The 126,871-nt window shown below is 38.9% G+C and overlaps 1 protein-coding gene, 1 long non-coding RNA gene and 2 pseudogenes across 9 annotated transcripts, besides 5 other annotated features; 1 reads left to right on the top strand and 3 right to left on the bottom strand.

Moving 5' to 3' along the window:
- Positions 8,322 to 8,551: a silencer, noted in NCBI's record as "silent region_5229". NCBI's record gives its function as "represses an Ori minimal core promoter by ATAC-STARR-seq in GM12878 lymphoblastoid cells {active_cell/tissue: GM12878}" and the evidence as "EXISTENCE:reporter gene assay evidence [ECO:0000049][PMID:35858748]".
- On the top strand, positions 8,326 to 113,247 carry KATNAL1 (katanin catalytic subunit A1 like 1). 8 transcript variants are annotated; one of them, NM_032116.5, is made up of 11 exons: positions 8,326 to 8,546; positions 32,086 to 32,261; positions 35,654 to 35,814; positions 60,262 to 60,430; positions 74,791 to 74,918; positions 75,312 to 75,417; positions 84,405 to 84,563; positions 85,283 to 85,409; positions 88,331 to 88,465; positions 105,435 to 105,561; positions 107,139 to 113,247. In NM_032116.5, exons 2-11 carry the CDS (start codon positions 32,100 to 32,102, stop codon positions 107,335 to 107,337), a joined length of 1,473 nt encoding a protein of 490 aa, NP_115492.1. In that variant the 5' UTR covers positions 8,326 to 8,546; positions 32,086 to 32,099; the 3' UTR covers positions 107,338 to 113,247. The 8 variants fall into 8 exon arrangements, with proteins under 8 accessions (NP_115492.1, NP_001014402.1, XP_024305192.1 ...); NM_001014380.3 differs by lacking the exon at positions 8,326 to 8,546 and adding an exon at positions 8,866 to 8,937; XM_024449424.2 differs by lacking the exon at positions 8,326 to 8,546 and adding an exon at positions 9,021 to 9,117.
- Positions 8,582 to 8,691: a silencer, noted in NCBI's record as "silent region_5228". NCBI's record gives its function as "represses an Ori minimal core promoter by ATAC-STARR-seq in GM12878 lymphoblastoid cells {active_cell/tissue: GM12878}" and the evidence as "EXISTENCE:reporter gene assay evidence [ECO:0000049][PMID:35858748]".
- PRDX2P1 (peroxiredoxin 2 pseudogene 1) lies at positions 18,890 to 19,802 on the bottom strand (annotated as a pseudogene).
- Positions 29,376 to 29,998: an enhancer, noted in NCBI's record as "NANOG-H3K27ac-H3K4me1 hESC enhancer chr13:30860016-30860638 (GRCh37/hg19 assembly coordinates)". NCBI's record gives its function as "activates a minimal SCP1, AML or CMV promoter by ChIP-STARR-seq in primed H9 embryonic stem cells {active_cell/tissue: H9 hESC(primed)}" and the evidence as "EXISTENCE:reporter gene assay evidence [ECO:0000049][PMID:30033119]".
- On the bottom strand, positions 34,008 to 34,112 carry RNU6-64P (RNA, U6 small nuclear 64, pseudogene; annotated as a pseudogene).
- Positions 57,853 to 58,353: an enhancer, noted in NCBI's record as "H3K4me1 hESC enhancer chr13:30831661-30832161 (GRCh37/hg19 assembly coordinates)". NCBI's record gives its function as "activates a minimal SCP1, AML or CMV promoter by ChIP-STARR-seq in naive H9 embryonic stem cells {active_cell/tissue: H9 hESC(naive)}" and the evidence as "EXISTENCE:reporter gene assay evidence [ECO:0000049][PMID:30033119]".
- LOC102723381 (uncharacterized) lies at positions 73,960 to 80,973 on the bottom strand. Its single transcript, XR_007063741.1, has 4 exons — positions 80,771 to 80,973; positions 80,177 to 80,252; positions 74,555 to 74,623; positions 73,960 to 74,269 (listed from the first exon to the last, which is right to left on the bottom strand). It is a non-coding gene; the product is annotated as an uncharacterized LOC102723381 (long non-coding RNA).
- Positions 111,183 to 111,232: a silencer, noted in NCBI's record as "silent region_5227". NCBI's record gives its function as "represses an Ori minimal core promoter by ATAC-STARR-seq in GM12878 lymphoblastoid cells {active_cell/tissue: GM12878}" and the evidence as "EXISTENCE:reporter gene assay evidence [ECO:0000049][PMID:35858748]".
- Positions 113,248 to 126,871: the final 13,624 nt, after the last annotated feature.

The raw sequence follows: 126,871 nt of genomic DNA, 5'->3' as shown, positions 1-126,871 counted from the left end.
GAGACATCTGATGGTACTTAGTTGCAGATATAAAGAATCCTCATTTATAAGTACAGGTCATTTTATACCTATTTTTTTTCATTTAGCACTGTCAAGTTCCACTATTTTTTTCATAATTCTCTCCAGCACAGTGCTCTATGTATAATAGATCTTCAATAAATGTTATCAGGAACTTCTTTCTCTATTCTTAATCTCTATGACATTCATTCATTTGTTCATATAAGAAACATCTATTAGGTTTTGACTTTATGTCAGGCACTATGCTAGGGCTGGGGATACGAAACTGTAGAGACCTACTCCCCATTCTTAAGGAACTTGTCTAGTGGGAAAACAGAGAAGTGAACAGATGATTCAATTCAGAGTAAGTGCTGTGATGGTGGGGGCACAGGGTTCTATGGGGCACATGGAAAGAAGACTGGGGTCAGGCAATGGGTTCCAGAGGCAATGCCTGAGCTGATTCTTGAGGGGCAAAGAGGAGCTGGGAAGGTGACAGGTACAGTAGGGGAAGGTGGGTATAGGCAGAAGGAGGACATGTGTAGGCACAGAGGTCTGGGAGCATAAGGAGGCAGAAAACAAGGAAGAGAGAGCAGGCCAGGTCACCATGTACTCTGCACTGCATCCTGCAGGCTGTGTTTGCTACACCTACTAGTAGTTCATGAATTAAATGTAAATGAAATAGGATAGAGAACATCAGAGCACAGGACAGTAACAGGACAGTAACTGAGGCCCTCAGTCCAACAACCTGCAAGGAACTGAATTCTGGCAACCACCATGAGAGCCTGGAAGCAGATCCTTCCCATGTCAAGCCTTCAAAAGAGATCCCAGCCCTGGATGACAACCTTGACTGCAGCCTCATGAGACATCCTAGAGCAGAGAAGTCACTAAGCTGTGACTGGATTCCTGACCCACAGAAACTGTGAAGTAAATATGCATTGTTTTGAGCAAGTTTGTGGTAATTTGTTATGCAGCAATAGATAACCAACATGCAGCCTAATTTATATTTGACTTCCTCTGCTTCCTTAGCTTCAGCCTTACATTCCTGACTTGACAACCCTCATACAGTGACACCTACATCAAACCCAAATACGCTTTCATACATTCACACTCATCAGAGCAGCAAAAATAGAAATGTCAGATAATTCCAAGATATGATGAAGTGGGAATTCTCTTACATTGCTGTTCTGACAGTACATGAATACAGTTACTTTAGGGAACATTGATGAAATCTAGGAAAACTGAAGATGAACCCTTTGCTATCTATCATTCTACTTCTTGGATAAACTCTCCAAAACCTTTCACACATACGTACATGGAAATATTCAAGAATGTTTATTGTACAACCTTTGGTATTAGTGAAGGATAGAAATAAACTAGTCATCAAAGGAAACAGATGAATGGTATTATATGGTTACGGCAATTAAAATGAGTGAACTAAATCTATTAATGTATAAATCTCAGAAATATATTGTTGAATAAAAAAAGGCAACCTCAAGAAAGCATAGTATAACAACATTTATAGAAAGCTTGAAAATATGCAAAATGATATTATGTAATGCCTGTAATATACAGATATGTAATAATAGTAAAAGAACATGAATCCAAAAATAACATCAAAATCAGGATGTGGTGAGTACCAGGGTTTCTTTTTTGTTATGCAACTCTCTATAATTCTTTTTTGTGTTTTAAATTAAAAAAAACTAAAATGCTTTTCTGTCATGAAGGTGTAAATCCTGGAACAGATCGAGAAGGAAGAAACATATGGTTCTTCCAAATCTTATGTAATTGCCATACTTACTTTATTTCATCTTAACTTCACTTTCAGACAGTAAGAACAGGTAACCAGTAATTTGGGAAAAAGGGATCAAGATGAGGTTGAGTAAGTGCTGTTAGAATCCTTTATTGTCAGTGATGATTTTTTTGGAAATGTGAAAATTGAGGTGAGACTTGAGAAAGGAGTGAGGCAGACCAGCGAACATAAGGAGAGAATATCAGGGAGAATCAGATGATGAACAGTTTGCTTGAATAGTTAACCATTTAGGAACGATTCATGTAAGCCAACGTTTATGATTTTGTATCATTTATGCACATAAATCACAAAGATGACCTCAAATGCATGAGAAACAGGAGGGAAGAAAGGAAATGGAATTTTCCTCCAAAACTCATCACTCTCAATTCTCTATAGTGGAAGTAGAACAGACTTAAGAAAAATAGGAAAAGAAAGGATTTCAGACATGGGAGGGGCCCTGGAGAGGGCTTGCATCTCCTTAGAAGGGGAAACGGGATCCCAGCTGTACTGCTCCTTTTTCATTCATACTTGAAATGTTCTGTGGTTGGGGTTGCCTGGCACAACGCTGTCTTCTATGAATAGAAAACCTGATCACAAGCTGCTCTTCCTCTGTGACATGCCACCTACATTGTAACATGCTTCAGTGGGTAAATCAGAGGATGACATGCTTTTCAATTCACTAGAAGATTCTCTGCATGGCACAAACGAAGTAACTCTTGCCAACATTTGCCTGAGTAATTCACTTTGAGTTATGTATTCTTCTACCAAATGCAAGGTCCTAAAACAGTTAGGTGAAAAAAGTGTTGCTAATGTCTTAGTATCTAGCAGAGTATCTGCAATGACTTACTGCAGTGCTCAATGAAAATACTATTCCTCCAGCTATCACAGATGACTATATATCCATTCATTGAGTTATGTGCCCACAACACTCCAAGTGTTACAAATCCACTTAACAGCCTCAAGTCCTGGGTTTTCTGTTCATATTTCTGAATTAGCATAAAGAAATGCAAAATCACAAGCAAGGAGAATCCTCATAGATCGCTGCCAAGAGGTTTTGTGTTTATCTTGGCATACATAAGAAATATTTTGAGTTCCTGAAATGTGGAGCAGTTCTTTTTATTAGGAATATGTGATTAAGTGAGTTTCACTTCTAATGGGAGACTGAGGCATAAGTATAGTAAGTTCACGAATAAAATAGAGCAAAAGCCTCATTTTGACTGGATAAGGCAAAAACATAGGTATTAGGTATTAGTATAAGGTTCTTCATTTCCTCCTCTTGTCTACTAGCTCTTTGGATTACATGAGAGAAAAGGCAGCATCAGAGAGAGAAAATTGACACCTTGAAAATCCACCTTTTAAATCCTTCTCTTCCACTCAGTCAAGTTCCATTTCACTGTATGAGGTCTCTGGTAGTAGTTCCCGGCTTTCTTCATCATTAACTTTCTGCTTCCTCTCACTTGCTAATAACGAGTAAAACTGTAACAAGTAAAGAAGCTGAATTTCTGCATATCTGAGAGAGGACAGATTCCATATGGGTTCAGGCCATACTCTGATGGACAACTGCAGGCTCACCGCTAGTGATCCCTACAGGTCAGGCTGTGACTGGGGTCCAACAGTGACAACTGCTATAGTGGAACAGGATCTTTGCTTTTCATGGACCTGAAATCCAGAGTACCTCTACATGTTAGGACTGGCCCCTTAGCTGCATCTCAGGTCATCTGGCTATTTAAGAACTCCCAATCCTCTAAAGCAGTGTTTCTTAAACCCTTTTGATGGACACTTATGGCAGGAAGTACATCTTACTTAACAATCCATATTAGTCAGGGTTCAGTCAGGAAAAAAGAAACTTTAAGTAGGTATTTTAAGAGCAAGAATTTAGCACAGGGAATTGATTAGACAGATGTTCAAGGACTGAAAAATTAAAAAAGGAACACTGGAGTAATACATAGGTTATAACTGCAAGAAGCAGCTCCCGCCTGAAGGGCTGGAGATCAAAGGGAGGAGAGGAGGTTGGGGTTTGTAGGAAAGGCCTGTTGAAGCTGGGGCACAGGCTCCTGAAGAGGGACACTGTCTGGCTGCTGCTGCAGGTAATGCTTTGGGGAGGAGGGAGAAGAGATGCGATGAGGCTGGTTGAGATACAATAAGAAGCTGGAGACAAGTAAAACTGCCACCAGGCTAAAAGTCTGTGGCAGGAGTGATGCTGCCAAGCATAGCAGGCTGTCAGGAAGGAGCAAGTTGCTTCCCTCTCCTCCAGCCTTGTGCTCTTCCTCTGGTCCTGCTGTGCTGCCCCAGCCTCTCCACCCAGATGACAGAGGAGAAATGTGGTTTGCACAATTCTAGCCCCACCAACACAAAGCAGAGGACAGAGGGTAGGTTTGAAGCTGAAAGATGACAGCTCAGTAACTGCCATACGATACTTGACCCTAACCATGCACATACCCTCTGGATTTCATTTTCTACCGCATTCTATTGCATTCTACTTTACCCTACACTACCTTACCTTATCACTTTTTAAATATGACAAAGCCGGAAGAGACCCATCACATTGACTTCATGACCTACTAATAGACTGTGACCCACAGTGAGGAAAACTCTGCTCTAGATCTTTACGGTAAGAGGGCCTGAACGTTGGAATTCAGTGCTACTTACATACTGAATTCCTTCCACAGCAACAGCGACTTAAGGAATTACCTCCCAAGGTACTCCTCCACTGAATATGTATGGGGGCCCACAGTTATAGGCTTCAGGGAAATTTATATCAAGAGGCTGCAAATGTCCTGCATAGTACTAGAAGAGGGAGAGCTACCAGATAAAGGAAGTTTTGCTAAGGGGAAAAGATAAAAGAACTACCAATCAAAAACATTTATTGTGCCCTTATTATATGTAGAGTATTATGAAGGTGTTTTTGAGAATACCCAGAAATACACGTTGGAGGAGCTTGAAATATAGTGAGAAAAGACAAAAAGCCAATGAGTAAACAATACTGAGCAGCCACTCAGCAGTATGGTCAGCTGTCAAGGGAGTGAGATTGGCAGGAAATATTCTGAGCACAGAGCAGGGTGATATGACTGAGCAGGAATGATCTGGAAAGGTTTCATGTGAAGGTTTGTTTTCAGAATACGTAGACCTTAGATAGGGTAAGGCGCTGGTATCTTAGACGAAGAGAACAGAAGTAACAGAACAAGTTAAGGAAGAGTGGGCCTGCTTGTGCAGTGCTGGAACTTGTGGATCAGAACTAGCAAGAGAAATTGGAGCATCACCCACGGCCAAGGCGGAAGCTTGCAAATGGAAAAGGTGTAGTGACTGAACCTTGGCAACTATCCTCACATTTAAGAAGCAGGTAAAAGAGCTGGTGAATAACATAATGAAGTCTGGTTGGAAAGCTCTGAAGAGATCCAAGGTCAAGGACCCACCAAGGAGGGTAGTCAGCAAAGTCAAATGCCAGAGAGGCCAAGAACTCTAAGAACTGAGGAAAGACCTCAACTGTAAACCAGATGCGCTGTAAATGAGGGTGGTGGCTCTTGACCACACTGCCTGTGTGGATTAATGTGCTACTACTTTCAGCTCCATCTTTTGGATTTGTATAGGGTGTTTAACTATCACTTGAACAGGTCCAAAGTATCTGGTGAAAACAATAAACTATGGTTTACTATCGGTCCTTATTCGTTCCTACCTGTCCATAGCCATGCGAGGCATTTTAAGGCTGTGCTTCAGTGGCTTGTGGTCTTCCCTCCCGCGACTGCCCACCTCCAACTCACTTTTGTGACAGCTTTTGTTTGTGCTGCTGTCATCCATTCTCAAGTGGCCTGTCCTGCTGAGCTGATTTTCTGGGATCCTGGCTTCACAAAACAAGGAGCGTTATGCATTGGGACCTTGTCTTTGGAGACTTCGTCATGGCTGTAGGCTGCACTACAACCTTGGCCAGCTGCCTTGCAAAGAAAGACAAGTGATCGGTCACAAGGGAAACCAGATCAGGGAGAGATGGATCCGGTGAACCTATCATCCCTACTACAAACATGTGTTCAGCTGGTAGCAGATCAGTAACATCTTCTCCAGGAGTAAAGGAGAATTTATTTACATGCTCATTACATATGCAGAGTTGTGACCAAATTGCTGCAGGTGACAGGTCCAAGTTCCTATAAGGATGTCCTATGGCTTCATACCAGACTTTGTTCCGGACTTCATCTCTTAAGTGCTGTCATTTCTTCTGTACAAGCTATGGTTACTTTGGTTTCTTTTCTTCCTCTTAGACAGCAGATTCCAGCTATTATCACATAGCTTCCTCATTTATACTAGAGTAAACCATTATTATGGATGTAAGAAAATGGGTTTCATAAGTGAACCCACTGTGAAGGTAGCCAGGACAGGTGTATTAGTCCGTTTTCATGCTGCTAATAAAGACATAACCAAGACAGGGTAATTTATAAAGGAAAGAGTTTTAATGGACTCAGTTCCACATGGCTGGGGAGGCCTCACAATCATGGCGGAAGATGAAGGAAGAGCAAAGGGGCTTCTTACACAGTGGCAGGCAAAAGAGCTTGTGTAGGGGAACTCCCATTTATAAAGCCATCAGATCTCATGAGACTTATTCACTACCATAAGAACAGTACGGGTGAAACCGCGCCCATGATTCAATTATCCCCACCTGGCCCTGCCCTTGACAGGTGGGAATTATTACAATAAAGTGAGAGGTGGGTGGGGACACAGCCAAACTATATCAACAGGTCATGTACGTAAGCTGCTTAATATTTATTGAGCAGCTACACTGTGGACTGAATCAAATAGAATATGAGGATACATATGTGAAAAAATATTATTTTAATAGCTGGCTCCAGAGTTCCTCTTGGGAAGTTACTTTGTGTAGGAAAAAACTTTGGTAAACAGTTTAGGAATGGCAGGTAGCTATGAAGGCACAGATTAGGAGATGGAAATAAAAGTATTGTATAAAGAGAGGAGAGGAGGGGAGAGATGGGACCAGAAAGATGGTACAATAGTGGGAGGTTACAGGTTATGATGAAAAAATGGGGGTAGGTGGTAGGTGGATAAAAATATCATGGGAGGAACTGAAGGACTTTTAAGAGCAGGGATTTCTAATTTTAGGTTTTTTGCATCCTTAATTTAAAACCACTTATCTGCTCCAAACCTTCTAAAGAGTTGGCTATAGAAACAACCAAAGAAAAGGGGCTGATTTCGAAATTATGTGTCAGCAGGAGTAGAGAGAGGAGAGTTGTAAGAGGTGATATGTGGAGAGGTCTAAGTGTTCAGGAAAAGCAAGAACTGAGAGCCAGAAGTGACGGTGCAATCCTTGAGAGGACATTGGCCGTGGGGAACACCACAAGGTGGATAAGGGACTCAGTCAAGTTCAAGAAAATCTCTGTGGTAGGATGACTCAGCTGGATTACAGGAGCCATTTTTGTTATTTTCAACCATAATTTTTCAGGAGATATTCATTACTAGAAAATGACAAGGTCACGAATTCACTCCCCTTCCTCTTTTTTTCTATTAAATTTCTGGGCCTCAGTTTTCCCATCTATAAAATCTAGAGATTGGGCCTAGAATATCTCTGTAGTTTCCATTAGAGTCTATAGCTCTAATAATAATAACAACACATTTTTATGTTCTCTTTTGAGGTAAATTTACATGCAGTGAAATGTACAAATCTTAAATGTCCCATTCCAAGAGTTTTGACAAGTGCATATACTTCTGTAACCGAAACTCTTAGCTATAGAATTTTTTCATCACTACAAAAAATTCTCTCAAACTCCTCCCCGACAGCCAACCACTATTCTGACTTTTATCACTATTGATTAAATAATTAATATTTAATAGCTATTGTTAAATGCTAAGCTTTGTTTTATAGAGCTTCATCAGTATTAATGCGTGTATTTCTTACAAGAGTTGCAAGATGGATATCTCCATTTTTGCAGATCAAAACGTTAAGAGGTGAGAAAGGCGCCTCTGGTCATCAGCTACCAAGCACAGGGGCAGGACGTGAACTAAGAATTCGTTTTAGAAGCCCACGCTCTTAACCTGTTTATCCTAGAGTCCACAAACGATTGCCAAGAAACAGCATAAATCCAAATTCAGTCGAAAGCAATGCCATTTGCAAATTCTAAAACCTCCTGAATAATCCTAAAGGCCATATGCATTCCATCTTATCGAAGGATTCCCTTCTATCCCCCTCCCCAGAGAATGGAGAAAGGGGGTGCGAAAGACTTCAATTCGGTTTGACTGGAGAAAAACACAGAGGTGGCGTAGGATCCACACATCCCTTGGGGGCAGACCCAGCGGCGGACGCCTGGACAGGCGGCGGGAAAGGCGCTGCGACGCCCCGGGTGCCCCCTCCTTCGACGCCACTGGCATCACCTCCGAAAGCAGCAGGCACGAAGGTGCCCTGCCACGGGGGCTGGACGCAGTGGAGGCAGGCTCATCAAGCACGACCAGAGCTCAGTCGGCCACACGTCCTCCTCAATGTCACTGTCTCCCTGCTCTCCCACCCCGCGCCGCTGCACCTCCCTCCCCCCGGCAACCTGGGCGGGAGTCCCAAGCTCCGCCCCAGAGCGGACTCACAGCCCCCGCGCTCCCTCCCGCGCTGCGCCCACCGCGCGGCCGCGGCTGCCATGGCAACACTACGCCGCCGCCGCCTTTTCACGCACGTCGCGAGCTAACGGACTCGGCGGCGGCGGCGGCGGCGGCCTGCGCCCCACCCGCACCCCATCTGGACCGCATCGCTGAATGTGCCCGGACCTGCGCCTTCTGGGTAATGAATCCGAGAGAAAGGGGCGAGGGCGAGACAGCAGGTGGTGGAGGGCTCTAGCCAACAGCCCCTCTCGGCCTCCCACTGCCGGAGACGCCAGGGCAGTGGGCTGCGGGGTTCCTCGGGCGCTGGCTCCCGTGCGGGGACGGGGAGGGGCGCGGGAGCGCCAGGCTCGCGGTGCATCATGGGAATTGTAGTTCAGCGACTCCTCGGGCTCGCGGTCTTGGTGGGGTAGCTCGGACTGGCGAACTACAAAGCCCGGCGGCCCCGACCGCCGGGAAAGACCGATAAACTTTGAGCGGACCGGGACAGAAAAAAAAATCTCTCTTTGTCTTGAGGGGGCTGTTGAGTGGTCGCGGACCTGGGCTCTGTGCGTTGGGAAAGGGAAGTGGAGGTGAGCCTCGGGCTTCCCGCCCTGTAGCTGGGCCCGCCCCAGTTGCAGCGCTCAGCCCCACCCCGGCTGGGCCACCGCCCTGCACAGTCTCAGGGATGAGCAGCCGCCCAAGCTGCAGGGCCTCGGGTCTTCGGCGCCTCTGACCCTCGCAGGTTGCTGCCTTTCGGTGCAGAACCGTATGTATGTCACACATTGGATGTGAGACCTGAGAAACCGTGTTTTAACAGGTTTTTCTCCTTTCCTGGATACGTTTATTTCTGGGTTAGTCATGTTTGTTTTAAAGTAGCTCAGAGGTGTTTGCATATTAAACCCATCAATTGGTAATTACTCAAAGGGCAGTAATGTTTAAAGGTTAAGTGTGGAAATAGATAAAAAGATGTCATTGCGATTATATGGTGGTATCTGGCATTTTTAACTTTTTGCATTTTTGAATTTTATTTCTTGAGGTTCAAGGTTGTGAAATGAGTGCTCCACCCCACCCCCCCCTTGCCAGCCTGAACACTGCCTACACATATTTTGATTAGTTCAGCTTTAAATTACTAGTAACTTTTAAAAACAGACTTTTTTAGCAGTAGGCAGCAATAATTCTTTGATTATTCCAGTGTTATTCAGAATTTCTCAGCATGTTTTCGGAAGGAAAAATACCATGTTTTAATTATTTAGTTAATTCTTTATATATTTTTTATGTTCAGGAGTACACTTGAGTCCTTAGAGTTGACTCAAAGACTTGCTGGTAAAGGAAGCTGACACAGATTTACGAAACCTTCCTTGACGACCCTTTAAAATTTTTTAATAGGTAGATAACCATCCTAGAAATTTGCTGCTTTATGGAGTAAGTTGGAGAATTGTTGATATTATTGTGAGTTTGTGTGTGTGTGTGTTTAAAAACAAAAAGACCACAAATCCTATAAAACTTTCTCTTAATTAAAATGAAGTTGACCTGTGTAAATTTTACTTGAGGTTGCAATTTTGTACAAGGAGGAGATGGAAAGTAGGTTTAGTAAGACAGGTAGAAAACAAAATTGAGGCCTTATGTGATACAACATAAGGTTTGAAGTATTTTATTTATTCATTCAAAATGTGTTAGGAACCTATGTGCCAGGCATTATGCCAGGTGGTGAGAATAAAGAGATGAAAAAAGATAGTCTGTATCCTGCATGGGCAGTCTTGTCATCACAGTAGTGTGGTAGAGATAAGTGCAAGTTGCTCTAGGAGCCCAGAGGAAATAATCACATAACAGTAACATTTATTGAATATGTCAGGTGCTGTGAGGAGTATTTTGCATGCAACTCCTTACTTAATCCTCAAAACAGTTGGTGAAGTAGTTACTGATTTTTAGAGATGAGGAAACAGGCTTTAGAGGCCTTGCTCAAAATCATAGCTGGTAACGTGTGAACCTGGGATTTCAGCCCAGGTGGGTCTGGTCCTGATCTCAAGCACTGACCATTCTCTGTCATTTAGTAGAAAGATCCTGACTCTGTCTAAGGAAGTCAGGGGAGGCCTTCAGTGTGATTTGACTTTTAACTTGTGTTAAAATAGTTGAATAAGCTTTCACTGGAGTGATGATGAGGAAAGTCATTCTAGGACAAATGGATGGCACAAAATAAGCAAAGGATAGATTGAAGAATCAGTATTTTGTATTTGGGAAACGCTAGGTAGTTCTGAATGACTGGATCCCAGAATACTTGCAATTAGTGGGTGAGGCCAGATCTTAAAGTACTTGGCACCATATTCAGAGTTTAGAATTTTTCTTGATATAGGGCAGTCATTGAAGAATTTTAGCTAGAGTGGTGGTGGCGTCAGATTTGTATTTTAGAAAGATAACTCCAGCCCCAGTGTAGAGAATGGACCTGGGAGGGGAAACATTACAGGTAGTAGAAAAGCCAGTTGTATAATAGAAAAAAACAAAGTCCAGTAGAGAAGTGAAGAGAGTCTGAATTAAGCATTTGGAGTTACAGAAAGACATGGATTCAAGGAATATTTAAGAGATAAAATTGATATGACTTGATAAGAGTTTGGATGTTGGGAGTTAGATTTGGAACTCTTAGCTGATTGATTCCTCAGTTTCTGGCTAGCATGACTGAGGTAATAGTGAATCCGTTGATTGAGATGAGGAGGAGCTGGTTTTTATTGGGGTGAAATATAAAGATATTAGTTGAGTTTTGAGCATTTGTTAGAGGTTCCTATGGGATATTCAGGTGGAGGTGCATTTTAGTCTGGAGTTCAGAGAGAGCAGGCTGGAGTTAGAAGTTTGCATATAGATAAGTAATTAAAGCTACAAGGGAGAATGGACCAGCTCACATTGGAGTAATGAGTAGAAAAGAAAAAGGAAGAGGTTTGGATATGGAACTCTCATTTAAGAAATGTGTGTAGGCCGGGCGCAGTGGCTCGCGCCTGTAATCCCAGCACTTTGGAAGGCTGAGGCGGGCAGATCAGGAGATCAAGAGATCGAGACCATCCTGGCCAAGATGGTGAAACCTCGTTTCTCCTAAAAATATAAAAATTAGCTAGACATGGTGGCGCACACCTATAGTCCCAGCTACTCAGGAGGCTGAGGCAGGAGAATAGCTTGAACCCAGGAGGCAGAGGTTGCAGTGAGCCAAGATCATGCTGCTGCACTCCAGCCTGGTGACAGAGCGAGACTCCGTGTCAGGAAAAAAAAAAAAAAAAAGAGTTGTGTGTATGTGTTTGCGGGAGGAGCCTACAAATGAGACCCTAGTTAGGAGGCATAGAGGAAGAAGAACTGGGAGAGAGCATAACAAAGGAGGGGAAAATAAGGAAAGAAAGTAAGTTGTCTAATTTTGTGTCTCCAACTTATTTTCTGCATGATCATAGGCAGGTCTCCAAATCTGTACCCTTATTTCATATGAGGTGTTAATACTATTTATTTGATTTTGGGAAGTTGAAACAGTTTAGTGGAGGTAAACCCTAAAGTGCTCAACAACTGAAAGCATTTCTTCTCCCACTTCCTTACTAACAGTGTGGCAGGACTGCCAGTTCTGTCTGATAGAAAGGCCCTGTTCTAGACTTTACTTGACCATATTAAGCAGGTGGATCAGGTAGTAGTTATATTACAAAGTGATGATTAGAGTCTGAGGACTAATCAATTTTTTAAAATGAAGCTTCCGTTAATGCTATAAAATGTTATTGTATAGGGCATTAATACCAATGTACTTTTGCCTTGTTTTCATCTTCAAAGAAACAGGAAGTTCCACTAGATAATATGAGAGCTCAATGGCTCTAAAATTCTTCAATTCTGACAGTATTTAATGTCTGGACTGATTTGTGATTTCACTGATATTTGAGCATCTGTAAATGAAAATATGTTTATATTTTAATGTGCTCAAGAGTATTTCATTTTATTTTTATTTTTTGGAGACAGGGTCTGACTCTGTCACCTAGGCTGGAATGCAATGGTGCAGTCATAGCTCACAGCAGCCTTGAACTCCTGGGCTCAAGCAGCCTTCCTGTCTCAGCCTCCCCAGTGGCTGGGATTTCAGGCATGTGGCCACACCCGGCTCAACATTATTTTAAACATTTTTCTCTTCAGTGATAACTATACTTATATATGGTAGTCCCAGGGAAATTGTGCCCTAGAATACCTGATAAAAGTGAGATATGGGCATTTGCCAGATAAATTCAAGGCATAGATTGTGAGAGTAGTTTAAAAAAAATGGAGTAGTTTTTCAAGGTGGTTTAATCTTCACTGGATGTCTTTAGATATGTTTCTTTTGCTGGGGTATGGTTTGATTGTGGTCCTAACTGAACGGATGGCAAAGGAGTAAATGACCTTTTAAGTCCTTTTGTAACTTTGTTCTGTCCATTAGTAATTGTAAAAGCTCCTATTAGGCAGCCTATTAAAAAGTGAGCTTTGGTTTGAAATCTTATTCTTTTTAATATTTTGCTATGAAGCTGTTTTTAGTGAGCACTTTTTATAGTTTTTAATCATATCTCAGTATTGTTTTGCATTTTGTAAAGAATTTAATGCTTAGTTGCTGATCCCCCAATTGTATTTACTTCCCAGGGTATTATAGAACTCTTTAGAATGGTTATTTTGTGGACATTTATCAAACACATGTGCCTTGCATTTGAGTTCAAGAAACATTATTGTGTGTCTTTATGTCAAACAGTGCACCAAATGATACATGATACATGAATAAGATCTGGCCCCTCTCTCAAAGGATGTTACATTTCAGTCAGTGCTCAAACTAGTTTTGGTATACTCACTCTTGTGTTTTTTAAGGAAATCATCTCCAAAAAACAATGTATTTTATTTCTTATTTTCTTAGCTTTTACGTGTTTGAGGGACAAACAATATAACTTCATTTGCTGTATTTCAATAAGTTGTTCCTTTATTCTCGTTTATTCCTGTCTCTGTGAGTGTCTTTATATGTCAGTATTCTTTTCTTTCTGATGTTTTACTCTTTCCATTTTTCCTGGTGATTTGGCAGTAGGAAGAGAAATGAATGAGAGAATCAGTAGTGACTGTTTTTTTTTTCTGACCTACTTCTGTGAGAGTATGGATGACTGGTATTTAACACATAATTCCTGATATTTTTATACTTGTATTTTCTCTGCATTATTAGATATTATTTGAAGTCAAGAATTTTATGTTAGTGAACTCCACGTGGCCTTACATTGTTTCTTATATGTATATAGGTTATTTGCTTAATGTGGTAGGTGCTTACTAATTAGTTTAGATTGAATGATGAATGGATGAGTAAGTAAATATGATTATAAAATTACTTGTTCAAAGACTACTTGAGTCTGGGTGTGGTGGCTCTTGCTTGTTATCCCAGCACTTTGGGAGGCTGAGAGGGGCAGAAAGCTTGAGTCCAGGAGTTTGAGACAAGTTGCCTGGGCAACATGGCGAGACATCATCTCTGCAAAAAATACAAAAATTAGCCAGGCGTGGCTGCGCACACCCGTGGTCCCAGCTACTCAGGAGGCTGAGGTGGGAGGATTGGTTGAGACTGGGAGGTCCAGGTTGCAGTGAGCTGAGATTGCACCATTGCACTCCAGGCTGGGCGACAGAGTGAGACCTTGCCTCAAAAATAAATAAATACATACATACATACTTCATAAAATACAGTAATATGAAGCAGATGGTTTTGAAAGGTTTTAGGCTGTTCAAAGCACTATGAAATTAAAAAACAAGTAGTATTTAATTATATAGGCAACCACAACAAAATATCTTTATTTCTGTTAATAAGCCTTTTATATTTATTTTTAGATTAGCTGCGTAACTTTAAAGGAATTTGAGGCAGTAAATTGTAATGAGCCAGGAGGACAGGCTCTGAGTTAGACACATCTGGGTTCAAATCCAGGCTCTATGGGCAAATTATTTAAATTCTTTAAAGCCTCAGTCACCTCCTCTGCTAAATGGTGGGTAACTGTTACTGTTTTGTAGTGTTATAAGGATTAGATGAGATAATGCCTAGAAAAACATTTTTATCGTATTACTTGGTGGGGAGTTAGCATTCAATAAACATCGCTACTATTATTTTTGTGCTAAAAAGGGTATTTATGCAATTAGATAAAGTTTATAGGGTTTTTTTTGTTTGTTTTTTTCAGACAGAGTCTCACTCTTGTCGCCCAGGTTGGAGTGCAGTGGCGCCATCTCGGCTCACTGCAACCTCCGTCTCCTGGGTTCAAGCTTCTGCCGCCTCAGCCTCCTGAGTAGCTGGGACCACAGGCACTCGCTACCACGCCCCGCTAATTTTTGTACTTTTTTAGTAGAGACGGGGTTTTGCCATGTTGGCCAGGCTGGTCTTGAACTCCTGACCTCAGGAGATCCGCCTGTCTAGGCCTCCCAAAGTGCTGGGATTACAGGCGTGAGCCACCATGCCTGGCCAAGTTTATAGTTTAAGCTGTCATCTTGAGACACAGTAACAGATGATCCACATTTTCTGTCCTTTGTAATATTTTAAAGCTGCCAGTAGAATTTAGAACATGAGCAGAAATTACTGTGATGGTTACTTTTGAGAAACGTTTAAGCTCTTAGAACCCTATATTAGTATCTAGATTCTTTTATGTTTATGAACAGTTTTTTTTTGTTTCTAAAATATTTGAGAAGTGATTTGTATACATGTAAAAAATAAATGAAAAGCCTTAATTACTACATACATTCTTCTGTAATGTCTGGGTTTGTGGTTGTTTTCTTTATTATTCATGGCAAACTGTAGTCCTTGAGACTATTACCCAAAATAAAGAGATGGGAGGTATTGTGGTTTTCAAAATTAACTATTTGGTTGATTAGTACTCACATAGTAGGTTCATTTATTGTGCTTGAAACATACTTCAGGATGCATTAATTTGAGAAGTCATGGTTATGTGTTTCCTTAATTGCTTTTATTTATAGCAGCCATTGTATGACATAAACTGGACTTCGGTGATTTGGAGAAACTTTTTTTTTTTTCATTAAGCATGTAAAGCCTGGACATATTGATAAAATTCATTGTGGTACAAAATATTGAAAATAAAACTTGATTTGTTGTTTTGCTTACCACTGTTCTAATTAGTGTTATTTAGTTCACATTGCTATAGTTCAGGTTACTTAGGTGTTTCTGAAATAGGCATCTACTTTCAGGAATTTACAACTTTTAGGAGGAAAAGGAACAATAGGAGAAAAATATGGAAGTGTCAGAATAAAAATAGTTTAAAGCAGAAATTATTTTCTTAGCCTCATATGTATTGTAAGTATAACTGAATTAGATTGACATCATTCACATAAAATTAGTTTAAAAAATGTTTTGTTTCCTCTTCAAAAACCATTACTGTGGAGACAAAAGAATGATAAATATTATGATTTCATTTGTAAAAGGAATTATGAGTGACATCCCTGGTGGGATTGGGTTCTGGATACAAGCTAGCTTTTCATTTTTTCAATTATATGTCTTAGTCTTGGCATGAGATAAAAAATTCAAGTATGTTGGGAGAGAATGTGTGTGTGTGTGTGTTGTGGGTGATGGTAGATTTAAAGGAGAGAACAGAAAGGTTGGAGATGTAGCTGAAAAGATGGCTTTATGTGTTACATTTAGATCTGAGTCATGAAACAGTTACAAAAATAATTATCTGGAACCAGATAAAGCAGTATTCCTTCTTGATCTGAGCATGAACTTGGACTGAGCTCTTCTCAGTCTGAGCCTAGAACTCTCCTTGAAGGTATTATCTGGAGCATTCTGTATAGGGCAACTTTGCTGGGTCAGTTCAGCAGTAAATACTGTAAGAAGATGCTTAATTTATTTTTGAATACATAATCTCAAAATAAGAGACATTGTCAAATATTAGACATTGCTAAAATATTTTGTCTTTAGATTTAACCTGACATTTTAAAAAGACCTAGAAATTCTTCTAATTTATATTAAAGGAGATTTAAAAAACTATGTTTCAAGATTATGACTAAAAATAATTTTAGTATAGCTTCTAGAAATTTATAATGAAAATTGAATCAGTTGATTTCTTTTTTTCAGAGGAAAAATTAACTGCTTCAGTTATCTGCATTGATGTTGAGTGTAGAGTAAAAATATTCCTTATATTGATTCAGTGTTGTATGTGAGGAATGATGTTAACATATGATCACATTTAATTTTTAAAATAACCTTATGATAAATATTATTTTTCCTATTTTGTAGACAGAATTGAGGCTTATTGAAATTATATGATTTGCCTGAGGTCACAACTAAAAATTTATGGTGCCTGGATTCATATCCAGGCTTTTCTGTCTGAAATTTTTATGTGGCCTTTATCAAACATAAACTTGAATGGTTTGGTATACAATTCTAGGTTGCCAACCCCCTACACCCTTACCCCTTGGAAGATATTATTTCATTGTCTCCAGGCTCCCACTGTTCCTCTTGAAAAGTTAGCTGTCAATATAATTTCTTTCCTTTGTATATAATTTGTCATTTCTTTCTGTTTTAAATGTTCTTCAGTCTTACTACCTTGTCTCTAGGTGTGAACTTTGATTTGCTTTGAAACTGAAAATTATTGTCTTCTGTTAGTTTTGGAAAATTCTCAGCCACTGTATTTTTGAATTTTGCCTTTCTTTTTTCTCCTGGAATTCATAATAGACATACATGATGGATCTTCTCTTTCTACTCTGTTGCATTTCTTAATCTTATTTACTTATTCTCTATATGCTGCATTCTGGTCAGTTTCTGCAGCTCTGTCTTCTGGTTTATTGATTCTCCTTTTATCTGTGTCTAATCTCTTGCTTCCTCAGTCCACTGAGTTTTGTTTTTATTTCAGTGACTATATATTTTAATGCCAGAAGTTCTTTTTGATTATTTTTCAAATAAGCTTATTTATTTTAAAATTTCTTGTCCCTATGTCTTTAAATGTACTTATTTTACAGTAGCTAAAAAGGCCTTAATTTTGCTTTATGTTGTATTAATTCTCCCTCATAGTGGATTGCTTTCTTTGTATCTTGTAATTTTAGATGTAAACTCAGTGGAAATAAAGTAAAGCCTGGGTAAATGATATGTCCTGTACTTTTGTGATTTGTTTCTGTGAAGTGCGCTATGGAGAACTGATGAGTGAATAAACAAATTTTAGTATGTCTATATAATGGGATACTACTCAGCAATAAAAAGTAATTACTGATACATATAAGGGCATAGTTGAATCTCAAAAGCATTATTCTAAATGAAGGAAATCAGAGTATATACCATATGAGTTTATTTATTTTGCATTCTAGAACTGACAAAACTGCAGGCATACTTGAGAGATACTGTGGGCTTTGTTTCAGACCATTTTGGTAAAGCAAATATTGCGATAAAGCTAGTCACACAAATTTTCTGGTTTCCCAGTGCATATAAAAGTTACGTTTACACTATACTATAGTTTATTAAGTGTGCAATAACATTACGTCTAAAAAATGTACATGTCTCAATTTAAAAATACTTTAAAAATTTTTAACTTTTATTTTAGATTTAGGGGGTACATCTGCACGTTTGTTACATGGGTATATTGCATGATGCTGAGGTTTGGGATATGAATGATCCCGTCACCCAGAGAGTGAGTGTAGTAGCCAAAAGATAGTTTTCCAACTCTTGCCTGCCTCCCTCCCACCTCTATTAGTTTCCAGTGTCTGTTGTTGCCATCTTTATGTCTAGGAGTATCCAATGTTTAGCTCCCACTTATATGTAAGAATATGTAGTACTTGGTTTTCTGTTCCTGCATTTATTTGTTAAGGATAATGGCCTCCAGCTACATCCATGTTGCTGCAAAGGGCATGATTTTGTTCTTTTTTAAGACCATATAGTATTCCATGGTATATATGTACCACGTTTTCTTTATCCAATCCACTGTTGATGGATACCGAGATTGATTCCATGGCTTTGCTATTGTGAATAGTGCTGCAGTGAAGATACGAGTGCATGTGTCTTTTTGGTAGAATGATTGGTTTTCTTTTGGGTATATACCCAGTAATGGGACTGCTGGGTCAAATGGTAGTTCCGTTTTAAGTTCTTTGAGAAATCTCTAAACTGCTTTCCATACCAACAATGTATAAGTATTCCCTTTTCGCTGCAGCCTTGCCAGCATCTGTTGTTAAAAAAGACTGTATTGCTAAAAAATGCTAACAATTATCTGAGCCTCAGCAAGTCTTAATCTTTTTATTGGTGGGGGGATCTTATCTTGATGGCTGCTGACAGATCAGGGTAGTGGTTGCTGAAGGTTGGGGTGGCTGTGGCAATTTCTTCTTCCTCCTTCTTCTCTTTTTCCTCTCTTCCTACTCCTCCTCATCCTTCTTCCTTCCTCCTCCTTCTTTTCTTTTTTCTTTTTTTTTTTTTTTAGAGGCAGGGTCTCACTCTGTCACCCAGGCTGGAGGGCTGGAGCGTAGTGGTGTGATCATAACTTACTGCAGCCTCAAACTCTCAGACTCAAGCGATCATCCCGCCCCAGCCTCTTGAGTAGCTAGGACCACATGTGACTAATTTTTTTTTTCTTGTCCCTAATACTTTATTGGTCACCTCTAGGCCTGTGTGCTGCTGGGCGGGCTCGGGAGTGGGCGTCACTATTCAGCTCCCAGGAGGAGGCATGAGAAGGCCTTGGCCTAGCCCTCCAGGGTCCCAGACTGTGGTGTTTGGAGGGGCAGGTCTGGCCTTTCCTGGGTCAGCACAGGGCACCTAGGTAGGGGCACAGGTGAGCACCCAGCACAGGCACCTAGGTAGGGGCACAAGCTCACTATCCATTGGCCAGCCTAATTTTGTTTGGAGAAATATTCCTCGCCGTCATCCACGTTGAGCTTAATTGTGTCACTGCCAAGCTTCCAGCCAGCAGGACAAACTTCCCTGTGCTCGTCCGTGTACTGGATGGTCTGGACCAGCTGCAGAGCCTCATCCAATGAGCGTCCCACAGGCAAATCATTAACAGTGATCTGGCAAAGGACACCCTTGCCATCAATGATAAAGAGGCCCCAGTAGGCAATGCACTCATCTGTTTTCAGCTCACCGTAATCCTCAGATTGCCACATTAGCAAGCAGGGGGATGTTCAGGGGGCCCAAGCCTCCCTCCTTCCGGGGGATGTTAATCCAAGCCAGGTGGGTGAACTGAGAGTCCACCAAGATGCCCAGCACTTCGCAGCCCAGCTTGCGGAAGTCCTCGGCATGGCTGCTGACTGCAGTGATCTCCGTGGGGCACACAAAAGTGAAGTCCAGAGGGTAGAAAAAGAGGACCACGTACTTCCCTTTGTAGTCTGACAGCTTCACCTCTTTGAAGGCGCCATCCACCATGGATGTGGCCTTGAAGTTAGGGGCAGGCTTTCCCATGCACGCATTACCTGAGGCCATGACTGAACAAGCTGTGTGGGCAAAGGCTAGATGCACGGACGATCACGTGCGTGGACCCGCGTTCTCAGTGCCCATGTGACTAATTAAAATTTTTTTTTTTTTTTTTTTAGAATTGGCATCTTGCTATGTTGCCCAGGCTGGTCTTGAACTTCTAGCCTCAAGTGATACTCCTGCCTTGGCCTCCCAAAGTGTTGGGATTACTGGCATGACCCAATGTGCCTGGCCCAGGGCAATTCTTAAAATAACAACAAAGTTTGGTGGACGTATTGACTCTTCCTTTTGTGAAAAATTTCTCCATAGCATGCAATTATACTGTTTGATAGCATTTTACCCACAGTAGCAATTCTTTCACAATTGGAGTCAATCCTCTCCAAACCCTGCTGCTGCTTTATCAACTAGGATTATGTAGTAATCTAAATCCTTTATTGTTATTTCAACAGTGTTCACAAGCATCTTCACCAGGAGTAGATTGCAGCTCAAGAAGCCACTTTCTTTGCTCATGCATAAGAAACAACTCATCCATTCAAGTTTTTTTTTTAATTTTTTGTAGAGATGGGGTCTTGCTGTGTTGCCCAGGCTGGTCTTGAACTCCTGGTCTTAAGTGATCCTTTTGCCTTGGCCTCCCGAAATGTTGAGATTACGGGTGTGAGCCACTGTGCCCTACCCCGTTTATGTTTTGTCATGAGATTGCAGCAATTCAGTCACATCTACAAGCTCCACTTCTAATGCTAGTTCTCTTGCTTTTTCTACCACATCTGCAGTGATTTCCTCCAATAAAGTCTTGAAACCCTCAGAGTCATCCATGAGGACTGGAATCAATTTCTGTAACACTCCTGTTAGTGTTAATGTTTTGACATCCTCCCTTGAATCACAAATGTTCTTACTGGCATCTAGAAGGGTGACTCTGTTCCAGAAAGTGTTCAATTTACTTTGCCCAGTTTCATCAAAGGAAATCACTATCTATGGCACCTATAGCCTTAAAAAATGTATTTCTTAAATAATAAGATTTGAAAGTTGAAATAACTCCTTTATCCATGGCCTGCAGAATGGATAAGCAGGCATGAAAACAGCATTTATCTCTTTGTACATCTACATCAGAGCTCTTTGGTGACCAGGTGCATTGTCAGTGAGTGGCAATATTTTTAAAGGAATCTTTTTTTCTGAGCCATAGCTCTCAAAGTTGGGCTTAAAATATTCAGTAAGCCATACTGTAAACAGATGTGCTGTCATCTAGACTTTGCTATTCCATTTACAGAGCACAGGCAGAGTAGCTTCAGCATAACTCTTAAGGGCCCTAGGATCTTCATATTAGTAAATGAGCATTGGCTTCAACTTCAAGTCGTCAGCTAAATCAGCCCCTGACACGAGAGCCAGCCTGTCCTTTAAGGCTTTGAACCCAGGCATTCACTTTTCCTCTCTAGCCAGGAAAGTCTTAGATGAAATATTTTTCCAATAGAAGGCTATTTTGTCTACATTGAAAATCTGTTGTTTAGTGTAGCCACCTTCATCAATGATCTTAGCTAGTTCTAGACAACTTGCTGCAGCTTCTACATTAGCACTTGCTGCTTCACCTTGCACTTTTGTGTTATGGAAAAGGCTTCTTTCCTTAAACCTCATAAACCAGTCTCTACTTGCTTCATACTTCTGCAGCATCCTCACCTCTTTCAGCCTTCATAGAATTGAAGACAATTAGGGTCTTGTTCTGGATTAGGCTTTGGCTTAAGGGAATATTGTGGCTGGTTTAATCTTCTGTCCAGACCACTCACACTTTCTCCATATCAGCAATAAGGCTGTTTTGCTTTCTCATCATTCATATGTTCACTGGAGTAGCACTTTTAATTTCTTTCAAGAACTTCTTCTTTGCATTTACAACTTGGCTCTTTGGCACGAGAGATCTACCTCTTGCCCTATCTTAGCTTTCAACATGCCTTGCTTGCTAAGCTTAGTCATTTCTGGCCCTTGATTTCAAGTGAGAGACATGCAACTATTCCCTTTCACTTGAACACTTAGAGGCTATTGTAGGGTTCTTCATTGGCCTAATTTCAGTATTGTGTCTCCGGGAAAAGGAGGCCCGAGGAGAAGAGAGAGAGAGGGCAACAGCCTATTGGTAGGGCAGTCAGAACACAGTATTTATCAATTATATTCACCTTGCTATAGGGCATGGTTTGTGGTGCCCCAATACAATTACAACAGTAACATCACTGATCACTATTAACAGATATAATAAAAATGGAGAAGTTTGGAATATTGTGAGAATTACCAAAATGTGACATAGAGACACAAAGTGAGCACATGCTGTTAGAAAAATGGCACCGGTAGACTTGCTGGATGCACAGTTGCCATGAATCTTCAAATTGTAAAAAATGGTGTCTGCGAAGTGCAGTAAAATGAGGCGCGGTAAACTGAGGTGGGCCTGTGTAGGGAGAAGGGAACAGGAGAGTGCATGGTGAGAGTTGGAGGTCAAATACAAAGTGGCAAAAGGGAGTTTTCTGGGGTGATGGAAATGTTCTTTACCTTTGTTGTGGTGGTAGTGGTGGTTATGCAGTTTATAAAGTTTTCAAAACTCATCAACTGTACACTTAAAATTAGTGGAATTAATTGTATGAAAATTATACCTCAATAAAGCTGATTTTTAAAAAGCAGGCAGAATTCATCTGTGGTATCAGAATAGTGATTAAAGTACTGACTGGGAGGGATGAAGGATCCTTCTGGGGAGTTGGAAGTGTTCTGTATTTTGAAGGGGTGTTGCCGGGGTGTACACAGTGTATGTGCACAGTGTAAAAGGTCATTGAGCTGCACACTTAAGACTTGTGCACTTTAAGTTATATACCTCAATAAAAAAGGAAAAAGTTCTAAAGAAGGATTATAATATAAAGTTGAGAACATCTCCAAGAAAGTAGAGCAAAAGGACAGAGAGGTGGAAAAAAGGAGGGAAAAACTAAGAAAATTAGAGGACCAGCTGAGGAAGTCTAATTCCTGGATAAAAGGCATTTCACAGCAGAAAAAAAATGGAAAGAAATTTTTAATGAAATTCAGGAAAGAAATTTTAATAATTCAGAATATTTCCTAAAATGGAAAGACATTAATTTCTACATTGAAAGAACCCCAGATAGACCCATTTCAAAGCATATCATCAAAAATTTTAGAAAACTCATGTCAAAGAGAAGTTTCCAGAAAAGGGGAAAAACAAGTGATATATAACGAATTAGGAATTTAAATGACTTCAGTCTTCTTAACCTAATATTGAAACCTAAAATGTATTAGGGAAATGCCATAAAAATTCTCAAGGAAAATTATTTCCAAACTAAGATTCAGTAGCCAGGCAAATTCTCATGGAAGTATGAGGGTAGAATAAAGGTATTTACAGACATGCACAGTTGCAAAAATTTTTTCTCCCAACTGTAGAAAATGTGCTCCATAAAGGTAAGAGAGTGAAAAAAGAAAGAGAAAGACATGTGATACATAAAAAAAGGACAGCATAGAGGAGGCAGAAGGGCTCCCCAGGATGAAGGGAGGTACCAAGTTGAACAGCCTTGGAGGGTAGAAAGAGATAGTGTCTTTCTCCAGAGCAAAGGTCAGGTTTGCTTACAGCCTTGGAAGATACAGTATCTCCCTTTGGAACAAGGGGTAGGGAAGCATAAAACTTAATAGATTCAGGTTCTCTAAGCTTAGGCCTCCTCTCCTGTAATGCAGACTACTTCCTTTGCAGGTGTTACATGGCCCTTTTCAAATTGCCCCATGGGAATTGGGGCTTGGGGAACTGATGGAAAAAAAAAAAATACCTTGGGTTAGGTTGTCTTCTGGAAGCTTTATAGTTTTAACTCTTACATTTAGGTCAGTAATCCATTTGAGTTAATTTTTGTATGTGATGTGAAGTAAGGGTTGAGATTCAGTTTTTGTTTTGCATATGGATAGCCACTTTGTTTCAGGACCCTTTTGCTGGAAAAAATTGTCCTTCCCTCATTGAATTGCTCTGGCACTTTGGTTGAAAATTAGTTGGCTTTGTATGTATGAATCTGTTTCTTGACTCTCTAGTTTCTTTCACTGATCTTTGTGTCTGCCTTTATGTCAGTTCCACACTGTCTTGATTACCGTAACTTTATTTTTTTTTGAGATGGAGTTTCGCTCTTGTTGCCTTGGCTGGAGTGCAGTGGCGCGATCTCGGCTCACTGCAACCTCCTCCTTCCAGGTCAAAGCAGTTCTCCTGCCTCAGCCTCCCGAGTAGCTGGGATTACAGGCATGCCCCACCGCACCCGGCTAGTTTTATATTTTTAGTAGAGACGAGGTTTCTTCATGTTGGTCAGGCTGGTCTTGAACTCTCAACCTTAGGTGATCCACTCTCCTCGGCTTCCCAAAGTGCTGGGATTACAGGCATGAGTCACCGTGCCCGGCCATGATTACTGTAACTTTATAGTAAATTTTAAAATCATGTAGTAGACATCCACCCCCAACAGGCATTTTTCCCCTCAACCCCTTAGAAGTACCCCACCTGAATACATCTGTGTTAGTAAGTCCTACTTTATTGTTTTTCAGAACTTTTGTCTATTTTGTGTTCTTTCATTTCCATGTAAGTTTTAGAATCAGCTTGTCAATTTTTCCTAAAAAGGCTGCTGGGATTTTGATTGGGATTCCATTGACTCTATGGGTCACTTTCAAGATAATTTGACATCTTACGCATATTGAGTGTTTTTATTCATAAACACATACACACATATCTATTAATTTAGGTCATCTTTAATTCTCTTAGATTTTAATAGTTCTCAGGTTACAGATCTTGCACATATTTTGTTAAATTTATCCCTGAATATTTAATATTTTTTGGATGATTTTACTCTTTTTAGTTTCCAGTTATTTCTTGTATGTGGAAATAAGATTGATTTTTGTACACTGACCTCTTATGCTGCAACCTTACACAACTCGTTTATTAGTTCTGGAGCTATTTGCAGATTCCCTAGGATTTTCTCCACTGACAATCATGTTTTCTGTAAATAAAAGCAGCTTTACTTCTTTTCCAATCTGCATGCCTTTTATTTTTGTATCGCCTTATTGCACTGGTTAGAACCTCAGTTCTAATGTGGAATAGAAGGGGTGAGAGCAAATATCCTTGTCTTGTTCTTGATCTTGGAGAGCATTTAGTCTTTCACAATACATATGCTAGCCGTAGGTATTTCATAGATGTCCATTACTCGGTTGAGTAAATTGCCTTTTATTCTTAGTTTGCTAAGCATTCTTATGAATTATGTTGAATTTTGTCAAATACATTTTCTGTATCTATTGAGATGATTTATAATGTTTCATTTTTATTCTCTTAAAATTGTATTGATTGGTTTTAAAATAAACCATCTTGAATTCTTGGGGAAAACGTCACTGGGTCATAATACATTATCTATTTCGTCACTGGGTCATAATACATTATCTATTTTACATATTGCTGGATTTGATTAGCTAAAATTTAAAGATTTTTTGTATCTATGTTTTTAAGGGATATTGATATTGTAATTTTCTGATAAGATCTTTGTCTGATTTTGGTGTAAGGCTAACACTGGCTTTAAAATATGAGTTGGATAGCCAAAAGAACTATGGCAAAAAAAGGAAAAAAAAAGAGTTGGAAATATTTCTACCTCTTCTGTATTCAATTTCATTAATTGATAAAGGAGTATTCCGATTAACTACTCTGTCTCTTCTTGGGCAAGCTTTGGTGTGTGACCATCATAGAATTTGTCCATTTCATTAAACTCTCTTTTGTCTTTCAGTAGCTCCAAGGTTTGTAGTGATAGCCCTCCTTCATTTTTTGTTTTGGTAATGTGTATTTTTTTTTTTCTCTCTTTCCTGGTCAATCCTACTAGAGGTTTATTCATTTTATTGATATTTGTGAAGAACCTGCTTTTGGCTACATTGAAATTTTCTCTTGTTTTTCTGTTTTCTATTTCATTGATTTCTTCCCTCAACTTTATTACATTGTTCCTTCTGCTTCTTTTGGTTTTAATTTGCTTCCCTTGCTAGATTCTTAAGATAGAAGCTGAAAGCAAGAGTCGGCAAACTGCAGTCCAGGGGCCAAATCCAGCTTGCCACTTGTTCTTGAATGGCTCATGAATCAGGAATGATTTTTGCATTTTTATAAGGTTGAAGAAAAATCAAAAGAAGAATACTATTTTGTGACATGTGGAAATTAAATGAAATTCAGATTTCATTGTCCACATATAAGGTTTTATTGGAACACAACCACACTTAGTTGTTTACAAATTGTCTCTGGCTGCTTTTGTGCTGGAATGGCAAAGTTGAGGGGTTGTGACAGAAACCATGTGGCATTCTCATTGCTTTTGCACTGCTGTTTCTGAACTGTAATCACTGTTTTAAGTGCCATGCATATCACTGTGCTGTGACATTTTACTTTATTATCAATGCATACACATCATGTCAAAACAAGAAAAGATGAAAAAAATAGACTTGGAATGTTATACTTTTAAAGCATGCTGAAGCATGGATTATTGAGTTATGACAAGGCATTGTATTATGCAGTGATACTATAGCTGTGTTAAATACAATATACACTGATATTACCAGACTCTGCATTCATCACAATATTCCCAACTCACAGGAAAGTAATGGTCAGAAAAATGAGAAAACATAAAAAGGAATATCTTATTCCAGTAGAATTTCTTTACAAAATTAGAAAATAAAAATCAGGCTGCACCCAGAGTAAACTTCCAAGTGGCTCATTTGTTAACCAAGCAAGGAAGTCATTTATCAATAGTGAAGTAACTAAATTGTGTTGGTTACAACAGGCGCAGAATTGTGTCTGGAGAAGGTAAACTTAAGACTGTTAGTCTTTTGGCAAGAAGAGTTGCTCAAAGAATTGAGGACATCAATAATCAATTAAAAAGGCAAATTATTTTGAGTGGTTTTCCTTGGCTTTTGATGAGTTGACAGATGTTACCAATACTGCTCAGTTGTTTATTTGAAAAGTCAAGGCTGAGTTTGAAGTGTTAAATAATCTTAATGAATAGTGTGTGTAGAATAGCTAAAGATAAGAATATTTCAAAAAGTTGAGAAAACACTAATGGCATGCAACCTGAATGAAGTGTAGTCTGCTAAGATGTGTTATAACTGATGGTAGTAAAAATTTGTATAGAATAGAAAAGAATTCAGGTGGACAAATAAAGCTGTGAAAGTGTAAGAAGTTTGAAGTCTACAGTTACTTATTTTATTTCTTAGCAGGTATTTTGCAGAGAATGTTTGAATCTATCATGTAATCTTGAACCAGTAGTGTCAACATTTGCTCTTGTGGACTTAACCATTGTCAGTTCTAGGAATTTTTGTCAGAAATAGAAGCTGAATATTCTCACTTGCCCTGCTGTACAGCAATTTGATGGTTTAATAGTTGTAAGGCTTTATTGCAAACTTTTGAATTTAGAAGTGAGATTGAAATTTTTCTGAATGTGAGAAACTGCTGTCAATCTGAATATTGAACGCTGAATGGCTTTAGAAATCAATTTGTGATGCAGACTCAATAGTATTTCTTAATGAATTCAACCTAAAATTACAAGACAAAACAGTTGTTATATCAAAACTAATACTGCAGTAAAGTTATTTCAATGGCAACCACTATTCTTTGAATCACAAGTAATATCAAGTAATTTTATATAGCTTTCCATGCTGTTATAAGTTAAAGCAAAGAAGTAAGGTCTCCATTCCTACCCAGTTTGCAATAGGTATGTTTTCTGAGTTCAAACTACAGTTTCAGCAGCATTTTTTAGAACTCGATGTAAGTGCCAAGGAAATTTCCATTTAACTGTGCAGTTGAGGCACTTCTTATTTAACCTTTAATTGGAATGATTAATCTGCAAATAATGGCACGTAAATACTAAGAGTAAATCCTTTAGATGCCTTCCAAACAATGATTATGCTGAATTGAAATCATATGCTTGTGACTACTATCAGTATAAAGTAGCACCTAACCTACTTTGAAAAGTAGACATTTTCAAACATGAAATGTATTGTATTCAAGGTAAACATTAGAATGTATGAACATTTGTGATTGATTTTGATGATAGGGAATACTAACTTTGAATCCCAACTAAGTGAAATATTGTCCCTAAAAAGAGTTTCATTCTTCTCCTTAGTCAACCTGTCTTACAGAAAGTTGTACTCTGTTATTGTTTCTATAATATTTTGAATTGCATCGATAAGAATTATGGAATTTTTTGTCTCATTATATAAGTAGTTATATAATATCCTTCATTTTGTTTGTTAGCTGTCAAAGCCTAAAATATTTACTTGTTAGGTCTTTTACAGGAAAAGTTTGGCAACCCCTGATTTGTATCAGGATATTTTTATCTTTTATAGTTTTGTGTCTGTATTTGTAAGTAGGATTTATGCTTTTGTTTCACAATGACTTTAAAGGGAAATAATTTATAGAGCATCTTTGTTTCTACTGGATTTATTAATTACATATTATTCATTATAATAAGGCCATATTGTTTCGTGTTAATGTTCTAAATTTGAAGATGACACTTTGTGTGGTTGTCCTGTATTCTGTGGATAGATCCACTGGACATTGAAATTTGTTACTGTGTAAAAGTAGTTGTATTAGTCCATTCTCATGCTGCTATGAAGAAATACCTGAGACTGGGTAATTTATAAAGAAAAGAGGTTTAAGTGACTCACAGTTCTGCATGGTTGGGGAGGCCGCAGGAAACTTACAATCATGGCGGAAGGCACCTCTTCACAGGGCTGCAGGAGAGAGAATGAATGCCAGCAGGGGAAATGGCAGATGCTTATAAACCCATCAGATCTCATGAGACTCACACATTATCATGAGAACAGCATGGGGGAACCACCCCCATGATCCAGTCACCTCCATGTGCTCCTGCCCTTGACATGTGATTATTACAATTCAAGGTGAGATTTGGGTGGGAACACAGAGCCAAACCATATCATCCTGCCTGTGGCCCTTCCCAAATCTTATGTCCTCACATTGCAAATCATTCCTTTCCAACCGTCCCCCAAAGTCTTAACCCATTCCAGACTCAAAAGTCCAAATCCAAAGTCTCATCTGAGACAAGGCAAGTTCCTTCCACCTATGAGCCTGCTTCAAAAGCAAGTTAGTTACTTTCTAGATATAAGGGGAGTATAAGCATTGGGTAAATATACCTGTTCCAAATGGGAGAAATTGGCTAAAACAAAGGGATATAGGCCATGCAGTTCTGAAATCCAATCGGGCAGTCATTAAACCTTAAACTTCCAAAATTATCTCCTTTGACTCCACGTCTGACATCCAGGTCACACTGATGTCAGAGGTAGGTTCCCATGGCCTTGGGCAGCTCCACCCCTGTGGCTTTGCAGGGTACATCCCCACCTTCTGGCTGCTTTCACAGCTGACCTTGAGTGTCTGTGGCTTTTCCAGATGCATAATGCAAGCTGTCAGTGGATCTACCATTCCGGGATCTGTAGGATGGTGGCCCTCTTCTTACAGCTCCACTAGGCAGTGCCCTAGTGGGGACTCAGTGGAAGTTCCAGCCACACATTTCCCTTCCACACTTCCCTAGCAGAGGTTCTCCATGAGGGTCCTGCCCCTGCAGCAGACTTCTGCCTGGACCTCCAGGCATTTCCATACATCCTCTGAAATCTAGGTGGAGGTTCCCAAACCTCAGTTCTCATCCTGTGCACTTGCAGGCCCAGCACCATGTGGAAGCTGCCAAAACTTGGGGCTTGTACCCTCTGAAGCCATGGCCTGAGTTGTACCTTGGCCCCTTTTAGCCATGGCTGGAGTGGCTGGGTGCAGAGCACCAAGTCCCGAGGCTGCACACAGCAGAGGGGCCCTGGACCCAGCCCAGGAAACCCATTTTTCCCTCTTAGGCCTCTGGGCTTGTGATGGGAGGGGTTGCCGACATCTCTGACATGCCCTGGAGGCATTTTCCCCATTGTCTTGGTGATTAGCTTTTGATTCCTTGTTACTTATGCAAATTTCTGCAGCTGGCTTGAATTTCTCCCCAGAAAATGGGTTTTTCTTTTCTATTGCATTGTCAGGCTACACATTTTCTAAACCTCTATTCACTGCTTCCCTTTTAAACATAAATTCCAATTCCAAACCATATCTTTGTGAATGCTTAAAACTGTATGCTTTTAAGAGCAATCCCCCCTTCCAAATCACCTCTTGAACACTTTGCTGCTTAGAAATTTATTCTGCCAGATACCATAAACACCTCTCTCAAGTTCAAAGTTCCACAAATCTCTAGGGCAGGGACAAAATGCTGCCAGTCTCTTTGCCAAAGCACAGCAAGGACAAGTTCTTCTTCATCTGCAACCACCTCAGCTTGAACTTCATTGTCCATATCACTATCATCATTTTGGTCAAAACCATTCAGCAAGTCTCTAGGAAGTTCCAGAGTTTCCCACATTTTTCTGTGTTCTTCTGAGCCCTCCAAACTGTTCCAACCTCTGCCTGCTACCCAGTTCCAAAGTCACTTCCACATTTTCAGGTATCCTTGTAGCAGCACACCACTCCTGGTACTAGTCTACTGTATTAGTCCTTTCTCACACTGCTGTGAAGAAAAACTTGAGACTGGGTAATTTATAAAGAAAAGAGGTTTAATTGACTCCCAGTTCTGCATGGCTGGGGAGGCTCAGAAAACTTAGAATCATGGGGGAAGGCACCTCTTCACAGGGCAGCAGGAGAGAGAATGCATGCCAGCAGGGGGAATACCAGATGCTTATAAAACCATCAGATCTCATGAGACTTACTCATTATCACAAGAACAGCATGGAGGAAACTGTCCCCTTGATCCGTTACCACCACGTGGTCCTGCCCTTGACACGTGGTGATTATTACAATTTAAGGTGAGATTTGGGTGGGGACACAGAGCCAACCCGTATTAGTAGTGTACTATTTGTTGCAGTGTGATTCTCAAGTAATACAACTCTGCCTTCATGGAACCTTATAAGAGGAAAATAACATGCCAAACACATAAACATTTGTTTTTAAAAATGTGTTGGAGTCCTTTGAAATGCCTAGAACTAGTGATGGTTAATTTTCAGGAAGAATTTTTGAGTCCCTGAAGAACAGATAAGAGATTGAGAGTCAGAGTAGAAGAGTCAGGCTCCCCAAACCAAAGTTTAATTCCCTGAAGAAGGCATAGAGTAGTATTTTGATTTTCTTCTTTATGTGTATTCATTGGTTTACTGTTCCTGGAAATCAGAAGGCAATTTTGACACTTTCTCAGGATATCATTCTCCTGTAACTCTGGACTTGCTATTCTTTTTAGTCTTGGGAGGAAAGTATCTTTGCATAGAAGCCTTGGATGATTCTAGGAGACTTTTGGAAAGCCTGGAAGAAAAGCCAGAATTACTGGACTGGAGAGCTTTGGTGGAAGCCAGAAATCTAGAGGGTATTCTAACTAACATCTTATAGAAAGGAAAATAACAATAGTTATTTGCATGGCCAAAAAGATATAGAGAATGATGGGGTCTTAGAAGATTACAAATTGGGGTTCAGAGAGTGTAATTTATAGGTGTTTGCTTAGATTTAAGTTTGAGGCAATTACATGAGTATAAATGGTACATGGACAACTATAGACTGTTCTTTAAAATGTATTCTTTAAGTATAACTTTTTATTCTTGGGGCCAAGAAGTTTTAGTGATAACTAGTTTTTATAGTTTCAACTGACTTCAGTAGAAAATATATTCATATATTTATGTGATATTCATATTTTTTATATTGTCAAGAATAAATTGAATAAAAAAAAATTTCATCTGTTATTGCAGCCTATGGTAATTATAAAGGAATAAGGAAAACTAGTGTCCGGTTTTATGTACCTGTAAGTAAATCAGTAGTTCAGAGCTGTGTAACCTTTCTCCCTATTATTTCCGTGGGTGTTCTTTTGTAATCTCCTTTGTACTTCCAAATTTGAAAACGTTGTTTAGTGTTGTAAGATGCATTCAGATAACCTCAAAGAATGGTAACTATTTTGACTTTCAAAGTAGTTCTAGACTGGGCGCAGTGGCTCACGCCTGTAATCCCAGCACTTTGGGAGGCTTAGGTGGGTGGATCACCTAAGGACAGGAGTTCAAGACCAGCCTGGCCAACACAGTGAAACCCATCTCTACTAAAAATACAAAAATTAGCCGGGCATGGTGGTGCACCCCTATAGTTGCAGCTACTCAGGAATCACTTGAACCTGGGAGGTGGAGGTTGCAGTGAGTCAAGATCATGCTGCTGCACTCCAATCTGGGCAATAAAGTGAGTCTCTGTTTCAAAAAAAAAAAAAAAAGTAGTTTTAAACATATTTTAAAGAATAATAAATGTTTTAAAGTCAGTGCTGAAAATTTTTAAAAAGTCATTATATTTTATGTTTAGGTCTCTGAAAGAAGATGAATTTGGCTGAGATTTGTGATAATGCAAAGAAAGGAAGAGAATATGCCCTTCTTGGAAATTACGACTCATCAATGGTATATTACCAGGGGGTGATGCAGCAGATTCAGAGACATTGCCAGTCAGTCAGAGATCCAGCTATCAAAGGCAAATGGCAACAGGTAAGATGGTATTAAAGTATTAGATGAGTTAGGATGGCAGTACCCTATTATACTTGAGAGATTAGAGTTGGAAAATCTAATTTTGAGTTTGAGATGGAAATAGTGCCTATTTATCTCAATACTGAAATACATTTAAAATATACTCTTGAATAATTTTCTAGTATCTTACCTGGTTAATGTTTTTTGATCATATATTTCGTGAGGGATGTTTTGAAAATATTTAATTCCAATTGAATCTACTTTAACTTTTTTCTCTTTTCATGATCAGTTACCTAATTGTGTGACTGCAAACTTTTGAAATAAAGTATTTCATTCATTCATTCCTTTTTTTTTTTTTTTTTTTTTTTTTGAGACAGAGTCTTGTTCTGTCGCCCAGGCCGGAGTGCAGTGGCGCAATCTCGGCTCACTGCAACCTCTGCCTCCCAGGTTCAAGCAGTTCTCCTCCTCAGCCTCCGGAGTAGCTGGGACTACAGGCATGTGCCACCACGCCCAGTTAATTTTTGTGTTTTTAGTAGAAACAGGGTTTCACCATGTTGGCCAGGCTGGTCTTGAATTCCTGACCTAGTGATCCACCCACCTCAGCCTCCCAAAGTGCTGGGATTACAAGCGTGAGCCGCTGTACCTGGCCCATTTTTTCTTTTTTTTTTTTCTTTTTTTTTTTGAGACGGAGTCTTACTCTGTTTCCCAGGCTGGAGTGCAGTGGCGCGATCTCGGCTCACTGTAAGCTCCACCTCCCGGGTTCACGCCATTCTCCTGCCTCAGCCTCCCGAGTAGCTGGGACTACATGCGCCCACCACCACGCCTGGCTAATTTTTTCTATTTTTTAGTAGAGATGGGGTTTCACCGTGTTAGCCAGGATGGTCTCGATCTCCTGACCTCGTGATCCGCCTGCCTCGGCCTCCCAAAGTGCTGGGATTACAAGCATGAGCCACCACGCCAGGCCTCTTTCTTTCTTTCTTTCTTTTTTTTTTTTTTAAAGAGACAGGGTTTTGCTCTGTCACCCAGGCTAGAGTGCAGTGGTGCCATCACAGCTCACTGCAGCCTCAAACTCCTGGGCTCAAGCGATCTTCCCATCTCAGCTTCCCAAGTAGCTAGGGGGACAGGTTCACACCACCATGTCCAGCAAATTTTTAAATTTTTTGTAAGGACTGAGTCTTGCTATGTTGCCCAGGGTGGTCTCAAACTCCTGGCTTCCAGTGATCCTCCTGCCTTGGCCTCTCAAAGCACTGGTATTACATGTGTGAGCCACTGTGCTGGACCTGAAATAAAGTATTCATACTTGCCCTTTTCCCTTTCATATTTACATGTTGTTTTGACCCATTTTGCAAAACTCTTTTGAAAGACTCCTTAAAAATACAAATGAGTCAGTAATCTAATAAAAAACATTACTATATTTGCTGTCTTTTGACTATATAATTTGATTATTTAATAAGACAGTTAAAAACTTGAATTTTAATTTGCCTACTTACCGTTTTTTAAATTTAATGTTTTAATTGATCAGTACCTTTTAGCATAGTTCTTGCTTTGCTGTTCTAATTCCAAATTAATTGTAACTTTTAAAAAAGAATTTTTTTTTTTTTTACAAATAATACTTATAAGCAATATATCTTTAAGGAAATAAAAGCATCTTCAATGATGTTTAAACAAAATTGGCTTTTGTTTTATAAGGACTTATTATTTAAGCTCGTGTTTTTCACCTGTTATACTAAAACAACGTAACATCCTTTTTAGAAAACGTTAAGTAAAAAAAATACAGAACACTCCAGGAGTTTGTGTGCATCTCGTGCAGGGAACATGCTGGTCTTCTCTGTGTTATTCCAATTTTAGTGTATGTGCTGCCAATGCAGACACTCCCCACTTAGTGTTAAAATTTAAAATCTTCTAAAAATTAAAAGTACAAAGTCAAGTGTTTCTTTGAAGTTTCCATTTTATGTACTAATGCCTTTCAAGTGTTTCTTCTAATTTTTCCATTAGTCAGAAATTGATGTTTTCCTAAGTTTTGAGGGTAAATTTGACTTATTTTCCAACTTAAATGTTACCAAGTTATATTGATTGAGAACAATATACTTGCTCCAACTCAGGCTCAAATTTTTAGTTGTTTTCTTCTATCCTTCCTATTAGCCACAGGCAGGGTATTTTATTAATCTATTATGGAAATGTTTTTTATATATTCTGAATTGTGTGTGTTAAATAGTGACCATTTCTACTCAGACATTTCTACTATGTTTCTTTCCACTGGGTTCTGAAATTACATTTCTTCCACTATAGCATATTCTGTAATTGCATGTATTAGCTGTTGAATTTTACCTAGCTTTTTCTTTGGATCTGTAACTCCTTCATATGTTCCTTTTAATATATCATTCAATATAAAGATGAGGGAAAATTTCTTATACTCTGCTTTACAGTGTGACGTGCTTTCTGGTTAAAAAAAAAAGAATTGTTAAAATGAATTTATAATTGTAATTTTCTTTTCTTTTCTTTTTTTTTTTTTTTGACATGGATTCTTGCTCTGTTGCCCAGGCTGGAGTGCAGGAGCGTGATTGTAGCCTCGAACTCCTGGGCTCAAGTGATCCTTCTGCCTCAGCCTCCTGAGTAGCTAGGACTATAGACTCGCACTAGGACTACAGACTCATGCTGTCATGCCTGGACTAATTTTTTTGTTTCCCCAGGCTGGTCTTGAATGTAATTTTTAATCTTTATCTGTTTGCTTTGGAAAATTAGTTTGGGCTCAAAGTTTGCAAACACAAGAATTTCCTCATAGTATGTGTTCAGTTAAATTTTTTAAATACAGGAAAAATCTTGTCTTTGAAATCAAAATAAACTTTACTCAGAACTCAAAATAATTTAAATAAGGCAAAAATAATTCAGATTTCAGGTGAAGGAGAATTTAAATAAAAACTGGAAGTTTGTAATTCATAGTATAATACTGCTTCTAGCTTTCAGACACTCATGACAGGCGTTTTATATTTAGTGATATTGGGAATAGGAAATGCTGTTGAAAATTTTGGCTTAATTTTTGGGAATCTATTTATAAATATATTAAAAGTATTTAGCACAATATTTTAGATTTCTTGGAATGTTTAACTTGTTACCTACTTAGTTGCTTGTTTTAAATTGTATTAATGATCATCACGTTCTTTGGTAGAAATGGAATTCCGTTATGAAAGATATATAACTACTTATTAAAAGGTATAGAATTATGATTTTTTCAAACTAATTTCTACCCTTTTCTCAGTATTACTTGAAATAGTTCTTTGTATTTATGAATGTTTTAATGATTCATTTTTCACCCTTTGACATTAAGAAAACGTGCACTCTATAGTAATTTATTATTTACAATTTATGAAGTATTTAAACAGCTTCTAGCATAAAGCCTATTTTTTTTTTTTAAGGTTCGGCAGGAATTATTGGAGGAATATGAACAAGTTAAAAGTATTGTCAGCACTTTAGAAAGTTTTAAAATTGACAAGCCTCCAGATTTCCCTGTGTCCTGTCAAGATGAACCATTTAGAGATCCTGCTGTTTGGCCACCCCCTGTTCCTGCAGAACACAGGTAAATAGGACTTTATATTCTCTTTAGGTGCTTCTAGTTAATTGATGTTCACAGTGAAGCATGTTTTGAACAAAGTATGAAAAATTATTTTTGGGGACATGTAATTTCAGTATCTGTTTTTAATATTCACATTTATACATTTACAGTTTTGTATTTGATAAAGTACAGAAGTAAATGACTTGTTACATATCTTGCTTTTAGAATGCTTTATTACGCTAATAACAATAGATGCCTATTGCTAGTCCTAAAATTTATCAGTTAAGAGAGGTCTTTTGGGTTTCGTAATGGCAGCATCAAAACTTGGATAGTTTTGCTTTTTTGCTTGAGGAGACTCTAACAACTTCAAATGAAGTAGTGGAGAAATTGAATTTTCCTAGTTGGGCCTACAGTCAATTTCCAGAGTTTTAGTGTAGAAGGAACCTTACCGATAATGTTTAAGAGGCTTATTACTTAAAGGTTACATTCCTCAGTGTGGCATCTCCCACCAGTTTTCTCTAATACCCAGCCTGTGCATCATTTACGTTAAACCTCTCTCTTTTTGCCTTTTTTTGGTCATCTTGTCTGTGCAGTCTCTTCTTTCTTCAAGGAATACCCATAATCCCCATCTCCAAACAACTCATATTCATTCAAGTCTCAACTCAACTGACTATCCCCTCTGCAGCCTCTTTTGATTTGCCCAGACATAGCAGTTTGTTCATAGTGGTTATCATGTTGCATTTATTTGTTGCTTCAAAAGATTTGCAAGGACAAGGACCATGGTTTTATTTACTTAAAAATTAAATAATAAACTTTCATTGCTAACGCAGGGTTTGGCACGTAGTAGGCATTCAACCAACATTGAATGAGTTAACACCATTAGTTTCACAAGGAAACTGAAGCCTGAGAGGCCCTAATCATGCTAGATCAGGATGTGAGTTTAGGTCTTTCTGGCTTTCTGTCTGCTTTATTATGGCCAGAGTATTGCACCGTAGAAAATACGTTTTCCTTTGGCCAGTAACTGTAATCATCTGTTGAAATTTTCTAAAAACATTTTAAGAACTATGAAAAGCATTTAATTTATTCCTTTGGATTTTTTCCACTGAATTACAGATAATTTTGTGATTTTCATTGTGAAAACAGTAGATGAGGATTCTTTTTTAAGGTCTACAACAATGTATTTTTCCTCTGATGTAACCACCTTCAGGTGTTTTATACTAGGGTAACCCATATCCCTCAAAAGGCAGTGTTTTAAGAGTCATACAGTGTTACCATGGAAGTTCCAAAATAAATACTGAAAGAAAGAATGACATTTTAGCCTACTATAACTTGAAATTTTCCTGTATGTATGTACAATGAAATACCTTGTTTTTTACTGAAAGTCATTAATTCTGAAATATACTTCTAGTTTAAACCTAAGAGCTGATAATAACTTCAAATATAGGACTATCTGCTCTGAATTGCTAGAGCACCATGATTCATTTCAAACAGCAGTGTCCGCAGATAATAACTAACATTGATGGCTCAAACTGAATAAAAAGTTGTGGATGACATTTTCCCATTGATGACTACTAATCTCAAAACATATCACTACAGTGACACTAGTCCAGTTATTTTCTTTTCTTTGTCCTTTCTTAACTGTTCATAACATAGATCTGACTTATTTTTGTACTTGTTTTTAAATCCCTTTTCTAAATGAAAGTGAAAGATGAATGGACCAGAATGTATTTCTCTGATTCTCCTTTCTTTGTACTAAATTTTTAAAAAAGTTTTCTTTGTGCATAGCCATTGTATGTGTGTTTTTTTTTTCCTCTTTGGATCAGAAACCCTGAATAAAAGCAAATCTCAGATTGTATATTGTCTGGAAAAAAAAAGATTTTCATTCCCATGTATACCATCAACAACAATAAGAAAACAACAACTCCACAAGGTTCTACTAGAGAAGGAAATATAATACATTGAGTAATAGCATGGGATTAATAGTTTAAAACTTTATGAATAAAGTTTCTATGTAAGCAACAACAGTGGGTCCTTCATCAATTAACAATATAAGGCAAATGTTAATGAATTAAATCTTTTTTTTTTTTTTTTTTTTTTTTTTTTTGAGACGGAGTCTCGCTCTGTCCCCCAGGCTGGAGTGCAGTGGCGCAATCTCGGCTCACTGCAAGCTCCGCCTCCCGGGTTCACGCCATTCTCCTGCCTCAGCCTCCCAAGTAGCTGGGACTACAGGCGCCCGCCACTACGCCCGGCTAATTTTTTGTATTTTTAGTAGAGACGGGGTTTCACCGTTTTAGCCGGGATGGTCTCGATCTCCTGACCTCGTGATCCGCCCGCCTCGGCCTCCCAAAGTGCTGGGATTACAGGCGTGAGCCACCGTGCCCGGCCTGAATTAAATCTTATGCTGGTTTGTGGCACAGAATGTATGCAAGGGCTGATAAAATAAATATTCAGATTGCAAATTTAGACTTAAAGGTTATGGAAGGTTAGAGTTGTATAATAATATTTTTCTTGTTTTATAAACTTCGTTTCTTCTCCAGGTCACATAAAACAAATATAATAAGATTTTCACTTAGCGATAGTGAATGTTAGATAACAGTCATTGGATATTCTTGGTTTAATGGAAAGACGTTTGACTTGAGTTGATGAGATTGTGAATTCTGCTTCTGAAACCTACTTGCTTTGTGACCTTGAGCAAGCTATTTAACCTCTCTAAACATTAGTCTCACTATCTGTAAAATGGGGATCTCTACTTCATGGAATTGAATAAAAAAAATTAAGACAGCAACTGGCATGTAATAAGTAATTAAAATTAATGGTCACCTCTGAAATAAAGGACTACAGCATTCTTTCAGAGAAATAGCAAGAATAACAGTTAAAAATGATAGCCTCATTCATAAAACAAGTCATTTTATTTTCTCCCTGCAGATTCTTCATAATTCCTTAGTTTCCTGAAACATTTCAATAACTCTGCAGAGAGGATATGGCTTTTTAAATGTCCAAGTCTTAAGCAGTTGGTGATTATTTTCAGGGAAAGGATGATAGCTAATAATTATTAGTCACTTCCTGTATGTGTTATATGCATTATTTTATTTAAAACTCAAGTGATCCCATGAAGTTTAGGTACTGTTATTGTATATGCATATTATCATCACTAATTTATTATTATGAACCCCATTTACAGTAGAGGAAACTGAAGCTTATAGTTTGTAATTTTTCCAAAGTCATCTGAACAAGAAAGTAGCAGAGCCAGGATTTGAACCCAAGTCTCTTTCATCTTCAGGAGTCTTATTTGTATGCACTCTGCTATATTACTTTTGCATATATACTCAGTGGGTATGTTATGGGTATATTTTGATACACGTCTGTATATCCTGGTATTATCTACTTGTTAACATTCTTACTAGTGGTGGAAGAATAAAGAAACTGAAAATGCTTAATGAAATTTTGATATTTTAAAGGTAACTAAAAAGAACTTTCTAAGCAAGTACCACACTGAAATTACAATTTAAGTCAATAGGAAAATATAATATTTACTTCATCTTGTTTTGTTTTTTCTTTTTTTTTTTTTTTGCCATCTCTCACCTTGTAATTTACCCTGTTTTATACAAAGCATTTCAGAGATGCTTCTGATGTGATTGGCATTAGCCACTAATTTGGTAGCTCTGTTTATGGTTCTGTTCTTTTCACTTCATTGACTTTTAACACACACTTCTCCATTCCTATTGCTGACTACCAAGGTAATCTGTGTACTGTGGTTTTCCATCGGTGGTTTTGCCACATTGTTTGAAGTTCTACTTCTGTGTCATGCATCTGCTGAGTTTAATCATAATTAAGGTTTAAATCACCAGCAGTTGCTTGGATAAATCAAAATAATATTTTAAAATTTTGATTGATTGCCTTAAATGTGAGGAAACTGAGCTACAAAAGTAGGATCGTGGTGGTAGGTAGTGGAAATTTTAGAATTAAACTCCAAAGAGATGAAGTCTCTAGCTCATTCTTGGTGTCCTAAAATATTTCTTGTATTAACGAAATGATTTTATAATAGTTTACATGTAGGCTTATTAACTACATTTTCTTTAATGAGTTGGTTTCTTCCAGTAATACCTGAAGCCATGAAAGTAGTATTTTCTATATTGCAGCAGTATTCAACATGGTATATATTCAATAAGCTATTCTTTATTTAGCTTAAAAAATAAATATGGTAGGTCCTTTTTTCCCCCAACTTTATTGAGGTATAATTGACAATTAAAAATTGTATATATTTAAGGTATACAGGTTGATTATTTGATATATATATATATTTTTTGAAATATTTATCACAATAAGCTAATTAGCATATCAATTACCTCACATTTCTTTTGTTTTTCATTTTGTGGTGAGAACACTTAAGATCTACCCTCTTAGCAGATTCAGGTATACAGTATTGTTAACTACAGTCACCTTGCTGTACATTAGATATCTAGAACTTATCTTGCATGACTGAAACTTTGTACCCTTTGACCAATATCACCCCATTTTCTTCTCCCCTAGCCCCTGGTAATAACCACTCTACTCTCTTTCTATGAGTTTGACTCTTTTTATATTTCACATATAAGTGAGTAATATGGTTTTGATGTTTGTCCCATTAATCCCATGTTGAAATGTGACCTCCATTGTTGGAGATGGGGCCTGGTGGGAGATACAGGATCATGGGGACAGATTCCTCATGAATGGCTTAGTACCATTTCCTTGGTAATGAATGAGTTCTTGCTCAGTTCACATGAGATCTGATTGTTTACAAGAGTGCAGCACTGCCCCCGCAACCTCTCTTGCTCACTCTTTTGCCATGTGATATGCTGGCTTCCCCCTTTGCCTTCTGCCATGGTTGTAAGCTTCCTGAGGTCTCACCATAAGCCAAGCAGATGTTGGTGTTGTGCTTGTACAGCCTGCAGAACTATGAGTCAAGTAAACCTCTATTTATAAATTACCCATCCTCAGGTATTTCTGTATAGCAATGCAAAACAAAAACAAACAAAAAACAAAAACAGACTAACACAGTCAGATCACGTAGTATGTGTCTTTCTGTATCTGGCCTGTTTCACCTGCCACAAGGAAATGGTAGGATTTCCTTCTCTTAAGGTTGAATAATATTCCTGTGTGTGTGTGTGTGTGTGTGTGTGTGTGTGTGTGTGTGTGTGTGCGCGCGCGCGCGCGCGTATGTGTGTGCACACACCCCGCCCCCAACATATATGCACACATTTTCTTTATCCATTCATCTGTCAATGTATGTTTAGTTTGTTTCCATATTTGGCTATTACAGTAATGCTGAAATGAACATGAGAGTGCAGAGATCTGACACACTGATTTCATTTTCTTTGGCTGTATGCTCAGAAGTGGGATTGCTGGATCATAAGGTAGTTCTATTTAATTTTTTGAGGACTCTCCATACTGTTCTTTATAATGGATATGTAGTACCAATTTATTCCAAGTGGTAGGTCTTTCAAAGTTACATCTTTTGGGAGAGGTAGCAGTAAGAACAGGACACACAAGCCTGAAATTATTTTATTTCTTCTGTATAGGTGTGCTAAAACTCTAATAGGCCTTCTCAAGAACCAAGGGCAATGGTATACTGTGTTTCTGTATACATATAGATAGGAAGATTGATTTTTTTTTAAGATCAAATTAGTGCTATTCTGTAGAATTTCAGCAAAGAGGAAATTTTTATTGACTTGGTATTAAAGTTGTTGTCTTATGTTTCTTTGGGTACTCAGAGAGATTAACTGGCAGTATTTTACATCCCAAATTGCAGTGAAAAGATCAATTAAGGTCAAAGTCAAGTACTGATAGAGAATAAACTATCATTCATACATACAGGTATTTCACCCAGGCTCTGGCTCAGTTATTTTCCTGGGATTAGAAGGTTGGGGAGCAAGTTTTTCTATCAGTTCCACTACTAATTTAGTGATCCTGCAAGTTCCTTTCTGTATACCTCATTTTCCTTTCTGTAAAATGTATATTGAAGTGAGATTGCTTTGTAGGATGCTGGCCTCTGGATGCCTAGTATTGTGCCTGGTGCCGTCCCACATACGGTGGGATGCAGAAATAGACATGTTCCCTGCTCTCTTAGGCTTACGATTTTGTAGATGGGTGTGAGAGCCATTACTGAGTTAGAATGGACTGGATTTGGTGATTAATGAGATACACAGAATGAGAGAAAAATTGGAGCAGATAATATCTAGATCAAGCTGTTGAATAGGAGTTAGAAATGAGAACCAGACTTTGAGAGAGATTAGGATTCGTGTAGTTATTTCAGAATCATCAGGAACTAATGACAAAGAAATTTTAAGTTCATTCTTTATATGATGGAATAGGTTATTTGCCTAATACTATTGGCAGATTGAGATTATACTCATTTTCTTAAAATTCTGGAGTCATATTATCTTCTAAAATTCTGTTTCTGAAGTATGGGATGGACCCTATTTTTAGACTGAGTAGAATGTAAGTAGCAGGGCTGATTAAGCACACTAATAACTGACATTTAGTGAGTTCTTAACTGTGAACCAGGTATTGTGCTTTTACGTGGTTTCTTTTTAAATCTTCATAGCCATCCTTAAAATAGGTACTATTGTTACCATCCCTATTTTTTAGAAGACGACACTGAGGCTTAAAGATTCTAAGTTACTTTATCAAATGAGTGTAGGTCAGATAGGATAAGGATTGAGAATTGGCATGGATTTAGCAGCAGGAGATCACTGGTGGCCTTGTTGCACAGTTTTGGTGAAATGGTAGAGAATGATGGAATGGGTTCAGAGAACGCAGAGAGAGGAGCAGAAGATGATAAGTATGCACAGCTCCCTCAATGAGTCTGGCTGAAAAAGGGAGCCAGGAAAGTGAATGCTAGCTGGGGAAGACAAGTAGTTGAGGTTTGTTGTTTTAGAGAGAAAGGAATAACAGGATGTTTGTGTGCTGATGGGAATGCTGCAGTAGAAAGAGGAAAGTTGATGATGCATGGGCTAGATGGACAACTGCTGGAGCAATGCCCTTGAGGTGACAAGAGGAGATGGGATCTAATGCACATGTAGAGGGAGTGCATGGGCAGCTGGCTCAGAGTCACAGTAGGGAGGCAGGGGTATGTAAGGGTGTGGTTGTAGAGAGGTGGGCAGATATAGAGGTGAGCGCTTATGCAATCATTTCAGCAAGGAGAAAAATGTAAGCAAGACTATCTGAGATTGAGAACAGAGGGTGTTTTTCAGGGTCTAAATTCTGATCCAGTGTGTTCCAAGGGTGGGAGGACGTTCCATTTGGTTATTTTATTTTATTGTTCCTTTTATGTAAGATTTCTCTGGCGAGCGTTTATATTATTTTATAGAACTCAGTGGTCACTCTTAAGTTTCCATTCTCCAGTTCTAGGTATGTAATACAATAAGTGCCTAAAAACTTGGCATTTCTGTCTTTTTTTTTAATGTTACAGAAAAGGCAACTGAAAGACAGAAATTATAATTCATTAAAGATTAAGTAGTGGGAACAAGATAGTGGTAAGTCAGAATGAAGCCATAACACGTTACTTTTACATTTTTGTTGAAAAGATCTTTGCCTTGCTGCATGTTAGTGATTGTCATCTCCCCTCTTCCTTGCAAACTGCTGTTTAAGGTGTAGTATACATTTGTTGCCCTTCACTGCCCCTTTTTTCTTTTTTTCTTTCTTTTTTTTGAGACCAAGTCTTGCTGTGTCGCCCAGGCTGAAGTGCAGTGGCGCAATCTCAGCTCACTGCAACCTCCGCCTCCTGGGTTCAAGCAATTCTCCTGCCTCAGCCTCCTGAGTAGCTGGGATTACAGGCGTGAGCCACCACACCTGGCTAATTTTTGTATTTTTAGTAGAGACGGGGTTTCACCATGTCAGTCAGGCTGATCTCGAACTCCTGACCTCATGATCTGCCCGCCTCGGCCTCCCAAAGTGCTGGGATTATAGGCATGAGCCACTGCTCCCGGCCCCTTTTTTCTTAATTACAAGAAATCCTGCTGCTCTTCAGTCATTGCAGTATTAGGACTGAATTCTTGAAAATACCAAATAACTTCCTCACTTAATAATGAAAATGCCTCTTCTCTGGACTTACATTGTTTAACCTTCATAATACTTGATAATGTTGACCATCTTCTTTGGAACTCTCTTTTTCCCTCCTAAGGCTTCTGTGACATTACACAACTCTGTTTTTTTTTTTTTTTTTTTTTTCCTCTTTTCTTTTATTCTGACTGCAGCTTCTTTTATCTCTTCCACTTGTTGCTCCCTAGTCCTTAGCTTTGTGAGCCCTATGGAGCCAAAGAGCAGTAGAAAGAAGGTCCTTACCCTCCAGGAGCTCATGTTTTCTTTGCACAGAACTTGACAATCCACCAGGCTACAAGGGTTCTGATATAGTTTGGATCTATGTCCCTGCCTACATCTCATGTTGAATTGTAATCTCTAATGTTGGTGGAGGGGCCTGGTGGAAGGTGATTAGATCATGGGGGTGGATTTCCCCCTTTGGTGCTGTTCTCATGATAGGGTTCTCAAGAGATCTGGTTGTTAAAAAGTGTGTAGCACCTCCCTGACCTTCCGCCCGCACCCCCCAACCTCTTGCTGCTCTGGCCATGTGATGTGTCTTCTTCCCCTTCACCTTCTGCCATGATTGTAAGTTTCCTGAGGCCTCTCCAGAAGCTGAGCAGATGCCAGTTTCCTGTACAGCCTGCTGAACTGTGAACCAATTACACTTCTTTTCTTTGTAAATTACCCAGTCTCAGGTATTTCTTTATAGCAGTGCAAGAACAGGTTCTTGTCCTAGCCCTACCACATGGCTTCTCTGAGGACAAATCATTCAACCTGTCCCTCATTTTCCTCCTCTATAAGTTGGGGATCAGTATGAAAATTACTTCGTAGGGTTATTATGAGAATTAAATGATTTAACCCATGTAAAGTGTGAAGAACATCTGGACACATAGGAAGAGCTCAGGATGTGTTTGCCATTTTCATTGCCTATCCCTTACTTCCACCCCACTTGATGTTCACATGGCAAATGCCCTCACCTCATTTGTTCAAATGTCACTCACATAGAAAGCCCTACCCTGACCACCTTATTTAAAGTATTTACCCCTTCACTGTCACCACTCTTGTTCCCTTAGTCAGCTTTATTTTTCTTTTTTTTTTTTTATTTTATTATTTTTTGTTTATTGATCATTCTTGGGTGTTTCTCGCAGAGGGGGATTTGGCAGGGTCATAGGACAATAGTGGAGGGAAGGTCAGCAGATAAACAAGTGAACAAAGGTCTCTGGTTTTCCTAGGCAGAGGACCCTGCGGCCTTCCGCAGTGTTTGTGTCCCTGGGTACTTGAGATTAGGGAGTGGTGATGACTCTTAAGGAGCATGCTGCCTTCAAGCATCTGTTTAACAAAGCACATCTTGCACCGCCCTTAATCCATTTAACCCTGAGTGGACACAGCACATGTTTCAGAGAGCACAGGGTTGGGGGTAAGGTCACAGATCAACAGGATAAGAATTTTTCTTAGTACAGAGCAAAATGAAAAGTCTCCCATGTCTACCTCTTTCTACACAGACACGGCAACCATCCGATTTCTCAATCTTTTCCCCACCTTTCCCCGCTTTCTATTCCACAAAACCGCCATTGTCATCATGGCCCGTTCTCAATGAGCTGTTGGGTACACCTCCCAGACGGGGTGGTGGCCGGGCAGAGGGGCTCCTCACTTCCCAGTAGGGGAGGCCGGGCAGAGGCGCCCCTCACCTCCCGGGTGGGGCGGCTGGCCGGGCGGGGGGCTGACCCCCCACCTCCCTCCTGGACGGGGTGGCTGGCCGGGCGGGGGGGCTGACCCCCCAACCTCCCTCCCGGACGGGGCGGCTGGCCGGGCGGGGGGCTGACCCCCCACCTCCTTCCCGGACGAGGCGGCTGGCTGGGCAGAGAGGCTCCTCACTTCCCAGTAGGGGCGGCCGGGCAGAGGCGCCCCTCACCTCCCGGACGGGGCGGCTGGCCGGGCGGGGGGCTGACCCCCCCCACCTCCCTCCCGGATGGGGCGGCTGGCCGGGCGGGGGGCTGACACCCCCACCTCCCTCCCGGACGGGGCGGCTGGCCGGGCAGAGGGGCTCCTCACTTCCCAGTAGGGGTGGCCGGGCAGAGGTGCCCCTCACCTCCCGGACGGGGCGGCTGGCCGGGCAGGGGGCTGACCCCCCCCTCCTGGACGGGGTGGCTGCCGGGCGGAGACGCTCCTCACTTCCCAGACGGGGTGGCTGCCGGGCGGAGGGGCTCCTCACTTCTCAGATGGGGCGGCTGCCGGGCGGAGGGGCTCCTCACTTCTCAGACGGGGCGGTTGCCAGGCGGAGGGTCTCCTCTCTTCTCAGACGGGGCGGCCGGGCAGAGACGCTCCTCACCTCCCAGACGGGGTCGCGGCCGGGTAGAGGCGCTCCTCACATCCCAGACGATGGGCGGCCAGGCAGAGGCGCTCCTCACTTCCTAGATGGGATGGCGGCCGGGCAGAGACGCTCCTCACTTTCCAGACTGGGCAGCCAGGCAGAGGGGCTCCTCACGTCCCAGACGATGGGCAGCCAGGCAGAGACGCTCCTCACTTCCTAGACGGGGTGGCGGCCGGGCAGAGACTGCAATCTCGGCACTTTGGGTGGCCAAGGCAGGCGGAGGTTGTAGCGAGCCGAGATCACGCCACTGCACTCCAGCCTGGGCACCATTGAGCACTGAGTGAACCAGACTCCGTCTGCAATCCCGGCACCTCGGGAGGCCGAGGCTGGTGGATCACTCGCGGTTAGGAGCTGGAGACCAGCCCGGCCAACACAGCGAAACCCCGTCTCCACCAAAAAAATACGAAAACCAGTCAGGCGTGGCTGCGTGCGCCTGCAATCGCAGGCACTCAGCAGGCTGAGGCAGGAGAATCAGGCAGGGAGGTTGCAGTGGGCCGAGATGGCAGCAGTACAGTCCAGCTTCGGCTCGGCATCAGAGGGAGACCATGGAAAGAGAGGGAGAGAGAGACCGTGGGGAGAGGGGGAGGGGGAGAGGGAGAGGGAGCAGCTTTATTTTTCTTTATAGTACTCATTGTCACCTGATATTATTATATTATATATTATACTATATTGTGTGTGTGTTACCATTCCTGCTAGATTGTAAGCTTTGTAAGGTCAGGGCCTTTTATTTGTTTGCTGCTTTACCCCCAGCACCAAGAATATTGCCTGCCACAGTGTAAGTATTCAGTAAGTATTTGTTGAAAGAATGAGTAAGTAGAATGCTTATTTAGGTTTATTCATGCGTTTGCCAATGGTTTTGTTTACCATTTCTTGCATTTCACTATTTCTAGATTCAGTTTCATCTTTGCTGAAGAATAGTAGTTTTTACAGCCAAGGTCTCTATTAGTGGTAAACTAACAGTTCTTTTCTCAAAATATCTGTATTTTCCTGTCACTCTTACATGATATTTTAGTATAAAATACTAGTTTGGTAGTTAGTCTCTATGCTTTGAAGATGACATTAGTAATAGTATTTTGTCTTCTGGCTTGTGTTATTAGTCTGTTTGTTGTTTGTTTATAGGTAACTTTTTTTCTCATTGGTTTTAAGGTTTTTTCTGTCTTTGTGTTAAACAGTGTCACTGTGAATTATTTAAATGTAGATTTATTTTTATTTATACTACTTAAGACTTGTGCATCTTTTGCTCGAAAATTTTTAAATGCTTCTGATCATATTAAACATATTTATTTTGTAGTCTATAGCTGGCAGTTCTCTTATCAAAGTTATTGAGAGTCATCTTGCTTTTTGTTATTTCTGGTGAGCCTTGTTTGTGGTAAAGTTGAGAATGTTTCTTCAGTAAGGGTTTAACAAGTCATTTCAATATGTGGCTTGTTTGGAAGAAGTTGTCACTCCTGAGACATCTGTGTTTGCTTCAGCCAGGTGCCTTAGGGATGTTACCTGCGTAGGCCCACTTTTAGGCCCACTTTCTCTGCTTAAGGTAGTGTAAAATTGAGTCATAAATCACATGAGGATGGGCCCTTTGCTACTATATCTAGGGGGCACTTTCGCTTCACTCCACAAATGTAGAACATAGACCCAAGTAGAAAAATGTACTTTTATTTCTTCTGTCTTTAAAATTCTACGCTTTTACCAAGGTGGTTGTCCTTTGAGGGTCCTGGCTTTATGTGGTAGTCTCAATTCAACTTCTTTGACTTGTGTGGGGCTACGACCCTGTCTCAGATCTCACTTGTGTCAATAAATCTCCAGCCCTCGGATGTCTGAGGCCCAAAACACTGAAGGACTGCCATGTCTTTAGCTCATGTGCTTCTATTTCTCTCTCTCTCTTTCTTGGCTGTTAGGTATTTCACTTACCTTATGGTAAGATCAGCTATGTATGTAAAAGGATATTGGTTACATTTTACTTAGAATTCCTGCATGTTTTATTGTGGGAAGGTTTTCAGCTTATTTATTTTTGTTGTCACTGCATATTATTTTTGTAGTTCTATTATCAGTTCTTGAGGGGCTTATCTTACAATTTGTTTTCTTTGTGTGACTTGTTTATATTTGAGTTGAGGACTCTTCTTCAGCAAGGCTTTAGTTGTAGGGTTTATGTGAACAGAAAGAGATGTCTAGTATAATTGTAAAATATGTATGTACATTCAGCTAAATTATAGGCTTGGTGAATGCTGGCAGTATGTCACATGCTTTTAGTATCCACTTGGTTTTATAAATCAGTAGAATAATCTCAGAAGTTGACGATAAACTGGACAAAGACCTGTGAGAATTTATCTAAAGTTCAACTGACACTATTTTATTATCTGTAGAGTAGAAGTTGTATAGTCCTGATAATATGAAAAAATATCATTGTTCGTCAAGTTTTAAAGTCTTTAGAGTTAGGCAAAAAATAAATTAAGTATCTTAGGTTTTTCAAGTTCAGAGATTTTTAGAATTTAATGGTAAAGGCAACGACCTATCTGTGGAGCCAAAGAAAAGCAAGATACAGGCAGTGATTAACTTGCCTGGGAATGATGGAATTCCATCATTAGTGAAAGGTTTAGTAGTTTTCACACCCCTTGCCCCACTCTCAAAATGATTGAATGAATGGCTTAGCAACTCTAAATAAGATTTAGTATGGCTCATCCGAAACACTGACAAGAATCCACTCAATATCCCAGCTTAAATAACTGTTGTGGGTAACATCAAAATGCTAGGAATCCAACCCCCAACATATTAAATGGGATTGTATAATTTTTGGTGTGAGAAGTATGTCTGTACCTCCAGATCTTAAACCATCTGAAATTTCTGGTTTACTATTACCTTGGTTAAGTTGGATGATAAGTGTTTTCTGTAGTAGTTAAGCAGATCTTTTAACTCCAGGGAGATTTAAAATTAAGGCTAGGCATGTCTAAGAGGATAAAAACTGGTAATATTTTTCTGTTAAAGGATATGTGTATATTTGCATATTTATTTTTTATGTATTTGGAATATTTAAGAAAATGGGCTAATGAGGGTGACATGCATGCAATTCCACTTTAAATGTATTATGGAATGATTTAGACTTGTGATTTTTTTCATGCATGAAAATGCATGTTAAGTACTTTATTGGAACTCTTAGGAGAAATTTAATATTATCTTATTTGTAAACTTAATTTATTATGTTTATAAAAGTAATTATATGTAAATTATGCTTTACTAAGTAAGGCAAGAACTAAGAAGAAAATATATTAAATTTATAAATGTTGGTTACAAAATTGTGGTGGCATTTTATTAACCAGGTTTGTAATTGGGACCAAGCATTATTTTAACATCTCTTAAAAGCGGGCCAGGTGCAGTGGCTCACCCCTGTAATCCCAGCACTTTGGGAGGCCGAGGTGGGCGGATCACTTGAGGACAGGAGTTCAAGACCAGCTTGGCCCACATGGTGAAACCCTGTCTCCACAAAAATACAGAAATTAGCTGGGCATAGTGGCACATTCCTGTAATCCCAGCTGAGGCAGAAGAATCGCTTGAACCTGGGAGGTAGAGGTTGCAGTGAGCTGAGAGTGGGCCACTGCACTCCAGCCTGGGTGGCAGAGTGAGTGAGACTTTTTTTTTTTTTTTTTTTTTTTTGAGATGGAGTTTCATTCATCTTGCCCAGGCTGGAGTGCAGTGGCACAAACTCGGCTCATGGCAACCTCCACCTCCTGGGTTCAAGCAATTCTCCTGCCCCCGCCTCTCAAGTAGCTGGGATTATAGGCACGTGCCACCATGCCTGGCAAATTTTTTGTATTTTTAGTAGAGACGGAGTTTCCCCATGTTGGGCAGGCTGGTCTCGAACTCCTGACCTCAGGTGATCTGCCCGCCTCAGCCTCCCAAAGTGCTGGGATTACAGGTGTGAGCCACCACGCCTGGCCAAGAGACTGATTTAAAAAAAAAAAAAATCTCTTAAAAGGGACTTCTAAAATCTGCTAGGCTCATAAGTAGAAAAAAAAACTAGCTGAATCTGAAAGCTTTAAGGAAAAACTTATTTTTTGCATAGTTAAATTTAATAAGTTGAATATTTTAAAAATCAAAGTAAGCCTCTGAAGAGTATTCTCTGCACAAAAAGCACCCTTGAGGATACAAAACAACTCATATCAACTTGTATCATAACGTTGTCTGTGGTGCTCAATATATTTCTGAATGTGATTGATTTGCTTAGATAATGAGGGAATGCTTTTTTTTCTTTTTTTTTAATTTTTTTATTTTTTATTTTTTAAATTTATTATTATTATACTTTAAATTTTAGGGTACATGTGCACAATGTGCAGGTTAGTTACATATGTATACATATGCCATGCTGGTGCGCTGCACCCACTAACTCGTCATCTAGCGTTAGGTATATCTCCCAATGCTATCCCTCCCCCGTCCCCCCACCCCACAACAGTCCCCAGAGTGTGATGTTCCCCTTCCTGTGTCCATGTGTTCTCATTGTTCAATTCCCACCTATGAGTGAGAATATGCGGTGTTTGGTTTTTTGTTCTTGCGATAGTTTACTGAGAATGATGATTTCCAATTTCATCCATGTCCCTACAAGGGACGTGAACTCATCATTTTTTATGGCTGCATAGTATTCCATGGTGTATATGTGCCACATTTTCTTAATCCAGTCTATCATTGTTGGACATTTGGGTTGGTTCCAAGTCTTTGCTATTGTGAATAATGCCGCAATAAACATACATGTGCATGTGTCTTTATAGCAGCATGATTTATAGTCCTTTGGGTATATACCCAGTAATGGGATGGCTGGGTCAAATGGTATTTCTAGTTCTAGATCCCTGAGGAATCGCCACACTGACTTCCACAATGGTTGAACTAGTTTACAGTCCCACCAACAGTGTAAAAGTGTTCCTATTTCTCCACATCCTCTCCAGCACCTGTTGTTTCCTGACTTTTTAATGATTGCCATTCTAACTGGTGTGAGATGGTATCTCATTGTGGTTTTGATTTGCGTTTCTCTGATGGCCAGTGATGATGAGCATTTTTTCATGTGTTGTTTGGCTGCATAAATGTCTTCTTTTGAGAAGTGTCTGTTCATGTCCTTAACCCACTTTTTGATGGGGTTGTTTGTTTTTTTCTTGTAAATTTGAGTTCATTGTAGATTCTGGATATTAGCCCTTTGTCAGATGAGTAGGTTGTGAAAATTTTCTCCCATTTTGTAGGTTGCCTGTTCACTCTGATGGTAGTTTCTTTTGCTGTGCAGAAGCTCTTTAGTTTAATTAGATCCCATTTGTCAATTTTGTCTTTTGTTGCCATTGCTTTTGGTGTTTTAGACATGAAGTCCTTGCCCATGCCTATGTCCTGAATGGTAATGCCTAGGTTTTCTTCTAGGGTTTTTATGGTTTTAGGTCTAACATTTAAGTCTTTAATCCATCTTGAATTAATTTTTGTATAAGGTGTAAGGAAGGGATCCAGTTTCAGCTTTCTACATATGGCTAGCCAGTCTTCCCAGCACCATTTATTAAATAGGGAATCCTTTCCCCATTGCTTGTTTTTCTGAGGTTTGTCAAAGATCAGATAGTTGTAGATATGCGGCGTTATTTCTGAGGGCTCTGTTTTGTTCCGTTGATCTATATCTCTGTTTTGGTACCAGTACCATGCTGTTTTGGTTACTGTAGCCTTGTAGTATAGTTTGAAGTCAGGTAGTGTGATGCCTCCAGCTTTGTTCTTTTGGCTTAGGATTGACTTTGCGATGTGGGCTCTTTTTTGGTTCCATATGAACTTTAAAGTAGTTTTTTCCAATTCTGTGAAGAAAGTCATTGGTAGCTTGATGGGGATGGCATTGAATCTGTAAATTACCTTGGGCAGTATGGCCATTTTCACGATATTGATTCTTCCTACCCATGAGCATGGAATGTTCTTCCATTTGTTTGTATCCTCTTTTATTTCCTTGAGCAGTGGTTTGTAGTTCTCCTTGAAGAGGTCCTTCACATCCCTTGTAAGTTGGATTCCTAGGTATTTTATTCTCTTTGAAGCAATTGTGAATGGGAGTTCACTCATGATTTGGTTCTCTCATGATTTTGTCTGTTGTTGGTGTATAAGAATGCTTGTGATTTTTGTACATTGATTTTGTATACTGAGACTTTGCTGAAGTTGCTTATCAGCTTAAGGAGATTTTGGGCTGAGACGATGGGGTTTTCTAGATATACAATCATGTCGTCTGCAAACAGGGACAATTTGACTTCCTCTTTTCCTAATTGAATACCCTTTATTTCCTTCTCCTGCCTAATTGCCCTGGCCAGAACTTCCAACACTATGTTGAATAGGAGTGGTGAGAGAGGGCATCCCTGTCTTGTGCCCGTTTTCAAAGGGAATGCTTCCAGTTTTTGCCCATTCAGTATGATATTGGCTGTGAGTTTGTCATGAATAGCTCTTATTATTTTGAGATACGTCCCATCAATACCTAATTTATTGAGAGTTTTTAGCATGAAGCGTTGTTGAATTTTGTCAAAGGCCTTTTCTGCATCTATTGAGATAATCATGTGGTTTTTGTCTATGGTTCTGTTTATATGCTGGATTACATTTATTGATTTGTGTATATTGAACCAGCCTTGCATCCCAGGGATGAAGCCCACTTGATCATGGTGGATAAGCTTTTAGATGTACTGCTGGATTCGGTTTGCCAGTATTTTATTGAGGATTTTTGCATCAATGTTCATCAAGGATATTGGTCTGAAATTCTCTTTTTTGGGTGTGTCTCTGCCCGGCTTTGGTATCAGGATGATGCTGGCCTCATAAAATGAGTTAGGGAGGATTCCCTCTTTTTCTATTGATTGGAATAGTTTCAGAAGGAATGGTACCAGTTCCTCCTTGTACCTCTGGTAGAATTCGGCTGTGAATCCATCTGGTCCTGGACTCTTTTTGGTTGGTAAGCTATTGATTATTGCCACAATTTCAGCTCCTGTTATTGGTCTATTCAGAGATTCAACTTCTTCCTGGTTTAGTCTTGGGAGGGTGTATGTGTCGAGGAATTTATCCATTTCTTCTAGATTTTCTAGTTTATTTGCGTAGAGGTGTTTATAGTATTCTCTGATGGTAGTTTGTATTTCTGTGGGATCGGTGGTGATATCCCCTTTACCATTTTTTATTGCATCTATTTGATTCTTCTCTCTTTTCTTCTTTATCAGTCTTGCTAGCGGTCTATCCATTTTTTTGATCCTTTCAAAAAACCAGTTCCTGGATTCATTAATTTTTTGAAGGGTTTTTTGTGTCTCTATTTCCTTCAGTTCTGCTCTGATTTTAGTTATTTCTTGCCTTCTGCTGGCTTTTGAATGTGTTTGCTCTTGCTTTTCTAGTTCTTTTAATTGTGATGTTAGGGTGTCAATTTTGAATCTTTCCTGCTTTCTCTTGTGGGCATTTAGTGCTATAAATTTCCCTCTACACACTGCTTTGAATGCGTCCCAGAGATTCTGGTATGTTGTGTCTTTGTTCTCGTTGGTTTCAAAGAACATCTTTATTTCTGCCTTCATTTCGTTATGTACCCAGTAGTCATTCAGGAGCAGGTTGTTCAGTTTCCGTGTAGTTGAGCGGTTTTGAGTGAGATTCTTAATCCTGAGTTCTAGTTTGATTGCACTGTGGTCTGAGAGATAGTTTGTTATAATTTCTGTTCTTTTACATTTGATGAGGAGAACTTTACTTCCAAGTATGTGGTCAATTTTGGAATAGGTGTGGTGTGGTGCTGAAAAAAATGTATATTCTGTTGATTTGGGGTGGAGAGTTCTGTAGATGTCTATTAGGTCCGCTTGGTGCAGAGCTGAGTTCAATACCTGGGTATCCTTGTTGACTTTCTGTCTCGTTGATCTGTCTAATGTTGACAGTGGGGTGTTAAAGTCTCCCATTATTAATGTGTGGGAGTCTTAAGTCTCTTTGTAGGTCACTCAGGACTTGCTGTATGAATCTGGGTGCTCCTGTATTGGGTGCATATATATTTAGGATAGTTAGCTGTTCTTGTTGAATTGATCCCTTTACCATTATGTAATGGCCTTCTTTGTCTCTTTTGATCTTTGTTGGTTTAAAGTCTGTTTTATCAGAGACTAGGATTGCAACCCCTGCCTATTTTTGTTTTCCATTTGCTTGGTAGATCTTCCTCCATCCTTTTATTTTGAGCCTATGTGTGTCTCTGCACGTGAGATGGGTCTCCTGAATACAGCACACTGATGGGTCTTGACTCTATCCAATTTGCCAGTCTGTGTCTTTTAACTGGAGCATTTAGTCCATTTACATTGAAAGTTAATATTGTTATGTGTGAATTTGATCCTGTCATTATGATGTTAGCTGGTTATTTTGCTCGTTAGTTGATGCAGTTTCTTCCTAGTCTCGATGGTCTTTACATTTTGGCATGATTTTGCAGCGGCTGGTATCGGTTGTTCCTTTCCATGTTTAGTGCTTCCTTAAGGAGCTCTTTTAGGGCAGGCCTGGTGGTGACAAAATCTCTCAGCATTTGCTTGTCTGTAAAGTATTTTATTTCTCCCTCACTATGAAGCTTAGTTTGGCTGGATATGAAATTCTGGGTTGAAAATTATTTTCTTTAAGAATGTTGAATATTGGCCCCCACTCTCTTCTGGCTTGTAGAGTTTCTGCCGAGAGATCCGCTGTTAGTCTGATGGGCTTCCCTTTGTGGGTAACCCGACCTTTCTCTCTGGCTGCCCTTAACATTTTTTCCTTCATTTCAACTTTGGTGAATCTGACAATTATGTGTCTTGGAGTTGCTCTTCTCGAGGAGTATCTTTGTGGCGTTCTCTGTATTTCCTGAATCTGTATGTTGGCCTGCCTTGCTAGATTGGGGAAGTTCTCCTGGATGATATCCTGCAGAGTGTTTTCCAACTTGGTTCCATTCTCCCGTCACTTTCAGGTACACAAATCAGATGTAGATTTGGTCTTTTCACATAGTCCCATATTTCTTGGAGGCTTTGCTCATTTCTTTTTATCCTTTTTTCTCTAAATTTCCCTTCTCGCTTCATTTCATTCACTTCATCTTCCATCGCTGATACCCTTTCTTCCAGTTGATCTCATCGGCTCCTGAGGCTTCTGCATTCTTTGCGTAGTTCTCGAGCCTTGGTTTTCAGCTCCATCAGTTCCTTTAAGCACTTCTCTGTGTTGGTTATTCTAGTTATACATTCTTCTAAACTTTTTTCAAAGTTTTCAACTTCTTTGCCTTTGGTTTGAATTTCCCCCCATAGCTCAGAGTAATTTGATCGTCTGAAGCCTTCTCTCAGCTCATCAAAGTCATTCTCCGTCCAGCTTTGTTGCGTTGCTGGTGAGGAACTGCATTCCTTTGGAGGAGGAGAGGCACTCTGCTTTTTAGAGTTTCCAGTTTTTCTGCTCTGTTTTTTTCCCCATCTTTGTGGTTTTATCTACTTTTGGTCTTTGATGATGGTGATGTACAGATGGGTTTTTGGTGTGGATGTCCTTTCTGTTTGTTAGTTTTCCTTCTAACAGACAGGACCCTCAGCTGCAGGTCTGTTGGAGTACCCAGCCGTGTGAGGTGTCAGTCTGCCCCTGCTGGGGGGTACCTCCCAGTTAGGCTGCTGGGGGGTCGGGGTCAGGGACCCACTTGAGGAGGCAGTCTGCCTGTTCTCAGATCTCCAGCTGCGTGCTGGGAGAACCACTGCTCTCTTCAAAGCTGTGAGACAGGGATATTTAAGTCTGTAGAGGTTACTGCTGTCTTTTTGTTTGTCTGTGCCCTGCCCCCAGAGGTGGAGCCTACAGAGGCAGGCAGGCCTCCTTGAGTTGTGGTGGGCTCCACCCAGTTCGAGCTTCCCGGCTGCTTTGTTTACCTAAGCAAGCCTGGGCAATGGTGGGCGCCCCTCCCCCAGCCTTGCTGCTGCCTTGCAGTTTGATCTCAGACTGCTGTGCTAGCAATCAGCAAGACTCCGTGGGCATAGGACCCTCCGAGCCAGGTGCGGGATATAATCTCCTGGTGCCGCGTTTTTTAAGACCGTCAGAAAAGCGCAGCATTCAGGTGGGAGTGACCCGATTTTCCAGGTGCCGTCTGTCACCCCTTTCTTTGACTAGGAAAGGGAACTCCCTGACCCCTCGCTCTTCCCGAGTGAGGCAATGCCTTGCCCTGCTTCGGCTCGTGCACGGTGCGCACACCCACTGACCTGCGCCCACTGTCTGGCACTCCCTAGTGAGATGAACCCAGTACCTCAGATGGAAATGCAGAAATCACTGGTCTTTTGCGTCGCTCACACTGGGAGCTGTAGACCGGAGCTGTTCCTATTGGGCCATCTTGGCTCCTCCCCCCACTTTTTTTTTTTTCTTTGAGATGGAGCCTTGCTGTGTGGCCCAGGCTGGAATGCAGTGGCACGATCTCAACTCACTGCAACCTTTGCCTCTCAGATTCAAGTGATTCTCCTGCCTCAGCCTCCTGAGTAGCTGGGATTACAGGTGCCCACCGCCATGTACAGCTGATTTTTGTATTTTTAGTAGAGACAGGGTTTCGCCATGTTGGCATGGCTGGTCTGGAACTCCTGACCTGTAGTGATCTGCCTGTCTCGGCCTCCCAGAGTGCTGGGATTACAAGTGTGAGCCACTGTGTCCGACCCTTAATACAGCCTTTTACGTTGTATAGCATAGTGCCTTTCATTCATTAAGATTTAGCTATTTGTTGAAAGAATTAATAATATTTTAAAGATTCCTACTTACGATACTTGTTTATAATCTGATAGCAAATAATTAAAAAATTCTAAAGTCCTTTTTAGAACCAGAAGTTATCCTTAATGATTAAATTCTGGAAAGTTACTTGGTTTGTGAAGACACCACTGAAATTTAGTAGAAAAAGGTGGGTCCTATCAGTAAATGCTTCTGGGGTAATTGATTATCCATTTGGGTGAAAAAAAATCGAGATACTCTTCTTCCCCACCTCACGTCGTACAAAAATTAATATAAAATAACCAATACCTAAAATATTAAAAGTAATAAAGTAAAACTTCTAGAAGAAAACATGGGAGGGATATCATCATGATCTTGCGGTAGGCAAAGATTTATTAAACTGGCCACTAAAGCATTAAATATAAAATATTGATAAATTGGACTTACAGAATCATGACCTCTTTATCAAGAAAGATACCATTAAGAGAGGTAAAATACCTTTATAACAGACTTGCACCTGTACATGTACCCCTGAATCTAAAATAAAAGTTGAAAATAAAATGCAAAAATAAAGAAAAGAGCAAATCACACACTGGGAGAAGATATTTGCAAAGCATATATGTGACATAGGACTCGTATCTAGACTATATAAAGCAGTACCAATAACATTTACAAATAATATTGATATTTAATATAGCTTTGAAAGAGGAAGTATTGGATTTCGAAGGAGATGAGGCTTATTTGCATGTGATAGAATAAGGCATATTTCTTATTCCTATAGGGAAATCTCAAATAGGAGAATTGAACACAGCACAGATATTTTTGTCTTTCACCTGCAGATCTAACCAGTTATTCTCTAAATTTGAAGTGCCGTAAGCTAGTACTGTGTCAGTCTGTTTGACCATTAGAGCAGAGGTCAAGGATGCTATGTAATCCTACTAAAGTCTATTTTTACAGAGAGACTAGTAAAAGAAGCCTTGAGACCTTTATTGTTTACACAGCCTGGAAGCTGTCACTGAGTCCTTAAATTGAAGCATGACATTGTGCAGTGATGTGCTAGTGGACAAAGAAGTACAGAACAGAATCAAGGATGTCCTTTGGGAAGTCCACAGAGTCTGTTACAAATGTAATATCCAATTGCAGTGAGATGGAACTGAAGACTTACAAAGCAGAGGCACACTTCCTATGAGACAGGGGCCTTGCCACAAACGACACGTCTGGCTTCTTGAGCAGTTTCACTCAGACTATTTAGGAGCCCATCAGAATATTCAGTGGCAGAACAAGGTCAGTAATGGCAAACACTCAGAATGCAGCCTGTGTAAGAGCTTTGAACCAATTCTTCCACAATACAGCTTTACTGAGCGGGATTTGTGTGGAGAATGGACTACAGCAGGACTCCTAGGCGGCCATTGAATCGCAAGCTGAGGTGGGGAAAGCGCAAGCTGAGGAGGCAGAAGGAATGTTGTCTGAGACCTGCTGCAGTGCACCCTGAGCAGTGAGGTCACAGCAAGCCCAGCCATGGGCAAGCAGCCTGGCATCCAGCTGGGAGGGATGGGATTGCTGTTGGTGAGCAGAGGCTCTGGCTAGCTCTTGAGTCTAAAAAGCAGGACCACAAAGAAAACAGACTATTTAAATAGCAGGTGAAGCCGCTTACAAAAGAGCAAACTTGATGCAAATTCTGTGTGGAAAAGATTGTTGGTCTCATTTTATTGTCTTTGGCCATACCCATAAATCTGACTCAGGAAAGACATTTATATGTACACAAGTGTATACAAATAAAAGTAAAGTTTTACTCTATTACTTTCCACCCCTTCATCCAAAAAAAAAAAATTAGGTCAAAAAACAGTGGTCACATTGAAATACTAGAAATAGAGCAATTTAACAATTACAATTTTTTATTCTTTACCAGACTCGTCACATTTTTATTTTATAGGTAGAATGCTTAAAAGACTACTAATGTCCTAAAGATGATAATGTAATAATACTTTAAATTTTAAAATGCCTCATAGCCATTACTATGCACTATTTTGTAGTTGCTTTCCTGAGGATTTCTTTCACAAGATTGCTTGTCTTTGTCTCCTCCTAGGGTCAGTGTGGTAGAGGCCATATACCACCTAATGGGTGCCTCAGTAAATACTTGTTTAACTGGACTGAACTCCAAGGATTAAGATGTCAGTGTATGTTTACCTCATAGATAGACATACGGTTTTTGCCGGCCTTCTAGAAATTTCACGATGTAGTCTAATTCCAACATCTAAATATGCTGTATCAGACTCACAACATGTTAACACATTTTTTTTTCTTTTTTTTTCTTTTTCTTACTGTTTTGGCCCTTAGTTTGCAACCTTCATGGCTTTTTATCCATTTTCCTATCTTTGAATTATGCATATGTGTCACCTTTTCTGATATGAGGAACGGAACTCCATGATGAGTTAGGTGAATTATAAGTGTGAGGCTGGAAAGGGGATAATAATAGATATGGCATGTGGTTAAAAATGGAATACACATATGGGATCTAGAGGGCTACAGATACATACATAGCTATAGAAAGAGAAAAGGTAGGAAAACAGAGGTAGAGACATTTCAAGAGAGAACTAAGATTAGACACGAAGTGATAGAGTCCCTTTCCCAAGAATCAAAAAGAGACAAAAACTGTGCTGAGAAGCCTCAAAACTTTAATGTTTGCAGGAGACAAGTTCCACAGTAGATGAAACAAAATATGTTATTTTGCATGCATACTTATATGTATTTATCAAAATTTTTAATCACATTTGGAGGACTGTATAATTTGAATGATTCTGTGATTTTTAGACATTCTCAAAACATGAATATTTTAAAACATAATTACTTAAAGAAGATTTCATTGTTAGCTCTGCCATTTGTAATTTGATGAATGAAATGTTTAATTTTCCATTATAGAAGCAGAGAAAATCATCTTGGTTGTAAAACAGAAATTAGTAAACTGTACAAATAGACTTATTTAGAACTTCTGTCCTTACAGCTTTTAATGCTTTTTTCTAAAAAAAAGTTACTTATTCTTGGTTTAGGACAGTAATGAATAAAATTATTGCCTTTCCATTATGTTGTTAAGATTATTAGATAGGGATAGTCTGTGTTGCCCTCTATTGGTGATTAATAATTAACTTTTGACAGAATAATTGCTGCTTTATGTGTCATTTGTGTGTATTTAATAATTGTATCAGCCAGTATATTTTAGAAAAAAGAATTTGGGAAAACTAACCTAATAGTTGTGGCCATGAATTGGCCAAAGGTGAAAAAATTAGCTTTCGGGCTTTTTGATTTAACAATTTTATTGACTAAGATAGTATTGACATACTTTTGCCTTTGATTAATTTTAATTTTAATTTTAATTTTTTTTTTTTTTTTTTTGTCAGAGCTCCACCTCAGATCAGGCGTCCCAATCGAGAAGTAAGACCTCTGAGGAAAGAAATGGCAGGAGTAGGAGCCCGGGGACCTGTAGGCCGAGCACATCCTATATCAAAGAGTGAAAAGCCTTCTACAAGTAGGGACAAGGACTATAGAGCAAGAGGGAGAGATGACAAGGCAAGATGCTGTCTTTCTGTAATTCACTCACTTGAAGCCCAGGACTTTTGGTGGATGTTATGATTTTTGTTGGCTTTTCAAGATACCCTGGTTTTGACGTGGAAGAGTTAGAAAAAAGTCTCATTCAAAGCCTAAGTAGTCTTTGTATTTTGAAGGCCATGCTGCAATGCAAATCACCTCAGAGGCGTAGTAAATATCTATATACACATACATGTATAAAAATATTTAGTGAAATGGATCCCTTGTAAGAAAAAATACGGCTTTAAAACTTTTTTGAAAAATATTTTAATAAGTATTCTGAATAGAAATGAGCAATAAATGAAAATAGTTATGGGGAAAGACAAGAAGGTAGATGTATCTGTTCACAGAATAAGATGAGGGATATGATTTACTACTGCCAAAAATAAGTATCTTTGATTTATCTGTAGATTATAGTAGAACAAGATTTTTTTTCTTTTCCTTGAGAAGATTCCCCTTGCTTAGGGTTCATTGTGCACACGTACTTATTTAGGAAATTGATTGGTGAATAAACATAGTATTCGGTGGAAATTGTACTTCCCTTAAAATGGACTTAGGACAGTGGGTTGAAGATAATCTTACAGATTAAGGAGGTAGCCAGGATGATCTGATGTGTCTCTTAGGCCTTAATTTTAGTAAAAAGAGAAAAATTTTTAAGTGATAGTATTTCCTGTTTCCACCGTGATGTCATAAATGAATGATAATGTAATCAAATTGCCACAGAAAAGTTTTATTTTACTAGTTAGAGATTCAGGATCTGTCATCACATTCAGGCCATGATATGTATAATAAAGATATATCTAATAACAAGTGGTTATCCATCAAAACTGTATTTGAATATTTTTATTACGTGTAATTTTGATCTGTAGGTAAGGACTCCAGACCAACTTCCTAGGTCTTATAGCCATAATACATAGACCAAGATAGAATAAAATTGGTGTTTTCTGAATATTTCTATTTATGAGATAGTTCAAAGACATATTCTACCTCCCTGCCTCAATAGGACACTGAAAATGAATTAGATTTTTTTAATGTTTGTAGTTTGTGGGAGCTTTTATGCCATGAAACAGCAAGTGATTCTATTTCAGATCCTTTTTGGGATTAGTGAAGGGTAGTAATAAATACATTAACTTTTAAAATTTGTTCCCTCCATTATCAAAAGCCACATAAATGGATACTTGAAACTCTTTATCTTAAATATTATTTTTGTTTCTTTTCTTCATTTTTATGCAGCTAACATTGGTTTGCATTATAGAGAATACAGTACCGGCTGAAATCCAACCTCCAGTTTGCTAGTAGCTTTTAGATAAACCTTTAGAACAGGGTAAGGAACTTTCAGTCTTGAATTTACATAAGAGAAACCATGGTGACGGTTTACTGGATGCTGCTTTGCTGGGCACCGTTCAAAGTGATTAAACAGTAATTCATGAAGCAATCCCGTGAAGTAGGTGTCTTACTATCCCGACTTTACAGATGAAGAAACTGTGGTACAGAGCGCTAAAACTTGCCAGCGTCTCACAGTGAGACATGGATACTGGAAGAATGGAATTTGTGAAGTCACACATCTTTTTCCTGTTTAACCTTAAGATTTTTCATGTTATGTAGTTCCCCACCTACCAAGCTAGATGAAAAGTCTGGATTGGATTTACCAAAAGAGATCCAGAACAATTAAATGTTGGTTTTTAAATGTGACTCTTAAGCAAAGAACAAAATAATCAAGCAGCATTTTTTGAATGTCAAATACATTTTTTTTTTTTTTTTTTTTTGAGATGGAGTCTCGCTCTTGCCCAGGCTGGAGTGCAGTGGCACAACCTCAGCTCACTGCAGGCTCCACCTCCCAGGTTCACGTCATTCTCCTGCCTCAGCCTCCCAAGTAGCTGGGACTACAGGCACCCGCTACCATGCCCGGCTAATTTTTTTTGTATTTTTAGTGGAGGCGTTGTTTCACCATGTTAGCCAGGATGGTCAATACATTTTTTTTCCTGGAAATTATAAATTGTCTTTCATTTATAATGTTATCAAATGATTTTCTAAATCTTAGTTATTCTTTCATTGACATGTAAGTACTCAGAATGTCACTAGAAAGTAACCCTTTTATGTAAGAAAAGAAAAGAACTCCGCAGTTGTTTGGAGATAAAAGATATGTTCTGAGTCACTGTGGAAACAGAGGGGACTACAGTTTTTCAAAACAAACTCATGCAAACTTCATAAGCCTTTGAAAGGTATATTTGACTCAGTTACAATTTTTGTAACCACACAAATATTCATTAGGATACTGAAGTTCCTGAAACTCACTGAAGGCTGCGATAGGTTTTGAGGCAGCTTAGGTGAAACTAATAGATACCCACTTCTGCTAAAAGCTCATTTGAAAATGAGTGTTGGGGCCAGGGGCAGTGGCTCACGCCTGTAATCCCAGCACTTTGGGAGGCCAAGGCAGGTGAATCACTTTAGCCCAGGAGTTCAAGACCAGCCTGGGCAACATAGTGTAACCCCGTCTCTACTAAAAACACAAAAATTAGCTGGGTGTGGTGGTGCATGCCTGTAATCCCAGCTACTTGGGAGGCTGAGGCATGAGAATCGCTTGAACCTGGGAGGGAGGCAGAGGTTGCAGTGAGCTGAGATCCAGCCACTGCACTCCAGCTTGGGCAACAGAGCGAGACTTGGTCTCAAAAAAAAAAAAAAGAAAGGAAAATTAGTGTTGTTTGGAAGTACCCTCAGAGATATGGGAGTCCCCAGTGTTTATTGTATTTGTTTTTCTTAAGATCAGTTTTGTGTATTGCTGCCAGCTTTAAAATTGAAGCAGAGTAGAACAGAAAACTCAGTTTATTGCCCATAAGTACAGTATTATTTTGATAAAAATATATACAAATTTATTCATATGTTTATGTACACCAGCTCATGATCCAGAATGCATTTATTACTTTGTGCCTGGGTCAGAATTTTGAAAGCTGCTGCAGCACTCTAACTATGTACTTAACTTTATAGATGTAAAAAAAATTGAGGATAAGAGAAGTTAGACATATCTTGCTTAAGGTCCCTGGTATATTTTTGGATTTTTAATTTGGTGTTGGGAACTGTATGATGGAACAACTAATAATAGCAGTAGTAGCAAATGTTAGTCTTCCTTGAGCGCACTTATCCTTTTTGAAGCTTTCTACAAAAAAAGCCCGCTTTGAAGCTTTTTACATTTATTGGTTTATTTGATCCCTGCATAATCCTGTGAGCTCAGCATTATTTTTCCTGTTTTATGTGTAGAGAAATTGAGACACTGAAGTCTTAACTGCAAATAGATGGTGAACTAGGATTTGAACCTTGTCTATGTGTAATACCTGAGTTTTTTAATCATTATGCTATACAGACTCTTATTTGAAAATGCTTACTGTCTTCTTATAATAATACGAGTTTATTTTCTGAGACTGATTATGTCTTTTTTCTTTTTCTTTTTTAAAATTACTGACAGGCTTCAGGTTAGATCCAAGCTTAAAATGCTGTTTTTCAGTAAGTAACAATCACTTTGCATAGTGATCTATTGTTGAGGCTTTATCATTTTCCCCCCTGAGGTCTACAGGGTCATCCATAAGGCTAGTTAGTACTCTGTTTATTGGACACATCTTTATTAAGTGCACATTTGTGTCAGTAATACTTCTAGGTGCTAGAAATACAAACGTTAATGAAATGTAGCTCCTGGCCTGAATAAATTAACTTTTAAGCTATATTTTTTCTGTTTTATTTCAGTGTGTCTGGTCTCTTCCTACTATGACAAAATAGCTTACACAGGGTAATTTAGAAGGAGTAGAAATTTATTTCTCACAGTTTTGGAGGCTGGGAAGTCTAAAATCAAGCCACTAGCAGATTTGGTATCTGCTGAGGGTCTGTTCCTTCTAGATGGCACCTTCTTATGTGTCCTTACAGGATGGAAGGGGCCAACAGGCTCCCTTGGGAATCTTTTATTAGGGCACTAATTCTGTTCATGAGGGCAGAAGCCTCATTGACCTAACCACCTTCCAAAAACCCTGTCTCCTAATAACATCACATTGGGGCTTAGATACCAACATGAATTTTGGAAGGACACAAACATTTAGACCATAGCACCTGGGAAAATCGGATTTATTATTATTTTGCTATTTAAGCTTAGAGTCAGATATATACATAGAAGTAACGAAAGGATTTTTTTTACTTAAGAAGGATAATCTAAAAGTAAAATATTAGGTAGCAGAAGAAATGTTTTTGTTTTGTAACCTTAATTTATAAAACTCTGATTCTCAAGTATTTTTTTTTTTTTTTTTTTTGAGGCAGAGTCTTGCTCTGTCGCCCAGAGACTGGAGTGCAGTGGCGCGATCTCGGCTCGCTGCAAGCTCTGCCTCCTGGGTTCACACCATTCTCCTGCCTCAGCCTCCCGAGTAGCTGGGACTACAGGCGGCCGCCACCACGCCCAGCTATTTTTTTGTACTTTTAGTAGAGATGGGGTTTCACCGTGTTATCCAGGATGGTCTCGATCTCCTGACCTCGTGATCCGCCCGCCTCGGCCTCCCGAAGTGCTGGGATTACAGGCGTGAACCACTGCGCCCAGCCAAGTATTTTTAAGATTATAGTTTTATGGTTAATTAACTCAGTGAAATGAGCAGTACTTCCATTATCTCATGATTAAAGCTATATATGCTTCTAAATAGAATTCAGATTAAAGTATGGCAAATTATATTCTCTGAATTCATTTTAAAGTTGTTAAAGGACTTTATTTCATTAAATTGTGCATAACAAATGGCCATTTATCATGAGAAGACTTTCCTTCTCATGAGTAAGTCTAGGGATATCTGATATGGAGAGATGTTGCAAACTAGATTGACATATTCTTTTGAGAGCTATTGATTGATTATACAAATGAACAGTGACTTCATAGAAAATATTTCTACTGAAGAAAAGTGCACAAATTGTATACTTTTTTGATGAATAATGATAATCTAGCCAGTGGTGTATATTAGTAACTACTTTTATGAAAAAAAGGTGTATGTGTGTATACACATTAAAGAATAAGATGATAATGAAACAATAAAAACATGCTAGAGCTTTACTCATTGATCAATGACTTGAGCAGTTTTCAAATACTGGAAGAATAATCAGATTTTTTATGCTATTTACAGTGTAACAACAGCAAAAATGACATGCTTTTAAGTTTAGTCTGCATTATTAACATTTTCCCCATTACTTTTCTAAATCTAGACAGTCAGGAAAACAATAAATCAAGCCCTGATTTATAGCATTTGCTAATTCTGTGATATAAATACCACCTGTATGATGGATTTCAACATCATGTCACTGAACTCATAGTTGAGATGAGTTTGGGTAGCAGCCTACCATTCTATGGTGTTTCCACCATAGAGATACAATAAACTATGGAACCTCAAGATAATAGGTAATAGTAAAATAATTAGGATGTGAGGAGTTTTGCGTATTTATTTCCTTTTTTAAAAATACAACTTATTCAAAGTTTGTGTAATTTAATATTTATTAATGGCTGCATTTCACGGCTGGCTCACAAAATTTCTGAAAATTTAGTAGCTGGCTCTCAAAAACTAGTAAGAAACAACTTCAGCATCTCACTGCATGTAAGCCTTGTAATTCAATGTAACCATCAGCTCTGGGGTCAAGAAATCGAACATTTGGCACCTCAGAAGCCATATTCATGATCCCTCCCAATCCTTGCCACTTACCTCTTTCCCAAAGGTAACCACTGTTCTGATTTCTAATGCCATAAATTAATTATGCCCATTTTGGAACTTTATGTACAGTAAGTATTCTTTTGTGTCCAGCTTTTTTTGTTCAAGGTGTATTTGTGAGATTATTTCATGGTGTTGTATATATTTGTAGTTTATTTTCATTGTCATATAGTAGTATATCACAGTTAAAATCTGTTTTCTTATTAATGGATATTTGGGTTGCTTTTAGCTTGAGACTCTTGTGAGTAATGCTGCTTTGGATGGTTTTCTGCTTATCCTTTGACATATATATGCATGAATTTCTAGTGAGCATATACCTAGGAGTGGAACTGCTGGGTCATAGGATATGCATAAATTAAACTAGGGAAGAACACCAGTTTCCAAAGTGGTTATACAAGTTTTCCCTCTTACCTACAGAGGGGAAGTTTCAGTTGCTCCACATCCTTGTCAACACTTGATGTTGTCAGTCTTTTTTTTTTTTTGAGACAGAATTTCGCTCTTGTCGCCTAGGTTGGAGTTCAATGGTGCAATCTGGGCTCACTGCAACCTCCGCCTCCCAGGTTCAAGCAATTCTCCTGCCTCAGCCTTCCAAGTAGCTGGGATTACAGGCATCTGCCACCACAGCCGGCTAATTTTTGTAATTTTTTTTTTTTTTTGAGACGGAGTCTCGCTCTGTTGCCCAGGCTGGAGTGCAGTGGCACCATCTGGGCTCACTGCAAGCTCCGCCTCCTGCGTTCACGCCATTCTCCTGCCTCAGCCTCCTGAGTAGCTGGGAATACAGGTGCCCACCACCACGCCCGGCTAATTTTTTGTATTTTTGGTAGAGATGGGGTTTCACTGTGTTAGCCAGGATGGTCTTGATCTCCTGACCTCGTGATCCACCCGTCTCGGCCTCCCAAAGTGCTGGGATTACAGGCGTGAGCCCCCGCACCTGGCCAATTTTTGTATTATTAGTAGAGATGGGGTTTCACCACGTTGGCCAGGCTGGTCTCGAACTCCTGACCTCAGGTGATCCACCTGCCTTGGCCTCCCAAAGTGCTGGGAATCCAGGCGTGAGCCATTGCGCCCGGCGTTGTCAGTCTTTTTTAGGTATAATCATATCTCATTGTGATTTTCCCAGGATATTTGCCATGTGGTGTGTATTTACCTGATAATTTATGAAGTTGAAAACCTTTTCATATGTTCATTGGCTATTTGTATCATCATGACTTGTTTTTAAGAAACATCTTTTTCTGTCCTTTGAATATTAAGTTGCTCCACAAATTTTGTCTCTGGTGGTAGCTAATTTATAGTGCTGGGTTTTGTTTTTATTTTTTTTACCTTGTTGTACTAGATTATAGTAAAGTAGTTTTTATATCTAAATAACTATTTGACCAAACTTGTGATTTAGAATTCTAAACCCATTTGTGGAAATATGTGCTATTCTGGTTTTTTACTCACCCACCGTTGTTTTTTTCCTGTGCAAATGTCAGCTTAGTCTTTGACAGGGATGAGTCTTAGGTCATAGGAAGAGTTGCATTCAAATATTTTAACCTCTTATTCAGAAGACTAATACACATACTTTTCTTAGACTGAACAGTCTTTCTGTATTTCAGCCTTGCCAAGTGAGAGTGCTTTAGCTTCTTGATTTTAGAATTTGTATATCCTTATTGAACTATCTTAAGTTTCCCACTTTCAAGGCTGTCTTAATAGGAGTGCATGAGCTCTTATTTAATGTGGTATTTGGTATTTCTTATATGGTAAGATTAAATGTGGGGCCTTAATAGCCGTATATGTTTTTTCTTATCCTCTCTCAGACTCTACCACTCATTTTAGCCATTCTGTATACTACAGAAAGTGTAAAATAAAACATGAGAGAACACACTGTCCCTGGCTTGTTGGCATCAGAGCAGCCAGAGAGTTCCTCTTAAATATAGGTCAGATTGTGTCTTCTGCTCATAACTTTCAGTGGCTTCTTATCTTAGATTAAATGCCAAGTCCTTATAATGGTCTACAAGGCTCTGCATAGTCTGGCATCCATTTCTTCTTTGACCTCATCTTCTTTCTCCCCTCCTCTCATTTCTTTCTGTTGGTTTCTGTGTTGTTCCTCAGATTTGTGAAGTATATGCTGACTGTGGCAAATTTGAACTTGCTGTTCTGTCTCTGTTTTACTATATATTTTACTTATTAATATATTGTGCCTCCTAACTTGAGTATATGCCTCATGAGGGCAGGGGTTTCTGTTTGGTTCACTGCGATATCCTCAGTGCTTAGAATAGTGCTTGGCACATAGTACTGGCAAATATTGTTGAAAGAACATACGTATTGATAGGTGTGCAGAATGATATGGATTCATAATTTCAATTTAAATGTATTAACACTCAAATGCAGGGCATGATACTGAAATTAGTAAGCACTGTTTGCATTTATTAACTTATTTTACTTTGTAAAATAAAGTCTTAAGAGTGGGATGCAATTTAGAAACCTTGTCTAACTTTTTCCTTTGTTGTTTCTCACACTGGGGTAAGAGTAGCCCAGGGGTGTGCAGCAGTATGCTAGGGTACAAAGTGGTTGAAAGCACTGATTCTGGAGCTGTATTCCCTAGGATCTAGCTGCGTGTCCTTGGGCAATTTACTTACCTTTTCTGTGCCTTGGTTTTCTCATCTATGAGATGGAAATAATAAGAGTACCTACCTCATAGGACTTTTAGGATTAATAAGAGAGTTAATATATATCCAGTGCTTAGAACAATACGTGGCACATTGTGTAGGCAGTATATGAGTTTTAGTTATCATTGTAACATGAAAGTGGGGAACTAACACAGATATGAAATAGAATTCAAAATCACTTTTTAAAAAAAGAAATAATTGCCATTCTAATTGTGTGAGATGGTATCTCATTGTGGTTTTGATTTGCATTTCTCTAATGACCAGTGATGATGAACTTTTTTCATGTTTGTTGGCCACATAAATATCTTCTTTTGAGAAGTGTCTGTTCATATCCTTTGCCCACTTTTTGATGGGGTTATTTGTGTTTTTTTCTTGTAAATTTAAGTTCCTTGTGGATTGTGGATATTATTAGCCCTTTGTCAGATGGATAGATTGCAAAAATTGTCTCCCATTCTGTAGGTTGCCTGTTTGCTCTGATGATAGTTTCTTTTGCTGTGCAGAAGCTCTTTAGTTTAATTAGATCCCATTTGTCAATTTCGGCTTTTGTTGCCATTGCTTTGGTGTTTTAGTCATGAAGTCTTTACCCATGCCTATGTCCTGAATGGTATTGCCTAGGTTTTCTTCTAGGGTTTTTATGGTTTTAGGTGTTAGTTTAAGTCTTAAATCCATCTTGAGTTAATTTTGGTATAAGGTGTAAGGAAGGGGTCCAGTTTCAGTTTTCTGCATATGGCTAGCCAATTTTCCCAACACCGTCTATTAAATAGGGAATCCTTTCCCCATTGCTTGTTTTTGTCAGGTTTGTCAAAGATCAGATGGTTGTAGATGTGTGGCATTATTTCTGAGGCCTCTGTTCTGTTCCATTGGTCTATATATCTGTTTTGGTACCACCATGCTGTTTTGGTTACTGTAGCCTTGTAGTATAGTTTGAAGTCAAGGTAGCATGATGCCTCCAGCTTTGTTCTTTTTGCTTAGGATTGTCTTGGCTATATGGGCTCTTTTTGGTTCCATATGAAATTTAAAGTAGTTTTTTTCTAATTCTGTGAAGAAAGTCAATGGTAGCTAATGGGGATAGCATTGAATCTGTAAATTACGTTGGGCAGTATGGCCATTTTCACGATATTGATTCTTCTATCCATGAGCATGGAATGTTTTTCCATTAGTTTGCGTCCTCTCTTGTATCCTTGAGTAGTGGCTCGTAGTTCTCCTTGAAGAGGTCCTACACATCCCTTGTAAGTTGTATTCCTAGGTATTTTATTCTCTTTGTAGCAGTTGTGAATGGAAGTTCACTCATGATTTGGCTCTCTATTATTGTTGTATAGGAATGCTTGTGATTTTTGCACGTTGATTTTTGTATCCTGAGACTTTGCTGAAGTTGCTTATCAGCTTAAGGAGATTTTGGGCTGAGACGATAGGGTTTTCTAAATATATAGTCATGTCATCTGCAAACAGAGACAATTTGACTTTCTCTCTTCCTATTTGAATCCCCTTTATTTCTTTCTCTTTCCTGATTGCCCTGGCCAGAACTTCCAATACTGTGTTGAATAGGAGTGGTGAGAGAGGGCATCCTTGTCTTGTGCCAGTATTCAAAGGGAATGCTTCCAGCTTTTGCCCATTCAGTGTGATATTGGCTGTGGGTTTGTCATGAATAGCTCTTATTATTTTGAGATATGTTCCATCGATACCTAGTATATTGGGAGTTTTTAGCATGAAGGGGTGTTGAATTTTATCGAAGGCCTTTTCTGCATGTATTGAGATTATCACGTGGTTTTTGTCATTGATTCTGTTTATGTGATGGATTACATTTTTGATTTGCGTATGTTGAACTAGCCCTGCATCCCAGGGGTGAAGCCAACTTGATCGTGGTGGATAAGCTTTTTGATGTGCTGCTGGATTCGGTTTGCCAGTATTTTATTGAGAATTTTTGCTTTGATGTTCATCGGGAATATTGGCCTGCAATTATCTTTTTTTGTTGTGACTCTGCCAGGTTTTGGTATCAGGAAGAGGCTGGCCTCATAAAATGAGCTAGGGAAGAGTCCCTTTTTTTTTTTTAATTGTTTGGAATAGTTTCAGAAGGAATTATACCAGCTCCTCTTTTTACCTCTGGTAGAATTTGGCTGTGAATCCGTCTGGTCCTGGGCTTTTTTTTGGTTGGTAGGCTATTAATTACTGTCTCAATTTCAGAACTTGTTATTGGTCTAGTCAGGGATTTGACTTCTTCCTGGTTTAGTCTTGGGAGGGTGTATGTGTCCAGGAATTTATCCATTTCTTCTAGATTTTCTGGTTTATTTGCGTAGAGGTGTTTATAGTATTCTCTGATGGTAGTTTGTATTTCTGTGGAATCAGTGGTGATATCCGTTTTATCATTTTTTATTATGTCTATTTGATTCTTCTGTCTTTTCTTTATTAGTCTGGCTAGCAGTCTATCTGTTTTGCTAATCTTTTCAAAAAACCAGCTCCTTGATTCATTGATTTTTTGAAGGGTTTGCTGGAAAGGATATGGAGAAATAGGAACGCTTTTACACTGTTGGTGGGACTGTAAACTAGTTCAACCATTGTGGAAGACAGTGTGGCGATTCCTCAAGGATCTAGAACCAGAAATACCCTTTGATCCAGCAATCCCATTACAGGGTATATACCCAAAGGATTATAAATCATTCTATAAAGACACATGTACACGTATGTTTATTGCAGCACTATTCACAATAGCAAAGACTTGGAACCAACCCAAATGCCCATCAGTGGTAGACTGGATGAAGAAAATGTGGCACATATACCATGGAATACTATGCAGCCATAAAAAAGGATGAGTTCATGTCCTTTGCAGGGACATGGATGAAGCTGGAAACCATCATTCTCAGCAAACTAACACAGGAACAGAAAACCAAACACTACATATTCTCACTCATAAGTGGGAGTTGAACAATGAGAAGACATGGATACAGGGAGGGGAACATCACACACTGGGGCCTGTTGGGGGGTGGGGGACTAGGGGAAGGATAACATGAGGAGAAATACCTAATGTAGATGATGGGTTGATGGGTGCAGCAAATGACCATGGCACGTGTATACCTATGGAACAAACCTGCACGTTCTGCACATGTATCCTAGAACTTAAAGTATAATTTAAAAAAAAGAAAAATAATGAGATTTCCAAGAAATTTTGCACTTTCCTTGGGCCATTGAAATCAGGCAACAGATGAATAAATTAGGCAAGTGAGAGGCAGTGGCTTTACAGGAAAAAGATCAGCTATAATTAAGCTTAGACATCCGTGTGACTATGACCCAGTGATTTTTATTACTAATTGGCCAGTAATTTCCGATGCGTGGTAGCTTACTACCTAATGAGTTGATTCGTCTGTTGGACAGAATCTATTGTTAGAAAATTCTTTCTTTTGCTGATCTGAAATCTATCTCTTTTGTTACTGGCCCTTGCTTTTTTTTTTTTTTTTTTTTTTTTTGGCTTAATACCTAGTAGGCCTGTTGGTTGTATTGCCCCATTAGAATTTACTTCTTCAGCTTAAATGTCTCTAGTTTCCTTGGTCTTCCTCCATATGACATGGGTTTTGAACCCTTTATCATCTTGATTATTCTTCCCTGGGTGTAATTTATCAGTATTTCTCTTAAAATGCAAGACCCAGAGCTAGTAACTGATCATGTTTTACTTAATCTGCCAGTGTGAGAGGTTGCATAGTAAAATGTAAGAAACATTTGCATTTTAGGGCAAACTATATCATTAATTGGCTCTGTAATATTTGGTTAGTCACTTTGAGCCTAATTTTCCTCAAATAGAAGATTATCCAACACTAATGAAAGATGAGTAACAAAGCTTTCTTGATATGGGAAATTTTGATGTTAGTAAAAAGAAGCTAAAATATTTTGCTTTCATGAGAAAAAAAGTATATCAACCTTCATGCTAAAAATCAAATTCTTGCTAATGTTGACCTTAGTCAACTCATATGAAAATCTAAGGAAAGAATTCTAAGATCATTTCAGTGACATTGCAGTTAGTAGTATTTATGTACACTTAGTAATATCTTGGAGAGGTTAGCTTTATTTCCTTTAACTAATAGTTTCCTTTAGGTATTGCATTTAATCTAGCTGTTTATATTTGATGTCTGTATTCTAATTTAAGTATTTTTTATGAAGAATAACTGTCACCCATTTTACTGATTTCCTGGCATAACCAAATTAATTTTAGTTTTCCTATGTCTGTTTTTTATAACCTCACCATTTTGATTTGAAAACGTTTCCAGAATCTTTTTTGTAGTCCTCGATCGGTATTCAAGTCTCATGTGTACCACTGAGAAACTTTGGGTTCTCGGGCAGGTCATTTAACTGGCCTATACACACACTTCTTCTTCAGTGTAGTGAGAGGCTTTTAGTTCTTTGATTCTCCTCCTCTACCCCGTCCTCTATAGGAGCCAGAAGAAATCCAAACTCACCTCTGCCCATATCTTCAACCTCTTTCTTCTGCGCAATACATTTTATTATACTGGCTACTCAGGTTTTTTCACAGCACTTCACAGTTTATGTGTGTTTTTGCTTTATTTACTTGTTACTCGTTTCCCCCACTAGACTAGATGCTTGATGAGGGCAGATAATGTATTTTCATTCACTGCTCTAAAACCTAATGCACAATAGCATGTATTGCACGTAGAAGATGCCCAAATATTTACTGTTTTTAAAATCCTATGATACTCCTATTACTTTCAGATAGGCATGCAGCTTTTTCTTTCTCCTGAGGTAGTGTTTATTAAGTTCTTTCCAGCCACTTGGACATTCATATTAAAATGAAATTTTAATTTTAACTTGATAAGTGTAAATTACAGTGCCATATGAAGGCTCAAGCTCCAGATATGTCAGTTTCTGTTGTATTCTTTCGTTGATACGTTTCTAGAATAGTTTTTAAATGATTACAGAATGTTCCTAGTGATTTGTTTGAATATGACTTGGTAGCCTTGGCCTATCTGTACTATAAAATTTGACTCTAGCCTAAGCTTAAGTTTGTTGATGTTATGTTTCTTGTGTAGGTGCCAAAAATTTACTCCTTTTAATATTGTCAGTATTGATATCTGTCATCTGGAATGCAAGAATCTTCGGGAAAATTTACTAATAAATTTAATGCTACCGCCATACTGCCCAGAAATAATTTATTTTTTTGGGTGAAGTACCAGAATACTGTTTGGTCACTTACCTAGTGGCTTGAAGGAACCAGAGCATCTGTCCAAGGGAGCCATTTAGTTTCCTCCAGCACTTATGATTGAGCCTTTTGACTATCTCAGAAGTGGGATTGGAGAAGTTTGTCTTGTTCTCTTGTCTCTTTTCCGGTTGAAGTTTAGGAGATTGACTCATTTTGACCATTTTCTTGTTTTGTTTTTACTCTAGGCAGTAACTGGGGCTAAAGCTCTGGGGAGGCACTTGGCTGTGCTTGCTGAAGTATTTCCATAGTTGGACTGTCTCTGGCAAATAAGTGAATTTCATTTAAAGCTCGTCAAAGCTGTGTGAATCTTGGCAGAACCCCATAGAAACCATAGCATAAAATTTCTTTTAAAACAACTATATTATTAAATGAAGAATTTGGGGTAAAGCATATTGCTTTAATGGTCTTAATACTATTTAAAAAGATCCTTCCACATTAATATTCAAAATGTTTTCTAGTAGTGGTGGAAATCCTCTGCGTCTACCAGTTCAAAGGTAGGCTTTCCCAGTCTTTTGGGATCTAGCAAGGATCAGTTTAGTCTTACCTGCATGCAACTGTTCCTGCAAGAATGTAGATTTGAAGTTTTTAATAAAGTTGACCAGTTCATGTATTTCTGATGAATTAAATAGAGGAGAATGGCATTTGAGTAATCAGAAAATACTACCTTAAAATAATAAAAATTATTTAGAAAGTGATGGCATTATAATGTTTTCAAAGCGTAATGATGTTAACTAAATTATCCATTACTGACTAGTACTTTTTTTTTATACCTATCCCCAGGGAAGGAAGAATATGCAAGATGGTGCAAGTGATGGTGAAATGCCAAAATTTGATGGTGCTGGTTATGATAAGGATCTGGTGGAAGCCCTTGAAAGAGACATTGTATCCAGGAATCCTAGCATTCATTGGTTAGAGTCTTTCAAATTATTGAATTAAAGTAGAGGAGAACACAAATTATAGGTTGTCTTGGTGTGTGAGTTTTCTCTTGTTATTCATTAATCTGATTATGACCACATCTATAATATGAAAGTATAGAATTGACGAGACAGTTCTGTCGAATGTAACCAAGGACATTTTACATGTTAATTTGAAGTTGATGTGTAACTGACAAGTTGTTAATTCAATGACATGTCCTCATTAATAACTAATGTTTTCACTGATCTTTTTATGCAGTAAGAATTAGAATAATGTTCTTACTATGAGAATAATTTCATAAGTAAAAAAAAATTAAAAGAATTAGTTTTGACCATAAATCAAAGATCCCTGAGTAAACATTATGAAAGTTTGCTGTTCTTTCAAAGGGATGACATAGCAGATCTGGAAGAAGCTAAGAAGTTGCTAAGGGAAGCTGTTGTTCTTCCAATGTGGATGCCTGACTTTTTCAAAGGGATTAGAAGGCCATGGAAGGTGAGAATTTATTAAATTGGTTTTGATATAAGAATGCTACTTGGCACTGGAATGAAAGGCAGCATTGCTGTAGTTTTTGATGTATTTAACCCATTTTGAAAAGGTTGGGAGAAGTTTATGTACACCCAAAACACCTGGATTTGAATTTGTAGTTGTGATGTGTTACATCTGCATAGCAGGAGAGATGGGCTTGGAGTGTTGAAACTATATAGTCTTTAGGTCACTTCACTCAGGGATGCTGAGCTAGAGATTAGTTTTAAGAATTTTCTGGATGTATGGTTCTATAAATAAAAAGTTAAGCAGATTAAGCAGAAATAATATATGGTCTTATAGAAGAAAGGTGTGATCAAACAGTTTTCAAAAGTTGGAATATTTCTCACTGATGGTTAATTATTTTGTTTTACTTGTCACTGACTTGAAAACAAATGTTTTTTCTAAAAAGAGGTCTTTAGCTGTGTTTTAAAAAACTACTTCTTGGCTGGGTACCGTGGCTTACACCTGTAATCCCAGCACTTTGGGAGGCTGAGGAGGGTGGATCACGAGGCCAGGAGATCGAGACCATCCTGCCCAACATGGTGAAACCTCATCTTTACGAAAAATACAAAAATTAGCTGGGCGTGGTGGTGCATGCCTGTAATCCCAGCTACTCGGGAGGCTGAGGCAGGAGAATTGCTTGAACCCGCGAGTTGGAGTTTGCAATGAGCCAAGATCGCGCAACTGCACTCCAGCCTGGCAACAGAGTGAGACTCCATCTCAAAAAAAAAAAAAAAAAAATCACTTCTGTATCATTACAAAATATCTGACTTTATCAATTTATTTTGTCCTTGCTGTGCTTTTGTAGTATTTATTGGCAAACTGGATTAAGAAAATAAAGATATATTTCTAAAGAATCTTTTTCCTGACCAAATAATTTTTTTCTGCAACAGTAGAATAAAATTCTTGAATAGAACTATTACGTTTTTTTAAAAGGTTATGTCTGAATTTTTTAGGGATTTGTGAGAATAGATTATTTACTGAAATGGGACAATAAATGTATTTTATTTATTTTTTGAGACTGAGTCTCACTCTGTTGCCCAGGCTGGTGTGCAGTGGCATGATCTTGGCTCACTGCAACCTCTGCCTCCTGGGTTCAAGCAATTCTTGTGCCTCAGCCTCCTGAGTAGCTGCAATTACAGATGCGTGCCACCATGCCCAGCTAATTTTTGTATTTTTGGTAGAGGCTGGGTTTTGCCATGTTGGCCAGGTTGGTCTTGAACTCCTGGCCTCAAGTGAACCTCCCACCTTGGTCTCCCGAAGTGCTGGGATTACAAGCATAAACCACTGTTTCAGGCCTGATAAATGTATTTTAAAGAATACATGAAAATAAGGAGACCTCAGAAATTTTTCAAGCTTCTAAAATTGGTCTCAAAATGTAAATTCCAGAATTTCAGAACTGGAATGAGTCTTTGAGATCATCTCAAATCCCCACTATTTGGCATACTAGAAAATTGAAGTCCAAATAGGTTGTGACAACCATAATAGACCTTTAGAAAATTTAAAATTCAATGTGTGTCAGCTTCTTAGGTTTATATGTGCCTTTCTGCGGCACACTTTCTCCTGCATTGTGTGATACCATTCCTTTATCCGTCAAGCACTTATTTAGCCCTGTTATAAACAGGGTTCCTTGTTTTTCAAGACATAGTCCCTGAGCTATGAGACATCCTAAATGGAGAGTTGGGCAGTTACATATAGCTTTCAGTGTTAGGCACTAGCAGAGCCTAATGGGTGGTACAGTCCACATGTGCTTGGAAAGCTCAGCAAAGCACAAAAATGACATGATTAAAGAAGGCTTTATGCTTGAGGACGTGGGATTCAAGCTACAATTTGTAGGGTTGTGAGGATTTCGCTATGTTGGAGGAGACATTTTGGAGATGTAGGAACTTAGAGGGGGATGAATGATGTGGGCAGTGGAATATAGTGAGAAAGTGTAAGTGTTTTTGGGAAATAGATGCATTGAAGTTTTGTAAGGAAGGCAGCATAGAATATTGGTAAGGGGTACAGATCCTGGATCCAGACTGGGTACATGTGAATTCAAGCCCTTTCCACTTATTCTGTGATCTTGAGCAAGTTATGAAACATCTCCATGACTCAGTTTCCTTATCTATAAAATGGGAATAATAATGGTTATCTCATAGGATATAGTGAGGTTAAAATGAATTAATGAGGCCTTAGAACTATGTAAATGTTGAAAATATAAATTAGTGGAAGATTCAAATGGGAAGGTAGGTTGAGGCCAGATTGTATTTCCCAGGAGTTCGATTCTTTTTCTGTAGGTGTTTGGGAGACCTCTTTGAGCAGGTAGGTAGCATAGTTAAATTAGTGAGTTGGGAAAAACAACCTGGTTGCAATGAGCACAGAAAGACGGGAGGCAAAGAGCACGTTCAGAAGTGATTGGCAGTAGTTTAGGCTTAAAATTCAAAGAGCCTGAATTGGGATGGTGATTATGAATTAGGAATGGAAGGACAGATGCTAGTGATATTTAATGAAGGAAGTTGGTAACCTTTTGGATGTAATATATGTGTCAAGAAGGCAGGGGCAAAGATAATTGGCTTTTGCCTATGGCAAAATAGTGATGATAACATAAATGTGGAGCTCAGGAAGGGAGAAAGACACTGGTTTATTGTTCTTGATGTTGAAAGTTCAGTAGGAGCAGGGGGTGCTTCTGGGGAAAGAGATAAGGAATTATTTTTGAGTTTTAAATTTTGGTATAATATTAATGTGGAAATGCACCAAGTTAGAAATACAGGGCTGAAGCTTGTGAGAGAGGTAAAAGATGAACATATTAAGTGCCTTTTCAAAAATACGTTATCTCTGGGATGAACTTTTCTCTAACAGAATAATATTGAGGTCCTTCTTTACAAGTTTTAAGATCAGATTATATGATTTTTATAAAGGCAACATTTAAAATTGTACTTAGAAAATAAGGAGATGCCCAAGAAATAGACTACTGTATTTTCAGTGCTGAAGTATATAAACATATGCTTGAATCACTCTTACATTGAGACTCTGTTCATCTATCCATTTATCATCCAGCCTATCTTAGCACTTCTCAGACTGCACCATAATTTATCCATATTTTCTAATAGATTAAAAGTCTCTTGAGGATTTATATGTGATTCCTGACAGATTCGACTTTTTTTCCTCAGGGCCTAGTACTTAGTAAGCATTGGATAAATTTACACTGGGTAAATACATATTTATTGAGTATTTACCTTGTGTCACATGATAGGCTAAGTGCAGAGGATACCAAAATGAGTGAATAATAGCCCCCAAGAAGCTCATGGTCTTTGGGTGATTAAGCATGTATTTAATGGAGGCCATGTGGTAAGTGCAGTATTTGTTGAGGACAGTGTGACTAGTGTCTGATAGAGTAATGAACACACTGCTATGGCAGAAGAGAGGAAGAGGGACTTAGTCTGCTGTGGAGAATAATATCAGGGATGGCCTCCCAGAGCAGGTGACCCTGAGCTGAGACTTGAAAGATGAATAGAAGTTAAACAGGCAGATGTGATGAAGAAAGGCTCTAAGGCAGAGTGGATATCAGGTACAAACACATGAAAAGTGTAAGAGAACATAGTATATGTGAGGAATCTTGTGTAGTTCAGTGTGGCTGGAAGTATAGAGTGTTTATATGGGACATAGTAACAAAAGACACTGCTGGAATGGTTGGTGTGACCTACTTCTCACAAAGAGCCCTGCATGCCATGCTAAAGATGTCAGTGAGCCATTGAAGAGTTTTTAGTAGAAGGGTGATTTGCAAGTGTAGGAAGATCTCTTTTCTGTAGCAGTATGGAGGACAGGTTGGGGATGGACATAGATGGATATGAAAAAGTAATCTGATCAGGAGGTTGTTGAAATAATCTAGCCAAACAATGAGGACAAATGCCTGCAGAAAGTCATGGGCTTTTTGGTTAGTGAAAAATGAATGGATTTGTGAGAGATGTTTAGAAGGTATCAGTGACTGATTGTTTACAGGGATGCGGGAGAGAGACAAGTTGTATGACTCCCAGATTCCAGGCTTGAATTGAATGACTTCTGACATCACCTACCCAGAGTAGGGCCAAACTTCACAGGTTGAGAGCACAGTTTTCCACAAGACTGCCCTCACTTCAGACACTAGCTACAAACTTGGGGGTCCCCAGGTCACTCTTATGACCAGCTGGCTACAAATTCAGGAGTTCCCACTACCCTCTTAGGTTTGATAATTCTCTAGAATGACTCACAGAACTTAGGGAAGCCTTACAGTCGAGCCCAGGACGACATAGGCATGAACATCGTGGGTCCCCTTACACATGGCTTTTCTTCTGCCTCTGCTGCCCCAGAGACAACAAGACAGCCCCTCCTTTTCCTTCTCCTCCTTAGCCTATCCAAGGTGAAGACCTTTAAGGTGATACACTTCCATTTAATGAATAATAAATATATTTTCTCATAATTTTCTTAATAATGTTTTCTTTTTTCTAGCTTTATTGTAAGAATACCATATACAATACATATACAAAATATGTGTTTACAATTTTTGTTATCAGCAAGTCTTCAAATCAATAATAGGCTATTCAATGATTTTTTTTTTTTGGGAATCAAACGTTATATGCAGATTTTTGACAGTGTGGGGGATTGGTGCCCCAACCCCTGAGTTATTCAGGGAGCAGCTGTACTTACGATGACAGTGTTATTATAGCCAAAGGATGTAAATCAGAATCAGCCAAAAGGAGAAACTTACAGGGCGAGATCTAGAAGGATGCTGAAGGTGACGCTTCTTTCGCCCTCTCTTCCTGGAGTCAGGATGCTTTGCTCTCCTGGATGTGTGACAATATGGAGATTGTTGCATCACATGGACATGTGATAGTACTGTTATAGTTTGGATATAGTTTGGATATTTGTCCCACCAAATCTCATGTTGAAATTTGATTCTTGATGTGGTAGTGTTGGGAGGTGGTGCCTGATGGGAGGAGTTTGGGCCATGGGGGCAGATCCCTCATGAATGGCATGGTGCCAGCCTCATGGTAATGAGCAAGTTCTTACTCTGTTCATTCTCATGAGAACTGGCTGTTTCCCCTTTCTCTTGTTTCTGTTCTTGCCATGTGAGTTCTGCATGCTGCTGGCTCCTTTTCACCTTACTCTGTAAGTGGAAGCAGCATGAGGCCATCACTAGAAGCTGAATGGGTGCAGGCACCATGCTTCCCGTACAGCCTGCAGAACTGTGAGCCAAATAAACCTTTTTTTCTTTAAAATTACCCAGCCTCAGGTATTTCTTTGTAGCAACACAAATGGACTGAGAGAAATACACAGAATATTGCCAGTTAAGGAAGCTCACGTGATCAATTGAATGATTGCCCATGGTTCTTAATCTCTTGTTCTCTTCCTCTTCCCAGAGGTTGAGTTGATACCACATGGCTCAAAGCCCCAGCTCTCTAATCACATGGTTGGTTTTCCTGGCATGGTCATCCCCCATCCTGAGTAGTCTTGTTGGCATAAACTATATAGGGGGCCACCATGAGTCACCTCATTAGCATAAAATTTCAGGGCCTATTGTGATAACAACAATAATCCTGTCGCTAGGGTAATTCCAAGGATTTAGAGGCTATTTTCCAGGGACTGGAGACAAAGGCCAGCTAAATTCTTTATTATACAGGGTACAGGGAACTGATATTGGAAATAGAGAAAGGAGCAGGCTTAAATAGAAACAAAATGTGTTTCAGTAAATACTCAGCAGCTAATTCAAAATAGAGGCCTGGAGCTTCAGATAGAGTGTGAGTGTAAAATTGTGAGATATAAAGGGTGGTTGATGATCTGGGTATGGATGAGTTTGTTCAGGAGTTTTGTAAAGGGAAAGGTTTAGAATTGCTTTGGGAATATAAAGGGCAGAGGAAAGAGGAGATCTGAGGCAGTGAACATAGCCAGAGAGCAGAAGTGTCAGGAAAAGAGCAGTGTCAGGGTTTCAAGAAGAGGGGAATGAATACCATGTATCAGCAGCATCAAAGGTCAGAGAGAAGTGAAGGAGGTGCAACTGAAGAGTGACCATTAGGTTAGTAAATGAAGTATTTTTAGTGAATTGGTGAAGACTAAAGTCATGTGGTAGCTTATGAGGAAGAAATAGCATAAACCATTGAAGGTTGGCTGTGAGAGGAAGGAGAGGTGAATAGTAGCTAGAGGATTTGTAGAGTCAAGTGAAGGAATTTTTTTGTCTCAATTTTATCTGTTTTTTAAACATTTTTTGTGTTTTTGAATTGATACATAACAGATGTACATACTTTTGGGGCTCGTGATAATTTAATACATTCACATAATTTGTAAAGATCCAATCAGTATAAATGGGATATCCACCACCTTTAACATTTGTCTTCATGCTAAGAACATTCAAATTATTCTCTTCTAGTTATTTTGAAATATACAAGAGACTATTGTAAACTATGGTCACCCTACTGATCTATCAAGCTGTGCTCATTAATCAGCCTCTCTTAATTCTCCCTTGACCCCTACCCTTCCCAGCCTCTGGTAACCACCAGTCTATTCTGTCTTCATGAGATCCTTTCTTAGCTCCCACAAATGAATGAAAACATGTGATATGTGTCTTTTTGTGCTTGGTGTATTTCATTTGACATAACGACCTCCACCTCCATCCATGTTGCTATAAATGACACGATTTTATTCTTTTTATGGCTGAATAGTATTCCGTTTTGTATATATACCACATTTTCTTTTTCCATTCATCCATTGTTGGGCACTTAGGTTGATTTTGTATTTTGGCTGTTGTGAATAGTGCTGTGATAAACACAGGAGTGCAAATAATTCTTCGACATATCGATTTCTTTTTTTTTTTTTGTATATATTCCCGGTAGTGGAATTGCTGGATCATATGGTAGATCTGCTTTTAGTTTTTTGAGGAACCTCCACACAGTTTTCCACAGTGGCTCCCACCAACAGTATAGGAGCATTCCCCTTTTTCCATACCTGACCATCATCTATTATTAGCTATCTTTTTGATGAAAGCCATTTTAATTGGAGCGAGATGATCTCATTTTGGTTTTAACTTGAATTTCTCTAATGATTAGTGATGTTGAGCATTTTTTCATGTATCTATTGGACATTTGTATGTCTTCTTTTGAGAAATGTCTATTTTGACCTTTTGCCCATTTTAAAATTGGATTATTTGTCTTTTTGCTATTGAGTTGCTTGAGCTGCTTATGTGTTCTGGTTACTAATCCCTTGTCAGATGGATATTTTGCATATATTTTCTCCCATTGTGGGGGTGTCTCTTTGTTGTTTCCTTTGCTGTGCAGAAGCTTTTTAGTTTGATATAATCTATTTATCTGTTTTTGCTTTGGTTGCCTGTGCTTTTGAGGTCTTACACAAAAAAAATCTGCCTGGACTGATGTCCTGTAGCATTTCCCCAGTGTTTTCTTCTAGCAGTTTCATAGTTTGAGGTTTTTAACCTATTTTGATTTTATTTTTGTATATGGTCTTTAATCCATTTTGATGTTTGTAAATGGTGAGAGATCAGCATCTAGTTTCATTCTTCTGCATATGGCTATCCAGTTTTTCCAGCAACATTTATTGAAGAGACTGTTCTTTCCTTAAGGGATTTTTGTAATGTGGCAGATTAAAGTATATTTGTATACCGAGGGGAAAGAGCCAGTAGACAAAGAGATACAGGAAAGAGAGAAATTAATTAAAGGAGTAATGTCATGAGGAGGTGAAGTTTATAAATATCGTACAGTAGCTATAAACAGCTGCTAATGTTAGAAATTAACTCCTATAGGAGGTGGCCACATTAATGGCATTACAGGATGGCCCTCTCAGAGAGCATGGAAAAAGGCATCGGAGAAATAAGAACTTTGCTCTGGTTATGCCTATAGCATCAATTGGTCGTTTTCATGGTTTTTAAAATCTCAACCTCATGCAAAGTTGAGGGCTCCCTAACAAAGCAAAAAAATATTTTTGTAAAACTAGTGTTTCAAATTTTAGTGATTCCTGGTTGATCTGTGTTAAAATTCTATAGCTAGAAAAGCATTTGGACAGTTTCTGAATTTGGAGTTTATGAAACTTTGACATACACATAGTTTTCAAAGCCTAAATCCCCAGAAGCTTGTCAAACCAAAGTAGCAATTGGATCAGAATTCCTCTTAAGGAATCACCAGGTATTATGCAAAAAATTTAGTGTGAGCTATGTATTTAAACTCTATTAAAAATTCTGGAAGAAAATAATTATTTAAGAACCCATTAGTTTTTAAGACTAGAGAGTTGGATTCTTTGAATAATTTTTATTCTTCACTGATTTCTTTTTATAGAATACTTTTATGTTTGTTTTCAAAACTAAGAAGTAACTGAAGTTTAGTTTTTATTCTGTACTGGTTCTTTCATCACTATTACTATTTTATATAAGCTAACGCATTAAAATGATACAAATCTTGCTAATTTGATTATGTTTGAATTACCACTGGATTTTTTACTGTTAACCTTATTAACTCATAAATGGGTCTTTATTTTTTACTGAAAGCTGTGTATTATAAATGCACTGTGGAAGATAGGTTCTGTCCCTTATAGAGGGTAAAGAATGTGTAATTCTGCCACATGTGATAGAAAATGTCTTATTTTTATTATGTGTAAACAGAACAGTTGCTTTTAAGCAGTGCTGAATATTATATGTATATGTCATATGCTAGGTTCAGGAAACTGAGATTATATCTAAATATATGAGAAACTTGTTTGTTGTCTAGTCTTTTTGTTAGGTTATCTCTGACTACCTCTGGCTTGAGACATTTTGTGAAATTTCTTCATTTTTTCTAGCTATAAAATAATACTCTTACTAAATGCATCATGATTTTACTGTGACAATTTTGAGTTTATCTTTTGATGGAAAAATCTCAATGTACATTAATAGCTGATGATAATTTATAAAAAAATTTTTTAATCTGATAAATCATTTAATTTGTCTTTTGAAATTTCAGGGTGTACTGATGGTTGGACCCCCAGGCACTGGTAAAACTATGCTAGCTAAAGCTGTTGCCACTGAATGTGGTACAACATTCTTCAACGTTTCGTCTTCTACACTGACATCTAAATACAGAGGTGAATCTGAGAAGTTAGTTCGTCTGTTGTTTGAGATGGTGAGTGACGATATATTCAGATTTCAAAGTAGTGTGTGTAGGCCTATGATGCCCCCATAAATCAGTTCTGTCCACCTGGAATCTTTTTTGAAAAGGGCAGTGTAGTTCTATTTTAATAGTTCTTGACACACTGATGAGAATTGGGGTGATGGGTTTTGTGGGGTAGTTGGTGTATCTTCAGTGTATCTTTTTCTTTAAGGTAAAGCAAGGCCTTTTGGCATCCTGTCCACTCAGGGTGGAAGAAGAGACTTTGGTCGTATATGTGGGTTGACTGGTATTTCTGGATCTCTAGGGAGCTGATGGAACAGAAGAATATTTTCATATGTATTTTAAAAATCAGAGTCTGACCCGTCATTAAAGTTTATTCCTTTTTCATATGGGATTTGCAGTAACTTAAGAATGTATATTTGAGGATTGAGGTTGATTTATTTTTGAAAAATTTTTCCATTATGGAAATTTCCAGATATGAAAGTAGAAAGCATAGTACAATGAACCCCTATGTATCTATCACCCAGCTTCACCAGCCATATAACCTTTATTTTTAGAAATTTCTTTTTTCTCATGGGAATGATTGATTTAGCCTTTGCCATAACCAGATGATGGCATTAAAACAGTGAGAAGTTTCTGCTCTCTTTTGCCATTGTTTTAAAAGATTTTTTTAAATACTCCAATTGTTTTATGAGATTATTGAATGATTTCTTTAAAATATTTTCATAAAGGCTAGATTTTATGCCCCTACCACGATCTTCATTGATGAGATAGATTCTATCTGCAGTCGAAGAGGAACCTCTGATGAACATGAGGCAAGTCGCAGGGTCAAGTCTGAACTGCTCATTCAGATGGATGGTAATTGATATTTAATTATTGTTTCAAAACTCTCATTTTTAAATATTTTGTGTAAACTCATAATCAATGGATGGATTAGAAGGCAGCCTGAGTTTAATTATTTGTTCATTCACCCATTTATTTGTTCATTTGTTCATGCACTCAGAAAGCATTTCTTGCATACTTGTTAGAGATCATGCACCATTTCAGATTCTGAGGTTACAAAGAAAAAGGCTACTATGGCCTTCAAGGAGCTTACTGTTTGGAGCAAAGTTTCTGGAGGCATGATCTAGAGTCCTAGGGATCTTTGAGACCCTTTAAAGAATCTGCAAGGTCAAAACTATTTTCATAGGAATATCAAGTCATTGTTTGCCTTTTCTTTTTCACTCTCATTCTCTCACAAGTGTACAGTAGAGTTTTCGAGAGGCTGTAAGACGTAGGGTATCATAAAAAGAAAGCAGAAGCAGATATGAGAATCCAGCTTTTCTCTAGATAGACATTAAAGAGATTTGCAAAAATGTTAAAAAAAAAAAAAAAAAAGCCCCTCTTCTTTTTTTTAATATTTTGGAAAACATACTTTTCATAAACATATGTAAATAAGTAATGAATTTATCATTATTTTTAAGTGAATTAATATTTTTAAATTTCAATTTTAGGTTTTTTCCATACAATTTACCCATGCACCATCTATTTTAAGTTTTAAAGATATTGATAGATACACTCCACACACAAAAAAGCTCTTTGGGGTTCTCAATAATTTTTTTTGTTTAAGGTTCAGAGTCTTGCTGTGTTGTCCAGGCTGGAGTACAGTGGTGTGAACACAGCTCACTGCAGCCTTGACCTCCTGGGCTCAAGCAATCCTCCTGCCTCAGCCTCCTAAGTAGCTGGGACCACAGGCACATGCCACCACATCTGGCTAAGTTTTATTTTTTGTAAAGACAGGGTCTCTCCATGTTTCCCAGGCTGTAGTTGAACTCTTGAGCTGAGATGATCCTCTGGACTCAGCCTCTCAAAGTGCTAGGATTATAGACATGAGCCACTGCACCCAGCCTCAGTAATTTTTAAGAGTATAAAAGGGTCCTGAGATCAAAAAGTTTGAGAACCACTGATCTGGATGGGAAGCAGGCAACTGATCAGATGAGTATAATACATTATGGTACATTCTGGCGTAGAAGTAAAGTCTGGGTGCAGTGGAAAACACAGGAGAGGCACCACCAAGACCAGGGGAGTCATGGAAAGAGATAGCCAAGTTGGACTTTGAAGCATTGATAGGAGTTATCAGGACAGAGAAAAAGGGCCCTGAGGAGCCATAGAAGGAAAAGGGTTATGGGCTCAGAGCTGCTGTTTAGAGATAAGTTAGCTGTGTGGTAGACAAGAGGCCGTTCAAGCAAAACATTAGAACAGATAAAATACATTAAAAAATATCCAGGGTGAGGGACTGAGTGCAATGGCTCATGCCTGTAGTCCCAGCACTTTGGGAGGCTGAGGTAGGAGGATCACTTGAGGCCAGGAGTTCAAAACCAGCCTGGTTAACATAGCAAGACTTTAACGTAGCAAAAACTTTAAAAAGTAGCTGGATGTGGTGGCATGTGCCTGTAGTCCCAGCTACTCAGGAGGCTGAGGTGGGAGGATAGCTTGAGCGCAGGAGTTTGAGGCCACAGCGAGCTGTAATTGTGCCATGGCACTCCAGCCTGGGCAACAGGGCAAGAACCTGTCTCATAACAACAACAACAACAAAACACCAACAATATCCAAGTTGTGTTGTTTCAAAACAGTCACGGTTATTCATCAACTGTGGATACTTACTGAATACTTACAATGTACTATGAGACCCTTCCCTCAGTGAGTTTACCATGTTAACTTTTGCTAAAGTATGAGAGAAAGGAATGAGTATGTTTTATTTTTGAAGTGGGGTATAGGAGAAAACATTAGGTGTTTAAAATTGGAAAAGGAAATCACTGAATACAAATTTAGTCAGCTGAATTTCATTGAGGGATATTTGTGACTATTGTTGATTATTAGTTGGACAGCTTGATTCTTTGTCATAATGACCGAAGTAGGAGTTTCATAATAAGAAAATATTATATGTTTCAGTGAGCTGAGATCATGCCAGAGCACTCCAGCCTGAACAACAGAACCAGACCTTGTTTTTTTAAAAAATACTGTATTGAACTAGGTTGCTTTAAGTCCACTAGCACTTTATTATGCTAGACTAGAAAGTCTTATCAATAAAGTTTATGGGGTTTTTTTATCTTTTATTTCTCACTACATATTTTCTAAAGTTTCTGTTGTGTGACCTGAAATTTTTTATTCTAAAATTTTAATTCTGAAAAGGAGACACTGTGTATATACATGTAGTTGGTTTGGTTATTTTTATCTGTGATTACTGGGTTCATTCTTAAATGTCTTATTTATTTTTTACAGGTCACTTAAAAGTTTAAAGGACAACATCATGGAAATATAACCTGTCTTTCAAAATTATAATTGCATGCTAGAATATTAAGTAAATGTGAACCCTCTGTTTTCACTTCTTGAGAAAATAGATTAAAAACTAAAATAAAATTTTTGCGGAACTTTATGATTTAAAAGAAATAAGAGGAATAAAACAGAGCCTAATCTCCCATACCTTTTCTTTTAGGAGGAAAATACATTCATTTTCTTACAGAAAAATGGATGTTTTTATTGGATTAAAATCCTGCACTAGGTTGCACAAGAAAAAAAAAAGAAAGAAAAAAAAAATCCCACACTAGGTTATGTGAATTCTTCTACTTCTTTGTTTTGTAGTTATCTGTTAGTGTGTCTGGTTTTGCCACCACACAGAGGTCAGGACTGCACTTTCTTTATCGTTGATTCTGCCACTTTGGCTAAAAGAAATGTTAATTGAATGAAAGAATAAAGAGTTGTAAGAAAAACACTATCTTTTCCTCCCTTACTGTGTATAGGAGTTGGAGGAGCTTTAGAAAATGATGATCCTTCCAAAATGGTTATGGTATTGGCTGCTACTAATTTCCCGTGGGACATTGATGAAGCTTTGCGAAGAAGGTTAGAAAAAAGGATATATATACCTCTCCCAACAGGTATGATGTCTTCTCTATTTTGAGCTTTCTGTTACTTTTTGTTACCTTTCCCATGTATCTAAATCTTTATTCCATTGCCATTCTGCTTAAAGAAGTTTATAGCATCACAAAATTAATTTGTAGTAGATGTGAACACAGGCCACAGTACTCTATTGAAATTTCTTATGTTTCAGAGAAATTCTTAAGTTTGGAACAATATTCATCTTAATAAATATGGTAGCACTTTTAAGTTTTCACTTTTCAACTTGAAGTTTTTTTGGATCTTTTTCAGAATATGCTGTTTTGGAGAGAGAGAGAGTGTGTGTGTGTGTGTACACATATTTATTTATTTATTTTGTGACACAGTCTTATTCTGTTGCCCAGGCTGGAGTGCAGAGGCATGATCTCAGGTCACTGCAACCTCCACCTCCTAAGTTCAAGTGATTCTTGTGCCTTAGCCTTCCAAATAGCTGGGATTACAGGTGTGTACCACCACACCCAGCTAATTTTGGTGTTTTTAGTAGAGACAGGGTTTTGCCATGTTGTCTAGGCTGGTCTTGAACTCCTGGCTTCAAGTGATTTCCCGCCTCGGCCTCATAAAGTGCTGGGATTACCGGTGTGAACCACCACGCCCAGCCTGGAAAATATAGTTTCATCCTGTTAATAAATGCTGAAATATCCATGAATGAATGTTTTCTTTTTATTTTGAGGTAAAATTTACATACAATGAAATGTACTTAAGTATATAATTTGATGAGTACAAATCTGTACACCTGTTTAATCAATACCCTAATCAAGATGTAGGGCATTTCTATCATCCTGTAAAGTTCTGTGTGCCCCTACCAGCTAATCCTCCAATAGGCATTCACTGTACGTGATTTTTATCACCATAGATTAGTTCTTTCTCTTGTTAAACTTCATATAAATGGAATCGTGACTGCATGTACTCACTGTGTCTGGCTACTTTCACTTGAGGTTCATCCATGTGATCACATGTATCAGCAGCTTATTCCTGGTATGATTATACCACAATTTGTTTATTCTCCTTTTGATTGGTATTTAAGTTATTCCTAGTTTTTTGGCTATTATGAATAAAGCTGTAAACTTTCTGGTACGTATCTTTTTTATGGATGAATGTTTTCAATTCTTTTGGATAATATAAGAAAAGAAAAGATGGGTCATAGGGTAGGCATATGTTTAGCTTTTATAGGAAATACCCAAACTGTTTTTCAGAATGGTCATACCATTTTGTATTCCATCATCAATAAATGAGAATTCAAATACTTCCATATCCTTGCCAACATGTGGTGTTGTCACTATTTTAATTTCAGTCATTCTAGTAAGTATGAAATGCTGTCTCATGATTTTAATTGGTATTTCTCTGATGACTTACGTTGAGTACCTTTTTATGTGCTTTTTATGGTCATGGTATACTTTTTGTATAGTGTCATTTCTTTTTCCCAGTTTTTAATTGGATTATTTGTTGTTTTATTAATGCTTTTTATGTTATTAGATCTGTGCATTGTGCATATTTTCTTCCAGTTTGTAGTTTGCCTTTTGATTTTCTTTATGGTATCTCTTAATAAGCAGACATTTTAAATTTTGATGAAGTCCTGTTGACAATTTTTTTTAATGAATAGTACTTTTTGTGTCTTAAGAAATCTTGTCTATCCCAAAGCTGCAAAGTTTTTCTCCTGTTTTCTTTTGGAAACTGTATTTATATCTGTGATTCCTCTTGAATGAATTTGTGTGTGTGTGTGTGTGTGTGTGTGTGTGTGTGTGTGTAGATGAGTCATTTTTTTCATATGTATATGCAGTTGTATCATCACTTACTGAAAGGAGTTTTCTTTTTTCATTGAATTACTTCGGCACCTTCATTGAAAATTATTTTGTTGTGTATGTGTGGGTCTATTTCTGAATACTATTCTGTTCCATTGTATTTTAAATACACACACATATGGTTATCTAAGTTATTTGTTTTTTTCTTGAGCAAGCTTTGGTAACTTGTGCCTTTCAAATAATTTGTCTATTTTTTTTATAAGTTGTCAGATTTGTTTGGATTTGACCTAATGTGAATGTGGAAGCTGATTAAATAGTTATGGGAGATTGTGGAAGCTGATTATATAGTTCATGTCTGGTTCTGGAACTTGAAGTCAGTAAGGAGGGCACTTAGGAAGAGATGATGAATGTGAAGTGGTAGAAGTAAGGACAAACTCTACCTGTGGGGGTGGAATCCATGAGGATACATTGGAATCTATGTTGAACTCTTTTTTTCCACTGAGACTCCTAACCTTGATGAATGGACTTTCCTACAGAAGAAGCTAGCTAAATGTATACCTGGCTCAAAAGTCAAAAAAGGTGAAGGAAGAAATGTGGCAGAAACTACCAAGAGCTGAAGGTGGAAGTGCTGCCCCACACTAATAAGGAGAACCAAGAAATAAGTGACAGTATGTGCCAGCTTTCTGAGATGATTAATTTTTGCCTTTCACATCTCAGACATGACTCATGTGGTCCACACTAACCCAGAGCTATGCAATAAAGAGAATTCTGGGAAATGAAATTCCAGCTTCACTTAAGTTGGCATAATACAAATCTACACACCTTATTTTCCTTTTATTGGCCATAGGATCTGTAGTGATGGCTCATTTTTCATTCCTAATATTAGTAATTTATCTCTATTCTTCATCATTTTTGGTTGAAATTTATCAATATTGTTAATCTTTTCAAATAACCAAATTTTTGCTTTGTTAATTTTCTACTTTCTATTTCAATGATTTCTTCTCTGTTAAAAAAATTTTTTTTTTGCTTTACACTTTGAGTATAATTTTTTCTATCTGAAGTTAGAAACTAAGGTTATTGGTTTTAGGAACCACCCTTCCCCACTTTTTTTTTTTTTTAAGAGACAGAGTCTTGCTCTGTTACCCAGGCTGGAGTTCAGTGGCATGATCTTAGCTCACTGCAGCCTCAAACTTTTGGGATCAACAGATCCTCCCACCTCAGCCTCTTGAGTAGGGACTACAAACACATGTCACTGTGCCTGGCTAATTTTTTTATTTTTATTTTTTGTAGAGACAGAGGCTTGCCGTGTTTCCCAGGCTGGTCTCAAACTCCTGGCCTCAAGCAATCCTCCCAGTAGCACTGGGATTACAGATGTGAGCTACTGCACCTGGCCTTTTTTTCTTTTTTAAATTTGCACATTTTAAAGCTATAAATTTCTCATTAAGTACTGCTTTGCTTTTATCTCACAAATTTTGCTATATCATATTTTTTCTACTATTAAGTTAGAACTGTTTTCTAATTTTCCTTTTTTATCCCCTTTCTTTGGTCCTTTAGTTATTTAGCATTTAAATTGGTTTGGGAGCCAAATAATTGGGGTGTTTTCTAGATATCTTATTGTTGATTTTTACTTTAATTCATTGCAGTTAGGAACATACTCTGTAAGATGTCAATTTTTGAACTTCTTGAGATTTGTGATTCAGCATATAGTCTGTCTTGGTGAATGCTCCAGATGCAATTGAATAGAATGTTTATTCTGAGCTTGTTATAACATTCTATAAATGTCAGCTAGATGAAGTTGGTGTGTTAGTATTATTCAAATAATAAGATCCTTGCTGATTTTTTAGTCTAGTTTTTCTGTCAGTTACTGAGAGTGGCTTATGGAAATCTTCATCTATGACTGGGAACTTGTTCATTTCTCCCTTTCGTTTTTTCAGTTTCTGCTTTATGTTTTGCTTCATGTGTTTTGATGTTCTGTTGTTAAGTAAATAAATTATCATTGTTACATCTTCTCGGTCCTATTACCATTATGCAATGCCTCTGTATCTCTGAGAATACACTTTGACTTGGTATCTGCTTTGACTGCTTTTAATTTAGCCTTACCGTCTTTCTTTTCCTATTGTTGTTGTGCTATATCTGCTTTTTATCTTTAATTTTTACCCTACCCTGTCTTTATATTTACGGTGCAGTTTTTTTTTTTTTTTTTTTTTTTTTTGAGATGGAGTCTCGCTCTGTCACCCTGGCTGGAGTGCAGTGGCAGGATCTGGGCTCACTGCAAGCTCTGCCTCCCAGGTTCACACCATTCTCCTGCCTCAGCCTCCCGAGTAGCTGGGACCACAGGCGCCTGCCACCATTCCCGGCTAATTTTTTGTATTTTTAGTAGTAGAGACGGAGTTTCACCGTGTTAGCCAGGATGGTCTCGATCTCCTGACCTTGTGATCCGCCCGCCTTGGCCTCCCGAAGTGCTGGGATTACAGGTGTGTACAGTGCAGTTTTTATAGACAGCATATAGTTGAGCCTTGCTATTTGTCCAGTCTGTATCTCTTTTTTGTTTGTTTGTTTAAGTCGGAGCCTCACTCTGTTGCCCAGGCGGGAGTGCAGTGGCGCGATCTGGGCTTACTGCAACCTCTGCCTCCCAGGTTCAAGTGATTCTGCTGCCTCAGCCTCCTGAGTAGCTGGGACTACAGGCATGTGCCACTATGCCTGGCTAATTTTTTTATATTATTAGTAGAGACGGGGTTTCGCCATGTTGTCCAGGCTGGTCTTGAACTCCTGAGCTCAGGTGATTCACCCACCTTGGCCTCCCAAAGTGCTGAGATTACGGGCATGAGCCACTGCACCTGGCTGTCTCTGCTTTTTAATAGGAGTATTTAGTCCATTTAAATTTAATGTAATTGGTGATATGACTGTGTTTAAGTCTGCCATCTTGCTATTTGTACTGTTTGTTTCTCTGTACCCCCCTTGCTAATTTCTTTTGGGCTAATTGACTGTTTTTACTATTCATTTTAATGCCATTATTGGATTTTTAGCTATACCTGACTATATTTATTTTAGCAGTTGCTCTAGCAATTACAGTATGCATCGTGCCAGCCATGTGAGAGCTACCCTTGGATGACTGTAGTTCTGGTCCATGTATTAACTGTGACTTCCTGCGAGACCTTGTATTAGTCAGAGTCCTGCAGAGAAACAGAACCAACAGGATGTGTATATATAAAGAGGTTTATTTTAGGCAGTTGGCTCACACGATTATGGGGGCTGGTAAGTCCAAAATCTGTACACTGAGCTGGCAGGTTAGAGGCCCAGGAAGAGCTGATACTGCAGTTCAGGTCCAAAGGCTATCAGGCTGGAGACCCAGGGAGAGCCAGTGTTGCAGTTGAAATCTGAAGGCCATTTGCTGAATTTCTTCTTCCCAGTGTGGGCGGTGGGGGCAGTGTCGCGGTTCAGTGTTGTGTTTTATTCAGACCTTCCATTGGTTAGATGAGGCCCACCCACATTAGGAAGGGCAATCTGCTTTACTCAAAGTCCACCAATTTAAATGTTAATCTCATTGAAAAACATGTTCACAGACACATTCAGAATAATTTTTCTTTTTCTTTTTTCTTTCTGAGATGGAGTTTCACTCTTGTTGCCCGGGCTGGAGGGCAATGGCGCAATCTTACCTCACTGCAACCTCCGCCTCCTGGGTTCAAGGGATTCTCCTGCCTCAGGCTCCCAAGTAGCTGGGATTACAGGTGTGTGCCACTGCACCTGGCTAATTTTATACTTTTAATAGAGACAGGGTTTCCTCATGTTGGTCAGGCTGGTCTTGAACTGCTGACCTCAAGTGATCCACCAGCCTCCACCTCTCAAAGTGCTGGGATTACAAACATGAGCCACTGTGCCAGTCCCAGAATAATTTTTTATCCACTGTTTGGGCACCATTGCCCAGCCAAGTTGACGTATAAAATTAACCATCACAGACCCCAAGCTGGAACTTTCTAGCTACGCCACTCTTAAATTCTTGGCACACAGAAACTTTGAGGATAATAAATAGTTATGTAAAGTCTGTAAGTTTTAGTAAAATTTTTTATTCAGAAATGGATAATCTACCACTTTATAGTTTTTGTCAGCTAATTTTAGCAATTGAATCATTTGTTTTTGTTAGCTACTTTTTAATTCTCTTCAGTGTGGGCCATATTTTTCTGCTTCTTCACATATCCAATAATTTTACTGTATGTGCTACATTGTAGGGATTACAGATTATGTATTTTCCTTTAAATAGTGATCTGGCAGGCATTCAGATTACTGGCAGAACTAAGAAAAATCAGTATTCAGTTCTTCACTGCCTGTTGGCCAATACATGCAAACAGTTTTCTTTATATTCTGTCTCATTTTGTAGTTGTTTACCATAGGGGGCAAGTTTGGTAACAGTTATTTCATCATGGCTAGAAGTGGAAACCTCACCTACAAATTTTGAAACTTAATTTTTGTAACATATTCCTTGATCACTTTTTTGACTAGACCCCAAGGCTTGTATAACATAATTACTTGATAGATTTTTTAGCTCACAGATTCCATCTTATATTATCTTTTCTGGCTGTTACTCTGTATTCTAATAATTTAATAATGTCATTACTTAAAAAGAAAACTTTTCTTTTTCTTAAAATAGTGCTTTATTTCGCTGGGTGTTGTTGCTCACGCCTGTAATCCCAGCACTCTGGGAGGCCAATGTGGGCAGATCACCTGAGGTCAGGAGTTTGAGACCAGCCTGACCGATATGAGAAACCCTGTCTCTATTAAACATACAAAAGTTAGCCAGACGTGGTAGCAGGTGCCTGTAATTCCAGCTACTCAGGCGGCTGAGGCAGGAGAATCAACTTGAACCCACGAGGTGGAGGTTGCAGTCAGCCGAGATCACACCACAGCACTCCAGCCTGGGTGACAGAGTGAGACTCCATCTCAAAAAAAAACAAAAAACAAGAAAAAGAATTTACTGATTGAGCTCATAAAATAATACGCTTATTTAAAGCAACAACAGAAGCAATTAGATTTAGAACCTATAAGCCATGCTGGAATATTGCAACTCTGAGAATTAACTCCTTAATACCTGGCTCATACACAAGTTGAAATTCGAGCGTTTTTTTCCTTATTTGTGATTTTAAAAGTTTCTTCCCATTCTTTTTCTCTTCATCCATGTTTTTGTTTGTTTGTTTTTTTGAGATGGAGTCTTGCTCTGTTGCCCAGGTTGGGGTGCAGTGGCGTGGTTTCGGCTCACTGCAATCTCCACCTCCCGCATTCAAGCAATTCTCCTGCCTCAGCCTCCCAAGTAGCCAGGATTACAGGCACACGACCCCACACCCAGCTAACTTTGGTATTTTTAGTAGAGACGGGGTTTCACCATGTTGGCCAGGCTGGTCTCCAACTCCTGACCTCAAGTGATCCACCTGCATCCACCTCCCAAAGTGTTGGGATTACAAGCATAAGCCACTGTGCCCAGCCCATGTTTTGTTTTCTAAACAAAATATGTGTATGATATCTAATATATTTGAAAGTTTAATTTTACTACCATATTACAGTGATTATAAATAAAAATTGATACCAGTGGAGGGAATAAAATTTTTGCTGCTCGAACTGTCAGTCACATTATTCAAACTTTTGTTTTTTGAACTTTAATTCTTCACTATAATAAAGGGAGAAAAACATAAGTAGAAAATAATTGATGACAGCAAGTTTCTGAACTGCTAAGGAAAGCTTAGGTATTAGGGGAAAGACATACTTTATATTGGTATAAAGGTAGGAACTCCATTTCCTTTGGAATTATAGAAGAAGAAAATAAACACGGCTAAGAGGCTTCCTTCTAAACTTGTTTTTCTTTATGAAAAGTTTGTAACAGTAATTACTTTGGGGTGCTTCTCTTTGTTTATTGTGGATCTGAAGGTGTGTACCTTATGATCATGAAACCTGGGAAATGCTTTTTCCCCAAGGGGCTCCCAAACCAATAATTATAATTAGAACTCCATTCTTTTTCTTTTATCTATATTAATTCATCAACAAGTGTTCATTTAGCTCTTTGCTATATGAAAGACATTTGTTAGGAACTGTGGGAATATAAATAATGTTCATTCCTTGTTGTTAAAGAACTGCTTTGGAAGCCAGACATATACTTACCCTAACTGCAGTAAAACAGTGGAATGCATGAGCCGAGAGCTCTGCACAGTATTTTTGGAACGGACAGGGAGGAATCCCAAATTCTGACTGGTGTACTTAAGGGAGACTTCATGGAGGAAGTTGCATTTTAACTGAATTTTCATAGAGAAAAGTAGAATCGAAGCCATGGGTGCTTGAAAATGAATAGATAGATAGGTTTTGGGGCTGGAGCCACCAGATAGGATAAAAAGGCCTGGAAGAGATTGAACAATAAATAAAATTTAAGAAGATGAGAGATCTGAAAAGAATGATTTTGGAAATCCAGGGTAAAATTAATGGAAATAAAAGTAAAATGTATTAAAATTTAAAAAAATTGGACATTTTATGAACAAAACCAACTGTGAATAAGAATTTTTATTTGAAAAAGGCAAAGATTATAAGAAACAGGATAGATGAAATCAGAAAGCCATCTAATGTAATTAGATGTAATGCCTCTTTATATAATTTCCATAAAGAAATACCCATATTTATTTAAGAATTAGAAATTGGTGGTAAGAAAAGCCAATATATCACTTACTCTTGCAGTTTAACAAACCACTCCAAAATTTAATGAGACAAAATAATTGTATTATTCTCACATTGGATGGGGCACAGTGGAGATGGTTTGTGTCTGTTCCATGATGCCTTGGGTCGTGGTTGGGGGTGACTCCACAGCTGGGGCCTGGGATCCTGTGGAATGTCTTCATTCACAAGCCTAGATCTCTGCTGGGCCATGTTACCTGTGGCCTTGGGATATTTGGATCTCATAGATGGTAGCTTAGTGCTCCAAATGTGATTGTTCCACTGGATAAGGTGGAAATGGCATCGAATTTTATGAATTACCCTTGGAGGTTATGTAATGTCCCTTCTGCTCATACTTCTGACATTCTCAGGCCCACACCAATTCAAGGGGAGGGGAATTAGACTGCCTCTGGTTTGGGGAGTGGTAGGATCACATTGTAGAAATGGGTGTGGGATGAGAGAGAACTGTTACTGCTGTCTTGGTAAATACAATTTGCTGTAGTCAACAGAAGGCAAAATAATAGGCACAAGTGAGTTCTAATGTTCTTACCTTAAGGCTCTTTTCATTTTAAGCATCTAAATTATGGCAGCAACTACCTGTTGAGCCCAATGTACTCCTTTCTCAACCTCTCTTCATTTAGTTCTGTTTTGCTTTTAGGCTGACCTCCTAAACACCAAGGTATTATAGTCCTTTCAACTCGGGGTGACTCTGACTTCCTATTACATCAGGGTCAGGTCCTTTATATATATATATATATATATATTCCTTTTACTGCAAGTTCACATCTTATGTATCCTATCTGTGTCTATTTGCATCTATCAGTATTTTATTGTATTTTTCTACTTACCTTTTTCCCCCATTCTGCTGCACGCATGCTTCTTCCTACTTCTGTGTTGTTATCTGTGGTACTCCCATTTCCCAGGTTCTCTCTTCCCTTCTCTTTAAATTTTACTGATTTTTCAAAGCCGACGTTACAGCATGTGGACATCACGCAGTCTTCTCGCCCTGGCCTGTCTCGTGTCCCCAGGTGTTTCATCTGGGTTGGTGATTTCCCAGATGTCCCTCAGGAAAAGGACACTTCTGTCTCCCCAGAGTCCTGTTTGTTGACTGACTGGTGGTGGGGGCTGTGAACATTTATTGAGTATTTACCATGGGCCAGGCTTTGCATGCATCAACTCACCTAACCGTCATGACAGCTTTATAAGGTAGATTCTGTTCTTATTTTACTTAGGAAACTTGAGGACCCAGAGGCTAAGTGAGAGCAGGCATGTGAGTCCAGAGCCCAGATAGGCAGGCCCAGAATGTAGTTGTTGTCTCCTGTACTGGACTGCCTGGTATATTCAAGAGGAGTTGTATAAGGAGTGTATGATTCCTCTAACAACATTTATTTAAATTTAGAATGTGTGTTAATTTTGTGATACAGGATTGGCAGTTTGTTACACTATGATTAACAACACATTAATCCCTTGTTAAATCTTTTCACAAGCTTATTGAATATCAATTCAGTTTTTGTTTGAGATGGAGTCTTGCTCTGTTGCCCAGGCTGGAGTGCAGTGGCGCGATCTCAGCTCACTGCAAGCTCCGCCCCCTGAGTTCACGCCATTCTCCTGCCTCCCCCTCCCGAGTAGCTGGGATTACAGTTGTCCGCCACCACGCCTGGCTAATTTTTTTTGTATTTTTAGTAGACACAGGGTTTCACCGTGTTAGCCGGGATGGTCTCGATCTCCTGACCTCATGATCCTCCCGCCTCGGCCTCCCAAAGTGCTGGGATTACAGGCGTGAGCCGCCGCGCCTGGCCATCAACTCAGTTTTATGGAGCTGGTAAATCTTAAGAATATTCTAAAAAATTACTGACATAACCAGTTTTAAGTTACTTGTTCCCCACCCCCCCGCCACCAATCATAGTTACTAGGGAAACAGAATATGCTTTCTGCTAAGCTTCAGTACCACTAGGTCCTCACTTACGAACAGGTTTATGTATGTTCATTTTAAGTTGGCTGTCTGGAACTTTGTTTCAGTGGGAGAATATATTAAACTTTGTGTTAAGGAACTTAGGCCAGGCACAGTGAAACGTTTGATTTACACATACAGTGGTATTCTAATATTGGGTCTGTAAGAATGAAAAGGGGTATTTGTTCATTGTCATTCACTGGCTCTATGTGGAACATTGTGTAATGATGCTCTTATGTTAACATCAGTTCTTACCTGGACATCAGGCGCACATCAGCCTTCTGTATCGGTAGGCACAGGAGCTTCCTCCCCTCACCCCTTTCTCTCCCTACCCCTCCTGCCACCAGCCTGACTGGAGGACTTCTTTGGCTCTAAACCACATGTCGAGCAGGTGTACTCCCTGCGAGCCTGTTGGCTGGGATCAAGGATGGGGGCTCCTGGGATTAGGGAACTGTGGAGGTAGACGTTTTCCAGTCCTGCCCTTTCTGTTTTCTGGTAATCCCAAATCACACCTGCTTGCTGCTTTTGGCACTGCTCTGCTTGGTCTCACTGTGTGTTTGTGGTGTGTGAAACATAACTCAATACAGAAACAGTTCCTAAAATGTTTAGTTTATCCAGTAGCTGGTGAAGCAGACAGCCCTGTTACCCGCTCCAGGAGAAGTGGAGCCTCCCTGGAACTCAGCAGCTCCCAGCGTGTTCCCTCCCAGCATGGTTCCTTCCTGCCCTCTGCTGGGGGTCACCACCTTTCCCTTACAGTGATTTCCTTTTATGGAGATAATGTATTGCTTTTCCATATAATTTCATCACCTAACAATGTATCCCCAAGCAAAGTTTTACCTCCTTTTAAACTTTACATAAATGAAATCATACTGATTGTGTTCATTTGTATCTTGCCTCTTTTGCTCAATGTATTTTAAGATTTATCCATGTTACCACATATATATACCACATATAAGGCTGCCACCTCACATTCATTTTTGTTACTGTGTGGTATTCTGTCATATTCGTTTGCTAGGGCTACCATAACAAATATCAAAGATTGGGTGGCTTAAACAACAGAAGTTAATTTTCTTTTTTTTAAAATTTTATTATTATTATACTTTAAGTTTTAGGGTACATGTGCACAATGGGCAGGTTAGTTACATATGTATACATGTGCCATGCTGGTGTGCTGCACCCATTAACTCGTCATTTAGCATTAGGTGTATCTTCTAATGCTATCCCTCCCCACTCCCCCCACCCCACAACAGTCCCCAGAGTGTGATGTTCCCCTTCCTGTGTCCATGTGTTCTCATTGTTCAATTCCCACCTATGAGTGAGAACATGCGGTGTTTGGTTTTTTGTTCTTGTGATAGTTTACTGAGAATGATGATTTCTAGTTTCATCCATGTCCCTACAAAGGACATGAACTCATCATTTTTTATGGCTGCATAGTATTCCATGGTGTATATGTGCCACATTTTCTTTATCCACATTATCATTGTTGGACATTTGGGTTGGTTCCAAGTCTTTGCTATTGTGAATAATGCCACAATAAACATACGTGTGCATGTGTCTTTATAGCAGCATGATTTATAGTCCTTTGGGTATATACCCACTAATGGGATGGCTGGGTCAAATGGTATTTGTAGTTGTATATCCCTGAGGAATCACCACACTGACTTCCACAATGGTTGAACTAGTTTACGGTCCCATCAACAGTGTAAAAGTGTTCCTATTTCTCCACATCCTCTCCAGCACCTGTTGTTTCCTGACTTTTTAATGATTGCCATTCTAACTGGTGTGAGATGGTATCTCATTGTGGTTTTGATTTGCATTTCTCTGATGGCCAGTGATGATGAGCATTTTTTTCATGTGTTTTTTGGCTGCATAAATGTCTTCTTTTGAGAAGTGTCTGTTCATGTCCTTCGCCCACTTTTTGATGGGGTTGTTTGTTTTTTTCTTGTAAATTTGTTTGAGTTCATTGTAGATTCTGGATATTAGCCCTTTGTCAGATGAGTAGGTTGTGAAAATTTTCTCCCATTTTGTAGGTTGCCTCTTTTCTCTGATGGTAGTTTCTTTTGCTGTGCAGAAGCTCTTTAGTTTAATTAGATCCCATTTGTCAATTTTGTCTTTTGTTGCCATTGCTTTTGGTGTTTTAGACGTGAAGTCCTTGCCCATGCCTATGTCCTGAATGGTAATGCCTAGGTTTTCTTCTAGGGTTTTTATGGTTTTAGGTCTAACGTTTAAGTCTTTAATCCATCTTGAATTAATTTTTGTATAAGGTGTAAGGAAGGGATCCAGTTTCAGCTTTCTACATATGGCTAGCAAGTTTTCCCAGCACCATTTATTAAATAGGGAATCCTTTCCCCATTGCTTGTTTTTCTGAGGTTTGTCAAAGATCAGATAGTTGTAGATATGCGGCATTATTTCTGAGGACTCTGTTCTGTTCCATTGATCTATATCTCTGTTCTGGTACCAGTACCATGCTGTTTTGGTTACTGTAGCCTTGTAGTATAGTTTGAAGTCAGGTAGCTTGATGCCTCCAGCTTTGTTCTTTTGGCTTAGGATTGACTTGGCGACGTGGGCTCTTTTTTGGTTCCATATGAACTTTAAAGTAGTTTTTTCCAATTCTGTGAAGAAAGTCATTGGTAGCTTGATGGGGATGGCATTAAATCTATAAATTACCTTGGGCAGTATGGCCATTTTCACGATATTGATTCTTCCTACCCATGAGCATGGAATGTTCTTCCATTTCTTTGTATCCTCTTTTATTTCATTGAGGAGTGGTTTGTAGTTCTTCTTGAAGAGGTCCTTCATGTCCCTTGTAAGTTGGATTCCTAGGTATTTTATTCTCTTTGAAGCAATTGTGAATGGGAGTTCACTCATGATTTGGCTCTGTTTGTCTGTTATTGGTGTATAAGAATGCTTGTGATTTTTGTACATTGATTTTGTATCCTGAGACTTTGCTGAAGTTGCTTATCAGCTTAAGGAGATTTTGGGCTGAGACGATGGGGTTTTCTAGATATACAGTCATGTCATCTGCAAACAGGGACAATTTGACTTCCTCTTTTCCTAATTGAATACCCTTTATTTCCTTCTCCTGCCTAATTGCCCTGGCCAGAACTTCCAACACTATGTTGAATAGGAGTGGTGAGAGAGGGCATCCCTGTCTTGTGCCCGTTTTCAAAGGGAATGCTTCCAGTTTTTGCCCATTCAATATGATATTGGCTGTGAGTTTGTCATAGGTAGCTCTTATTATTTTGAGATACGTCCCATCAATACCTAATTTATTGAGAGTTTTTAGCATGAAGGGTTGTTGAATTTTGTCAAAGGCCTTTTCTGCATCTATTGAGATAATCATGTGGTTTTTGTCTATGGTTCTGTTTATATGCTGGATTACATTTATTGATTTGTGTATGTTGAACCAGCCTTGCATCCCAGGGTTGAAGCCCATTTGATCATGGTGGATAAGCTTTTAGATGTGCTGCTGGATTCGGTTTGCCAGTATTTTATTGAGGATTTTTGCATCAATGTTCATCAAGGATATTGGTCTAAAATTCTCTTTTTTGGGTGTGTCTCTGCCCGGCTTTGGTATCAGGATGATGCTGGCCTCATAAAATGAGTTAGGGAGGATTCCCTCTTTTTCTATTGATTGGAATAGTTTCAGAAGGAATGGTACCAGTTCCTCCTTGTACCTCTGGTGGAATTCGGCTATGAATCCATCTGGTCCTGGACTCTTTTTGGTTGGTAAGCTATTGATTATTGCCACAATTTCAGCTCCTGTTATTGGTCTATTCAGAGATTCAACTTCTTCCTGGTTTAGTCTTGGGAGGGTGTATGTGTCGAGGAATTTATCCATTTCTTCTAGATTTTCTAGTTTATTTGCGTAGAGGTGTTTGTAGTATTCTCTGATGGTAGTTTGTATTTTCTCATAGTACCGGAAGCTAGAAGTACAAGACCAAGGTGTAGGCAGGGTGGTTGCACTCTGGGGCCTCTCTCCTTGGCCTATAGGTGGCCATCTTGTCCCGGCGTCTTCATGTGGTCTTCCCCTTAGGGGTTTTTGTGTCCTAACCGCTTCTTCTTATAAGGACACCAGTCATGTTGGATTAGAGCCCACCCATATGACCTCATTTTACCTTAATTACCTCTCCTGTCTCTAAATACAGTCACATTCTGAAGTACTGGGGGTTAGGAGTTGCCTAAAAATTTTGAGGGACATGGTTTAACCCATACCATCTATTATGTGATTATATCAAAATGTATCCATCATATTGTTTGGTGGACATTTTAATTATTTCTTGTTTTAGGCTATTATGAACAGTGCTACTGTGAACATTTTCATACATGTATAGTGGTAAGAATGCCAGAATGGAGCATTCCATCCTAGGAGTGAATTGCTAGGTAGTGCCGCACAGCTGCAGTATTAATAGATGAATTCAATATGTTTTCCAAAGTGCTTGTGTTGCAGGATCCTTGGTGGCACCTTTGCTGGAGTTTTGCTTGAGCCCAGCGTTCTGACCACTGGGCCTGGCAGGCTGAGCTCGGCTGGAGCTACTGGCCCTGATCCCACGCCGGCCAAGGGCAAGCCAGGCACAGAGTGGTGAGGGGTGCATGAGCAAGCAAGCACCAGGGTCCGGCCACTGTGCATTGCCAGGCACGCTGGCTATTGGGTAGTCTGACTTTTTCTTGCTGATTTTTAGAAATTCCTTAAATATTCTTGATACAAGTCTTTGGTTGCTTATATATGTTACAAATATCTTCTCAAACTCTGTAACTTATCTGTTTTCACTGTGTCGACAGTATCTTTTGATGAATAGAAGTTCCTCATTTTAATGTGGTCAGTTTATCAATCTTTTCCTTGTTGATTTTTTTTGAATATATGTCTTGAGAATACTTCCCTGAGGTCATTGAGATATTCTTCTCTGTTATAAAATACTTACAACTTTGCATTTAGATGTAATATATCTGGCACTGATTTTTGTGCACAGTATGATGTAGGACCTGATTTCATTTTTTTCCCTGTGGATAGTCAGCTGTTCTTACATCATTAATTGAAAAGACACTCCTTCCCCTCACGGCCTGAACCACCTCTGTCATAAATTCAGTGTCTGTAATTATGCTTCGGTCTGCTGCTGGGCACCCCGTTCTGTACTATTGATCTATTTGTCTATTTCCACAAGAGGGTCACACTGCTTTGAGTCCTATACCTTTGTAGTAAGTCTTAAAATCTGATAGAGCATTTCTTTCCACTTTGCTGTTGCTCTTCCAGAGCATCTTGGCTGTTCTTGGTTCTTTCCATTTCTGTGAACATTTTGGTATCTGCCCGTTAGTTTTTACAGATAGACCTTTTAGGAGGATCTTTATTGGAATGCTTTGGCTGTATAAGATCAATTGGGGGAGAATTGTCAATTTCATGAAAGACAAAACAAAATGAACCAAAAAGTAAACACTGGGGAACTGTTTTAGATGAAAGAAGGTGAATGAGACATAGTAACTGACTGCAATGTGTTATGGTTTGTAAAAGTTATAAAGGCTTGGGACAAATAGGGAAACTTTGCTTTGAATTGTGTATTAGACACTAATATTCCAGTATTAAATCTCCTGATAAGGGTGAGAAATGCTATGTCTACCTTTTTTCTTAGGAGATACATGCTGGGGAATTTAAGGTGAAGTGTTGTGATGCCTGCAGCTAGCGCTCAATTCAAAAAGTTGAGGGAGGAGAGATGACGAGCCAGCTAGAGTGATAATGGCAAAATGTTAGCAATTGGTGAATCTCAGTGAAAGGGAAATGGGTATTCATTGATTTTCTTTTCCTGTATATATGGCATTTTTCAAAATAAAAGTAGAAGAAAATTAAATTTCATTTTGTATCTCAGGAAATAGTAGAGCGCCAGATAAACTAGTAATGCATTATCTTAGTGTGCTGTGCTAAGCAGATTTGCCACTAAAAGCACTAGTGAAATGGCAAGCATGATTGGTTATTTTAAAAATTCTCTAGTATGTTTGAACTTATTCAGTTCACATTTAAATCATACTGGAACAGCAAATGTCTGTGGGCTGGCTCTCCAAGTAAAAAATACATTAATGAGCTTTTTGTGCCAATTACTGATTTTCAGGAAATGTTCTTTAAACTACTGATAAGAGTTCTGGAGATCCATGTCATACTAACAGGTGAGCAAAGTAATTCATAGGAGTTACACTTGATGCAGTGTAATTTTGTAACACCAGGCTAAGTATTTTTTTTTTGAGAAGCATTTCCGGTGCTTGAAAACTGATATTTATATTTTTCATGAAGAATCTCAGATTCTTTGTTCTCATAGTAGGTATCTTCACAGTCTTTAAAGAAAACCTAGGTGGTTTTTGGTGTTTTTTTTTTTTTTTTTTTTCAATTTTTAGTTACTGCAACAGAGGCACATAGGAATTTAAATGATTCCATGAGTCATGCAGTGAATTGGTAATAATACTAATGGACACACAGTTATTGACTCTTCTTTGCATTGGCCTCATTTTTCCCCCAAATGTTAATATGTCATTTCTCAGCAAAATTATTTGTAAAGTAAAACATCTAACAACACCACCAAAATCTTGTAACAGCAAAAGGAAGAGCTGAGCTTCTGAAGATCAACCTTCGTGAGGTCGAATTAGATCCTGATATTCAACTGGAAGATATAGCCGAGAAGATTGAGGGCTATTCTGGTGCTGACATCACTAATGTTTGCAGGTATTTTTTTAATGATCTGTGATTTTAGACATTAGTTATAGACTTCGCAGGAGGACTGGTCTTAAAGTCAATGTAGTTAGCCCAGTGTAGTTAGACATGAAAGCAGCTACCCATTTCTTTAAAATGGTTTCCCATTTGTCCCTTTTTTTTTACATATAACTTTATTTTTCATTGTGAGATGAAAATTATATAGCAGTGGTCGTTGATGTTTTTGATCTTTGGATTTTTAAGAAATTGTTGTGTCGGTGGCTTACGCCTCTAATCCCAGCACTTTGGGAGGCCGAGGCGGGTGGATCACGAGGTCAGGAGATCGAGACCATCCTGGCTAACACGGTGAAACCCCGCCTCTACTAAAAAATACAAAAAATTAGCCAGGTGTGGTGGCGGACACCTGTAGTTCCAGCTACTCGGGAGGCTGAGGCAGGAGAATGGCATGAACCCGGGAGGTGGAGCTTGCAGTGAGCCGAGATCGCGCCACTGCACTCCAACCTGGGCAACAGAGCGAGACTCTGTCTCAAAAAAGAAAAAAAAAGAAATTATTGTGTCTAACTCGATAATAATGACTTTGACAACCTAAGATTAGTTTAGCTTTGTGTTGGAGCCTTTCTGCATCAACCTAAAGTAATATTATTTAGTTTTTGTTGGCATTATTTAAACACATGCAAATGAGCAAAAATGATCAGCGTAAGCTGGGGAAGATACACGTTTAAAATTTTTTCAGTTTAGCGACATCATAAGTTTTAGACAGTTCCTGTCACTGCAGTTATTTTTTTTCTTATTTTTCTAACTGCACTTAAATTGACTTTAGTAGCCTTTCTTTAAAGCCACAGCATCTGTTTTTCTCACCTTTTCTGCTCGCATTTTTCCCATGTGCATCCAAGTTTAGTGGCATACAATAAGGTTGCAATAGTTCCTACTGCTACTATAGCAAAATATTTAAGAACTTGACATTTTTGTTGGCTTGGCCTTCCTAATAGCTTTTTTGTGATTATGAATTATCCTTTTCTTCCAGACCTTCATATTTATTTATAGTTGGTCAAAGAGAGCTGCACATGGGATCAAGAGAAGCCAGAGTTTATGCCTTCAGTTGCCTACAAATACTCCATGTAGGGAATTCCATGTCCACTATATGTGGATATTCATGTTTCAGAGGGAGTGATTCGTGTCTTTATTCCTCTATTTAGGCTGTAGACAAACTGGTCTGTGGTTTGAATTATCTTAACATTAGCCATATGTTCATTTCCAAGTGTACAATTCAGTATTTCAAAATTTGACTTCAGTTTCCTAAACTTCTTGGCTGTCTTTGAGGAGCAAGTGGAGAAAAGAAAATTCAGTACTATTCGAGCTTAACTTAGACTTTTAGGGTTCGTTAACTATACATTTCATGTTTTTGGTTGTTTGCATCCTGTCTTAACTTCTGCTGAACCCCCAGGATGTTTCTTAAGTGGAAAATTCTAAGAAGCCTCATAAAAACATATAAAATAATCTTTTGATTTTTTTTTCATAACTTTGTTACAATTGAAAGTGTTTAAAACATGTGCAAAAATTACTGTTGACTGATTTTGGTATATTTTTAGGGATGCCTCTTTAATGGCAATGAGACGGCGTATCAATGGCTTAAGTCCAGAAGAAATCCGTGCACTTTCTAAAGAGGAACTTCAGATGCCTGTTACCAAAGGAGACTTTGAATTGGCCCTAAAGAAAATTGCTAAGTCTGTCTCTGCTGCAGACTTGGAGAAGTATGAAAAATGGATGGTTGAATTTGGATCTGCTTGAATTTCTGTCAGCTCTTTAATTTCTGGTATTTTTGTTGATAAAATACGAAGAAATTCCTGCAATTTTTAAAAAACAAGTTTGGAATTTTTTTCAGTGGAGTGGTTTTCGCTTAAAGGAAAAAAAAATCTAAAACTGCGAAGAATACTAAATGTAGTTGAGAAATAATTGATGGCGAGAGTTTGCTAGTCTCCCTCCCCGGCTTTGTGCTGGTATTCCACGTATTCCTGCATTAATATTGCACACCCAAACCAGTCTATCAGGGAGGCTGAAGCAAGGGCGCAGTGTGATATTTTAGGAATACAGAAGATTTAGAAATACCCCTATTTCTCATTTGCAGTTTTTTTTTCCAATTCTGTGCTCTGTCAACATGAGGGACCTATCTATGTATGTTGACTTTTAACATCAAAATTGGATTTGTGTCAAACATTCATTGTTAAGAGAAGAATGACAGTATATTTTGGAGGAAATAATGAATTTACTAATTAAACCTTTAGAATTTATGACTTACTGTTAGAGTCTGTCATATGGTTAGAATTTTTACTTCCGCTACCCCTGCCATTTCTTCTGCTAGCTACTTCATAATATCTTGAGCTTTACTGAGGAATATTCTCACGCTCTGTGGTATTTGAATCATTTTGCCAGGTCATTTCTCTGTCTTTAGTATTTTTTGCTGGTGCTTCTTACATTTAATATGGAAAGGTGGGAAGAATATTACTGCATTAGATGTAATTCTTCATTCTAGACTTCCAAGTTTGTTTTCACTTTTTTGTGTGTGCGTGAAGGAGTCTGTGTCACCCAGGCTGTGTAGTGCAGTGGTTGATCTTGGCTCACTGCAACCTCTGCCTCCTAGATTCAAGCAATTCTCCTGTCTCAGCCTCCCAAGTAGCTGGGATTACAGGTGCGCACCACCATGCCTGGCTGTGTTTTCACTTTTCTTTCAACATGTTCAACCAGATATATAGCCATTATTTTTCTCAGCTCCAGCATTGTTTGATTTTTCTTGAGTTTGATTTTAGTATTTGAGATAAATACTTTTACATTCTAAACAAGTCCACTCTCTGTGGCTAACGCAAAACAAATGAAATCTTTATTGTTTTCCAAACAGCTAGTTTAACAAAACAGCATCATACATAGTGAATGATGTTCATTGGAAAATTCTAAAATTTGTCCTTGTCTAGGTTGAGAACTTTTACACACACTAAGATAAAGATAGAAATCTGACATGCTCACTCAATTCAGCAGGAATTACACATTAGAAAGAAGCCAGAAAAATAAATGGCATATATCCAATCACAAGTAAATGATCCTGGCGTTAGTTTTTATGATTACATGTGTCTCATTAGGCAATTTATGCTTTAATGGTCAAGCTTTTAAAAATTTGTATTTGATAACATCCTGAATTCTCAGTTTCGAATAGTGCCTACTGGTTTAAAACTAAAAATAATACAGCTTTTTGGACATTTAACCAAGATACTAAGAAGGTTTTTTTTAAAAAAAGAGATTTGATTATTTTTCCCTGCTAAAAACTGTAAATGCCTTATGTTCTTTTCAGATAACTTAAGTCTGACCTAAACTCCAGTATTCATCTGATGCTGTAAATTGCCCTTCTTTCTGAGACACAGATTATAAGATGCCAGATCATAAGACATCATGATTTTATTGTAATTGAATTCTTCCTAAAAATTGAGAGGTTTCCTTTTATTAACTTTTAAAATAAAGAAATAAGTAGTTTCATTACGATTATTTTGCAAACTATTGCCAGTCAGAAATGCACTTTTTTTTTCCCTGAAGTTTTAGGAGCCGTCACTAAAACATTAGTCTTGTGATTGTTAAAACTTGTTTGTAATGGGTTGGTGCAAAAGTAATTGTGGTTTTTCCATTACTTTCAATGGCAAAAACCGCAATTACTTTTGCACCAGCCTAACAATAGTTGATTAGTTAGACCTTTTCTGGGTTTTGTATTGATTATCTTGGTGTGCATTTAATTATTTTTCTGAATTCTTCATGGATAATGACATAGTAATTGTGATTCTTTTAATACCAGTTAAGCAGTATTTGGCAACTTAAACTTCCTGGGAGCCTAACTTTACTATGTTAAGTGAGTCAGGTGTGCTTTTTATTTCCCTTGTTTCTCATTTTGCCCTGTCAGTGGATGGTAGATGCTTTGTATATCTTAAATCCCTTAAAGGATCTTAAAGACATCCCTCAGGTGTTCTATTTAACTTTTATTTTATTTTATTTTATTTATTTATTTATTTTGAGACTGAGTCTTGCTCTGTCGCCCAGGCTGGAGTGCAGTGGCATGATCTCGGCTCACTGCAACTTCTGCCTCCCAGGTTCAAGCCATTCTCCTGCCTCGGCCTCCTGAGTAGCTGGGATTACAGTTGCCGCCACACCCGGCTTATTTTTTTGTATTTTTAGTAGAGGCAGAGTTTCACCATGTTGGCCAGGCTAGTCTCGAACTCCTGACCTCAGATGATCCGCCCACATTGGCCTCCCAAAGTGCTGGGATTACAGGTGTGATCCACCGCACCTGGCCCTAACTTTTAATATACAACACACACACACACACACACACACACACACACACACACACACACACACACACACACACTATTTCAGAAGACAGTGTGTTGCCTTACCCAGAATGAGTGCTAGGATTACAGGCGTGAGACAGACACACATACACACACATACACACACACAGAGTCTTTATTGCAGAAGACAGTGTGTTGCCTTATAGGCGTGAGACACACACACACACACACACACACACACACACACACACAGTCTTTATTGCAGAAGACAGTGTGTTGCCTTACCAGAATGAGTGCTTGGATTACAGGCGTGAGCCACTGTGCCCAGCCCTAACTTTTAATGTACATCACACACACACTCACACTCACATACACACACACACACACACTCTGACTGTCTTTATTGCAGAAGACAGTGTGTTGCCTTACCCAGAATGAGATTGAATTGTTTTGCTTCGTTTTGTTTTGTTATTCAGTGTTGCGGTAGCAGATGCATTATCAAAGGAAAAATATTTGGCTCCTTTAATTCCTCTGAAAACATGAGTATTTTGAGTTCTGCAGCACAATGACTGTAGGACTAAGCTAAGTCTGCTTTGCAGATATCTGATCAGATAGTCCCTTCATTCTGTAGACGTGTATTGGTTGGTCCAAGACACAGTGAGTAGGAGCTCTGTGGACCAAGACAAAGCTGGACTAGAGAGTACAGTTCAAACTTGGCAGTTTCTCTAACGACTCTGTATAGCTTCTGGCTTCTACTACTGAAACAAGAGTTTAGATCACTGATGGAGAGGCATAGTAATCTGTTTGTGCTTTGGAAAAATATATAAAAGTTTTTTTCCCCTATTTTTTGCACTTTAAATCTGTTTTGAAATTAGAACTGATATACATTTATTTGAATAATGTGTAACTATTATGGATCTATTTTAATGAACAATTTTTACCATTTCCCAAGCTGCCTGTTTATTATAAGCATGACATGTTTACTATAAACCTTTTGCCCCCATAATTTCTTTTTTTAAAGGAAATTAATATTAGTAAAATAAACACCTCTTTAATGGAAGCTGCAACCTTCTAGTGATCCAAGTAGACAATAGATGGTGGCATCACAGACTTTATCTACACACTTTCGGGTCTGACCACTACCTCCCACAATACCTAGCCATTTTGGAAGGGGAAAACATGCGGTGGTCTAGCTGTATAGCTCAGGGCTTAATTTCAGCTTCTGAGATTGTGATGTCATATTTCACTCTCAAAACATAGGCTGAAAGCACGAATTACTCAAAAAGTAAGCAAACCAATACCTGGTGAATCTATGGACAGTCATACACATACATCAGGGGAAAATGTGTGTGTACAACCCAAATTTACAGTATGATTGTCATTCTTTGACTTTGTTTTGTATAGCCTGACTCTGTTGAACATGAAATTATTAGTACTCTAGGTTTTGGACAGCTTGAGTTCATTTGAATTCCTTCCTTAGGAATAAGTTTTTATATACACTGCTAAATGTGTGATGAGAATCATAAAACACTAACCAGCTGAGGTAGCTGTGATTCACTTTCCCCCCACCCTAACTTGAGATAAAATGAAGGACTAGGCAAGTATTTCATGTTGTGTGAGTGGACTTCGGTTCCTTCAGTATTGTCTAGGTTATTGAGTCTTTCTTTGCCTAATAGTGGATTCCCACTCTTAAGATAACTTTTATTAGTGATAAATCAGTTTAGGGTATATTCTGTATGACAGGCATAAAATGTTAAGGGTGAATGCTGGCCTTTTCCAAGAAAAGGCCACCTTAACTTGTATGAGGAAAAAATCCTAACTATTCTCTTTTTTGTATCTTTTTTTCCGTAACTGTTTTGATTGTATATTTTAAAGAAACCACTTAATTTGTGATGCACGTAATATTTGTGTGAACCTGAGAATATGTCACAATAGGAAAAAGCAGAAATTATACTTAGGGGACATGTTAGGGGGGTAAAAATATTTAAGCCTCGAATGTTTTACTGTCATCTCCACTAACTATTTTTACAGAAAAAGCTAAAAACTCTGTTGTAATTATTGTAAGTTTACTTATTTATACTTTTAAATTAGGCTTTTCATACTTAAATTTTTTTGACATTTGCTTTTAATATTTGTTTCTTAATGTGGAAATTGTGTATTTTAATAATCAAATTATTAGGATAATAGATATATTTTTAAACATTCACCTCATTAACAAATAGATCTTTGAATTTTTATTAGGTTTTTTGGCTCCAGACAACTGTTTAGCTTTAATGATATTTCTAAATTCCCAGTGACTTATTAATAAAAACAGGAAAAATATTTAGGTAATGTCATAAAATTTATTTTACCTTTCTCATTTTCTGAGAAAATAAATGAAAAAAACCCTAGATATTGCTTTATTACCAACAGTGTGTAGGTTTTTGTACATATGGAAATTTGACACAAAAAAATAGGGAATTTGTATAGAGAAGTTTCCCTCTTATAAAAGGACTCCCATTTGATTGTTCGAAACTATAAAATGCACTTTTACTTTACCATATCTGAAATGACAAAATATCGCCCTTTGGAAAACCTGACTCTTTGCACGTGTAATTCCCAGAGTCTACCTCAGTTAACCAGGCTTAGTTTTAGGCAGGAATGAATTGAATTAAATTCAGTTCATCATCTATGCAGATTTGTTTCTTTTAAGCACATCCTTCCCTCCTGCTGTTGCCCTCCTCCCATTAACTTTTCTTTTTAATCTTGAAATTGTTTAAAATATTCCATCTTTCTTTCTCTAGCAAAGTGTTTGTATTCCAAATAAGGCCTCTGTGAAATGTCTGAATTACTTTTCCCGTCTTTGTTATGGTCAGCTTCATTATTTGGATGTATTGCATTCAAAGCAGCAGTTCCAAACATAACACACATCTATTTTCTTAGAGTTTTGTAAATACAAACTAACCTGATGACATTAAAAATTGTGGATCCTACATGTTCCTATGTTCATTCTCTAAAAACCTGAGTAACTTTATGAAAACACACAAACCTGGAAAAACATCACATTTTTGTCACATTTTTACTGACAAATGTATATTCATATGATGGTACGGCAGCAGGGAGTGGCCCCCAGTTAACATGGCTGTGAGTGGACACAGTGTCTCGCAGGATCACTGCATGTTATGATGGCTTGTAAGTGCGTTGTTAAGACTTTTGTTTCAGTGTTTGTCTCCCAGTATTTGAACCTAATTTAAAGAAAAAGACGTTTCCAAGTTGTATTTATTAAATGTGTTTTTCCTTACCTTTTGTGCTGCTACTTTGCTAATCTCATTAGCTTAGCTGTGTTTGTGCATAGGTTATATTTGGTAATAAATTTATAGAGTGTTGGTTGTCATCGCTTTCTTTGTGGTTCATTTTGACCTATAGTCACGGGTGCACTTCTTGCCACCAGTGGGAGCAACAAACCCCTCACTAGTAAGGGATGGCTTTCCCCAGATTTTTGTTCTCATAAAATCACATATTATAAACCTGACATTTTGTATTTGCTGTGCTTATGCCAATAATTTCAAGGTTGATGCAGGTAAGATGTGTGTTTTTTCAGTTAATTCCAACTGGCATAATCAATACACTTGTCTTATTTGTGTAGCACCATTGCAAAGTAGATGTTCCATATGGTGCATTTTCTAGATGACTAAGTCTTACTTTATGACCTCCTCCAAACAATTTTTTTAGTTAATAGACTTTATTTTTTTTAGAGCAGTTTTATGTTTACAGAAAAATTGAGCAGAAAATTTGGAGCTCCCATTTACTTACAACCCCCGCCCCAGTTTCTCCTCTTACTAACATCTTACATTAGTGTGGTATATTTGTTATAATTGATCAACTGATGTTGATGCATTATTATTCAGTAATTGACAGTAGTTGACATTAGGGTTCACTTTGTGTTATACACTTTTATGGGTTTTGACAAAAGCATAATGTCATGTATCCATCTTTACAACAGCAGACAAAATCGTTTCACTGCTTAAAAATTCCCTGTGTTCCACCTATTCATTTTTCCCTCGCCTCCCAATTCCTGGCAACCACTGAGCCTTTTAGTGACTCTCTAGTTTTGTCTTTTCCAGAATGTCATATAGTTGGAATCGTATGTAGCTGTTTCAGACAGGCTTCTTTTACTTAGCAGTATGCATTTAAGTTTCCATGTCTTCCTGTAGCACGATAGCTCATTTCTTTTTAGCACTGAATAACACTCCATTGTCTGGATGTACCACAATTTGTTTATCCATTCACCTACTCAAGGACATCTTGTTTGCATCCAAGTTTTAGCGATTATGAGTAAAACTGCTATAAACATTCATGTGCAGGTTTTTGCAAGTGCATAAGTTTTCAACTTGAGTAAATACGAATGTGATTGCCAGAACGTATGGTAAGAGTATGTATAGTTTTATAAGAAGCTACCAGACTATCTTCCAAAGTGGCTGTACCGTTACATATTCCCACTTGCAATGGATAAAGGTTTCTGTTGCTCCACATCCTCATCAGCATGTGGTAGTGTCGGTAGTTTGGGTTTTGCCATTCTAATAGCAATAATGAGGCTAACAAGCCTAACAGCTGTTTCACTAGGTTCACTGATAGGTGTGTAACGGTACCTCATTGTTTCCATTGCAGTTTCCAGATGATGTGGAACATTTTTTCACATGCTTATCAATTTGAAACTTTGCTAAAGCATATCACATTTGTTCCTTGAGTTTGTAAACTGAAGAATTGGAACTTACCCTTTTCTTTAGGATTCAGAGTTGTTATGAGGTCAGTCAGTCCCTTGTTTTATGCCACTCTCTGCAGTTAGTGGAGGGGTAGCACAGCTTTTTTTTTTCTTTAAAGCTCTCTCACTGACTGGTCTTTGAATTTTGATGTTTGCTTTTATAACATTTCCACTGGTCTCTTATCAGCCTTTCTTCCTCTTCAGTGTCCTATTTCTAGTCTTCAGTGAACCTAGAGAAATAGTTGTTAGGCTTGTTAGCATCATGTGTAAATGAGTACTGCAGTTTAGGGATGAGGAGTGGTAGGGAGGTCTATTCTTTGGGCTCTAGTGCTGTGTGTCGTTTCTCTGGGCTATCCGCGGCCTTTTTACCTCTATCTTTGGATCCCAGAAGTGCTCCTGGTGGACCAAGTGTGAAGTAGATATTTTTGCATAATTATGCTGCCATGCAGTTGTGTAATATTTATAACTGGAAGGGACCTAGCAACAATTTAATGCCATGGCCCCAGCCGTAATTTTCTTCCTGTGGCTTTAAGTGAGGTTTCGGTCTCTTGGGGGGTATAAAGAAAAAGAATTAGGTTAAGTGGGACAAAGACAGGAGACATTTGTGGCTAGAGCCCTCCCACTCTCCCTGCAGTCCTTTCTCCAGTGCATATGACCAGTGCCACCTGTGACTGACCTGGCTCCCATGGCAGAGCATGGCACAGTGTTGGAGTGTTTGCCCAGAGATGCCAGGAATTTAACTAGAAATCGTGAGGGAAGATGGAAGCATTGCCTGGCTCCGTCTCTTCCCAGCATCAGCTGCTACCTTTCTAATGATAAGCAGAAAGGCAGGGTGGGCTCAGGTCTCACCTGGCTGGTTCCAACAACTGATGCCCCAAGGCTGGAGGCTGGTACTCAGGTGCTCCTCCCCCTCCCTGGCTGGATGTCACCACTTCAACTGCACCTGGCCAGGCAGACGTGGGGCTTCACCTGGGCATTCCTCTGGCTCCTGCTACACCCAGAACAGGGCAGAAAGGGATCAGGGGAGAGAGCACATGTGCTTGGTGGTTACTTCTTATCCTTTTTACAATCAGAAAAGCTTGATGGGCAACTCTTTCCTAGTTTTACCCATTCTAATATCTTCTTAAGACCTTCCCTGTAAGTTTTGAGAGACTCACCAGCAACCTACAGCATTGAGAGCTGAAATTAAGAGCAAATGACTTGGTCCCCTCATCTTACAGGTGAAGAGTTGAACCCATGAAAATTTAAAAATATATGTTCAAGATCATATTCTGACCTGGAAGCAGAACTTATATCTGTTTCTGATCTTGAAGAATGCTGCAGACAAGGCTTAAAGCAAGTCAGATGGCAGAACATTTGTTAAGGACCTTTAAGACTCTAGCAGATACCAATACAATTACCCGAGCTGATGATGGTTAAAAATAAGAAATGTAAGATAAGTTGACATCATAGGATTGGAACTAACATAATGTTTGTGCTAGATATTTTTATTTACTAAATTCATACATTAGCCCTAAAAGATATATTTATTCTTATTCTTTTTCTTCAGAAGAGAAAACTGAGGCTTATAGAGTGACTTGCTCTAGTTGAACGGCTCCTAAGAAGTGAAGAAGGATAGGAACCTAGGTCAGTTTGGTTCCAGAACCCATTCCCTTGCCATATTCTAAGCTTACTCTCAACAATGTTAAAAACACACAAAAAGCACTCAGTTTTTAAAATGTTGCATTCACCCATTTTTCTGAGGTTATGAATCAATTTTTAACCTTCCCTTTCTCTTAATGCTTTTTTGTCAGATTTTTAGGTAGACTACTGTGATAGGTTCTGTTTCAGAATTTATGTTAATAAGGCAAGAAAAGAGGGCTCTTTTGGGATTTAAATGCATTTGAGACTAATGGCTGCCGTTTGCTCTATCACAGTGCAAATATATACCTATTGTTTTTAAGGGCAATGCTTAATGAAATGAACTAATCATTTTAAGAATTCCCATGAATCATATTTGGGCCACCAACTTAGGTGACATTGAGCTCTAACAGTTACTTTTATTCCTGGGATCTCCAGCAGTCCTCTGCTGACTGGATGACAGCTTCAGAGTCCTTAGCTGGACGCATAGTTGTCATAGGGGCTTCACCAAGTCATGGATGGGGCTCATTGTTCAACTTTGAAGCACCAGAACAAAGTTAATTCTGAATGTTCAAAATACCATGGCCACACCATCTGAACACACCTAATCTCGTCTGAATATTCAAAACGTCTGTCAATTACTACATCTTAAATAATTTTTTAAACAAATAACCATGGTATGACCACTGTATTCCATAACAAAAATCCTAAACTATAGTGTTAGTAATTATTACGTAATTAGATGTGGATGAATTGAACTTCATTTGGGTTTTGTAAAATACCTCAAGCTATTTTCCAAACATTTTGAAATATGTTTTGTAACATTTCTCAAATATACTTTACTAAACATATTTCCTTTAATTTTTAAATCCTTTTTAAAGTGTTTGTTTAAGGGGAAATTTAATCCATATGTTTCTGATTCATTTACACTTATCAAAGTTGTTTCTTAAGAAGAATTAGCTTTCTAAGAAGCCTGAGGAACTCTTCTCATGAATTCTGTTAGCCCTTAAAAGCCTTTTTCCAATCAAAACTTTTTTCCCCAAAGATAAATAAATGTGGATGAAATGTTTTAGTTTGGTTTGCAATACAAAGCCCATATTTCAAAATCTAACCTAGTTGTGAATTTAGGATAATAAACTATTCTGCCTTTACCATAAGAATTCACCTCATTTGTTGCTCTTCAAAGCAACTAACTGCAAAGGGTTTGCAATAACTGTGCTCTCTTGAAAACGCAGAACACTGACATTCCATACTGTGTTCTCAAATTCATAGCAAAGGTGACAGAGGTGGGCGGCTGAGCAAACATATTAAACTAAGTCAGCTAGTTATTGGGGATCTACCATGTATGCCAAATATGTATACAGTACATAGTCACACATATACATACATGTGAAAATACTCATTTAAGGTTTGTGTGTGTTTACCTGTGCTTACAAATTTTAACAAAATTTATTTTGTATTTTGTATTAATTATTCTGAAGTGACTACAATTGTTCTCATCTCTATTTAGAAATATTTTTCGCCTGAGATTTAGTTCAACACGTTTCTGTTGCCTAGCAGTAGGTTTTTGAGAATAGCTTTTTGTATAGCCTTAATTGAACAGGTTGATTGCATGAAATCTTCTTAGCAAAAGTAAAGTCATCACAGTGAAGGTAAAAGGAACTATGTTGACAACTAATTGGATAGAATGTCATAAACCGCAGTGGATCTGGAAGAGATTTGCAGAAACGTAGCAACAAAAGAAGGGAGTTTGTTCAAGGCAGCTAGAAACCGCATTCAGAAATATTCGTGTTAAAAGAAAGGCACCATTTTCCTTGGTTCTCATTAGGGAATTGTGTAAAATACATATTTGTTCATCACAAGAAATAATCAGTTCCTATTTTTAGTGGAAACTTTTTCCCTGAGTTGTTTAGTATGGGATTATTAGACAATAAAAACATCTTTTGTGTACTTTTCAAAATATAAACTAATTTCTTACATATTTCATTAGTTCGCGCCATAGATGAATTCTTAGTATTTTAGGAAAAAACTTTCATGGTAATTCCTTTTTAAAACCAGCACTTAAAATTGTCTTTATTTAAATCAAAATGCAAAACCTCTTGCATTAAGGGAGACTTTTACCTTTTACTTTGTATTTTTTCATATGATAATTATTTACTTTGTAAAAGAAATATAAAATTATAAAAAATTTTTAAAGCAATATTTGTAGACATCAAATCAGTGTCTGCCCTTCTGTCTCCCAGAAGCCCTTGGCCTAAGTAAGAGTCAATCATAGCTCTTGACCCCATTTCATTTGACCCATAGGGCAGGATTGTGTTGACCACTGTCACTGTCACTCTCACCTAGGACAGTGCTCTTCAGGCTTTGTTAACAATAAAGTGTGTGTGAGTTACACACTGTTACTATGTTGGTAGTTTAAGGATACTTGTAAATTATAGTAGTGCTTGTATATAATTTATAAAAATCCATGAAATGTAGAAATATGGAAGACTATAATGTGAAGACACTGAAAAGTAATCTTACTGCTACAAAATCCTTCCAAAAAATAGGAGTAATATTTTCATTGAGAGCCATGACATTAAATATACTTTATTTTTTTTTAAATCTTAGGATAACAATTTAGGGACAATGATTTCATTTTTATTTCAATGCTTAGTTTTAATGACTGTTACAGCTAAAAGTGTAACTTCACAAAGGTGTGTAGATCCAAGTGGAAGAAACAGATTATTGGCTGCAATCTGAAGTAATGAGCTTCATTTTAAAATCATGCCCACTAAGCAGAAGTGTTTATTTGGCTATTTGCGTCTTTCTTGATGTCAGTTCTTGCAAATTAATTGAAAGGTTGCATTTTATGTTGAATGTTCAGAACCTATTGCACCTCTTCATTTGGAAGATTTTAAAACAAACAGGACAATTATTTTAAGTTGCACATATTAGAGTTCTTAAAAAAGAGGCTCAGTGTTTTTGACAACAAAATCATGTAACAATGGAAAAACATTTCCCAACATCACTTTTCTTTATGTAACATGGATTTCTTTCATATAGTAATTATTTTCTCATCCCTTTTTTAAAAAAAGAATAAAGTTGTAGAGTAGAGGAAGTAAGCATTTCATTTAACCTAAATATGTATATGAGCCTGTTTCTGTGCATACAGCAAAAATTTAATAAAACAATAGCTTTGCCTTTATTATATATGATACATTCTGACATTTTCTAATTGGTTTCATTTTGTAAAATTCCTGGACCTGCCCCAGGAAATTGATTTCATTACTTGTTAATGGTGGACAGCTTGCAATTTCAGACCTCCTCCTGGACTGCAGGGTGCCACTGGCTGCAGCCCTGGCCCTCTCCCAGCTTCCTCTGTGCGGATTACTCAGTGACGCATTTGATGAGTGGCCTGGTGAGCAGCAGCAGCCATGCCTGGTTTCCTGGCCACCTGGGGGCTCATCCTTCATGCTATTCCTGACAGGCCATTGTGAGTCTCTTTATCGTTTGAACCTGGCCAATCAGGTTCTCAGGGTCAGGCCCTGGGCATCTGCCCTCTCTCTGCCTTCCTCCCTAACCCTCAAATGCCTGGGGATTCTAACTATCCCAGTGGTGGTTTTCTTGATTTTGATCAGTCTAGACATGATAGTTCTTGAAAGATTTAAGACACGCTTAATTTCTGTTGAGTTTTTATTTCTCCTCAGTCTTAAAATTATTCCTGACTTCTAGATATGATATGAATATGTCACTGTTCATTCCTTTTTAAAAAGTCAGCAGTGATCCCTGTGCCAGTGTCAAAAACAGTTTCTCCATCTGATGTTAAAAACATCCCCTGGGGAAGGACCAGCTCACTGTGCTTCTTGTGCTAGTATAGGACATTTAGATAGCTGCCAGCTCCCTAGGGCAACACAGCTGCTTGGTGACCTCTCTTTGTTCCTGGAAAAGGAATAGGGCTCTTCAGTTATAGTACATGGTATTGGAATCGTTCAAGGGAGGACCAAGAGAGGAACAGAGACTCTTAGTCACTAACAGGAAAGTGTTAAGGTTTGAGAGTCAGACTGGAAGGAAGAATCAAGGAAGGAGAGGATCGAGTTTTCAAGGGAAAGGAATCCTTATGTGTTCTGCTGTGAGTGGGTGAAGAAGGTTGACAGAAGCCACAAATAGTTGGTCTTATTTGGACTGTGCCTCCTGTGGCCAAGGCACTGTTCCTGCTATTTGGCTAGATACTTATTGGCTATTTAAAACAGGCCTCTTTTGGATCATGAGATGTATTTGGGTATTGTGAGAACTTCAAGTCTGCAGTCAGAAAACAATTCTAGCCTCAGCTGTACCACTTCTAAGCTGTGGGACTTTGGGCAAGTTACTTATCCTCTCTGTGGCTGTGTTATCTCACCTCAAAATGGAGATGATAACAGGACCTTCCTTTGTAGGACCATTGGGAAGATTAAATGAGATACTGAATTTAAAGTGCTTATCACGGCACCATACAAACCCTTAATGTTAGCTGCAGTGATGTGCGAGGGCTGGTACATACCAGGCTGTCCCAAAGCCAACTGTGGAATGTTAAGGAATGTCGCAAGCCTTTCCACCGTTGATAGCTGAAACTGTAGCCGCGGTGAGAGGATTCACACATGGAAATTGGCAAACACTACACATCAGGGCTTTACCTATCCCCTATCCCCCTGGAAGAGTTAGTTTACCAGCGTATCACAGGTTAGCTCTTTTTATTTTTGTGGAGTTTTTTTCCCCACTGCAAGTAATGCGGGTCCACGTGTGTACCCTGGCTCTTTGTCGCTCCCTCTGAAAAAAGTGGATGCAGTGAGGGTAATACTCCTAAGCTTGCCAGTCGTTGTGAACAGGTCAGTCTGACTTTCAGTGAGCCATTTTTGACTCAAAGAGTGAATGGCTGTTTTGGGGTCTGCCAAAATTAGGGGCCCTTCTCTTCCCTGAACTAGACTATATACTCTGATACTTTTATCGCAGTGTTACAGAAGTCTTAGGATACTAGTAGTGGACAAAAATATTCCCCTTCCCTTTTATTCCCTGAGAAATACAGTCTGAGCTGTATCTAGGCAATACCCACACTGCCTTCAGACTTTTTCCGAAGTGGAGTTCATCAATCATCCAGGAGGCTCTGAGCCCCATGATTGGCATGGCTTACCTAGTGGCCGTGGTAGACATATGCGCATGGAGGCATTTTGCTGAGGGCTTGTGAGAGCTATTTGGCACCTTTTCCAGCAAAGGTGGGAGAGGAAGGAGGAGAAGAGGTTCTGTTCTCACCTATTTTAATACCCGAACCAAAAAATGGAAGTTGCTGGTAGCACTGAATTAGAACTCTTGCCTCATTTAGCACACTAATCATCAAAAGTCTCTATTTTCAATAGAAGCAAAGCATAATTTCTCAATAAAGAGGCACTTCAAATAGGGGATTTACAAACATTACACATTGTCTTTCCTGTTGCAGCTATGAAACATACCTTCTAGAGAAAATCACACAGATTTTGTTTACTTTGCTTAAGAATTGCAGACTAGAGTCATGATTTGTTAGTCTCATTTGCTTTTCACAAGAAAAAGCATTATATAATGTCCGAGGGTCTCAGGTTCCATAACGGGGACTTTCCCAAGGTCTTTCATAACGAAAGTTTCTGTGCAGCCCATGGGAGATTACACAGGGAGGGAGTCTGGAGACTCTCACGAGGACTTATTTTTGTCTATTCTAATTTGAATCTCATACAAGTATTTCTATAGGCCTATTATTTACACCTATATATCAGTCCAACTTACTGAATGCCAACAAATTTGAGACACAACTCCTGTCCTCAAGGAACTCATGTCCTGGTAGAGAAAGCCATGAAGCAGTCATAGGATACTGTGTGTGGTTATAACAGCATGCACCTGAGAAATGGTCTGGAGGAGGTGAGGTCAGCCACGTGCTGAAGCAAGCAGAGGTGTTTGCCAGGTGGCTAAGGAGGGAATATTAACCCAGGGGTGGGTGATGGTCCCCACCTTCCGGATGATTTACTGTATAGTTGCGTTTGCCCCTTAGCATGATTTCTTTGACAGCTGTTGATGGAGAGCTCTGTGAGGACGAGGAGCGCTCTCATTGTTGCCTCCTCCACAGGGTTTTGCAAGTTGTAGGTGCTCAAATCCCCGATGGGAAATGAGAACCTTAGCATACAAAAAAAAAAAAAAAAAAAAAAAACCTCCTTTCTTCACTAGGACCCTGTATGCAAAGCAGTTCCGAAGAGCACTGATAGGAAAAACTGAATTCACTGCATGATGACAACAGAGCTGGGATTCAAAATCAGCTCCTAAGCAGTAATCTGGAGCAAAGTCATTGTCTAGTCTGTGGACATGATCAAGATGCATACAAAATTCAATTTTCTTTCATATTTTGTAGCTTGAAGGTGCCTTATATTGATTTCTGTTTTTTGCTTTGCTTTGTTTTGTTTTGTTTTATTTTGTTTTGAGATGGAGTCTCACTCTGTTGCCCAGGCTGGAGTGCGATGGTGCGATCTCAGCTCACTGCAACCTCTGCCTCCCTGTTTTGAGCGATTCTCCCGCCTCAGCCTCCCGAGTAGCTAGGATTACAGGCACCCACCATCACACACGGCTAATTTTTGTAGAGATGGGGTTTCACCACGTTGGCCAGGCTGGTCTCAAACTCCTGACCTCGGGTGATCTGCATGCCTTGGCCTCCCAAAGTGCTGGGGTTGCAGGCGTGAGCCACTGCACCCGGCTGATTTCTGTTTACTGAGTCCCTGATAAAACTGCTTTGCTTGCTTTCTCAAGAGGGAAGGTGGCTGCCCCACAGCAGCAGGTCCTGCAGCCATGCTGACTTGGCAAAAGCATTCCTCTCAGTGCTTTAATATTTACCTGCCGTGGATGATGATACAGCTGCCGGTCACAATATCTTTTCAGTGCTACATTTCCCTCCATTTTTCCAGGCCCACATCTGGTCTTAGCCCATCTTGAAGTTGTCTATGAGGTAGAATTTGTTCCACTTGTGAACTGAGCCTATTTTGAAACTCAAAAGGTGCTTCCTAATTTGCAGTTGTATATTAGATTCACACATCTCAGATTGAAATTCGCACAATGTGTTTTGCATTACTCACACTTAATAGTAATTTCTTTTGGCTATTGCCCTCAGGCTGTATGAGAAAAAAATAGATTTGAGCTTTTTATTTTGACTGTGTTCACAGACTGTAAATCTAATTAGTTCTCTGGGATTTTTTCTCTTAAAGTCACAGGCACATTGCTCTCTGGACAAAGACTGATAAACAGGGGCAGGTTTAGGTAAGACTAACCATGTTCGTCTTACCTAAATTGTCCTGGCATTTCACTTGGAAAATTCATCTCTTTTTCCTGCCCTAATTTGCTGCATCAGGTTGATGTGTGTTGCCGGTAGATATGGTACCCACCTGTGAAATGGTGAGGAAAATTATGTCCAGATTAGGTAATGCTTTCAGATTCCTCTATTACAGATTATTGACTCCAGTGTTTCTCAGACTGAGCTAGAGAGTTCATTTGTTCTGGGAGAAATTTTTAAATGACTTGTGTTTTGATTCAGAGCAGCAACCACAAGAAATATGAACACAGTCTGGCCCATGGCGATGACCTCTCCGAATTGAGATTCAAGGTCACATGACTTGGCTCCAGGGATAGGACCAAAGTCTGCAACTTAGAGGATTCAGTAATTAAGGAGTGGCCTGGGTTTTCCAGATGATGAGTCCAGAGTCCTCCTTTGGCCGATTGAATTCTAACTGGAGATATGGTGAATGAGGGGCATGGCCATGACAACTGTGTCATGCCAGCCCCAAATTCCTGTGGGAAGCAGCTGGCACTACATATTTGGATAGTTGTGTATCATTGGTGTCCATGGTTCTTTTGAAATGGCAAGGCTTCTGCTGCCAGGAGCTCTCATTCTGAGGGTGTGTGTCGGTCAAGCCATCCCTGTCATTCTTTGTATCACATATGCCCAGTGAAGGGTGATGAGTCAGCCAGCTTCCTCTAAGTAAGACTGAGCTAATCAAATAACCCCAAGATCCCAGTGGTTTGAATGAAAAAGGTATTTCTTGTTCACATACATATGTCACCTGCAGTTCTGCTATGGCTGTGATTTTGCTCTGCGCATCATCTCATTTTGAGAACCAGGATGTCTTCAGTAATCTCTATTCTGGTGGCATAGGAAAAAGAGCAAGAGGGCTCAGCAACATTCAGGGGCTCTAAGACTTCTCTTCGATGTGCCATATGTCACTTCTGCTCGGGTTCCATTGGCCAAAACAAGTCATACAGCCAAACTTCCTGTCATTAGAACCAGGAAATGTTACTCTCTTTGCAAGGCTTCCCATGGCAGTGGGTGATGTGCCATCCTCTACCAGGGAGGGAGACTGTGTGGTTGAGAACAATAACACGCTCTACTCTGGGGCATCCGGCTCCTGTGCACCTCACAGCCAGCCAATTGCCCACCACTCTGGTTGACTGGGCTATTCAGTTTGAATTCCTGTTTTTCATTTACATTTTTTCTTATTTGGGAGTTTCAGAATTGGAAAGTCGGAAAGCTTTAGGGTTGGGTGGACATTTAGAGATCTTATCTAGTGCTCTGGCTTTTCTTTTTTCTTTTCCTTTTTTTTTTTTTTTTTTTTTTTTGAGACAGAGTCTGGCTCTGTTGCCCAGGCTGGAGCGCAATAGTGTAATCTCTGCTCACTGCAACCTCCGCCTCCCAGGTTCAAGCAATTCTCCTGCCTCAACCTCTCGAGTAGCTGAAATTACAGGCACCCACCACCACACCCGGTTCATTTTTGTATTTTTAGTAGAGGCAGGGTTTCACCACGTTGGCCAGGCTGGTCTCAAACTCCTGACATCACGTGATCTGCCGGCCTCAGCCTCCCAAAGTGTTGGGATTACAGGCGTGAGCCACCACCCCTGGCCTGCTCTGGCTTCTCTAGTAGGGGAACTGAGGCCTAGTGAGGTGATTGGCTCCAGATCACACAACAGGACTTCACTGCAGTACTTTCTTCATAACATCAGCTTGGGAAAATAAAATGTTAGAGAAGAATTGCTACTTTCCCAATTGGAAAATAAAATGCTCAATTGTTCCTGATATCTTACCCCTTTCTGGGAGAGAAATAAAACACAACCTGAGTGGTCAGTTTCAGAAGGAAAACTTGCTCACATTTTCCCTAAGTGATGGGTGTTAGGAAAGCAATCTGATTAAACTTTATTATGCATTTTGAGATTCTAGCATTTTATGTATCCTACGTACATAAGTCATTTTGACTTCCCCAATCTTTTCTCTCTCTGGCTGCAATTTCTAACTATCTCTATGTACAAAATCTATACACATAATGGTTTTCAACCAGGGGGATTATTAGAACAACTTGGGGAGCTTTAAAAAATACACATGCTTGGCCGGAAGCGGTGGCTCACGCCTCTAATCCCAGCACTTTGGGAGGCCAAGGTGGGCAGATCGCAAGGTCAGGAAATCGAGACCATCCTGGCTAACAGGGTGAAACCCTGTCTCTACTAAAAAAAAAAATACAAAAAATTAGCCGGGTATGGTGGCACGCTCCTGTAGTCCCAGCTACTCGGGAGGCTGAGGCAGGAGAATCACTTGAACCCAGGAGGCAGAGGTTGCAGTGAGCCAAGATTGTGCCACTGCACTCCAGCCTGGGCAACACAGTGAAACTCCGTCTTAAAAAAATGGCCGGGCGCCGTAGCTCACGCCTGTAATCCCAGCACTTTGGGAGGCTGAGGCGGGTGGATCATGAGGTCAGGAGATTGAGACCATCCTGGCTAACACGGTGAAACCCCGTCTCTACTAAAAATACAAAAAACTTAGCCAGGCGTGGTGGCCGGCGCCTGTAGTCCCAGCTACTCGGGAGGCTGAGGCAGGAGAATGGCGTGAACCCGGGAGGCGGAGCTTGCAATGAGCCGAGATTGTGGCACTGCACTCCAGCCTGGGCAACAGAGCGAGACTCCGTCTCAAAAAAAAAAAAAAATATATATATATATATATACACACACACACACACACGCTTAAACCCCTTAAACCCCTTTCCTTGAGATCGATCTGGTAGGTTTGGGGGCATCTGAAGTTTTGAAGATCTTCCTGGGTGATTTGAATCGACATCCCTGGCAAAGAACTCTTGCATAGGAAAGCCTGCTTTGTTGCTTGCCTTAATAGATGGAGGTACTTACTTTTCATGTTAGTTTCTTAATAATACTAGAATCGGTTTCCCAGGAGCTAATTCTTTAGTTTATTTTCTCTTAAATTGAACAAGTATTCTTAGATTCTGTGATCCCTGCCCAAATTTCTAGCTTGTAAATTCAGCCACTTCCAGGGATTGGAAACACTTGGACAAAGATACACTATAATCCTTGGAATTTCTTGGTTTAAAAAAGGGGAGAAGTTACCCCTAAACCTGGCCCTAATTCCCTCCCCTGTGTCCCATCTTCCTTCTTTTCAGACCTCTTTTTATTCAAGTCTACCCCAGGGATTTTTGTCTGTGTAGGGAAATTATTTCAATTTTTGTGAATGTCTCATTCCTATTTAATTTCCATGTAGCACTACCATGACAGTGCATATCATTAAAATGTATTAATTACTTTGCTGTACATTTTATTTAATTTCTAATGCTGAACTCCGTGT

Source organism: Homo sapiens, chromosome 13 (genome assembly GCF_000001405.40).
Source record: "Homo sapiens chromosome 13, GRCh38.p14 Primary Assembly".
In the NCBI taxonomy this organism is placed as follows: Eukaryota; Metazoa; Chordata; class Mammalia; order Primates; family Hominidae; genus Homo; species Homo sapiens.
The sequence above is the reverse complement of the archived record's forward strand: the minus strand, read 5'-3'. Positions and strand labels throughout refer to the sequence as shown.

Bases quoted from the DNA above. Each gene is read 5' to 3' on its own strand.
- KATNAL1 (NM_032116.5), top strand. From the start codon at position 32,100: ATGAATTTGGCTGAGATTTGTGATAATGCAAAGAAAGGAAGAGAATAT. The intron at 74,919-75,311 runs GTTAGAGTCTTT...GTTCTTTCAAAG, and splicing joins AGGAATCCTAGCATTCATTG to GGATGACATAGCAGATCTGG. The intron at 105,562-107,138 runs GTATTTTTTTAA...GTATATTTTTAG, and splicing joins GACATCACTAATGTTTGCAG to GGATGCCTCTTTAATGGCAA.